Source organism: Schistocerca gregaria, chromosome 10, assembly GCF_023897955.1.
Source record: "Schistocerca gregaria isolate iqSchGreg1 chromosome 10, iqSchGreg1.2, whole genome shotgun sequence".
Classification (NCBI taxonomy): domain Eukaryota; kingdom Metazoa; phylum Arthropoda; class Insecta; order Orthoptera; family Acrididae; genus Schistocerca; species Schistocerca gregaria.
Window position 1 is genome coordinate 122,929,704 of NC_064929.1, and position 144,179 is coordinate 123,073,882.

Sequence of the window (144,179 nt, forward strand, 5' to 3'; positions counted from 1 at the left end):
TTTTTTGAACTTTTGTATTTTTTTGGTTCTAATAAAACCCCATGTCATTCCAAGCATGTGTGTCAATTTGTACCTCTCTATCAACATTATTCCGTGATTTATTCAGTTTTGTAATTTATACTGACTTTTTGATCACATTCTCAGAAACTTCTTCTTCAAATTAAGGTTTATTTTTGATACTAGTAGATATTTTGTGAGTGCTAGTGTGCTCTCACATCGTCTTTGATATTTGATTTATATTCTATATGCTACAACCTGGACACCTGATTTATTTTCAGTGTTCTTGGACAGTCAAAAAGTAATTTCATTTTTCTTAGGATTAATCTTCGTACTATCTCATCTGATGGACAGACCTTTCTATATTAACAAAGCCACCATTTTTTGAAGCTACGGGGATAATTACAAAAGTAAGGTCTCCTATTTTTTTATAACTACATAACTCTATTTGTGTGGCAGTTGGTCACATTGTTGTGAAGAGTTCTTCACGAGCTGTGTGTAAACATGCGCTCATGCTGAGGCGTTCAGTCTTGGCTTGGCAGCCGTTGAGAATGGAGCTCCCGTTGGATGTTACCGCCAAGTGTGAATTGCGCGCAGTTATTCGGTTTTTGAACGCAAAGGCCACTGCGTCGATTGAAATCCATCGCCAATTGACGTGTATGGTGAACCGCACATGGATGTCAAAAATGTTCGTAAGTGATGTAGAAAGTTTGCAGCTGGCCGGACCGAAATTCAAGACGAACAAAGGAGCGCAAGACCGTCAGTTTCTGAGAAGACAGTGTTGAAGGTTGAGCAAAGCATGCATGAAGATCGGCGGATCACCTTGGATGATCTCTGCAGGTTGGTTCCTGAGGTTTCCCGGAGCACTGCTCACAGAGTTTTAACGGCAACATTGAACTACCGGAAGGTGTGCGCAAAATGGGTGCCACGCATGCTGACTGAGGACCACGTGCGGCAACCAGTTGACGCTTCCCGCGCACTTCTTCACCGCCTTGCAGCCGAACAGGACAACTTTCTGAACTCAATTGTCATGGGTGACGAAACCTGACAGGTACGTGAGACTCGCAAAAGCTCAAACGTGCAATTCAGAACCGGGGAAGAGGAATGTTGAGCAAGGGCGTACACATTCTCCATGACAACGCTCGCCCACACATCGCTCTCCTGCAACAGTTCCAGTGGAACATAATCACATATCCACATATTCCTGACTTGGCACCCAGTGACTATCACCTGTTCCCTAGGTTAAAAGAACATTTGGCTGGAAAGCGATTCAGCTCCGACGGCGAGGCGAAAGAAGAGGTTCATAACTTTCTGAACAGCATGGCGGCGAGCTGGTATGACATGGACATACAAAAACTGTCACAGCGTTTACAAAAATGCATCGACAGAAATGGTGATTATGTCGAAAAATAGCTAAATGTTCAAGCTGTAAACTGATGTAAACGACTGCAGAAATAAACACGTCTATGTACTTATGAAAAAAATAGCAGACCTTACTTTTGGGATTACCCTCGTAGAATATTATCTGAATTCATCACTCAGATATGCGTTGCTGCCTCTGGATCACGAGGGCCCGCGTTCGATTTCCGGCCGGGTCGGGGATTTTCTCCGCCAGGGACTGGGTGTTTGTGTTATCCTCATCATGTCATAATCATTTCGGAAATGCCGAGACTGTAAATAGAAAAATTTGGAACTTGTACGGCGCTAATGACCACGATGTTGAACGCCCCACAAACCAACATCATCATCATTGATATAAGAATCTTTCCCTGTGGTTCTTCACAATAAACTCTTCTTAGCGTGCTGACATTACAAGTGGTGACTCTATTATGCAGCTCAACTACGCAATGCACAAACGACGTGTTTACTCTGCAGAAAGGGAGTGACTGTGCTACATATATACAGCCTGCATCTTTCATTGTAGTCAACAGTAAGCGTGATGACATACCAGTGGACACGTGTGTGACCTTTCTGCACAGTGCATAGTGTTAGCACTTCACCTGGCTTGATGGAAACTAACGAAACTTTCAAATTTTGTTAGATATCCACTTTCTAAATCTTAAAAACTTGTACCTCAACTTCAGACCTAGGCATCTACTACTGCAGACTTACCGTATCATCCTCGGTAATTTTGTATTACCTTCATTCATTTGTTAAGTCGAGAATTCTCCTAAGGGTAACAATGATCTGTCCCATTGCTGTAACAAATCCTGCATTTTTTGTTTCTATTAATATTAAATTCGCACCGTACTGTGCTGCCCTCAATACTTTTAGTCAGCTCTGTTATCAATGGTCAGAAAACTAGCCCCTTTCTCTAACGATGGCCCTTGTTCTAAGCCCTTAAGACCTGTGAGCACGTTTTCAGTGGAAAAGATGATTTTTAGAGTATCGAAGATGAACAAATGCTCATATGTCTTTAGCTATGTATTAGACAGTCCATGTTTACTAGACTCTCTTGAATGATCGTTCCTGTCAAACCTTTGAATGTTGAACTCTCCCCCTGGAAATACCTGTCTGACCACAGTCGCATCCAAAAAAGCAGATCTATTCAGAATTTAATTGATATTTTCGTCCAGTAATGTTCTGGAATGTTTAGAATTATGGTACCCCAAGGGCATTACGCTTATCACCCTCTATTAGATCTGTTTTAAAGCTGCAGCAAAACATATTACAAAAAGAAACTATCCGTTCAGCGATAAAACAACGTTAAAGGTGTGTACGACAGCACAGAACCTACGATTCTGCTGCATGATACATTTCCTTTCCCATCAATTTCAAATCAGTGCACTTTCCGAAGTGTTATAAACAACAGAGCACCTTTCTATGAAAATAAGCAATTTGTTACAGACTTTAGTTTGCAGATTATTTTCATGCAGTTCACCCTGCAAGTCGCATGCATAGCCTCTTCGTCTCTGCATTGCTAACAAACCGTATATCAGTTTTAACGTAGTTACTGTACTTCCTTTACACTAAAAACTCCCTTCAGTATTAGATAGTTCTTCGATGCCACACGATGTGCCCTGTCAGTAAGGCCCATCTTTATGTCACGTGCCACGTTGTTGGTGTCTACTGTCTGACGTATGTCTCCACTCTACCCTGTGCAAGTCCTTGCAATTCTTCGTAGCTACCAACCATTTAAGCCTAATTTCTGTATCCAAAATTGTTACCCCCTCCTACTTTTACAGGCAATACTCCACTCCACTACGAAACTGACAAGTTTTTGTTGACTCAGGATATCCCTGTCAGCTGGTCCCTACTTATAGTCAAGTTGTTTACAATTTTCTCCCAATAAGATACAGTCACGATCCACTAGTTATTCCTTTTACCCATGTAATACTCAGCACTTCCCTATAGCATCACATTATAGAAGCCTCTATTGTCTTCCTCTCTGAAACGCTCATCATCTATGTTTCACTTCCGTACAGGCCTGTACTGCATACAACTATCTTCAGAAAAGACATAATCGATGTTAAGAATTGGCTCTTGTTTACAACCGCTTCTCTTGCTGTTTCCAGATTGCATTTTACATCTGCTATTCTTGGGCTACAGTCAGTTATTTTACTGCTCAAATACCAAAAGTCAACTTCCACTTTCACTGTCTCATTTCCTAATCTAACTCATTGAACATCGACTGAATTAATTAGTATGCATTTCTTTCCCCTTGCTTTATTTTGTTGATGTTCACCTTATAACATATTTTCAAGACACAAACCATACCGCAGAACTAATTTTCCATGACTTTGTTTACAAATAACTTTCCTGCTAGCTGTGTGGATTTTATCTCTATGTTTCACGAAGCGTTTCAGAAATTGATTACCATTTCCAAGTGTATTTTTTTATTTGTATGTGAATGATACTTGTATACAAGTAGGGAAACGTTAGAATAGAAGAACTAAAGACTGTTGCTTATGTAAGATTCGATATGTACCGCCAACGCCTACTCGGGCATGGGTGTGTGTGTGTGTTGTCCATAGAGTATGTTACTTCAAGTTCGATTAAGTAGTGTGTAAGCTTAGGGTAAGGTAAGGAATGAGGAGGTTCTACGCAGAATCGGAGAGGGAAGGAATATGTGGAAAACACTGATAAGGAGAAGGGACAGGATGATAGGACATCTGCTAAGACATGAGGGATGACTTCCATGGTACTAGAGGGAGCTGTAGAGGGCAAAAACTGTAGAGGAAGACAGAGATTGGAATACGTCAAGCAAATAATTGAGCACGTAGGTTGCAAGTGCTACTCTGAGATGAAGAGGTTAGCACAGGAAAGGAATTCGTGGCGGGCCCCATCAAACCAGTCAGTAGACTGATGACCCAAAAAAAAAAAAAAAAGGTGTTTTAATGCTCATACTTGTCGGTTTCCTGAACAGTGTTATATCATGAACGTTGCTTATTACGTTTGTTATATGTGTTGCGATATCCAGAAAATTTAATATCTTGTCTGATTCTAATGTGAAACGGATTTTTGGGTGTAAATTGTTTATTTCTTTGTGTAGCTGTCTTACCTGTGTTGCGAAATTCATGTTACACACTACTTGAGTTTCTAGAGAAGACTTAGTAGATGAAGTCTTACACAGGAACCTCTGCCATGATATGTCATTCAACGATGCTGGAGGATGTGAAAGTTAGAGGTGCCAGCGCCTATAGCTTTGAGGCAGTGTAGCATTAATAATATTCTTCTCGGGTGTGCAGCCCGGATCTTAACACAATATTTCAGCGGTCCAACTGGCTTCCATCTTCAGGTGAGAGTACACGATCAAGCCAGAACTGTGTAGCAGCACCCTCACCTGAAGATGGCGGCAAGTTGGACAGCTGAAATATTGTGTCAAGATCCGGCTGAACACCCGAGAAAAATATTGTCAATTATTACGCCGGGAAAGCCTTCGAAATCACGGTCTAGCATTGTTGGGTGACGTTTCTGGACGTGGGTTCGTGTGTATGTTTTGGGATATTGTTTTGGATGTTGGAGATCAGGAGTCATACATTAGTTTTTAAATGAACACACAGCCATTTGACTGAATTGTTGTTAAATTAATTACGACCCAGGCTTCGCCCTTTTTCGGCACATTCAGGTTTTTGAATTTATGTCATTAACATAAGCTCGAAATTAGCCATATATTAAGAAAAGTATTGGCTCCCCACGAAATACAAGACGTAAAATCACCATATTTACTGAACTTTTTACAATGTGTTTATTTTACGTCTTGCATTACGTCAGTAATAAATATTTTTCTTAATTTCTGGCCAATTTTGAGCTTGGTGTCCCGCAATATATGTCAATAACACAAACACCATCACTTTAAAATGAAATATAAGGGCGAAAAGCACTCCACAAGTGGCCCATCTGGACCATCCGACCGCCGTGTCATCCTCATCTGGGGATGCGGATAGGAAGGTCGCGTGGTCAACACACCCCTCTCCCAGTCTTCATGATGGTATTCTTGACCGGAGCCGCTACTATTCGGTCGAGTAGCTCCTCAGTTGGCATCACGAGGCTGAGTGCACCCCGAAAAATGGCAATAGCGCATGGCGGCCCACATGATCACCCATCCAAGGGACACCCATACCTGACAGCGTTTAACTTCGGTGATCTGACGGGATCCGGTGTATCCACTGTGGCAAGGCCGTCGCCCCAAAAGGCCAAAACCTGGGTTGTTGTGTACACAGTTCTGCCTAGTCAGCGCGTACACAACTTTCCCACTAGAGCACGCCCCTCTAAGCACAACAGCGCAGCGCGCAGCACTCGTCTGTCTCCACTATACAAGATGGCGCTGCCTTAGAGACGGACCAAATTCTGCTTCCCTCAATCTGCGTATTAATATGTAACACAGCCAATGAGATTGCTGCTAACGTACTACCTTTTCTCCTCGTGGATCACACTCGTGCAGTGATACCTGAACACGCGAGGTATTATAACAAGTGTACAGACCTCTGATTAGTCAGTCTGCATTTGTCTGGACGAGTCTGTACCAGTCTGCATTTGTCTGCACCAGTCTGTAACAGTCTGCATTAGTCTGCACCAGTCTATAGTCAAGTTTCAGTCTGCACGTAATAAGATTATCATATTCCTGTACATAGCCATGAAGATAAATGTATAGACATTTTGTCAACTATCAGAGATATGTGAGAATAAGATTTACGTACCAAGACCAAAGGAACTTCAGATTGTCAATTGTAAACAGCATCCAGAATCCAGTTATGTAATGTCTATGCATTTTATTATTTTAATAAATGTGTGTGAAAATTAATCAAGTTCTGTTTATAGTTGGTCACCGTCAATCTGCTACTCTAAGCGCGCAAATGGCATTTCTATCGTCTGACCTAACGACAGAAGTTAACACGCCACGATAAGACCACGAGACATATTGCTGGAACTCGCCTACATCGTTAGAGCGACAAGTCAAATTATCTGAAAATAATCTGATGGTGTGTGTACCGAAGGTCTTACAGTACACACACCACAACAGTCAAATGGCAGTGTATCCACTAAAAAAAAATGGACAGTGTTGATTCAGCAGCTGGAAATTTAATAATTCTCTCAGACTAACATTAATTTATATTCGGTTTATGCTAATATTTTTCTTTCATGTTGTTGTTGGAGTATATTAGTTAATTTGTACATACATAATTAATAATTACAATTTTCAATGAGTTGTGGCATAATATAGAAATAATTACTCTGGATAACATATCAAATGCCCCTGACATAAGTTTAATTATTGAACTGTATTGTGTTCCAATTTATTTTCCCTCATTGCAGCTCATCACACTGTTCTCAGACACATGTTAGACAGTGCTACAGCCTGCTGTTGGTCGGTGATCCTCAGAGAGGTTTCCCTGCAGCTGTCTCATCCTCAGGAGTGAGAACCTCAGAGGCCCTGCGCCACCCCCGCCGCCTCCAGCACGTCCTGCACGGTGAGCTGGGACAGCCGCTGGGCCAGCACGGGCCGCACCTTCTCCTCCACCACCCCCAGCAGCACGTCCTGGAAGAGCCACGTGAAGAGGTTGATGACCCCGTTGGCGATCCAGTCCACCAAAGTGCCCCCCTGCAGCTGTACGGTCAGCTTCCTGAAACACACACACACACACACACATACATACACCTCGGTTACAACAGAAAATTAATGTAAAGTTGTGTGTACTGACTTGGCAGAAAATCCTAAGAAATTTTGGTCTTATGTGAAAGCGATAAGTGTATCAAAACAAAATGTCCAGACACTCTGTGACCAAAATAGTACTGAAACAGAGGATGACTGACTAAAGGCCGAAATACCAAATGTCTGTTTCACAGAGGAAGACGGCACTGTAGTTCCTTCTCTAGATTGTCGCACAAATGACAAAATGGTAGATATTGAAATAGAGGACTGAGGGATAGAGAAACAATTAAAATCGCTCAAAAGAGGAAAGGCCTGATGGGATACCAGTTCGATTTTACACAGAGTACGCGAAGGAACTTGCCCCCTTCTTGCAGCGGTCTACCGTAGGTCTCTAGAAGAGCGTAGCGTTCCAAAGGATTGGAAAAGGGCACAGGTCATCCCCGTTTCCAAGAAGGGACGTGGAAGATATGTGCAGAACTATAGGCCTATATCTCTAACGTCGATCAGTTGTAGAATTTTGGAACACGTATTATGTTGGAGTATAATGGCTTTTCTGGAGACTAGATCTCTACTCTGTAGTAATCAGCATGGGTTTCGAAAAAGACGGTCGTGTGAAACCCAGCTCGCCCTATTCGTCCACGAGACTCAGAGGGCCATAGACACGGGTTCACAGGTAGATGCCGTGTTTCTTGACTCCCGCAAGGCGTTCGATACAGTCCCCACAGTCGTTTAATGAACAAAGTAAGAGCATGTGGACTATCAGACCAATTGTCTTGTTGGATTGAAGAGTTCCTAGATAACAGAACGCAGCATGTCATTCTCGATGGAGAGACGTGTGCCGCAGGGGAGTGTCATAGGACCGTTGCTATTCACAATATACGTAAATGACCTTATGGATTCTCACTGAGGCTTTTTGTAGATGATGCTGTGGTGTATCGAGAGGTTGTAACAATGGAAAATTGTACTGAAATGCAGGAGGATCTGCAGCGAATTGACGCATGGTGCATGGAATGGAAACTGAATCTCAATGTAGACAAGTGTAATGTGCTGAGAATACATAGAAAGAAAGATCCTTTATCATTTAGCTACAATATAGCAAGTCAGCAACTGGAAGCAGCTAATTCCATAAATTATCTGGGAGTACGCATTAGAAGTGATTTAAAGTGGAATGATCATATAAAGTTGATCGTCGGTAAAGCAGATCGCAGACTGAGATTCATTGGAAGAATCCTAAGGAAATGCAATCCGAAAACAAAGGAAGTAGGTTACACTACGCTTGTTCGCCCACTGCTTGAATACTGCTCAGCAGTGTGGGATCCGTACCAAACAGGGTTGATAGAAGAGATAGAGAAGATCCAACGGAGAGCAGCGAATTTCGTTACAGGGTCATTTAGTAATCGCGAAAGCGTTACGCAGATGATAGATAAACTCCAGTTAAAGACTCTGCAGGAGTGACGCTCAGTATCTCGGTATGGGCTTTTGTTAAAGTTTCGAGAACATACCTTCACCGAAGAGTCAAGCAGTATATTTCTGCCTCCTACGTATATCTCTTGAAGAGATCATGAGGATAAAATCAGAGAGATTAGAGCCCACTCAGAAGCATACCGACAATCCTTTGCACGAACAGTACGAGACTGGAATAGAAGGAAGAACCGACAGAGGTACTCAAGGTACTCTCCGCCACACACCGTCAGGTAGATTTTGGAGTTTGGATGCAGATGTAAATGTAGAAATACGAGTACAGTTTAGGAATGAGATGAAAGAGAAAAGCCCAATTGGAAAGCGAGTTGGGCAAGGTTGCCCTCTCTCCCCAGTACTATTTACCAGGTGTAGAAGTATGAAACCGGAATTTGGTTGCAATAATTACACATCTTTCGACCAACTTTGTTGTATGGGAGCGAAAGCTGGGTGGATTCAGGGTATCTTATCTATAAGGTTGAGGTAACAGATATGAAAGTAGCTAGGATGATTGCAGGTACTAGTAGATGGGAACAATGGCAGAAGGGTGTCCACAATGAGGAAATCAAAGAAAAACTGGGAATGAACTCTATAGATGTAGCAGTCAGGGCGAACAGGCTTGGATGATGGAGTCATGTTACACGCATGGGAGAAGCAAGGTTACCCAAGAGACTCGTGGGTTCAGCAGTAGATGGTAGGAGGAGTTGGGGCAGACCAAGGAGAAGGTACCTGGATTCGGTTAAGAATGATTTTGAAGTAATAGGTTTGACATCAGAAGAGGCACCAATGTTAGCACTGAATAGGGGATCATGGAGGAATTTTATAAAGGCGACTATGCTCCAGACTGAACGCTGAAAGGCATAATCAGTCTTAAATAAAGATAAATTACACATCTATTGTTTGAAACTTATGACCAATATTTTAATCAAAATAATCTCCATTGCTCTTTATACATTTCTTTCATCTTTCCGGCAGGGCAACAAGGAGTAGCCCTGCGGTCTGAGACGCCTTGTCACGGCTCCCCATGTCGTAGGTTGGAGTCCTCCATCGGGCACGAATGGGCTTGTTGTCCTTAGCGTAAATTAGTTTAAGTTAGATCAAGTACTGCGTAAGCCTTGGAACCGATGACCCATGGACCTTACCACAAAATTTCCAGTTTTTCTCCAGTAGGCTATGAATGCCACGCCTAAAAAACCGTTTTTCTTTTGAAGCGAACCTTTCAGCAAGCCATTTTTGTACATTGTATGCAAACTGAAACGTAGTTCAGGGAGAGGGCGTCTCAGTGATGCAAAATGCAAATAGATGGTAATCGGACGGAACCAAGTCTGGAGAATAAACCGCATGCCATAGTATTTCCCAAATGAACATCTCGATCGTTTCCCTGAACCGTTTTACTGTGTGTGATGCGCGTTACCATGGAGCAATACTTGTTGTGGCCTTTTTTCATATTTCGGTCGTCTTTCACGTAATGCTTGATTTAAATCAATCATTTTCTGTTGTCAGCGATCACTGTTAATGGTTTCACCAGGTTTTAGCAGCTCATAATAGATTACACCTTTCTGATCTCACCAAACACAGAGAATTGTGGTCTTTGCAAAGAGATTTGGTTCAAATGGTTCAAATGGCTCTGAGCATATGGCACTTAACATCCGAGGTCATCATTCCTCTAGAACTAAGAGCTACTTAAACCTAACTAACCTAAGGACATCACACACATCCATGCCCGAAGCAGGGATCGAGCGTGCGACTGGAGCGGTCGTGCGGTCCCAGACTGAAGCGCCTAGAACCGCTCGGCTACACTGGTAGGCCAAAGCGATTTGGTCTTGCAGTGGATGTCGATGCTTTGCCTTGATTCACCCATGACTTACGACGCTCAGGATTCCCAAAAGCCGGCCGCGGTTGCCGTGCGATTCTAGGCACTTCAGCCCGGAACCGCGTGACTGCTCCGGTCGCAGGTTCGAGTCCTGTCTCGGGCATGGAAGTGTGTGATGTCCTTAGGCTAGTTAGGTTTAAGTAGTTCTAAGTTCTAGGCGACTGATGACCTCAGATGTTGAGTCCCATAGTGCTCAGAGCCATTTGAACCATTTTTGATTCCCAAAACATATCCATTTTTTCATCACCTGTCACTATTCGATGGAGAAACGTCTTTCTTTTGTATCTGGCGAGCACAATTTCAGAAGCGGTCTTTCGAGTTGCGTGACGTCTTTCATGCAGCTCATACGCAACCCGTTTTCCCACTTTCTGCAACTTTCCCGTAGCTTTCAATCAAAGACAAACGGCTTTCTGAGCCACATGCAATTGTTCCTCGAGTTCCTGTTGACTTTGAGTATCATCTCCACCCAATAAGGCCTGCAATTCTTTGTCTTCGAACTTTTTCCGTGCTGTCCCGCGCTCGTCGTTCCACACGTCAAAATCACCACTTTTGAGTTTTTTGAAGCACTCGAAACACTGTTCTATCCCAAGAACTTGTTCGCCGAAAACTTCGACAAACATTCGATGCTATTCTGTAGCAGTTTTCTTCAAATGATAGCAAAAAACAAATGCTGTCCGTAAATCGCAGTTCGCAGCCGCAAAAGTCGACACGTTTACGGGTTTGAAACACCGATGACTGGAACGTGGGTTACTGTGTGTTCACATTCGTCGTCAGCCGAAAACAGGAACCAGATGGCGCTGCAGACGAGGTCTCACGGACCCTACATTGACGGCTAACCCCAACCATAGGGAAATTGAGGCTTCATACTCCTACATCCGGTACACTACAGCGCCAATGAGACTGGTACAGGCATGTGTATTCAAAACGGAGACTCTCGTATGTAAACCGGCAGAATGCAGCGCTACGGTTGGCGACGCCTAGCATCCGGCGCAGTTGTTATATCGGCTACTGCTGCTACAATAAGTTTGAACGTGATGCTATAGTCGACGCACGAACAATGGGGCACTGCATCTCGAGGTAGCGATGAAGTGGTGATTTTCCCGTACGACCATTTCACGACTGTAGTGTGAATATCAGGAATCGGGTAAAACATCATACCTCCGACGCCGTTGTGTCCGGAAAAAGATCTTGAAGAACTGGACCAACGGCCACTGAAGAGAATCACTCAACGTGACCGAAGTTGAACCTGTGCTCAGACTGCTGCAACTTCAATGCTGGGCCATCAGCACGTGTCAGCGTGCGAACCATTCAATGGAACATCACCGTAAGGGGTTTCGCAGGTTAGGACCAAAGGCCTCGCCAGGGCCTGTCAACACCGACCTTCGATTGTCGATGACTGCAAACATGTTGCCTGGCCAGACGAGTCTCGTTCCAAGTTGTATCAGCCGCATGGATGTGCGGGGATCTGTCCTCAGCCGCATCAATCGATGTCAGCTGGGGACTGTTCAAGCTAGCAACAACTGGACCAAGGACCACTGAAGAGAATCGTTCAACGTGACGGAAGTGCAACCTTCCGCAGTTGCTGGGCCATGAACATGTGTCAGCATGTGAACCACTCAACGAAAAATAACCACAAGGGCTTTCTGAGTCCAGACACTGGGCTGTTGTGACTGGCAACATGTTGCCTGGTCAGATGAGTGTCATTTCAAATTGTATCAAGCGAATGGACGTGTACAGATCACAACCACATGAATCCATGGAACCTGCATGTACGCTGGGGACTGTTCAAGCTGGTAGAGGCTCTTGAATGGTACAGGGCGTGTGCAGTAGGAGTGATATGGGACCGAAAATGGTTAAAATGGCTCTAAGCACTATGGGATTTAACATTTGAGGCCATCAGTCCCCTACACTTAGAACTACGTAAACGTAACTAACCTAAGGACATCACACACATCGATGCCCGAGGCAGGAACTGACCGTAGCAGCAGTGCAGTTCAGGACTGAAGGACATAGAACCGCTCGGCCACTACGGCAGGCTGATATGGGGCCCCCTGATGTCTAGGTACGCCTCTGACAGGTGACACATACGCAAAGGTATTGTCTTATACCTGCTTCCATTCGTATCCATTGTTCATTCCGACGGAGTTGGGCAATTCCACTGGTTGGGGTGGCCGAGCGGTTCTAGCCGCTACAGTATGGAACCGCGCGACCGCTACGGTCGCAGGTTCGAGTCCTGCCTTGGGCATGGATGTGTGTCATGTCCTTAGGTTAGTTAGGTTTAAGTAGTTCTAAGTTCTAGGCGACTGATGACCTCAGAAGTTAAGTCCCATAGTGCTCAGAGTCATTTGAATCATTCAGGCAATTCCAGCAGGACAACGCGACACTTCCCACATCCATATTTGCTACAGAGTGGCTCCAGTAAAACTCTTCTGAGTTTAAATACTTCCGCTGGCCACCAAAATCCCCAGATATGAACATTATTGAGCATATCTTGGATACCCTGCAATGTGCTGTTCAGAAGAGATCTCCACCGCTTCCTAGTATTGCGGAATTATGGACCGCCCTGCACGAATCACTGTGCGAATTACCTCCATCACTACTTCAGACATTAGTCGAGTCCATGCCACGTCGTGTTGCGACACTTATGAGTGCTCGCGGGGCCCTACACGATATTAGGTAAGTGTACTAGTTTTTTTGTCTGTTCAGTGTATAGTCAGTATTAGTCATACAAAATTACGATAATGGCAATTATCTTTTGATGATAATTCAGATTCTTGACTCAAAAAGAATAGAATCGTTTAGTATTTACCCCCTGTCCTAAAAAACTTCATCCCCCCCCCCCCCCCCCAGTGGTAACTACCCCCATGTTGTTCTTGTTGTTGTGGTCTTCTGTCCAGAGTGGTTTGACGCAGCTCTCCATGCTACTCTATCCTGTGCAAGCTTCTTCATCTACCAGTGCCTACTGCAACCTACATCCTTCTGAATCTGGTTAGTATATTCATCTCTTGGTCTCCCTCTAAGATTTTTACCCTCCACGCTGCCCTCCAATACTAAATTGGTGATCCCTTGATGTCTCAGAACATGTCCTACCAACCGCTTCCTTCTTCTACTCAAGCTGTGCCACAAATTTCTCTTCTCCCCAGTTCTATTCAATACCTCCTCGTTAGTTATGTGATCTACCCATCTAATCTTCAGCATTCTTCTGTAGCACCACATTTCGAAAGCTTCTATTCTCTTCTTGTCTAAACTACAGGGTGTTTCAAAAATGACTGGTATATTTGAAATGGCAATACAAACTAAACGAGCAGCGATAGAAATACACCGTTTGTTGCAATATGCTTGGGACGACAGTACATTTTCAGGCAGACAAACTTTCGAAATTACAGTAGTTACAATTGACAACAACAGATGGCGCTGCGGTCTGGGAAACTCTATAGTACGATATTTTCCACATATCCACCATGCGTAGCAATAATATGGCGTAGTCTCTGAATGAAATAACCCGAAATCTTTGACAACGTGTCTGGCGGAATGGCTTCACATGCAGATGAGATGTACTGCTTCAGCTGCTCAATTATTTCTGGATTCTGGCAGTACACCTGGTCTTTCAAGTGTCCCCACAGAAAGAAGTCACAGTGGTTCATGTCTGGCGAATAGGGAGGCCAATCCACGTCGCCTCCTGTATGTTTCGGATAGCCCAAAGCAATAACACGATCATCGAAATATTCATTCAGGAAATTAAAGACGTCGGCCTCCATAAACCACGAGGTGTTCGCAGTGTCGTCTAAGGCAGTTTGTACCGCCTCAAATTCACGAAGAATATCCAGATAGCGTGATGCAGTAATCGTTTCGGATCTGAAAAATGGCCAATGATTCCTTTGGAAGAAATGGCGGCCCAGACCAGTACTTTTTGAGGATGCAGCGACGATGGGACTGCAACATGGGGCTTTTTGGTTCCGCATATGCGCCAGTTCTGTTTATTGACGAAGCCGTCCAGATAAAAATAAGCTTCGTCAGTAAACCAAATGCTGCCCACATGCATATCGCCGTCATCAATCCTGTGCACTATATCGTTAGCGAATGTCTCTCGTGTAGCAATGGTAGCGGCGCTGAGGGGTTGCCGCGTTTGAATTTTGTATGGATAGAGGTGTAAACTCTGGCGCATGAGACTATACGTGGGCGTTGGCGTCATTTGGACCGCAGCTGCAACACGGTGAACGGAAACCCGAGGCCGCTGTTGCATCACCTGCTGCACTAGCTGCACGTTGCCCTCTGTGGTTGCCGTACGTGGTCGCCCTACCTTTCCAGCACGTTCATCCGTCACGTTCGCTGTCCGTTGAAATTTTTCAAACAGATCCTTGATTGTATCGCTTTTCGGTCCTTTGGTTACATTAAACCGCCGTTGAAAACTTCGTCTTGTTGCAACAACACTGTGTTCTATTCGGTGGAATTCCAACACCAGAAAAATCCTCTGTTCTAAGGAATAAACCATGTTGTCCACAGCACACTTGTACGTTGTGAACAGCACACGCTTACAGCAGAAAGACGACGTACAGAATGGCGCACCCACAGACTGCGTTGTCTTCTATATCTTTCACATCACTTGCAGCGCCATCTGTTGTTGAAAATTGTAACTACTGTAATTTCGAAAGTTTGTCCGCCTGAAAATGTACTGTTGTCCCAAGCATACTGCAACAAACGGTGTATTTCTATGGCTGTTCGTTTAGTTTTTATTGCCGTTTCAAATATACCGGTCATTCTTTAAACACCCTGAATTTATCGTCCATGTTTCACTTCCATACATGGCCTCACTCCGTACATATACTTTCAGAAACGACTTCCTGACACTTAAATCTATACTCGATGTTAACAAATTTCTCTTCTTCAGAAACGCTTTCCTTCCCATTGCCAGTCTACATTTTATATCCTCTCTACTTTGACCATCATCAGTTATTTTGCTCCCCAAATAGCAAGACTCCTTTACTACTTTAACTGTCTCATTTCCTAATCTAATACCCTCAGTATCACCCGACTTAATTCGACTACATTCCACTATGCTCGTTTTGCTTTTGTAGATGTTCATCTTATATCCTCCTTTCACGACACTGTCCATTCCGTTCAACTGCTCTTCCAAGTCCTTTGCTGTCTCTGACAGAATTACAATGTCATCGGCGAACCTCAAAGTTTTTATTTCTTCTCCATGGATTTTATTACCTACTCCGAATTTTTCTTTTGTTTCCTTTACTGCTTGCTCAATATACACATTGAATAACATCGGGGAGAGGCTGCAACCCTGTCTTACTCCCTTCCCAACCACTGCTTCCCTTTCGTGTCCGTCGTCTGTTATAACTGCCATCTGGTTTCTGTACAAATTGTAAATAGCCGTTCGCTCCCTGTATTTTAACCCTGCCACCTTCAGAACTTGAAAAAAGAGTATTCCAGTCAGCATTGTCAAAAGCTTTCTCTACAAATGCTAGAAATGTAGGTTTGCCTTTCCTTGATGTAGCTTCTAAGATACGTCGTAGGGTCAGTATTGCCTCACATGTTCCAACATTTCTACGGAATCCGAACTGATCTTCCCCGATGTCGGCTTCTACCAGTTTTTCCATTCGTCTGTAAAGAATTCGCGTTAGTATTTTGCGGCCGTGACTTATTAAACTTATAGTTCGGTAATTTTCACATCTGTCAACGCCTGCTTCCTTTGGGAGTGGAATTATTATATTCTTTTTGAAGTCTGAGGGTATTTCGGCTGTCTCATACATATTACTCACCAGATGGTAGAGTTCTGTCAGGACTGTTTCTCCCGAGGCTGTCACAAATATAGGTATGAAATGCCGTATCAGCCTCCTTACCGAAAGGAATTCTACGCACTCCACCGGTCCCGCCGAAACGCGTTTTCGTGGATACTCACTATCTACACGCGGGCGGTGGCCTTCGCGTTCAATTACTCACGACGCTGCAGAACAGGCCGGGCAGCCGCCAACTCTCCGGATGAGCGCGGCTGACGTTTCGACGCTGATGAATGGGCCCACCCATCCTCAGGCAGCGTTATTAATGAGGACGCGACGGCCGTCGCTGCTGACGCAATTATTAGCGACGCACGCGATGTCGCTACTCCTACTTCGTCTCTCTCTGTCTCTCTCTCTCTCTCTCTGTCTCTCTCTGTCACACACACACACACACACACACACACACACACACACAAGCTGCTGGATGATCGTTTTCCAGTGAGGACAGGCTGGACGGCGCGTAGGATGGCTTTAAAAATTCGCCGCCTCTCCCCAGCGCCCGTCTTCCGACCCAAAGCCAGACCTGTATCAACAATGAGGCATCGCCTGTCGAACCAACCTGGGCAAAAAAGCCTGTCGCAGCACATGGCTGCCAATGTCGCCGACGGGCAGATCTGGCAAATGTTTCACAGGGACCTAAAGTGCTTGTTGTCAACAGCCCACAGTCTGCTGCCAAAACGATTACCGAGACATGTTTTCGGTATTTCCTATGAGCATTTTCTCTCATGTGGATTGCTCCACTGTCTTACTGTATTCGCCACTGAAATCTGCCATTCGACGTGAATCAGATATCAATATCGAACCAACCTGACTGTAGAAAATCGGCCCATATGCTGTTGCTGGATTGTTTAACGGCAACGGCCTTGCCGTAGTGGATACGCCGGTTGCCGTGAGATCACCAAGATTAAGCGCTGTCGGGCGTGGTCGGCACTTGGATGGGTGACCAACCAGACCGCCATCCGCTGTTGCTGTGGCCTCGTGATGCCAGTTGAGGAGCTACTCGACCAAATAGTAGCGGCTTCGGTCAAGAATACCATCATAACAACCCTGAGAGCAATGTTCTGACCCCTCACCCCTCCTGTCCGCATCCTCAACTAAGGATGACATGGCAGTCGGAGGTCCCGGTAGGCCACTCGTGGCCTGAAGGCGAAGTGTGAGTGGATTGTTTGACACTGTGTAGTCCAAAGCAGCCACCCTAGGAAATGATCTTTCTAGAGTTCAGACAAATATGTATTTTTCCTGTGAATCCAGATACTTTCAGAGATGAAGATTACTTGCCACCTGAAACCATCCTTGCAACATGATGAAATTCTTGAAATAGCTGTAAAGGGTGATGTAGCAATGAGCATATCATCTACAAGCAAAACTAAGTCTACGTCTGCAGGCCGGGGTGGCCGAGCTGTTCTAGGGGCTACATCTGGATCACGGTCGCAGGTTCGAATCCTGCCTCGGGCATGGATGTGTGAGGTGTCCTCAGGTTAGTTAGGTTTAAGTAGTTCTAGTTAAGTCCCATAGTGCTCAGAGCCATTTGAACCATTTTTTTAATTTACGTCTACATCACACACCGCAAGCCACCTAATAGTGTGTGGCGCAGGACACTTTCGTTACCACTGTGTGCTCAACCCTGTTCCACTCGCGAATAGTGCCTGGGAAGAATGATTGTCGGTAACCGTCTGTATTGGTCAGTATCTTGACGTGTATGTGGGGGGGGGGGGGGGGGGGGGGGGGGGAAGTGCTGCCCCGAAATTTCAATAGTAAATCTCTCCGTGATGCACAACGCCTCTCTTGTAATGTATTATATTAGAACAAATAAGCGCTCGGTCACAAATATTGAGTCAAAATTGACCAGGTTTCGACGCTACTCTGAGAGTCATCTTCAAAATTCGACTAACTACCTAAAACCTATTAGGTATATAATACATTAATAAAATTAAAGTTTGTACTGACTGAAAAGAGATGCAGTACATTTAAAAAAAAACTATGCGGGAAAGGCATAGTTGTAAATAAGATGGCGAGCCGCTAATGGCTGTTCGTATTGTGAACAAGGGTTGCAACAAGACTGAGGTGCCAACTTTAGAAAGTGTGGGCAAGTAAATATGGCGTTGCTACGAGCGCCATATAGTAGCCGCAGAAACAACTAGGCTACTATACATTCAAAATTAGACACATGGAATTGTGATGGAGCTGATTCAGGCATAACGTAAGCACTAATAATAATCGGATGAAGTTACATATTTATCTACTTTAAACAGAGATACATGTTGTAACGTAAAAAAAAGTCAGGTATGACATACAAGAAAACAGCAAAGATGTAACAGGAAAACAACATTTCGGTAAACTGCATGAGGAAATCTGAATCAAAGATCAAGCAATGGCTTTATACAGTCAGTTTTTAGTCTCTTGTAATGTCTGACAGTCGAATTCGTTTAGCATCTCCGTAACGCTCTCTCGCCAGCTAAGCGATCCCGTGACGAAACGCACCGCTCTTCGTTGGATCTTCTCTATCACCTCTATCAGTCCTACCTGTTAGGTATCCCAGACAGATGAAGAATAGTCAAGAATTGGGCGAACAAGTGCCTTACAAGCCACTTCCTTCGTGGATGAGTTACATTTCCATAAGATTCTTCCGATGAATCTGAGTCTGGTGTCTGCTTCTTCCACTATCTGTTTTATACGGTCATTCCACTAAATGTCGCTCTAAATATTTACACCTGGATGTTTTACGGCGGACGCTGTTTCCAGCTGTTTTCATCAGTAGTGTAGTTGTGGATATCTTTTCCTGTTCATGCGCAATTTGGTACATTAGTCGAGTAACTCGGTGCATCAAGCATTCATTTTGGCAAGCATGGCATCTACACGTCCAGTGGTCATTTGGCCCAAAGAAACTCTTGGCATCATTCCTCATTGAAAAAGTAAGACTAATTCTAAATTTGAGGAGATAATCGAAGTACCAGGTTCAGAAGGCCAAAACAAAGCAAGGAAACAAAAAGGAAATCTCAAACAACATTCAGAAATTTGAAGTCCTCAAAAGAAGAAAAGATGGAGGACAAACTACTAAACAAGAAATCCCCTAACTAACGTAGCCCGAAAGACACAAAGTGAAGTTAAAAATGGAGATGATGAAAGCTAAGAAACGCAACCGCAGTTCAAAGTTCGGTTCAGATACTGAAGACAGTGGTACTGAAGTAAATGAACACGAGTTGTTTGACAATGCTGAACGTGATTTTCCAGGAAACGAAGCTGAAGATATGTGCTTCGTTTGCAGTGAATTTGGGCAAAAGAGTGGTGCTGGCGTACAGGCTGTGTGGGCTATGGAGTCATGCTCTTTGTAGGGGGACTGATTCAGCTGTAAAAAGTTTTTGTCATTTGCTTGAAGAAATAGTAGGCCTAAGCTTGAGCTTAAATTAAAAAAAAATCTTACACAAACTTTTGTTTCCCTCAGATAGTCTAAACACATTGTTAACTGTTCAATTAATCTTCTTGCAAGGCCTATTTGCTTATTAATGTTTGTATTTAAACCATTATAACCACTACATTCTTAGTTTGTGACAGGTTAGTAACGGTTAATATATATTGTGAGCAGGTTAGGCAATTATATCAGCATTTTGGCTAAAACTATTACAATTTGTATTATTTTTTTAAGAATTTTTAACACTACGGATAAAATATATGTACATAATCATTATATTTCAGTAGTTCCCATATAAAAAATATAGGACAAATATACGGTCAATATTACTCCACGAATGGGGGAGAGCCAAGCAAAGTTTTTTTTTCGCTAATTCTACGCTAAAGAACAGTACTTGCGCGACTTTTAAGTCTTAACAGCAGGCAGGAGGACATATTTGTCTGATGCAAAATTTTAAATTTTCACACTGAAACATGCTATATAGCAAAGAATTTCCTTAAGTGATCCGTGCTTCCCCATTCTCCCCTGCTCATACGGATGGCATCACACTTTTCATTATTTAGGATCAACTGTCACTTTTCGTAACATACAGATATTTTGCTTCAATCATTTTGGAATTCCTTTTTAACCTTTGACGACTTTACAAGAAGTTAAACCACAACATCATCTGCCAACGATCTAAGAGGGCTGCCCAGATTGTCTCCTAAATCGTTTATGTATATCATGAACCGCAGGTAGGCTACAATGCTTTCTTGGATAACGCCAGATATTAGTTTCGATTTGCACTGTGAGTTTCCTCCAGTTATTATGAACTCTAACATTTCGATTGTTACGCGGATTTGTTAACATCGAGTACAGATTTAAGCATCAGGAAGTATTTCCTGAAAGTAATTGCAAGGAGTGTAGCCATGTGTGAATGTGAAAGATGGATGATAAATAAATTAGATAAGAAGAGAATAGAAGCTTTCGAAATGTCGTGCTACAGAATAATGCCGAGATAACGTAACTAATGAGGAGATACTGAACAGATTGGGGAGAAAAGGAATTTGTGCCACAACTGAGTAGAAAAAGCGATCGATTGCTACGACACGTTGTGAGGCATCAAGGAATCACAAATTTAGTACTGGAGGAAATCGTGGAGGGCAAAAATGTTAGGGGTAGACCAAGATACCAATACAGTAAGCACATTCAGAAGGAGGTAAGTTTCAGTAGTTACTCGGAGAAGAAGAAGCTTGCACAAGATAGAGCAGCATTAAACCAATATCTGGCCTGAAGACCACAACAACAACAACCTTTCGCGCAGACAATCACGAATCTAGTCGCAGAATGGAGACAATAGTCGATAGGCATGCATTTTTATCACGTCGCTTGTGAGGTGTTAAAAGCCATCTGGAAGTCTACAAATGTGGAAGCTATCTGAGATCTCCCATCCGTAGCACTCTTTACTTCGCATGAACGATGATTGTCTTTCATCAGATCGATGTTTTCCGAAACCGAGTTGACTATTTGTCAATAAATCGTTATGTTCGAGGTGCTTCATGCTGTTCCAAAATCCTACTGCAAATCGAACTCAGTGATATGACTGTCTAATTCAGTGGATTGCCCCTTTTTCCCTTCCTGTGCACGGGGAGGTACCGTCGTTAAGTGAATGTTGGAGGTAACACAATGGCGTAGACAGAATTTCTATTTGCAGCGACGAATGGCACATTGCTCTAAATGTATAAAAATGTATGTTAATGGAGGCGAGTAGAGAAAATATGTTGTGATGTTGTCAGCGCAGTGTCCACTCGCCACAATAGAAATTTTTGCACCTCTACAGCTAACATCCTCTATAACATATCACAGGGCAACAACATACTAAGACTTTTTATTACGGACATATATTTAAAACAATCGCTGTAAACTGGCGCTACGTGCCAAATACGAGAAAAATTCTGACACCATGTCAAATATGGTAGCCACGACAAAAATAGAAAAAGAAGAAGATGAGTCTTAAATGTCAGTAGTGATATGTTATAGGTCAAGCCTGTAAAAGAAAAGTGAATTTTCATGGAAAACGTGGAATTTTCGTGATGTGCCGAATGCTGCTTGATGTGAATGTGACTGTAATACGGTGAAAAGTTGTGCAGTTCCATCAATAAATTATTTCGGGGAAAAAATTGTGGACGACCTCTGTGGCCAATTGCTTACCTACCAGATCACATTTCATATAATTAATAACCAAATTTAATAATTTAAGTGCTTTCGTATATACTTGTCAAGAGCTTCAGTTGTATGTCAAAAGTTTAAAAGGGGAAGACAAATATCACTATTTCAAACTTTGTATTTATCTTGAGATGTCGTACCTTACAACATACCAGTGACTATTTCCTCCGGTATTTTAGAATGAGAGCACTTACCGACTTTTGAAAGTCGTTCACCATAACTTAAGGTCGTTCTGAATTATATCTCGCTTGTATGCTTAAAGTCACATATTTATAAACTCATTCATAAAGCAGTCAGCTGTCTCAAGGCGTTTTATACACGGCAGTTAGATTCTCTAATTTTCGGTAGCGTCCTTGAAAATCCTCTGGAATTTCATCAGTGTTATACGGGTTCACAGTGTATTTCAATTTCTGACATAAATGTCAGCGCCGAGCGGGATTACCCGAGTGGTCTTAGGCGCTGCAGACACGGCCTGTGCGGCTGGTTCCGGCGGAGGTTCGAGTCCGCCCTCGGGCATGGGTGTGTGTGTTTGTCCTTAGAATAATTTAGGTTAAGTAATGTGTAAGTTTATGGACTAATTAGCAGTTAAGTCCTGTAAGATTTCATAAAAAATTTTTGAACATAAATGTAAGCATGTTCATTTTCGTTGTGCACCCTTAGGGAGTGAAACGGTAGAGATATAATCTAAAGATGATTCGTTGAAGCCTCTGCGAGAAATGTAGAATACTTGCCGGCCGGAGTGGCCGTGCGGGTCTATAAGCTACAGTCTGGAGGCGCGCTACCGTTACGGTCGAAGGTTCGAATCCTGCCTCGGGCATGGATGTGTATGATGTCCTTAGGTTAGTTAGGTTTAAGTAGTTCTAAGTTATAGCCGACTGATGACCTCTGAAGTTAAGTCGCATACTGTTCGGAGCCATTTGAACCGTTTTTGTAGAGTAGTCATGCAGATGTAGAAGTAAGTCTTCTAAAGCTTTTATGAATATATTTGTCTATGGTGTAGCCTTGTATGGAACTGAAACATGGACGACATGCACCACATACGGGAAGAGGATGCCATTGCTCCTACAGTATGCTGCTGCAGATGACACAGGTGTGTCAGATTCCTAAGGAACGAGTACTGTATCAAGTCAAAGAGAAAATAATTTATGAGCTATATGAAAGGCAACTGTTTATACAATTCATCCCGATGAATAGACAAATATATAATTAATTATTTATTAAAAGACTTCTCCTATACACCATGACCTGCACTAGAACAGGTTTTAGGATTTATAGCCCATCGTCAGCGACATCTGATACAGAGGAAGAATCACCAATGTGTGCATAGATTTCTACAAAATGATAATTGTACATATGTAGCAGTAATGTAAGTCTACTTCTATAGCAATGACTTGCTTGTTAGTTAATGGGACAGGGTCTGAAATGTGTCCTATAGCAGTGTACACAGTTTGTCAAGTACGTTACTGTTGTAAATTTTAGTCTTTGACTATTCTTGATAATGTTTCACGTAAGTGTCATATAGAGCAGACGTGTAACTGACATGTCAAGTATGGTTCATTGACTCTCCTTTGTTACGTCTAAGAACATATTTATATATATGTCTGTGACATGCATTCGTATAGGCCTAATTATGAAAATTACAGTTTTTGGTAATTTGCTTGTGAAGACAGAATGTAAAGAAGGAAAAAGATTGCATAGTCATCCAACATATCACGCAAAATTAGACAGTTGTGACGTGCAGGAGATAGAGCTCAAGCCGAAATTATTCGTTAAAACACTATTGAAATTTTGTATGTACATGTTATACTGTAACTCTGTTTGTTCATTAAGTATATTGTCTGGTTGTTTTGTTGTATGACTGTGTATTTCAGTTTCTACTAAAATATTTAATAATCTGGCTTTTTCTGATTTTTTGTAGACTGACAATTTATTTGTTATTGTCATTAGCTGAGTGCTTGTATTCCCTTAAATGATGACTAAATGCTGAGGGATTTACGTAACTAACATTACTATGTCCTCTAAATCTGGTTTTGAAGTTTCTTCCATTTATCACAATCACTACATGTTACTTTATACACTACTGAAATATTATGTAGTTAGCTCTTATCGATATCGTTTATACGACGTGATGTTGCATTGTTCTCTGTCCTGAGGCCGATTTGCAGTCTAATTTCTCGAAAAATTTTGTTAGAAATACACTAGTATGGTAAAGTTATAAACTTACCTTTGTCTACTTGCTTGCTCTTTTCTAATGTGATCTGACATCTGCTCTTACTATGTTGCTTCGTTTGCCTTTCTTTAATTTTTTTTGCATGGTCAATTCCATAACTATTTTTGGGTCATAGCCCCTGTGAGATGCTACATGTCAACCACGGAGCGGAAATATGCCTCTTTATAGGATCTTTGGTAACAACTGCTGTAAATCATGCAGTCAGATGTAGTGGCTTTCCGGAATACGTTGAAAAAGTGGGTATCTCTTTCTTTTTTAACCGTCAGGTAACTGTAATTTACATAATCATATGAGTACTTGTCACATGCACACGTAAATATGACATTAGGAACAGCAAAAGAAGATAATGTAGACTGCCTGCCTGTCTGCTCTATATGACAGTTGTGTCAACCATTATCAAGAACTGTCACAGCCTAAATTTTGACAGCAGTAACCTACATGACAAACTGTGTATTATGTTATCGGACATATGTCAGATCCTGTCGTATTAACTGACAAACATGTCATTGCTATAGAAGTGCATAATGTAAGTAGACTTATATTACTTATTACTACATTGTTCTTGGTTTTTATATATAAAGTGCATGCTCATACAAACAGCTATCGTCCATTACGAACAATATAACTTTTATATGTATTACTTTTAGTTAAAATAAACAGAATCTACTGTTACTGATATTCTAGATCATATTAACGTAAGAATAGAAATAAGTCAAAAGTTCATTTGAAGATTTGTTATTATTTAAAATTAAATTTAAATATAATGGTTATGGTCATACAAACAGCTGTATCTCATTGCAGATACAATAACTCTGTATTATTGACTCCAGGGCATTCATGTTAAGTGCTATCTTGATTAAAATATTTGCTATAAACTTACTGTTTCATACGTTAATGTACAAATAGAAATAGATGATACAGAATAGAATTAATAGAGATAAGACACCATATCACTTGAAGTTTTTATTGTACTACTTCATTTATTTATTTATTTTATTTTGTGCTCTCGTGTTATCGCCAGTCTGATTAAAATATTTGCCTTTATATCGACTTTAATACATGCGAGAAAGGACAAATTACATCTCTGTGCAAAATAGGCTTATACAATACCTTTTTGACAAAATCTTTGTTATAAGCAACTGTAGTACAAGCACATGCTGGATGCTGCAAAGTTTCGCTGTCAGAGGCTAAATTAATATACTTTTACACATAAAAGTGTGTGAAGTGACATAGCAACTGGCCATCAAAATGGAACACGATAGATGCACTAACGGATAAAACAGCCCACTCTATCGCTGTAAGTAAAAAAACTAAATTTATATCCATATCGTCAGATAAACAATACTGGGATTACGGAAGTCCCCGATTCCACCCGTTTGCTCTCTCCCGTGACGTCATCAACATGGCGGAAACGGCTATTCTAAGCGTCTCCAATATGGCGCCTTTGATGCCACTACATACACATGGCATCACGAAAATACGTATAAATAAGGCAGTAAAATCTCCTTCCAAAAATACAATCAAACTAACGGGACAACTGCTGGAAATTGAGGGTTTAAGAGAGGGAATAGGCTAAATATAACAGTAAAAGGAATACCAAGATGCCAAAATACAAAAAAAAACAAGAACTAAAACAATAATTACAAAAACTACAGGAATCGGACGCTTCTCTTGATCTATATAGGTCAATCGCAGCTGACGATACCAAAACAGAGGTGCCTACAGAAAAAGTTACGTAAATTGGAAAGAGACATTTCCCTTCACAGCGTCTGACGATGCCAAAACACGAGTTCCTACATATAAAACTACAAAAATTGCTATCGGTCATTTCCCTTGACCTATATAGGTCAACCATATCTTTTGATGCAAAAAATCCAACACCTACAACTACGAAAAACAAAGCCAATCCCACAACACCTCAAAAAGTCAAGAATGTAACATCCCTGCGTAAATTAAAACGCATTCAATACACAATAAACACACAAAACATTACAACTCGAGATAAACAGCCCCAAAAAAACGATTACTTACCACCAAGAAATTTCGGCGCTTCAAAGTAGGTCGGCCATCCCACACACACATACACACACACACACACACACAACACACACACACAGAGAGAGAGAGAGAAACACATGGCGCCATCAACCCACAACAAGACGACATCTACAAACACAACCAACTCATAAAATCCGCTTCGTACTGACGTCACACACCACTAAACCCATACTTCATGGGGTCAAAGCAGACGGGTGGTATCGGACGCTACCGTTAACCCAGAATACTCATGGCGCTACATTTAAGCGTGATCCAACCTCTTCGACAAGAGATATCTACTGGTGTTAAAAATAAGCCTTAATTTCTGAGAATGTACAATTGGAGCGCAGTATTGAGCTATGATGATACATGGACTCTGGGAAAACCGGATCAGAAGAGAATCGAAGGGTTTGAGATGCAGTTCTAGTAAAGACTGTTGAAAATTAGATGGACTGATAAGACAAGGATTGCGAAAGTAGACGGCAGAATTGGGGACGGAACAAGTATATTGAAAACATTGACAAGAGGAAGGGACAGGTTGATAGGACATCTGTTAAGACAACACGGAATTACTTCCATGCTACTAGAAGAAGGTAAACAGGGTAAAAAATGTAGAGAAGCACAAACTGAAATACATCCAGCAAGTAATTGAGGATGTAGGTTCAATTGCTACTTTGAAATGAGAAGGTGGGCCACATGAGATCTCTCACGAGACTGATGACCGACTAAAGGAGAAAACAAAAAGAAAGACAAGGCCTTTCTGTATGAAGAAATCCATCATATTGGCTGGTGCAAATGGTTCTGAGCACTATGGGACCTAACATCTGAGGTCATCAGTCCCCTAGAACTTAGCACTACGTAAATCTAACTAACCTAAAGACATCACACACACCCATGCCCGAGGCAGGATTCGAACCTGCGACTGTAGGGTCGCGCGGTTCCAGACTGAAGCGCCTAGAATCGCTTGGCCACCACGGCCGGCCATCATATTGTAATCGTGAACTTAAGATAAAGCTTTGGCCGATAAAAGGCGTGGTTTTTTCCAGAAAATTTTACAATATATAAAGCAAAAGTACACTACTAGCTATTAAAATTGCTACACCAAGTAGAAATGCAGAAGATAAACGGGTATTTATTGGACAAATATATTGTACTAGAACTGACATGTGATAACATTTTCACGCAATCTGGGTGCATAGCACCTGAGAAATCAGTACCCAGAAGAACCACCTCTGGCCGTAATAACGGCCTTGACACGCCTGGGCATTGAGTCAAACAGCGTGGTGTGCGTGTACAGGTACAACTGCCCATGGAGCTTCAACACGATACCACATTTCATCAAGAGTAGTGACTGGGGTATTGTGACGAGCCACTTGCTCGGCCACCACTGATCAGACGTTTTCTGTTAGTGAGAGATCTGGAGAATGTGCTGGCCAGGGCAGCAGTCGACCATTTTCTGTATCCAGAAAGGCCCGTACAGGACCTGCTACATGCGGTCATGCATTATCCTGCTGAAATGTACGGCTTCGCAGGAATCGAATGGAGGGTAGAGGCACGGGTCGTAACAAATCTGAAATATAACGTCCACTGTTCGAAGTGCCGTCAATGCGAAGAAGAGGTAACCTCTGTCACCCCATACCATCACGCCAGGTGATACGTCAGTTTGACGAATACACGCTTCCAGCGTGCGTTCACCACGATGTCGCCAAAATACGGATTCGACCATCATGATGCTGTAAACAGAACCTGGATTCATTCGAAAAAATGACGATTTGCCATTCGTGCACCCAGGTTGGTAGTTGAGTACAGCATCGCAGGCACTCCTGTCTGTGATGCAGCGTCAAGGGTAACCGCAGTCACGGTCTTCGAGCTTCTGCAAACGTCATCGAACTGTTCGTGCAGATGATTATTGTTTTGGAAACGTCCCTATCTGTTGGCTCACGGATCGAGACGTAGCTGCACGATCCGTTACAGCCGTGGGGATAAGATGCCTGTCAGCTCGATTGCTAGTGATATGAGGCTGTTGTGATCCAGCACAGCGTTCCATATTACCCTCCTGAACCCACCGATTCCATACTCTGCTAACAGTCAGTGGATCTCGACCAACACGAGCCGCAGTGTCGCGATACAATCCGACCTTTCAGATGGTTCTGAGCACTATGGGACTCAACTGCTGTGGTCATTAGTCCCCCAGAACTTAGAACTACTTAAACCTAACTAACCTAAGGATATCACACACATCCATGCCCGAGGCAGGATTCGAACCTGTGGCCGTAGCAGTCGCACGGTTCCGGACTGCGCGCCTAGAACCGCGAGACCACCGCGGCCGGCAATCCGACCTTTATCGAAGTCGGAAACGTGATGGTACGCATTTTTCCTCGTTACACAGGGTATAGCAACAACGTTTCATCAGGCAACGCCGGTCAACTGTTTTGTGTGTATGAGAAATCTGTTGGAAACTTTCCTCATGTCAACACGTTATAGGTGTCGCCACCGGCGGCAACCTTGTGCGAATGCTCTGAAAAAGCTAATCATTTGCACATGACAGTATCTCCTTCCAGTCGGTTAAATTTCGCGTCTGTACCACGTCATCTGCGTGGTGTAGCAATTTTAATGGCCAGTAGTTTATTTCAAAACTATAAAGTTTCGTCCTCAGTGCAATACTCATAGCTTACGCTTTGAAAGACACAGAGTCTGTTACGCAGCGAGTTCGGAAAAGTTATGCAGGAAATATGAAACGATCGAATTTGTTGCAATAAAAAAAGAGTTACAGCAATTTGGTGCAGTTTCAATTGGAAACTCTGCTCCCTGATTGGATTTTTAATTAATTACCCCGCCGTTCTGCTGTTTCACGTCGGGAGTGAGCCATTCAAATTTTTTTCACCCGCCATTTCAGTTTAGTGAGTGCATCGTAGATACCAGCCACATCTCGCTCATGCTCCTGTCCTGTCTCGATTCACCCTCTATCGTTCCCTACCCACACCTCATTCCTCCTTCCACCCAGCGATCCCCCCCTCTACCTCTCCTCACCCCTCATCCCTCAACCCACATCCTCCGCATTCACAGTTCATTGCTATGAACGTGGACTACATTTTCGGAAGGACAGCTTCAATTTGCCCCTGTTATTTTTTAATTAAAGCCCTGCGCCTGTTATAATACTCTGCTACGGGGCAAAACTGGCGGAGTAATTAATTCGGTTCGAGCAGTGGCAGTAAATGATTGCATCGCAAGAAGCCTTCAGGCGTAGAAAAAGCAGATTATTAACATCAATCGAAATGTATAATAGCTTTCATAACTTATTTCATTTATTCATTTAACGTGCCTAAATTAGTACTAACAACAAGCAGACTTTCATATACGCGGTGACTCACGTAAGACGTAACACTTCTTTTATTTGTATTGTGTGATTCGCTGTTATTAAGTGTGGTAGGACGTCAAACGGGACAACTTGTAGCAGGAGAGACACCCCAGGGCATTTTAATTCCCAGTGTCTATACTTTTAAATATAAATTCATAAAACTTTGTCAGAATGACCAGAAAGGATTCAGGGTTTACACTTATAGTGGTGGCAGTGCAAAAATATAAGAAAATAATTTATATTTTTACGTTTGTATTTCACCATTTTTGCACTTACTGCATTTGTTGCTATTGGTACACTTTTCTTCATAAGTAAGGGAGATTCTTCGATCAATTTTGGACAGCATACAAACCATACTTGCAGGTGTATGAAACTCTAGAATTTTCCAAATCTATTAAAAACTGTGGTAAAAACTGAGATAAATAACTATAAAACTTCAGTTTTTGCTAAACATTAAGTTTAGCGATCTACCATCTGGTTAGGAAGATGTATGAAACAGGCGAAATTCCCTCAGACTTCTAGAAGAATATAATAATTCCAATCCCAAAGAAAGCAGGTGTTGCAGATGTGAAAATTGCCGAACAATCAGTTTAATAAGCCACAGCTGCAACATACTAACACGAATGGAAAAACTAGTAGAAACCGACCTCGGCGAAGATGAGTTCGGATTCCGCAGAAATACTGGAACACGTGAGGCAATACTGACCTTAAGACTTATCTTAGAAGAAAGATTAAGGAAAGGCAAACCTACCTTTCTAGCATTTGTAGACTTAGACAAAGCTTTAGACAATGTTGACTGGAATACTCTCTTTCAAATTGTAAAGGTGGCAGGGATAAAATACAGGGAGCGAAAGGCTATTTACAATTTGTACAGTAATCAGATGGCAGTTTATAAGAGTAGAGGGACATGAAAGGGAAGTAGTGGTTGGGAAGCGAGTAAGACAGGGTTGTAGCCTCTCCCCGATGTTATTCAATCTGTAAATTGAGCAAGCAGTAAAGGAAACAAAAGGGAAACTCGGAGTAGGTATTAAAATCCATGGAGAAGAAATAAAAATTTTGAGGCTCGCCGATGACATTGTAATTCTGCCAGAGACAGCAAAGGACTTGGAAAAGCATTTGAATTGAATGGACAGTGTCTTGAAAGGAGGATATACGATGAACATCAACAAAAGCAAAACGAGGATAATTGAATGTAGTCGGATTAAGTCAGGTGATGCTGAGGGAATTAGATTAGGAAATGAGACACTTAAAGTAGTAAAGGAGTTTTGCTATTTGGGGAGCGAAATAACGGATGATGGTCGAAGTAGATTGGCAATGGGAAGGAAAGAGTTTCTGAAGAAGAGAAATTTGTTGACATCGAGTATAGATTTAAGTGTCAGGTAGGCATTTCTGAAAGTATTTGTATGGAGTGTAGCCATGTATGGAAGTGCAACTTGGACGATAAATAGTTTGGACAAGAAGAAAATAGAAGCTTTCGAAATGTGGTGCTACAGAAGAATGCTGAAGATTAGATGGGTAGATCACATAACTAATGAGGACGTATTGAATAGGATTGGGGAGAAGAGATGTTTGTGGGACAACTTGACCAGAAGAAGGGATCGGTTGGTAGGACATGTTCTGAAGCATCAAGGGATCAGCAATTTAGTATTGGAGGGCAGCGTGGACGGTAAAAATCGTAGAGGGAGACCAAGAGATGAATACAGTAAGCAGATTCAGAAGGATGTAGGTTGCAGTAGGTACTGGGAGATGAAGAAGCTTGCACAGGATAGAGTAGCATGGAGAGCTGCATCAAACCAGTCTCAGGACTGAAGACCACAACAACAACAACAACAACAAGTTTAAAATATAACAGCACATTCATTTTTTCATAAATTAAATAATTTCTCGAGTTTCATACACCTGTAAGTATGGTTTGTATGTTATGCAAAATTCATCGAAGAACCTCTCTCACTTATGAAGAAATGTGTACCTAAAGCAACAAACGCAGCCAATGGAAGTAAAAAACTGATGAACTTTCAAAGGTAAAAATAATTATTTTGTTATGTTTTTGAACTTCCACTGCTCTGATTGTGAAACCTGGATCCTTCTTGGTCATGCTGACAATGTTTTATGAATTTATTTGTAAAAGTATAGACAGTGGAAATTGAAATGTCCTGTGGTGTCTCTCCTGCTCCAAGACGGCCCGTTTGACGTCCTACCCCCTCCCCTCCCCCCCCTAACGGAATCCAGAAGCGCTTCAAAAGACAAGTACAGTGATAAAATGCTTATTAATGTTGAGGTCGAAAGTTTCCCCAGAATAACTCGAGAAATGTGCGTCAGCTTTTACAGTGTAAACATCCCCAAGCACAGCTCTCGTGGGAGAACTTTGGTGGGCGTGAACAAGAGGCAAAATAAAGCAGCACGTATTATACTGTTTGGGCCAAAAATTGACTTTTACCTTGCCCTGAATGGTAATTTACCATATTACGTTTAGAAACGGTGATGTATAGAAAATGTTTTTCGTATAAGACTCGACGTCCTAGAAAACAGTAAATAAACTTTTGTAATAGTGTCTAATTCTGCAAAACATCCCACCCCCTTTCGTTATTTTTTAACAGTAAAAACATGCATCCATGTGTAACAAAGTTAGTTCCTGAAATACCATTTTTGGAAAATAAACTGATTATTTTCAGCATACCTAATTAAAATATCTAAATATTCATTAATATTCTAATTATTTATTTTACTTGCATTTGTTTTATGTTATTTTACTAGCATATGTTGTTAGTTTAAATTTTTACATTCATGATTCCTTTGCCTTTTACATTACTGTTTTTCTTGTCCATATATTTTGCTAATTGAAAGCTATATGTACATCATTGTTATGATACAAAAACATTGCAATAATGATCATCTATAAAGAAATCCTCAAACCAACACGTTTATTCACACCACGTACATAAAGTGAATGAAATTCATTCACATAGGGCGCATGACGGAGAACACAACATAAAACAAATTACAACAGGATTTGAGACCGTCATGGGTGATCCAGTAAATATCCTAATTTGCGTCAGGCATATTTCAGTACATTGGAATGCCTTGGCAAAGATAACTGATTATGTACTACTGTCTACAGCTTGATTGTTCTGTTTCTTAAGTGGAGATTGACATAGTCATTCAACAGCCCTACAGCTGATGATAGTCGTATCACAAAGTGCATCCAAATTCTCACAGCTGTACCTATTCTGTCCTGCTCTTTCGTATCACCAGATGAACCATTTCCTTATGGTCAGGCACGGTACTTTAAACGGTTATTTCACACAGACCGCCCCAAGAATCTAACAATAATACACACTTTTCTCCCTCACGGGGACAGAAAACATCTTCGAAATACGTTTTGACATGGTCAGACATTTGATTTCGATGCTGTCACAAGAACATCTACAGCTGTAAAAAGGGATTCTCGAATTCTCGGTCCAAATTCACCATTAGTCTAGTTTAAAACTATGGAAAGGCTGCTTGTCAGTGTGAAAAAAAATATTATACCAGAGGACAAGGAAATCTTTTATCTGATTGTGGTGTGCGTACCGTAAGACCTTCGGTACACACACCATCAGATTATTTGACTTGTCGCTCTAACGAAGTAGGCGAGTGTCAGCAATATGTCTCGTGGTCGTATCGTGGCGTGTTTATATTCTGCCGTTAGGTCAGACGATAGAAATGCCACTTGCACGGTTAGAGTAGCAGATTGACGGTGACCAACTATAAACAGAACTTGATTAATTTTCACACACATTTATTAAAATAATAAATAACATAGACATTACGTAACTTGATTCTGGATCCTTTTTACAATTGACAATTTGAAGTTCCTTTGGCTTGGTACGTTAATCTTATTCTCAGATATCTCTGATACTTGTCAAAGTGTTTATACATTTATCTTCATGGTATGTACAGGAATATGATAATCTTATTAGGCGCAGACTGAAACTTGACTACAGACTAATGCAGACTGGCAAAGACTAATGCAGACTGACTAATAGGAGGGCCTGAGAACCAGGACAATTTGAAATCCTCTAGGATTTTCCGTCATGTGTATTATGTGAAGAAATTACATTCATTTTGTGTGTATGGCGTAAAAAGACATTATGGTTTAAGCATATCTTTACAGATTATCATTATTGTAATGATTTGGTATGATAATAATGAGATACTAATTATTTTCCATTAACTAAATATATGTACATAAAATTGCAAACTAAAAAGCAAAAGAATAATGGATATAAAATGTAAACTAACAAACAACATAAAACAAATGCAAGTAAAATAAATAATTAGAATATTAATGAGTGTTTAGATATTTTAATTAGGTATGTTGAAAAAACTCCCACATTACATTGTTCACAGCTTAGTTTCCAAAAAGAGAATTTCAGAAACCAACTGTATTACACATGTGACTTTAAAGATTCCTACATTTAAGTTGTAACAAAAGGTTTCATTTCTCAAAATTAATTAATGGTGGTGAGATATTTTGCAAAATTTCGGATTATTACAAAAGTTGATCAAACAGTTTTCAGAAGCGTTAATTACATACCAAGTCATGTATGACAAAAAAAATTTCTGTATTATCATTTCGAAGATATTCCCTCTTAACTAGTGAGCCAGATTACTTTTTTCGGTGTGTTTTATCCCTTATAAATGAAAATGAATCAAAAGAAAATAATATATTGCATTATTTTCACCTCACTGCACACGCGCCAACTTTCAAGATCGTTTATTTACATTTGTTTATGGTGCATTGTAAGATAGAACCTTGTTTCCTATACGACATAAATAGTGTGTCAGCTGTGATTTTTGCGAATGGAGTTATCCCATGTACCACCTCCTGGTGCAATAGATGGGCTTAGGAAAAATATTTCAAATTCGGGCAAGTTTCGAGGTTTATGTGGAAACAACTTCACTTTCGTCAGTCAGTTTTCCATTTAAAGCCTCGCCGTTGTTGCTTACTTGTCACAGTTGCAACAGAAACGTCGGTCATTCGTTGTTTATAATGATTAACAGTGCTATTCAAGGGAAAATGAAACTACTGTATTAACTTTCTAGGATTTAAGAAAAAGATAATACATGAACCTGTGTTTTGCTGGAGACGCCTAAATGGTCCTTAAAGTATACACTCCGCTGTCAGACAAATGTGTCTATAAATACCACTCCACTCTTCTAGCAATTTTCGCGCTTGCAGCCTGATCCGATCAACATTCTGCCACGATGTTTCGGCCGAGAGACGTCCGGTCATCCTCAGGTGACCAGACGAAGTGCTGAAGAGGCCTGACGCAGTCATGGTATTTATAACGAATTCCGCGCATGCTAATCGTGCTGAAGGTTTACGGAGCATGCGTTAAGAGGTGACATACGCGAGGCAGCCAAGTTGTGTGTGATGCCGTCAGTGGTGAAGTGAGAACAAACTAATTGCTGAGTATCGACTGAGCATGTCAATTCCGTTGCGACCGCATAATTTTAATAATTTTTATCGAGTTAAAGGCCGTTATGACGATTCATTAAATTATCAGCAAACCATATTTCCACGGATTCTTTAATTACAGAGTCCCAGAAGCTCGAAAGCGGTGCTACAATTTTGGTATTATTGTATTCCATTGAGTGTCCCATGGAAGTCCAGTGTCCTGTCACTGATGATTTTAAAGGTTTTTCGCCGACAGGAATGTCTTTCTTGTTCTACACAGCGTTCATGGACCGTTCGTGTCGCCTATCCTATACAGGATGGTCTATTGATAGTGACCGGGCCAAATATCTCACAAAATAAGCATCAAACAAAAAAACTACAAAGAACGAAACTCGTCTAGCTTGAAGCGGGAAACCAGATGGCGCTATGGTTGGCCCGCTGGATGTCGCTGCCATAAGTCAAACGGATATCAGCTGCGTTTTTTTAAAGATAGGAACCCCCACTTTTTATAACATATTCGTGTAGTACGTAAATAAATATGCATTACTTGGACCACTTTCTTCACTTTGTGATAGATGGCACTGTAATAGCAACAAACGTATAAGTACGTGGTATCACGTAACATTCCGCCAGTGCGGACGGTATTTGCTCCGTGATACATTGTTGTTGTTGTTGTGGTGTTCAGTCCTGAGGTTGGTTTGATGCAGCTCTCCATGCTACTCTATCATGTGCGTGCCTCTTCATCTCCCACTACCTACTGCAGCCTACATCCTTCTGAATCTGCTTAGTGTATTGATCTCTTGGTCTCCCTCTGCGATTTTTACCCTCCATGCTGCACTCCAGTACTAAATTGGTGATCCCTTGATGGCGCAGAACATATCCTACCAACCAATCCCTCCTTCTAGTCAAGTTGTCCCACAACTCTTCTCCCCAGTTCTATTCAATACCTCCTCATTGGTTATGTGATCTACCCATCTAATCTTCATTACCCGTGTTAAAATGGACCGTTTACCAATTGCGGAAAAGGTCGATATCGTGTTGATGTATGGCTATTGTGATCAAAATGCCCAACGGGCGTCTGCTATGTATGCTGCTCCGGACCGTTCACCGGACAGTTACGTTACTTAAGGAAACAGGAAGTGTTCAGCCACATGTGAAACGTCAACCACGACCTGCAACAACTGATGATGACCAAGTAGGTGTTTTAGCTGCTGTCGTGGCTAATCCGCACGTCAGTAACAGACAAACTCCACCAGAATCGGGAATCTCAAAAACGTCGGTGTTAAGAACGCGACATCAACATCGATTGCACCCGTGCCATATTTCTGTGCGGCAGGAATTGCGTGGCGACGACTTTGAACGTTGTGTACAGTTCTGCTACTGGGCAAAACAGAAATTACAAGACGATGACAGATTTTTTGCACGCGTTCTATTTATTGACGAAGCGTCATTCACCAGCAGCGGTAGTCTAAAGCGGCATAAAATGCATTACTGGGCAACTGAAAATCCACGATGGCTGCGACAAGTGGAACATCAGCGACCTTGGCGGGTTAATGTATGGTGCGACATTGTGGGAGGAAGGATAATTGGCCCCCATTTTATAGATGGCAATCTAAATGTTGCAATGCATGCTGATTTCCTACGTAATGTTCTACCGTTGTTACTACAAGATATTTCACTGCATGACAGAATGGTGATGTTCTAACATGATGGATGTCAGGCACATAGCTCGCGTGCGGTTGAAGCGGTATTGAATAGCATATTTCATGACGGGTTGATTGGTCGTCGAAGCACCATACCATGGCCCGAAGGATATTTGCTATCGTGATCCACCGACAACACATGACAACATGCGTCAGCGCATTGTCAATGCATGTGCGAACATTACGGAAGGGGAGCTACTCACTATTGAGAGGAATGTCGTTACACGTATTGCCAAATGCATTGAGGTTGACGGACATCATTTTGAGCATTTATTGCATTAATGTGGTATTTATAGGTAATCACTCTGTAAAGCATGCGTTCTCAGCAATTATAAGTTCACAAAGGTACATGTATCACATTGGAACAACTGAAATAAAATGTTCAAACCTACCTAAGTTCTGTATTTTAATTTTATAAAACCTACGTGTTACCATCTGTTCGTCTAAAATTGTGAGACATATGTTTGTGACTGTTACAGAGCCATCTATCACAAAGCGAAAATAGTGGTCCAACTAAAACATTCATATTTCTTTACGTACTACATGAATATGTGATATAAAATCCTATTTTTAAAAAACGCTGTTGATATCCGTTTGATCTACGGCAGCGCCATCTAGCGGGCCAACCATAGGGCCATCTGTAGTTTCCTCGTTCGGCGCTTATTTCGTGAGATATTTGGCCCGGTCACGATCAATGGACCACCCTGTATATGCAGAGACACACTCACAGGGAACTTTGTAAACAACTCCGTTCCTCAATTGTAAATCGTCTTTAAAGTATCCAACTAAGGCCCTGCTCTTTGCTGGTGGACGGAAGATGACATTAATATTATTCTTCCTTGTCTGCTTTGAAAAGTAGGATGGATGGTGATGTGTGTCATCTCTGCCGAAAGAGCACAAATTCGGCGGTAACCGTTCATGGCACATTATTGAACCTGCAGCTCCTCGGGATACCACCCTTATGGGTATGCAAGTTGACCCTACGACATCGTCAGTTGCAATTGCAGAGGGCACAGGACCATCGGGACACCACCGTCGATCTATGAAAACTTTAGATTAATCACGTTACTCTTACACTTGTTCGCTGTTTGGCTCCACAAACGCCGTCATCGAGGTGAACAGCGGCTCGAAACGTGAATCGCACCACGGACGCAGGCTGGTGGGAGCAATATTATGCTGTGGGAGACATTCTGTTGCGCTTGCATGGGACCTGTGGTAGTAACCGATGACATGCTGACAGCTGCGAAACCCCTGTATCCCTTCATGCTCGATGTCTTCCCCAAAGGTGATGTCATCTTTCAGAAGTATAATTATCTGTGTGATGGTGATTTGAGGAGCATTGTAGTAAACTCACGTTTGATGCGTCTGCGACAAAATTTGCCTGATGTAGATCCTATAGAATCCACCTGGGTCGCTATCAGGAGCCATCACCGCGTACGCAAATTAGCAGTCCGTTATTTACGCATATTACGCCACCTGCGCGTAGACATGTAATGCCCAGTACCTCCACAAACCTATTTGTCGGATCCCAGATACCGAGCGAGGTGGCGCAGTGGTTAGCACACTGGACTCGCATTCGGGAGGACGACGGTTCAATCCCGTCTCCGGCCATCCTGATTTAGGTTTTCCGTGATTTCCCTAAATCGTTTCAGGCAAATACCGGGATGGTTCCTTTGAAAGGGCACGGCCGATTTCCTTCCCAATCCTTCCCTAACCCGAGCTTGCGTTCCGTCTCTAATGACCTCGTTGTCGACGGGACGTTAAACACTAATCACCACCTCCACCGGATCCCAGATAGGCAGAATCAGTGATGCATTTCGTTCCAAAGACGGACGAATATCCTATTATCACGATGATCACAATGTTGAGGCCGATCAGTGTATGTCATTCGACGAGATGCATGTTGGCTCAATTAGAATCTTTGATGACCGGTTTTTGAACATGGCCTCTCAGAATCTTATGACATAGGCTCCAAATAACGCACGTCGTTACTGTAACATATAGAAAAACAAATTGTAGAGCATTTCCAATGCATCCAGAATGAGATTTTCATTGTGCAGCGGAGTGTGCGCTGATATGAAACTTCCTGGGAGATTGAAACTTTGTGCCGGACCGAGACTCGAACTCTGGACCTTTGCCTTTCTCGGTCAAGTGCTCTAACATCTGAGCTACCCAAGCACGACTCAGGCCGCGTCCTCGTCTCCTACCTTCCAAACTTGACAGAAACTCTCCTTCGCAGGAGAGCTCCTTCGCAGGAAAGCTTCTGCAAAGTTTGGAAGGTAGGAGACGAGGACGCGGAGTTAGTCGTGGTTGGGTAGCTCAGATGGTAGAGCACTTGCCCGTGAAAGGCAAAGGTGCCGAGTTCGAGTCTCGGTGCAGCACAAAGTTTCAATCTGCCAGGAAGTTATTTCCAATGCAGTTTGCTCGGCATTTCTGTAGTACCTCCACGCTGGTTATACGAATTCGTGAAAAAGAACACCGCCCATCTTTGAATATTCTCTATACTTTCTGTGCATTCAGTATGGTAAGGGTCCAACACCATTGAAGAGTATCAAAGAGTTAATGGAAGCAGACTTCCCTAGGTATTCTCTTCCTGGTATTTTGCCCAAACTTTACATCACTCTCTGCGGTTGCCAACGCCTGAATAGTGAATAGTGTAGACGAATTAAATAAGGTGACCCTTGTAGAATTAAATTAAAAAATGAGCCACTAGCTGTAATGGATGAGATTTGTTCATTGCAGACCAAGTAACTGACGATGACGGAAGTAGAGAGGATTCAGAGGCAAGCAATATGAAAATCATTTCCGAAAAGTAGCAGTTTATTAACGGGATTACAGCTTTTCCTCAATGTTATTCAATCTGAGCAAAAATCGAATGACGCCATAGAGAAAGGGTATTAAAATTCAGAGAGATGAATCTTAAGAAAAGTAAAACAAGGATGTTTGAATGTCATTAGGTGATGCTAAGGTAATTAGGTTTTGGAAATGAGGCCCTAAAAGTAGTATATCAATTTTTTTGTTTGAACAGAAAAGTAAAACGGTGGTCGAAGTAGAGAGATTTGCAGAATGGAGCAAAAATGAGTGACACAAATAATTGCTTCAAAATTTATTTTAAATTCCGAATTTCATCTCCTCAGATTGCCCATAATACAAACCTCTGAATCCAAGGGTTCTGTTATATGCAGAATATTATTATTTTGGTAATATTTTGAATGTCACGTGGAAAAGTAAACCTTCAGTAACATCTGAGAAATAGTGGGCATCATCTCTGCCACAGAGGTTGTGCTGCGAGAGATTGTTAGTAGTATCTTTGCTTGTTAGTGGAGTGCAGTCTTAGACATAGAGAGGAGGAGTCGAGTTGTATCTTGTGATGCAGTAAGATGAGTTTAGGCCGTACTATGTGCAGGCAATAATTTTCTTACATTAGTATTCATTTATTGAGAGATATTTTGTAAATTCATTCATAAGACTTCAAAAAGTACTGTAATAGCGCGTTTCGCGAGACATCCAAGGGTAGTAATTAATTTGGTCAGGGATTTAGAAGTGAAGATCTTTGTGATAATATAACAACGTGTGAGTTACTGGTTCTTCTTCAAAGATGGATAGCATACATATTTGTAAGGAAGTAACGAGATTTTATTCAGGTTTTTCCACTATGAATGTAAAGTGAATTTTTAAAGTTTCAAGAGTTGAAATAATTTGTCTTAGTGATGTCAAGTTTTGTTAATACAGTTACTGTGTTGTTTTCTGCATCAATCAGCAGTCGTCTCTTTATTTCAAGTTTGACACACATAATTTTGCTATTCCGGGCTTTTTAGTAACAGAACTTCAACTGACAATGATCTACATCTACATATATACTCCGCTAGCCACCAACCAGTGTGTGGCGGAGGGCACTATTCGCGCCAAAGTCATATCCCCCCCCCCTCCCCCCGCTCTGTTCCACTCGCGGATCGCGCGAGGGAAAAACGACTGTCTGAACGCCTCAGTACGACCTCTAAATTCCCTTATCTTTGAATGGTGATCATTGCGCGATTTGAAAGTTGGTGGCAATAATGTATGCTCTACATCCTCAGTGAAGATAGGATTTCGGAATATAGTGAGCAGCCCCTTCCGCTTAGCTCGTCGTCTATCTGCAAGTGTGTCCCACTTCAAACTTTCTATGAGATTCGTAACGCTCTCGCGATGGCTAAATGTACCAGTCACGAATGTTTCCGCTCTTCTTTGGACCTTCTCAATCTCTTGAATCAGACCGAACTGTTAAGGGTGCCATACAGAGGAACGATACTCTAAGACTGGACGAACTAACGTATTGTAAGGTATTTCATTTGTTGAAGGAATGCATCGCTTCAGAATTCTACCAATAAACCTCAATCTAGAGTTCGCCTTGACCGTTACTTGTGTAATCTGATCACTCAATTTGAGATCATATCGAATAGTCACACGCAGATACTTGAAGGCTGTTACCGCTTCCAATGACTGGACATTTATTTTGTACATTAATGGGGATTTTCGCCTTGTTATACGCAGTAAGTTATACTTGCTGATATTGAGAGATAACTGCCAGTCATTACACCACGCATTTATTTTCTGCAAATGCTCACTGATTTGTTCACAACTTCGTGTGATACTACTTTCCTGTAGACTACAGCATCATCGGCAAACATTCTAATGCCGCTGTCAATACCATCAACCAGATCGTTTATGTAAATCGAGTAAATTATCATAGCAGCAATGTGATTTATTAGCAGCGAAGAGTTGTGGATGTGACTACACTTTAAAGCACGCATTGCATATCACGTTGGCAGTAGTTTGAATTTTTTTTATTTTTGACTGGCGTAGCAGTACCAGCAGCATTAGTCTGGAGGCAGGAGCACAGCATTTATTCATTTTCGCAAACAGGCAGGCCATTTACAATTTACATGTGATACATTTAACTTTTCAACAATGACATACTTCTCAGATGGGACATATTTTTGGTAGTTATTTATAATTCATATTTTCGTCGTGAGAACGGCCTTGGCGCAGTGGTAACACCGGTTCCAGTCAGATCACCGAAATTAAGCGCTGTCGGGCTGGGTTAGCACTTGGATGGGTGACCATCATGTCTGCCGAACACTGTTGGCAACCGGGGGGCACTCAGCCCATGTGGGGCAAAATAAGGAGCTACTTGATTGGGAAGTAGCGGCCCCGGTCTCGTTAACTGACAACGGCAGGGAGAGCGGTGTGCTGACCACAGCCGGCCGAGCTGGCCGAGGGGTTCTAGGCGCTACAGTCTGGAACCGCGCGACCGCTACCGTTCGCAGGTTCGAATCCTGCCTCGGGCACTGATGTGTGTGATATCCTTAGGTTACTTAGGTTTAAGTAGTTATACGTTCTAGGGGACTGATGACCACAGCAGTTAAGTCCCATAGTGCTCAGAGCCATTTGAACCATTTTGCTGACCACATACCCATCCGTATCCGCATCCAGTGACGCCTGTGGGCTGATGATAACACGGCGGCCGGTCGGTACCGTCAGGCCTTTTAAAGCCTGCTCGGACGGAGAGTTTCTCTCGTAGTCAGAGTGCTACTAGTACTGTTGCTAACAGGACGACTTTCATAAATTTAACAGAACAGACTGTATTCTTACCATGAGCGTTTAATATTGCATTTCCGATTAACTTTTGCATTACTGACCAGTTTTCAGAAATTTCGGAATTACCTACGAACTTAAATACGAGCTTAACTGTTCATCTAATCAAAATTTCAGTGTCACATTACCATACAGACAAAATACCAGTGAACGGAACTATACATTACCGTAAACCAAAAACTAATTAGGAACTTTCAAGAAAGAAATATTTGTTGGAATAAATGATGACCAACTGAAATCCTCAGCTGCCGAAAGGTGTTGTTGATATACCGTGTTGTGGATAGCTGAAAATGTGTGACCCGACCGGGACTCGAAGCCGTGGTCTCCTGCTTACATGGTAGAAGCTCTATCCATCTTTTTTTTCTAATTTTGTTTATTTTCGTTCGTTGTATCTGCTCTGGGCGGACGTCGAAAGAGACCCGTTTCAGTTCTTTATTGATCCATTAACTCCGTTTTTTTTTATTACAGAGGGCAGCTATGCCTACCGTGCAGGCGTCATCTGAGCCTCCGAGTACACAGATCAGTACCTCGACTGCAGGGACTTCTCCCTTCCACGCTTCCTGTCAGACACATTCCCAGCTGTCCACAATTCTACATATGTATTGTACCTTATAGACATTTGCTCACCCACTCATTACTCGCGCACGCTTTGGCGATTCCCGTAAGAGTTTGGGCAGCCTGTGCTCATTCGCACAGACGAAGGTCAGTGGCTGGGTAGCCTTTAACTACACCCATGGAAATTGAAATAAGAACACCGTGAATTCATTGTCCCAGGAAGGGGAAACTTTATTGACACATTCCTGAGGTCAGATACATCACATGATCACACTGACAGAACCACAGGCACATAGACACAGGCAACAGAGCATGCACAATGTCGGCACTAGTACAGTGTATATCCACCTTTCGCAGCAATGCAGGCTGCTATTCTCCCATGGAGACGATCGTAGAGATGCTGGATGTAGTCCTGTGGAAGGGCTTGCCATGCCTTTTCCACCTGGCGCCTCAGTTGGACCAGCGTTCGTGCTGGACGTGCAGACCGCGTCCCAAACATGCTCAATGGGGGACAGATCCGGAGATCTTGCTGGCCAGGGTAGTTGACTTACACCTTCTAGAGTACGTTGGGTGCCACGGGATACATGCGGACGTGCATTGTCCTGTTGGAGCAGCGAGTTCCCTTGCCGGTCTAGGAATGGTAGAACGATGGGTTCGATGACGGTTTGGATGTACCGTGCACTATTCAGTGTCCCCTCGACGATCACCAGAGGTGTAAGGCCAGTGTAGGTGATCGCTCCCCACACCATGATGCCGGATGTTGGCCCTGTGTGCCTCGGTCGTATGCAGTCCTGATTGTGGCGCTCACCTGCACGGCGCCAAACACGCATACGACCATCATTGGCACCAAGGCAGAAGCGACTCTCATCGCTGAAGACGACACGTCTCCATTCGTCCCTCCATTCACGCCTGTCGCGACACCACTGGAGGCGGGCTGCAGGATGTTGGGGCGTGAGCGGAAGACGGCCTAACGGTGTGCAGGACCGTAGCCCAGCTTCATGGAGACGGTTGCGAATGGTCCTCGCCGATACCCCAGGAGCAACAGTGTCCCTAATTTGCTGGGAAGTGGCGGTGCGGTCCCCTACGGCTCTGCGTAGGATCCTACGGTCTTGGCGTGCATCCGTGCGTCGCTGCGGTCCGGTCCCAGGTCGACGGGCACGTGCACCTTCCGCCGACCACTGGCGACAACATCGATGTACTGTGGAGACCTCACGCCCCACGTGTTGAGCAATTCGGCGGTAAGTCCACCCGGCCTCCCGCATGCCCACTATACGCCCTCGCTCAAAGTCCGTCAACTGCACATACGGTTCACGTCCACGCTGTCGCGGCATGCTACCAGTGTGCGATGGAGCTCCGTATGCCACGGCAAACTGGCTGACACTGACGGCGGCGGTGCACAAATGCTGCACAGCTAGCGCCATTCGAAGGCGAACAGCGCGGTTGCTGGTGTGTCCGCTGTGCCGTGCGTGTGATCATAGCTTGTACAGCCCTCTCGCAGTGTCCGGAGCAAGTATGGTGGGTCTGACACACCGGTGTCAATGTGTTCTTTTTTCCATTTCCAGGAGTGTATATACGAGTGGGTGGGCAGATGTCTATAAGGTTCAATACATAGGCAGGGTTGTGGACAGTTGGGAATGTGAGTCTCGCGGGAACCGTGCACGGGATAAGTCCCAGCAGTCGCACTATTCATCTGTATCCTCGGTGGCTCAGATGGATAGAGCGTCTGCCATGTAAGCAGGAGATCCCGGGTTTGTTTCCCGCTCGGGGCACACATTTTCAGCTGTCCACATTGAGTTATATCAACAACACCTGTCGGCAGCTGAGGTTTTCAGTCATCATTTATTCCAGGGAAAAGCTGCACGGTCATGAACAGTAACTGTTCTTTCGAGAACAGTTACTGTCTTCGTATATAATATTTGCTGTTTGAATGTTTCTTTTACGATATAATTTCAGATTTAATATTTGACCAGTTTAAGTAAGATCTTGACAGGAGTATTGTATTGCGTTACCATCAGCAACAGTGTAACGGGCGAGGAGCATTTCGCTACTCCAGTGGTTACAATTTCCCAATGCCGCCCATACGCCTGGGAAGCGGACTCACCCAGCATCGGTGATGGTGTAGCTCCCCAGCGAGAGCTGCGATGTCGCGACATCGATGTTGACCTCCAGCGAGACGAGGAGGTCCTCCGCTTTGGCGTTGATGCTGCCTGTCGGTCCGATGTCCAGGATCTTCAGTGTGTAGTCGTACGCTACCTGCAAGCGCAGTAAGGAGGCATAGTCAGTCAAAATGAGGTCATCTTGTGAGAACCCAATGTTGTTGTTGTGGTCATCAGCCTGAAGCCTTGTCCGATGCAGCTCTCCACACTGGTTCAACGTGTAGTAATCTCCTCATCTCTGCGCAACTACTACTATAAATATATCAAACTGCTTGCTGTACTCGAAACTACAATTTTCGTTCCGTCTCCCATCCATAATTCCCTGCATTACGATTTTCGCTGTTCCTCAAGGTCTCATGACCTGTCATATCCATCTATATGTTCTCTAAATCGAATTGTGCAACCGATTTCAGATTTAGCAGACTGGATTTACATCTTCGTCCATGATCTGTCAACCAGTGTGAAGTACATGCGTGAGAGTACTTTCGATTCTACAACTTACAATGAAACATCCCTATGTGTAAATATAACGATCGTGATGAAACTTGGCGATAGCGTATAGGAGACAAAATAATGCTTTGCATATATCTTTTTTTTTATTACTGGCACCCAATTTCACTTTTAAGGAGTAAACCACACCCAGATACATAACTCGGTATTTTACGTTTAGAGAGACAATCTTCAAAAAGGATGATATGGAAAACATGTTTCTCATATAAAATTCGAGATGTAATTAACCTTCTTCGTGACTATATAATAAACTTCTGTAATTAATAGCAATTTTGAGAAATAACCGAACAAATATAATTAATTTTGCAAAATGAGAATTTTAGTTACAGCGCAAAGTAAAGAAGCTTTCAAGCCACATATATACCTCCATGCATAGTAAATCTGGCTCCTGAAATACAATTTTTGGATGTTGTTGTTGTTGTTGTTGTGGTCTTCTATCCAGAGACTGGTTTGATGCAGCTCTCCATGTTACTCTATCCTGTGCAAGCTTCTTTATCTCCCAGTACTTACTGCAACCTACGTCCTTCTGAATCTGTTTAGTGTATTCATCTCTTGGTCTCACACTACAATTTTTACCCTCCACGCTGCCCTCCAGTACTAAATTGGAGATCCCTTCATACCTCAGAATATGCCTTACCAACCGATCCATTATTCTAGTTCAGTTGTTCCACAAATTTCTCTTCTCTCCAATTCTGTTCAGTGCCTCCTCATTAGCTATGTTATGTACCTATCTTATCTTCAGCATTCTTCTGTAGCACCACATCTCGAAAGCTTGATTCTCTTCGTGTCTAAACTATTTATAGTCCACGTTTCACTCCCATACATGGCTACATTCCATACAAATACTTCCAGAAACGACTTCCTGACACTAAAATCTATACTCGATGTAAACAAAATTCTCTTCTTCATAAACGCTTTCCTTGCCATTGCCAGTCTACATTTTATATCCTCTCTACTTCGACCATCATCAGTCATTTTACTCCCTAAATAGGAAAACTCATTTACTACTTTAAGCGTCTCATTTCCTACTGTAATTCCCGCAGCATCACCCGATTTAATTCGACTACATTCCATTTTCCTCGTTTTGCTTTACTTGATGTTCATCTTATATCCTCCTTTCAAGACACTGTCCATTCCGTTCACCTGGTCTTCCAGGTCTTTTGCTGTCTCTGACAGAATTACAATGACATCGACGACCCTCAAAGACTTTTAATCTTCTTCTTGGATTTTAATTCCTACTGCGAATTTTACTTTTGTTTTCTTTACTGCTTGCTCAATATACAGACTGAATGATATTGGGAATAAGTTACAATCCTGTCTCACTCCCTTCCCAACCACTGCTTCCCTTTCATGCCCATCAACTCTTATAACTACCATCTGGTTCCTATACAAATTGTAAATAGCTTTTCGCTCCCTGTATTTTACCCCTGCCAATTTCAGGATTTTTGGATAGTGAAATATAAACAATGTGCTTCTGGAGTATTTCCAATATACTTCATTTAAATACCTAAACATGTATTACTATTGTAGTTATTTACCTTAGTTATATTAGTTATGTTTTAAATTGACACTTTAATATTATATTATTGTATTTCTTTTTTGTTTTTTAGTTCACTGTGTCACATATATGTAGTTTTTTCACTGAGGTTATAAGTAAATCATTATTATGATACGAAAGCCGTACAATAATCATAATATGTAAACAAATGCGTAAAGCATAACATTTAGTTTAAACCATGCACTCAAAATCAACAAATTTTATCATGTGTAGTTATATACACGTCTGAGAATGCAGCATAAAACAAAATTCAATATGATTTCAAATTCCCGCACATGATTCTCTAAATATCCTGGTTTGTATTAGACTTTGACAAGCGCTGGCGAAGAGAATTATTATGTACTAGTGACTTGAGCTTGATAACATTGTCCTCATGTGGAGATTGAGATTATAACCATTCAACAGATCTACCTCCGAAATTTTTGTCGCAAAGTTCTGCAAGCATCGAAAGCCACGTAATTCCAATGGCTGTACCTCTGCCATTGATCTCTTTGGGATCAGCTGCTGAACAAGCCAGGTATCTGTCTCCACGTGGCGATGTAATTCGTCGCAACCTTGTTCACTTCAATACATGTGAAATTGGTTCTTATAATTCTGTTGTATGTTAGTGAATTTTCTTAATGCATAATTTTGAGTGCCTCAGCCTCAGAGCCTTCAGCGAAAGAGGTGCTCCTATGCACGGGGAACAGGAGGAAGTCCGCTGGAGCCACACCGACACTGGAGCGTGGATGGAGAAGTGCCGTGGTGCCATTCCATGCCACCTAGTTACCAATGACAAAACCTGTATGTCCCGTCGTATTGCCTTGGTGCAGAGTCAAATTGGCGGCAATAGCTGACCTCACTGTTGGATGTTTATACCAGGGATGTTCAATAAGTCATGCAATACTTAATCAGGTTGGTTACATGTCGGATTCCAATACACCGCACACTTTACTGGGAGGGCTTTTGTGCCCGTATGTTAGGAGTCTACTGGACAACGTCGGAAGTGGGATCTTGCAGCATCAATAACCTCTTTCTTATTGCTCAAGCAATTTCCCCACAGATACTTACTCTTTATGGTCTTCTGATGGACAGTGGGCAAACCAGCAGGGACACATCTTTGAGTATCCCAACAGGTAGAAGAGTGTGTCACCACTAACAACAGAGACGTACAGCTGAGAAGCGAAGTGTTTGATTGTCATCCGTCGATCTCCTCGGCCGAGAGTGTCCGCACGTACCAACACTGCAGGAGTCACAGCAGTGTGCGGCCGACCGCCACGCGGGACATTGGACAGCTTTGCGCTAACTTGTTGCGATGATGACAGACACCTCGCCAAAGACTCGCCGTGCTTTTGTTCGCTGCCAGATCTCCGTACACATTCTGGAAGTGCCTATGTGTATCTGCGATGCTCTAGTTTCCGCCAAAAGAAACACAGAGCTTCCTACTTCGAATTCACCTCCATTGTAGAGGCCATTTTGAAGGCTATTTATAGTGCCACCAATCAGTACTTCATGATACTATACGGTCTAAACCGGTAATATTCCACGATGACCCACAAAAAAATCCATAATTTTTCTACCTACATTGGTGGAGAAAACAATTGTATTCCATTGCATGGTGAATGCACATCGAACATTTTACACACTTCATCATTTAGTTGAAGATGGTTGACCCAATAACCAGTGTTTTCATTGGAAAATGGAAATAAGCGTTTGCCGTCATTGGCCTGGAGGCCCCTTGCGGGGCAGGTCCGGCCGCCTAGATGCAGGTCTTATTACATTCGACTCCATATTGGACCACCAGCGCGTCGGATGGGATGAAATGATTATGAAGACAACACAACACCCTGACCCAGCCAGGAATCGAATCCGGGCCCGTAGGATGATAAGCCGTCACGCTACGCTGACCACTTTTTTTTCCACTAAGTGTGCAGAAATATATATATATATATATATATATATGTGGTGTTACAAAAAGGTACGGCCAAACTTTAAGGAAACATTCCTCAGACACAAAGAGAATATGTTATGAGGACATGTGTCCGGAAACGCTTACTTTCCATATGGAGCTCATTTTATTATTTCTCTTCAAATCTCTTTAATCATGGAATGGGAACACACAGCAACAGAACCTACCAGTGTGACTTCAAACACTTTGTTAGAGGAAATGTTCGAAATGTCCTCCGTTAGCGAGGATACATGCATCCACCCTCCGTCGCATGGAATCCCTGATGTGCTGATGCAGCCCTGGAGAATGGCGTATGGTATCACAGCCGTCCGCAATACGAGCACAAAGAGTCTGTACATTTAGTACCGGGGTTGCGTAGACAAGAGCTTTCAAATGCCCCCATAAATGAAAGTCAAGAGGGTCGAGGTCAGGAGAGCGTGGAGGCCATGGAATTGGTCCGCCTCTACCAATCCATCGGTCACCGAATCTGTTGTTGAGAAGCGTACGAACACTTTGACTGAAATGTGCATGAGCTCCACCGTGCATGAACCACATGTTGTGTCGTACTTGTAAAGGCACATGTTCTAGCAGCACAGGTAGAGCATCTCGTATGAAATCATGATAACGTGCCCCATTGAGCGTAGGTGGAAGAACATGGGGCCCAATCAAGACATCACCAACAATGCTTGCCCAAACGTTCACAGAAAATCAGTGTTGATGACGTAATTGCACAACTGCGTGCGGATTCTCGTCAGCCCACACATGTTGATTGTGAAAATTTACACTTTGATCACGTTGGAATGAAGCCTCATCCGTAAAGAGAACATTTGCACTGAAATAAGGATTGACACATTGTTGGATGAACCATTCGCAGAAGTGAACCCGTGGAGGCCAATCAGCTGCTGATAGTCCCTGCACACGCTGCACATGGTACGGAAATAACTAGTTCTCCCGTAGCACTCTCCATTCAGTGATGTGGTCAACATTACCTTGTACAGCAGCAACTTCTCTGACGCTGACATTAGGGTTATCGTCAACTGCACGAAGAATTGCCTCGTCCATTGCAGGTGTCCTCGTCGTTCTAGGTCTTCCCCAGTCGCGAGTCATATGCTGGAATGTTTCGTGCTCCCTAAGACGCCGATCAATTGCTTCGAACGTCTTCCTGTCGTGACACCTTCGTTCTGGAAATCTGTCTCGATACAAACGTACCGAGCCACGGTTATTGCCCCGTGCTAATCCATACATCAAATGGGCATCTGCCAATTACGTATTTGTAAACACTGCACTGACTGCAAAACCACGTTCGTGATGAGCACTAACCTGTTGATGGTACGTACTGATGTGCTTGATGCTAGTACTGTAGAGCAATGAGTCGCATGTCAAAAAAATCGCTCTGAGCACTATGGGACTCAACATCTGTGGTCATCAGTCCCCTAGAACGTAGAACTAATTAAACCTAACTAACCTAAGGACATCACACACATCCATACCCGAGGCAGGATTCGAACCTGCGACCTTAGCAATCGCGCGGTTCCGGACTGAGCGCCTGAACCGTTAGACCACCGCGGTCGGCAATCGCATGTCAACAGAAGCACCGAAGTCAACATTACCTTCCTTCAATTGGGTCAACTGGCGGTGAATCTAGGAAGTACAGTACATACTGACGAAACTAAAATGAGCTCTAACACGGAAATTAAGCGTTTCCGGACACATGTCCACATAACACCTTTTCTTTATTTGTGTGTGGGGGATGTTTCCTGGAATTTTGGCCGTACCTTTTTGTAACACCATGTGTGTGTGTGTGTGTGTGTGTGCGTGTGTGTGTGTAGTGTGTAACAAAAAAGTAAGGCACAAATTGCAGGACACATTCCTCACATATAGACGAAGAAATTATATTGTATAAACATAGGTGTTGAAACGCTTTGTTTTCTTATTACAAGTCATTTTCTGCAACTCGTAAAGCACGGGAAACACACATGATCAGAACACACTAACGTAGAATGTGCAACTTCTTCTTAAACGAGATTTCCTATATGCCATCCGTGAGCACTGATAGAAGGATCAAGTCACCGTCGTAGAGAATCCCGGATGCGCTGATGTATGTCTGTAGTATTGTGTATAGTTTCGCAACCTTCCGTGATACGGTCACGGACATTCTTAAAATCTTGTGGTGGGGTTCGACACACCAGAGCTTTCAAATGCTCTCGAAAATAAAAGTCCAGTGGGTTTAGGTCCAGAGAACTTAGAGGCTAGGAGATTGGTCCGTTCAACATATACAAGTTTATTGGGTTTAGGTCCGGAGAACGAGGAGGTGCTCCATCGAGCATCAAGTCCATTCTTTGTGACACAGAAAATGAGTTGTAACATGGAAACAAAGCATTTCCAGACCCATTATCACATGTTCAACTACGTGTGAGGAATGTGTCTTACAATTTTTGCAGTACATTTGTGTTAGATGATCTGATACTCATTCTAGAGCAACGATTCTGGACGCAAGCGAGGGAAACCAGGAAACCAGGGGGATAGCAACTTTCTAAAACGGCAGATAGTTATGCCTGACCACATGGGCATGAGGACCTTGGGAAAGCTGGAAAGTGATTGACGTCCAGTCCTCATTGGAAAATGCATTGGTGGGACTCTTGACTGCTCAGTATAGCGGAATAGGCGTCTATCTATGACAGATTTAAGGACAGAGAACAATGCGTGGGTTCTGGAGTATAACACATGGCGCGTATTTGCAGAACTGGGGCCCTGCAACAGATGATGTGGTCTAAAGTAGATGTGGGTAGTTTAGACTAGGCCATGGATATGTGGAAATGTATCACCAGGCCATATGATTCATACTCCTCATTACAGCAGGTCGGCATGCATGTCCAGGAATCCTGTCATACAGAATAGTGAGTTATGTATGGTGACATACGCCACATATATGCAATTCAATTTTGTATCTTTAAATGCAGACGTTTTAGTTTACCCATTACCATGACTCCTGTGGATATAAATTAGAGCTACACGCTTTCTGTAACCAGTGACAATTTTCTTTCAGAAGTTTTAACTCGCATCACTAGTTACTTTTATGCCATGTATGTGTCACGTGAATTTGCTGTAAATCCACCTCATAAACTCCGATACACGCAGCGAGAGTAAAACAAATAGCCTTTGCCTGCGGCAGACTTGGAGTGCCAATTGACATCAATTTGCATACAGGTTTCCTAGTAAGTACATCAGAGATATCAGAATGTCCCAAGTGTGGCACAGTTTGCAGAGTGAATCCCTAGGCGGCAGATGTGCCTGAACATGTAGACAAGCCGTCCTCACCATATTGTCGCATCGACTTACTTCGGCACTGCTGACAGGCAACATAGTGAACAGATATTTTATGGAGGCTGCTGTTTTAGCACCAACAGCGCTTCAGTGAACTGCACAAACGTAATGTTCCAACAATATTGGCGTTTTCCGCGACACAAATGCTGATAACATTGGACACCTGCCATGGGACGTAGGAACTTGGAGAACTGCTATATCTACTAATTGCTATCTAGATGTCTAGTTATTTTCATGCGGCCCCAGAAAACTTTTGACATAATTCTGAATTGTATATACACTAGTGGCCATTAAAATAGCTACGCCGAGAAGAAATGCAGATGATAAACGGGTATTCATTGGACAAATATATTATACTAGACCTCACATGTGATTACATTTTCACGCAATTTGGGTGCAAAGATCCTGAGAAATCGGTACCCAGAACAACCACCTCTGGCCGTCATAACGGCCTTGATACGTCTGGTCATTGAGTCCAACAGAGCTTGAATGGCATGTACAGGTACAGCTGCCCATGCAGCTTCAACACGATACCACAGTTCATCAAGAGTAGTGACTGGCGTATTGTCACGAGCCAGTTGCTCGGCCACCATTGACAAGACGTTTTCAATTGGTGAGAGATCTGGAGAATGTGCTGGCCAGAGCAGCAGTCGAACATTTTCTGTATCGAGAAATGCCCGTACAGGACCTGCAAAATGCGGTCGTGCATTATCCTGCTGAAATGTAGGGTTTCACAGGAATCGAATGAAGGGTAGAGCTACGGATCGTATCACATCTGAAATATAACGTCTACTGTTCAAAGTGCTGTCAATGGGAACAAGAGGTGCCCGAGACGTGTAACCAATGGCACCCCATACCATCACGCCAGGTGATACGCCAGTATGGCGATGACGAATACACGCTTCCAATGTGCGTTCACCGTGATGTTACCAAACACGGAAGCGATCATCATTATGCTGTAAACAGAACCTGGCTTCATCCGAAAAAATGACGTTTTGCCATTCGTGCACCCAGGTTCTTCGTCGAGTACACCATCGCAGACGCTCCTGTCTGTGATGCAGCGTCAAGGGTAGCCGCAGCCATGGTCTCCAAGCTGATAGTCCATGCTGCTGCAAACGTAGTCGAACTGTGCGGAGTGATGAGTGTTGTCTTGCAAACGTCGCCATCTGTTGACTCAAGGATCGAGGGGTGGCTGCACGGTCCGTTACAGACTTGCGGATAAGATGCCTGTCATCTCGACTGCTAGTGATACGAGGCCGTTGGGGTCCAGCACGGCGTTCCATATTACCGTCCTGAACCCACAGATTCTATATTCAGCTAACACTCATTGGATCTCGACCAACGCGAGCAGAAATGTTGCGACACGAGAAACCGCAATCACGATAGGTTACAATACGACCTTTATCAAGGTCGCATTTCTCCTCCTCAAACACAACAACGTTTCACCAGGCAACGCCGGTCAACTGCTGTTTGTGTATGAGAAATCGGTTGGAAACTTTCCTCATGTCAGCACGTTGAAGGTGTCGCCACCGGCGCCAAACTTTTGTGAATGGTCTGAAAAGCTAATCTATTGCATAACACAGCATCTTCTTCCTGCCGGTTAAATTTCGCGTCTGTAGCACGTCATCTTCGTGGTGTGGTAAATTTTATGGCCAGTAGTGTAGTATGTAGATTTATTAGCGTTTTCATTACATTTTTCTTACTTGTAAAGTGCATTTTGCATCAGAGTACTAAATCTGAGTTGCTGTAGATGAAATTTCGAATCTGTCAGCCATATACAGCGGACTGGTATACATGAAGAGAAAATACCAGGTGATTGAATTCAAAATGAGCTAGTCATGGAGGTACAGTTTGGGTTGTAGACTTGGTAGATATGCGAATGCATTAATTCAGAAACGATTTACGCTGGAAATAAATTGTTTCCAAATTTGTCCATCAATTGCAATTCTGGCTCCATATTATCTATGACGGTATGACATAACGTCAGTGAACAAGATGGCTATCGAGAGGAGAGAGCTTGCGCTGTTAGTAAAAGTGTCTTATGTGAAAAGCATCAATTACAGTTACTGAGAGTATCAAATGGCCCTGAGCACTATGAGACTTAACATCTGGGGTCATCAGTCCTCTAGAACTTAGAACTACTTCAACCAAACTAACCTAAGGACATCACCCGAGGCAGGATTCGAACCTGCGATCGTAGCAGTCGCGCGGTTCCGGACTGAGCGCCTAGAACCGCTCGGTCACTGCGGCCGGCCTGAGAGTATCACCGACTGCAATGTCTGAGGAGAGGCCTGGGATCATTAAATGGTTTGAAGACGATTATAATGAAACAGTAATACATGGGTGAGCCTGGTATGGCACCTGGAAGAGAAGGCGACCTATCTGATGGAAGTAGTTGACAAGGTTGCTGTAGCTGTAACTGACCATGCTGTACGTGGACCAGGTTGCGCTAGTGCCCTTACAGTGTCAGAAGTATTGTCTATCCCACAGTCAGCAGTATGGAATGTTTCGCTGTCTATTTTTACACTGGTACCTGTATAAGAAGCAAAGAAGGGAAAGCAGAAAGGTGGGAGGAGTATATAGAAGGTCTATACAAGGGCGATGCACTTGAGGACAATATTATGGAAATGGAAGAGAATGTAGATGAAGACGAAATGGGAGATACAATACTGCGTGAAGAGTTTGACAGATCACTCAAAGACCTGAGTCGAAAGAAGGCCCCGGGAGTACACAACATTCCATTAGAACTACTGACGGCCTAGGGAGAGCCACTCCTGACAAAACTCTACCATCTACCAATCCCAAAGAAAGCAGGTGTTGACAGATGTGAAAATTACCGAACAATCAGTTTAATAAGCCACAGATGCAAAATACTAACGCGAATTCTTTGCAGACGAATGGAAAAACTAGTAGAAGCTAACCTTGTGGAAGATCAATTTGGATTCCGTAGAAATGTTGGAACACGTGAGGCAATACTGACCTTACGACTTACCTTAAAAGAAATATTAAGGAAAGGCAAACCTACGTTTCTAGCATTTGTAGACGTAGACAAAGCTTTTGACAATGTTGACTGGAATACTCTCTTTCAAATTCTAAAGGCGGCAGGGGTAAAATACAGGGAGCGAAAGGTTATTTACAATTTGTACAGAAACCAGATGGTAGTTATAAGAGTCGAGGGACATGAAAAGGAAGCAGCGGTTGGGAAGGGAGTGAAACAGGATTGTAGCCTCTCTCCGATGCTATTCAATCTGTATATTGAACAAGCAGTAAAGGAAACAAAAGAAAAATTCGGAGTAAGTATTAAAATCCATGGAGTGTCTTCAAAGTAGGATACAAAATGAACATGAACAAAATCAAAACGAGGATAATGGAATGTAGTCGAATTAAGACGGTTGATGCTGAGGGAATTAGATTAGGAAATGAGACACTTAAAGTAACAAAGGAGTTTTGCTGTTTGGGGAGCGAAATAACTGATTATAGTCGAAAGAGAGAGGATATAAAATGTAGACTGGCAATGGCAAGAAAAACGTTTCTGAAGAAGAGAAATTTGTTAACATCGAGTATAGATTTAAGTGTCAGGTAGGCATTCCCGAAAGTATTTGTATGGAGTGTAGCCATGTATCGAAGTGAAACATGGACGACAAATAGTTTGGACAAGAAGAAAATAGAAGCTTTCGCAATGTGATGCTACAGAAGAATGCTGAAGATTAGATGGGTAGATCACATAACTAATGAGGAGGTATTGAACAGAATTGGGCAGAAGAGGAGTTTGTGGCACAACTTGACAAGAAGAAGGGACCGGTTGGTAGGATATATTTTGACGCATCAAGGGATCACAAATGTAGCATTGGAGGGCAGTGTGGAGGGTAAAAATCATAGGGGGAGACTACGAGATGAATACACTAAGCAGATACAGAAGGACGTACGTTGCAGTAAGTACTAGGAGATGAAGAAGCTTGCACAGGATAGAGTAGCATGGAGAGCTGCATCAAACAAGTCTGTGGACTGAAGAGCAGAACAACAACGGAATGGTACAGTAATACATGGGCGAGCCTAGTGTGGCACCTGGAAGAGAAGGCGACCTATCCTGGTGGTAGATGCTGACAAGGTTGCTGTAACTGACCATGCAGTACGTGGCCCAGGTTGCGCTAGTGCTCTTACAGTGTCACAAGCATTGTCTATCCCACAGTCAGCAGTATGGAATGTTTAGTTGTCTATTTTTACACTGGGACCTGTATAAGATCCAGATGGGGCAACAAACATAACCTCTACAGCAACGTTCTGAATCTGCCCTTCAGTTTCTGTCAATGATCGATGACATGGGACTGTGCAATATTCTGTAGAGTGACGGAGCAAATTTTACACTATAAGGTGCAGTGAGTGCCCAGAACTGCCGAATTTGGCTAACTGTTTAACAACGTGTTGTGCGTAAGGAGCAACTGCACTCGCCGTATGTGACTGTGTGCTGTGGAGAGACAAGCACCTTTATTCTCGGTCCGTACTTCTTTCAAGAGTATACACCCAGAGAGACTGACATTTGCATGCTATCGGGACCTCTTCTCCAGCATGTGATTACTGACTGGGTAGTGCACAACTGTGAGGAAACCATTATTTTAACCCTTTGACCAAATTATTTACGGAAATTGTAGACTTTTTATGAACACTTCATTGGGCTAAGAAATTCATAACATCATACTTTAAATGTAGAAAGTGAGAGTTTAGCCTACGAGTATAAAAAAATTTGTGGGAATTATTGTTCAAACCTAACTGTGGAGTAACTTCACTTGCTAACGTAAAAAAATGTATTTCCTTTAATTTTTAGTACAAAAACATGTTAAGCATTACATTTATTAATGTAATAATTCATACTGTCCTTTGATTTCACTAAGGTGATGTACCTTGGATCTTAGAGAAGCATTGTGCTACACAAAAAGGTACACGACAGTTGCTACACATTGTTTATGTTCTCTTTCCCCTTTGTTCTTGGTGATACATTAGCGGCATCTTCTGTCTATTGTGCCTTTTGTAGGAAAATGAGTTCCAACTTTCTCCAGACAAACTTCATCTGGTACTCCAGACACGCCTCTTTTTTGGTGTCTGAAAAAGAACAGGCCTTCCTCTTCTCTTACGACTTGAGAAGCCAGAGATAGCTCCCTTGCCAAGAGCAATCTAAATGTTAGCTGGTCTGCTTCTGTCTTCTGTAGCTTCCACATAACGTAGTAATTGACAACTGCCAAATCCACACGAAAGAACAACAGGCTGCGCCACCACTTCCATGAACGACGGCCTAACGCAGCTAATCAAATCTATCCACTCCTCTCATTATTTTATTATACTCTGCCACAGCCAATGGGCAGAATACTTCACTTCTGCTTCCACTAACTTACATTCTAATGTTTATGTAATTTTTAGTAATATCCAGCAAATACACTCCTGGAAATTGAAATAAGAACACCGTGAATTCATTGTCCCAGGAAGGGGAAACTTTATTGACACATTCCTGGGGTCAGATACATCACATGATCACACTGACAGAACCACAGGCACATAGACAAAGGCAACAGAGCATGCACAATGTCGGCACTAGTACGGTGTATATCCACCTTTCGCAGCAATGCAGGCTGCTATTCTCCCATGGAGACGATCGTAGAGATGCTGAATGTAGTCCTGTGGAACGGCTTGCCATGCCATTTCCACCTGGCGCCTCAGTTGGACCAGCGTTCGTGCTGGACGTGCAGACCGCGTGAGACGACGCTTCATCCAGTCCCAAACATGCTCAATGGGAGACAGATCCGGAGATCTTGCTGGCCAGGGTAGTTGACTTACACCTTCTAGAGTACGTTGGGTGGCACGGGATACATGCGGACGTGCATTGTCCTGTTGGAACAGCAAGATCCCTTGCCGGTCTAGGAATGGTAGAACGATGGGTTCGATGACGGTTTGGATGTACCGTGCACTATTCAGTGTCCCCTCGACGATCACCAGAGGTGTACGGCCAGTGTAGGAGATCGCTCCTCACACCATGATGCCGGGTGTTGGCCCTGTGTGCCTCGGTCGTATGCAGTCCTGATTGTGGCGCTCACCTGCACGGCGCCAAACACGCATACGACCATCATTGGCACCAAGGCAGAAGCGACTCTCATCGCTGAAGACGACACGTCTCCATTCGTCCCTCCATTCACGCCTGTCGCGACACCACTGGAGGCGGGCTGTACGATGTTGGGGCGTGAGCGGAAGACGGCCTAACGGTGTGCGGGACCGTAGCCCACCTTCATGGAGACGGTTGCGAATGGTCCTCGCCGATACCCCAGGAGCAACAGTGTCCCTAATATGCTGGGAAGTGGCGGTGCGGTCCCCTACGGCACTGCATAGGATCCTACGGTCTTGGCGTGCATCCGTGCGTCGCTGCGGTCCGGTCCCAGGTCGACGGGCACGTGCACCTTCCGCCGACCACTGGCGACAACATCGATGTGCTGTGGAGACCTCACGCCCCACGTGTTGAGCAATTCGGCGGTACGTCCACCCGGCCTCCCGCATGCCCACTATACGCCCTCGCTCAAAGTCCGTCAACTGCACATACGGTTCACGTCCACGCTGTCGCGGCATGCTACCAGTGTTAAAGACTGCGATGGTGCTCCGTATGCCACGGCAAACTGGCTGACACTGACGGCGGCGGTGCACAAATGGTGCGCAGCTAGCGCCATTCGACGGCCAACACCGCGGTTCCTGGGGTGTCCGCTGTGCCGTGCGTGTATCATTGCTTGTACAGCCCTCTCGCAGTGTCCGGAGCAAGTATGGTGGGTCTGACACACCGGTGTCAATGTGTTCTTTTTTCCATTTCCAGGAGTGTATACACGAATACAATCTCCCTCATGAATATAAAAGTAGATAAATACAACAGAAGACACTTCACCTGCAAAAGGAAAGCACACTATCCAAAAGACGCTGTGGCGGTCTAAACAGTAGCTCGTTTTCACGCGGGAACTGATCTTCTGCATTTGATTGACTAACAAGGCAGAAATACAACACCTTTCGCCTAACCGTTGACAATCTACACATGGTTAGCACACTCTAACAGATATGGTAGCACAAGGGGATCCTTCACTGAGCGAGTGACGGGAAGTGTTGCCCCATCTTGGAAAACCCTTTAGTGACCAGTGGGAACTATAATTCCCACTTACTAGTTCTCGCTGCAAGTTCAGTGGTAATCCGTGTGCACGGTACATCCAAACCGTCATCGAACCCATCGTTCTACCATTCCTAGACCGGCAAGGGAACTTGCTGTTCCAACAGGACAATGCACGTCCGCATGTATCCCGTGCCACCCAACGTGCTCTAGAAGGTGTAAGTCAACTACCCTGGCCAGCAAGATCTCCGGATCTGTCTCCCATTGAGCATGTTTGGGACTGGATGAAGCGTCGTCTCACGCGGTCTGCACGTCCAGCACGAACGCTGGTCCAACTGAGGCGCCAGGTGGAAATGGCATGGCAAGCCGTTCCACAGGACTACATCCAGCATCTCTACGATCGTCTCCATGGGAGAATAGCAGCCTGCATTGCTGCGAAACGTGGATATACACTGTACTAGTGCCGACATTGTGCATGCTCTGTTGCCTTTGTCTACGTGTCTGTGGTTCTGTCAGTGTGATCATGTGATGTATCTGACCCCAGGAATGTGTCAATAAAGTTTCCCCTTCCTGGGACAATGAATTCACGGTGTTCTTATTTCAATTTCCAGGAGTGTATTTGCTGGATATTACTTAGTGCAACCTTCCATGAGTGTGTTGTCTCCAGAGGTTTTGCAAGTGCGTTGCCTGAAAGATCGCCTGATCTGAATCCATATGTCTTTCAGCTCTGGCCATATCCAATGTAGTAAATACTAGGGACACATTCAATCTCCACCTAATCTGATGACCAGTATACAGCAACACGTTGGCCAGATTTCACTGAAACTGCTGCTAGCAACTGTTGATCATGTTTTTAGTGCTCATACTGAACAAATTGTACAAGATCTTCAAAAAGTCTCTCTGCAGTGCCGTATGATTGTTAGCCACGTGTGCCGTTATGATTGTTCGCCTGCCTGGGTTACTCCCCCTCAAGTGCACTCTCCCAACATTCCACTGTTTCGTTTATCTCAGCCAGCGTCAGTAATGTCATTGGTGTGTGTCGTTACGTGATGACGTGAACGTTTATTTCCTTTGTTCATTTGTTTCTTTGTTGTCACTGTTAAAATGCTAACCATTCAAGATCGCGAGCTTTTAGTCGAACAAGTGTCCAAAGCTGAAGGTAAATACACAGTTTCAGTTCGTCAAACATTTAATTCAGTTTTCCAGGAGACAACACACCCACCTGTGTGAGATCTGATATCGAACTTCGGGGTCAGTGACAGATGGACCGGGAAGTGGTTGTTCTAGTGTTTTGTCTGCGGATAAACTACTCGATATTTCCGATAAAATGTCCAGGAGTCCGAACAAGTCAGTAAGAAAACTCGCCCAGGAAATCGATGTTAGTGTCGTAGCGGCCCGCACAGCTGTAAGGAAAAAATTAAGACTTTTCCCATACAAAGTGCAAGAACTGAAAAATACTAATCATGGCAAGAGGCTGCATTACTGTCAATGGTTCAAAAATTGCATTCAGCAAAATGGATGTGGTATTCTTAATGAAACGTTTTTCGCAGCTGAGGCGTGGTTTGTTTTATCCTGGTACATGAACTCGCAAAATTCTCGTATGTGTAGTGCAAAATCCATTGTGTTCCAGAAGAAATGTTACAGCTTGTGTTTGGGAACATGATTAGACGCACTGAATTGTGTATTCAACAACGGAAGGGGGGGTGGGGCACTTTCAACATTTAATGTGAAAAATTTAAGGTAAAAATGAATATTCAATACATATACATCTACATGACTACTCTGCAATTCACATTTAAGTTCTTGGCAGAGGGTTCATCGAACCACAATCATACTATCTCTCAACCATTCCTCTCCCGAACAGCGCGCGGGAAAAAAGAAACACGTAAACCTTTCTGTTCGAGCTCTGATTTCTCTTATTTTATTTTGATGATCAATCCTACCTATGTAGGTTAGGCTCAACAAAATATTTTCTCATTCGGAAGAGAAAGTTGGTGACTGAAATTTCGTAAGTAGATCTCGCCGCGACGTAAACCCTCTTTGCTTTAATGATTTCCATCCCAACTCGCGTATCATATCTCCCACACTCTCTCCCCTATTACGTGATAATACAAAACGAGCTGCCCTTTTTTGCACCCTTTCGATGTCCTCCGTCAATCCCACCTGATAAGGATCCCACACCGCGCAGCAATATTCTAACAGAGGACGAACGAGTGTAGTGTAAGCTGTCTCTTTAGTGGACTTGTTGCATCTTCTAAGTGTCCTGCCAGTGAAACGCAACCTTTGGCTCGACTTCCCCACAATATTATCTATGTGGTCTTTCCAACTGAAGTTGTTCGTAATTTTAACACCCAGGTACTTAGTAGAATTGACAGCCTTGAGTATTGTACTATTTATCGAGTAATCGAATTCCAACGGATTTCTTTTGCGAGTCATGTGGATCACCTCACACTTTTCGTTGCTTAGCGTCAACTGCCACCTGCCACACCATACAGCAATCTTTTCTAAATCGCTTTGCAACTGATTCTGGTCTTCGGATGACCTTACAAGACGGTAAATTACAGCATCATCTGTGAACAACGTAAGAGAACTGCTCAGATTGTCACCCAGGTCACTTATATAGATCAGGAACAACACAGGTCCCAGGACGCTTCCTTGGGGAACACCTGATATCACTGAAGTTGCACTAGATGATATGCCGTCTTTTACTACGAACTGCGACCTTCCTGACAGGAGATCACGAATCCAGTCGCACAACTGAGAAGATACTCCATAGGCCCGCAGCTTGATTAGAAGTCGCTTGTGAGGAACGCTGTCAAAAGCTTTCCGGAAATCCAGAAATACGCAATCAACCTGAGATCCCCTGTCGGTGGCGGTCATTTCTTCTTGCGAATAAAGTGCTATATATTTTCACTGAGTATCATTTCGGTATATTCACAGCGGCATACGGCACGCTCGGCTAACAAACATACGGCACTGCAAAGAGACTTTTTGAACACTCCGTATAAGTGACTGTTAATAATAGAACCAACATGATAGCTTTCCCACATGCCTGACATTTTCGACCCATGTCCTGTAGTTAATCCATTACATATGAAAACATTTCTACACATATTTCTTGCATTCACAGCGCCAGATTTGCACCTAGTGGCCAAAATTATAACTAATTTGTTTTTCAAGTGCAAATCCCTTTCGCATTAACACATTAGAATGCCCATCAAGTTTACTGTAATTATAGCCCACCCTAGACAGATGGGAATAGGTGCACTTTTATTATAACCACCTGATACCTGAAAATGCGTGCCAGAAATTGTGTTGATCATGGTATGAACAAAATGGTTCTAATGACTCTGAGCACTACTTAAACCTAACTAACCTAAGGACATCACACACATCCATGCCCGAGGCAGGATTCGAACCTGCGACCGCAGCAGTCGCGCGGATCCAGACTGAAGCGCCTAGAACCGCCCGGCGACCGTGGCAGGCATGGTATGAACAGAGAGAGGCAACCAGCAAGCCTCCGGACTCGACGCGTGGGTACTGTGGAGGAATGGCAGCTGCGGTGGGGGTCGGGTGAGTAGGTGGTTGTGGGCCTGGCGGGTGGGCTGACATGACAGACAGAACAACAGGCACTTACGGAGACCGTTGGGAAGTCCAGGCCGACGCTGAACACGTGCAGGGACGAGTTGACGTAGCGCACCTTGGCGTCGCCGTCTCGTTGGAACGTGGACAGGTCGGTCAACCAGCCCTTCTTCAGCGAGATCTCTGTCGTGCGTTCGATGCCCAGGGGATCCGTCTGGCGACAAAAACACCCCGACCATCCGGCGGTCAGTCTACAGCTTGCAAGGTAAAACTCATATACTCGTTTATATTGCACTACACAGTTCACCTTTGAAGTGCATTACACGATACACTCTGGAGTCTTTTTTATACACTACTGGCCATAAAAATTGCTACACCAAGAAGAAATGCAGATGATAAACGCGTATTCATTGGACAAATATATTATACTAGAACTGACATGTCATTACATTTTCACCCAATTTGGGTGCATAGATCCTGAGAAATCAGTACCCAGAACAACCATCTCTGGCCGTAATAACGGCCTTGATACGCCTGGGCACTGAGTAAAACAGAGCGTGGATGGCGTGTACAGGTACAGCTGCCCATGCAGCTTCAACACGATACCATAGTTCATCAAGAGTAGTGACTGGCGCATTGTGACGAGCCATTTGCTCGCCCACCATTGAACGGACGTTTTCAATTGGTGAGAGTTGTAGAGAATGTGCTGGCCACGGCAGCAATCAAACATTTTATGTATCCAGATAGCCCGTAAAGGACCTGCAACTTGCGGTCGTGCATTATCCTGCTGAAATGTAGGGTTTCGCAGGGATCGAATGAAGAGTAGAGGCACGGGTTGTAACACATCTAAAATGTAACGTCCACTGTTCAAAGTGCCGTCAATGCGAACAAGAGATGACGGAGACGTGTAACCAATGGCACCCAATAGCATCACACCGAGTGTTACGCCAGGGTGCGTTCACCGCGATGTCGCCAAACATGATGCTGTCAATAGAACATCGGTTCATCCGAAGAAATGACGTTTTACCATTCGTGCACCCAGGTTCGTCGTTGAGTACACCGTAGCAGGCGCTCCTGTCTGTCAAGGGTAACCGCAGCCGTGATGTCTGAGCTGATAGTCCATGGTGCTGCAAACGTCGTCGAAGTGTTCGTGCAGATGGTTGTAGTCTTGCATACGTCCCCATCTGTAGACTCAGGGACCGAGACGTGGCTGCAAGATCCGTTACACTCATGCGGATAAGATGCCTGTCATCTCGACCAATGGTGATACGAGGCCGTTGGAATCCAGCACGGCGTTCCGTATTACCCTCCTGAACCCACCGATTCTAAATCCTGCTAACAGCCATTGGATCTCGACCAACGCGAGCACCAATGTCGCGATACGATAAACCGCAATCGCGATAGGCTACAATCCGACCTTTATCAAAGTCGGAAACGTAATAGTGCGCATTTCTCCTCCTTACACGAGGCATCACAACAACGTTTCACCAGGCAACGCCGGCCAACTGCTGTTTGTGTATGAGAAATCGGTTGGAAACTTTCCTCATGTCAGCACGTTGTAGGTGTCGCCACCGACGCCAACCTTGTGTGAATGCTCTGAAAATCTAATCATTTGCATATCACAGCACCTTCTTGATGTCGGTTAAATTTGGCATCTGTAGCACGTCATATTCGTGGTGTAATAACTTTAATAGCCAGTAGTGTATTACTATTGTTATGTGACTGCATGCAGCACTTATTTTGCATCATTTAACCCACGCCTTAACAGGGGGAGGGATGGGTAGTTTATGACCGACTGTTGCGAATATACTCTAGATTTCAAAACACTGAAAAATGTATTTACAATGTAAGCAGCGGTGAGAGTCAGGAGATTAAGTTGTTGTGGGCGTCGCGCTTGGGCTGACACGGCAGACAGAACAACAGACACTTACGGAGACTGTAAACATAAGCAATGTAACACTCAGATAGGCTCAAATAAAACAAGACACTCACACGTTAAATTCCATCTGCACCCTTCATCAGAAAACGAAACACACACATATATACACACTTTCATTAACATGTGCAAACTCGCCTCACACACACGACCGCCATCTCTGTGAGTTCCGTCACGCATTCCAGTGAGAGCTACTGGAGAGGGCGGCGATGTGTGTGTGAGGTGTGTTTGCTTGTATTAATCAATCTGTGTGTGTGTGTGTGTGTGTGTGTGTGTGTGTGTGTGTGTGTGTGTGGTTGCTATGTTGTTTTCTATTAGTGATTGTATTACAATTCACTTCGGTAGGAATCCCAGAAATGGTTTGCCATAATGTGTGTGTGTATGTGTGTGTGTGTGTGTGTGTGTGTGTGTGTGTGTGTGTGTGTATGTATTTCCTTTTATGATGTAGGTTGGCTGGAAGCTAATGTGTAAATATCTGCGACTTAACCCGTCATCTTTACAGTAAGTAGCACTACATTTTTCCTTAGACTCTTGATACTCCGAATTTCCATTGTTCGAAAAATGTATTTACCGTTTTTAATGAATTCTTCTACCAGATTACGTAATTGTTTTAGATTTTTAGGTTAAACTGACAATATTATTAAGTTCCCTCTCAATTACAAGTAGACCTAACTTTTAACAATTAATATTACACTCAATAATTTCAGGTTGTGGATCCTACTTGCACATAAATAAGTTTTTAAAAGCATGTTCATAACAGTTAACGTAATCCGTATTTCTTTTATTCCTTTCCTGTTGGTCCATAAGTGTGACCCCTCTCCCTTACCCCTCCCCCCCCCCTCCACCCCACAACCTCTCACAGCGGTCGGTAGTATATGTTATAGAAAATGCGTTACTGTTATTAGCTTTACCATTACATGAAAGAACTCTGACTTGTGTGCCCACTGTAGCAGCAATGTGAAAAATCACAAAAATTTAATAATTTGTGCGACGCTCAGTAGCTCGGTACGGGCTTTTGTTGAAGTTTCGAGAACATACCTTCACCGAGGAGTCAAGCAGTATGTTGCTCCCTTCTACGTGTATCTCGCGAAGAGACCATTAGGATAAAATGAGAGAGATTAGAGCCCACACAGACGCATACCGACCATCCTTCTTTCCACGAACAATACGAGACTGGAGTAGAAGGGAGAACCGTTAGAGGTAATCAAGGTACCCTCCGCCACACACCGTCAGGTAGCCTGTGGAGTATGGATGTAGATGTAGATGTAGATGTAAGGTATCTATGAGTTTCTGACTGGCTGGATCAAGGTTGGCGAGGTTGCTCCAGTACTAACGAGACTTTTGCAGCGCAGTTTGGTTTCCTTTGAATTTAAATTAATTTAGTGATGAGGCATGAGTTTCCTCAAATAGTAAACAATCCTGTAAATAATGGTCCTTAACCTTATTTGTAAAGTAGTTTGAAATAACAAGTGATTTGACCATAGTGTCGAAACCTCCATAAATGCTGTTCAGAAAAATAGTTGAACATCTTATCTTGTAAGTTGTACAATTGCATATTGATAGAAAAAGATGTTTATTTTCCTAAGTTCTGCATATAAACTCAATTCTTGTACAAATTTAGCTTATGTAAAACTTTTTCTTCCCTTCTCTAAATCAAAATGCGGTACCTGAATATTTGTGGATACAGGGTGTTATTAAAAAGTACTGCCAAACTTTCAGGAAACATCCCTCACACACAAATAAAGAAAACATGTTGTCTGGAAACGCTTAATTTCCGTTTTAGAGCTCATTTTAGTTTCGTCATTAAGTACTGTACTTCCTCGATTCACCGCCAGTTGGCCCAATTGAAGGAAGGTAATGTTGACTTCGGTGCTTGTGTTGACATGCGACTCATTGCTCTACAGTACTAGCATCAAGCACATCAGTACGTAGGATCAACAGGTTAGTGTTCATCACGAACGTGGTTTTGCAGTCAGTGCAATGTTTACAAATGCGGAGTTGGCAGATGCCAATTTCATGTATGGATTAGCACGGGGCAACAGCTGTGGCGCGGTACGTTTGTATCGAGACAGATTTCCAGAACGAAGGTGTCCCGACAGGAAGACGTTCGAGGCAATTGATTGGCTTCTTAGGGAGCACGGAATATTCCAGCCTATGACTCGCGACTGAAGAAGACCTAGAACGACGAGGACACCTGCAATGGACGACGCTATTCTTCTTGAAGCCGAAGATAACCCTAATGTCAGTATCAGAGAAGTTGCTGCTGTACAAGGTAACGTTGAGCACGTCACTGTATGGAGAGTGCTACAGAAGAACCAGTTATTTCTGTACCATGTACAGCGTGTGCAGGCACTATCAGCAGCTAATTGGCCTCCACGGATACACTTCTGCGAATGGTTCATCCAACAATGTGTCAATCCTCATTTCAGTGCAAATATTCTCTTTACATATGAGGCTTCATTCCAACGTGATCAAATTGTAAATTTTCACAATCAACATGTGTGGGCTGACGAGAATCCGCAAGCAATTGTGCAATTATGTCATCAACACAGATTTTCTGTGAAAGTTTGGGCAAGCATTGTTGGTGATGTCTTGATTGGGCCCCATGTTCTTTCACCTAACATAACCTAACCTAACCTAACCACACCCACTCTAACATACAATACCATGTCTGGTCAATGGAGCACGTTATCATGATTTCATACGGGATACTCTACCTGTGCTGCTAGAACATGTCCCTTTACAAGTACGCCACAACATGTGGTTCATGCAGAATGGAGCTCCTACACATTTCAGTCGAAGTGTTCGTACGCTTCTGAACAACAGATTCGGTGACCGATGGATTGGTAGAGGCGGACAAATTCCATGGCCTCCACGCTCTCCTGACCTCAACCCTCTTGACTTGAGCATTTGAAAGCTCTTGTCTACGCAACCCCGGTACCAAATGTAGAGACTCTTCATTCTCGTATTGTGGACGGCTGTGATACAATACGCCATTCTCCAGGGCTGCATCAGCACATCAGGGATTCCATGCGACGGAGGGTGGAATCATGTATCCTCGCTAAAGGAGGACATTTTGAACATTTCCTGTAACAAAGTGTTTGAAGTCACGCTGGTACGTTCTGTTGCTGTGTGTTTCCATTCCATGATGAATATGATTTGAAAAGAAATAGTAAAATGAGCTCTAACATGGGAAGTAAGTGTTCCCGAACACATGTCCACATAACATATTTTCTTTCTTTGTGTGTCAGGAATGTTTCCTGACAGTTGGCCGTACCTTTTTGTAACACCCTGTATATTTAATACCGTTACTAGGCTCTACAAATTTTAATAATTTTGATAGCAGTGAAATTATTGAAATGATTGTTGCACCTTCCTGGCAAATTAAAACTGTGTACTGGACCGAGACTCGAACTCTTGACCTTTGCCTTTCACAGTTTTAATCCCCCAGGAAGTTTTATAACAGCGCCCAATCTAGACTAAAAATTTCATTCTGGAAATGTCCCCCAGGCTGTGGCTAAGCCATATATCCGCAGTACTGACTTGGCAGAAAATCCTAAGTAATTTTGGTCCTATGTGAAAGCGGTAGGTGGATCAAAACAAAATGTCCAGACACTCTGTGACCAAAATGATACTGAAACAGGATGGCAGACTTCAGGCCGAAATACCAAATGTCTTTTCCCAAAGCTGTTTCACAGAGGAACACTGCACCGTAGTTCCTTCTCTAGATTGTCGTACAGATGACAAAATGGTAGATATAGAAATTGACGACAGAGGGAAGAGAAACAATTCAAATCGCTCAAAAGAGGAAAGGCCGCTAGACCTGATGGAATACCAGTTCGATTTTACACAGAGTATGGGAAGGAACTTGCCCCCCTTCTTGCAGATGTGTACCGTAGGTCTCTAGAAGAGCGTAGGGTTCCAAAGAATTGGAAAAGGGCACAGGTCATCCCCGTTTTCAAGAAGGGACGTCGAACAGATGTGCAGAACTATAGACCTATATCTCTAACGTGTATCAGTTGTAGAATTTTGGAACACGTATTATATTCGTGTATAATGACTTCTCTGCAGACTAGAAATCTACTCTGTAGGAATCAGCATGGGTTTCGAAAAAGATGGTCGTGTGAAAACCAGCTCGCGCTATTCGTCCACGAGACTCAGAGGGCCGTAGACACGGGTTCACAGGTAGATTCCGTGTTTTTTGACTTCCGAAAGGCGTTAGATACAGTTCCCCACAGTCGTTTAATGAACAAAGGAAGATCATATGGACTATCAGACCAATTGTGTGATTGGATTGAAGAGTTCTTAGGTAACAGAACGCATCATGTCATTCTCAATGGAGAGAAGTCTTCCGAATTAAGAGTGATTTCAGGTGTGTCGCATGGGAGTGTCATAGTACCGTTGCTATTCACAATATACATAAATGACCTTGTGGATGACATCGGAAGTTCACTGCGGCCTTTTGCAGATGATGCTGTGATGTATCGAGAGGTTGTAACAAGGAAAAATTGTACTGAAATGAAGGAGGGTCTGCAGCGAATTGACGCATGGTGCAGGGAATGACGAATCTCAATGTAGACAAGTGTAATGTGCTGCGAATACATAGAAAGAAAGATCCTTTATCATTTAGTTACAATATAGCAGGTCAGCAACTGGAAGCAGTTAATTATCTTGGAGTAGGCATTAGGAGTGATTTAAAATAAAATGATCATATACAGTTGATCGTCGGTAAAGGAGATGCCCGACTGAGGTTCATCGGAAGAATCCTAAGGAAATGCAATCCGAAAACAAAGGAAGTTCACCCACTGCTTGAATAATCCGCACCAGATAGGGTTCATGGAAGAGATATAGTAGATCCAACGGAGAGCAGCGCGCTACGTTACAGGGTCATTTAGTTACGGAGATGATAGGTAAACTCCAGTGGAAGACTCTGCAGGAGAGATGCTCCCCAGCTCGGTACGGGCTTTTGTTGAACTTTCGAGAACATATCTTCACCGAGGAGTCAAGCAATATAATTGCTCCCTCTTATGTATATTTCGCGAAGAGACCATGAGGATAAAATCAGAGAGATTAGAGCCCACACAGAGGCATACCGACAATCCTTCTTTCCGCGAGCAATACGAGACTGAAATAGAAGGGAGGACCGATAGAGGTACTCGAAGTACCCTCTGCCACACAACGTCAGATGGCTTCCGGAGTATGGATGTAGATGTAGAATATCATTGCTTTGAACCATCACTTATGTTAGGCGTTAGGAAAAACTTTAAAAACTTCAACACTGCTTTTAATTTCCTTTTCTGTCTAATATCTGTATTGACATAGTGTATCTCTATCAATTTAATACCATTACTAGGCTCTACAAATTTTAATAATTTCGGTATCTGTGAAATTATTTAAGTGGTTGTTGCAACCTCCTGGCAGATTAAAACTGTGTGCCGGACCGAGACTCGAACTCGGGACCTTTGTCTTTCGCAGTTTTAATGCACCAGGAAGTTTCATAATAGCGCACACTCCACTTCAGAATGAAAATTTCATTCTCAAAACACCCCCCAGGCTGTGGCTAAGTCATATATCCGATATATATTCTTTCTTCTAGGAGTGCTAGCCCTAGATGTTTCGCAGGAGAGCTTCTGTGAAGTTTGGAATGTAGGAGACGAGGTACTGGCGAAAGTTAAGGTGTGAGGACGCGTCTTGAGTCGTGCTTGGGTAGTTCAGTTCGTAGAGCAAAGGTCCTGAATTCGAATCGCGGTCTTACAGTTTCAATTTATCAGGAGGTTTCGTAACAGCGCATATTTCGCAGCAGAGTGAAAATTTCATTCTGGAAACGATTGTCGATAGTAGTTACTCAATGCAGAGTGGAAAGTTCTCACCACACATGCGGGTGTAATGAAAAAGTGTTGTAGCTAAACAAATTTGTTGACAAAACGTTTCTATAACTCAACAGCGACATACTTCCAGCACTATAAATTTAATAAAATTGTCCTTAAAGATATAGATTAATATTTTTACTATACATCCTGATGCGTTTTGGACTTAGTCATCACCAGCAACACATTAAAAATTTGAATATTGTCTGTATTGTCAGCCCTCATCTACGCTTGCACCAAAGGTTAAGAGTATACATGAGAACAGTCAAGATACAATATACAGAGATTTTAAATACGATTATGTTGATCGTCGTGGCCGAAACGCATTAAGAAGTTAATTTGAAAAACAAAAAAACAAAAACAAAAACAAAAAAATAGCGATCAAGACAGACAATTATATTGAGTATAACAATGATAGTGGACTTCCATAATGACTTTATGTCATCTATGATAAAAACTTCCCTAATCATATCTGTTGTTGTTGTTGTGGTCTTCAGTCCTGAGACTGGTTTGATGCAGCTCTCCATGCTACTCTATCCTGTGCAAGCTTCTTCATCTCCCAGTACCTACTGCAACCTACATCCTTCTGAATCTGCTTAGTGTATTCATCTCTTGGTCTCCCTCTACGATTTTTACCCTCTACGCTGCCCTCCAATACTAAATTGATGATCCCTTGATGCCTCAGAACATGCCCTACCAACCGGTCCCTTCTTCTTGTCAAGTTGTGCCACAAACTCCTCTTCTCCCCAATTCTACTCAATACCTCCTCATTAGTTATGTGATCTATCCAGCTAATCTTCAGCATTCTTCTGTAGCACCACATTTCGAAAGTTTCTATTCTCTTCTTGCCTAAACTATTTACCATCTATGTTTCACTTCCATAGGTGGCTATACTCCATACACATACTTTTAGAAACGACTTCCTGACACTTTATACTTGAAGTTAACAAATTTCTCTTTTTCAGAAACGTTTTCCTTGTCATTGACAGTCTACAATTTATATCCTCTTTACTTCGACCATAATCAGTTATTTTGCTTCCCAAATAGCAAAACTCCTTTACTACTTTAAGTGTCTCATTTCCTAATGTAATTCCCTCAGCATCACCTGACTTAATTCGACTACATTCCATTATCCTCGTTTTGCTTTTGTTGATGTTCATCTTATATCCTCCTTTCAAGACACTGTCCATTCAGTTCAACTGCTCTTTCAAGTCCTTTGCTGTCTCTGACAGAATTACAATGTTATCGGCGAACCTTAACGTTTTTATTTCTTCTCCGTGGATTTTTATACCTACTCCGAATTTCTCTTTTGTTTCCTTTACTGCTTGCTCAATATACAGATTGAACAACATCAGGGAGAGGCTACCACCATGTCTCACTCCCTTCCCAACGACTGCTTCCCTTTCATGTCCCTCGACTCTTATAACTGCCATCTGGTTTCTATACAAATTGTAAATAGGCTTTCGGTCCCTGTATTTTACGCCGCCCACTTTCAGAATTTGAAAGGGAGTATTCCAGTCAACATTGTCAAAAGCTTTCTCTAAGTCTACAAATGCTATTTTCCACATATCAGATATCTGGTTTGTAAAACAGATCGATGTTACACTGAATATCTGGCAACCAGACCATTCGATAATTTAACATCGATGCATGTTCTGTATTGATAAGTCTAGAACTATCTACCATGTGGCCGATATATCAATACTTCAGAAAACTGGCCAGTCTCTACTTCTTAGTATAACAATTGTATGTGGTAGTACGGGAGGATGTCTGTACTGTAGATAGGTGGTGATCGATACTCACAATGGTGGACTCGATTCCCTCGTCCGGAAGCGGCAGTGGGTCGAGACCGCTGGAAACTATGAAAGTCGATATGCCGTCGATCAGGCGGTCGAACAGCTCATTGAATTCAATACTCAGGCGGCTGTCGGCATGATGCAGTTGCGGCCTGTGTGCAGAACAAGTTTTTGCCAGGTAAAGACGCAAACGCTGACGGACAAGGAATGTATCAGGCAACTTCGGCCTTTGGTAGCACCAATAATCGACAGATATATGTATATTCTGTGTAAGTTCTCTGCTGACATTGTACACTATAATTAGTTCATGATAAGAATAAACCTGATGTAAACAAACACAAACGCGGTGATTGGTCAGAAGCCCTAGCACACGTACATCGGTGTTGTTACGTTCTTGGAAGTAGGTCCTACTTATGTATTATGTATATTATTACTAAGTTACTTTAAATGAAACCTTAAATACCTTGGACAGGTAAGTGCCGAGTAAAACTGTGAGGGACGGGAAAAACCCACCGTGGTTCAACAACAAAGCTAGGAAACTGCAGCGAAAACAAAGAGAGCTTCTTCATTGGAAATTTAAACGCAGCCAAAACCTTTTAGACAGACAGAAGCTAAACGATATCAAAGTTAGCGTAAGGAGAGCTATGCGTGAAGCGCAAGTAAAGTAAAGTAAATTCGAAAGTAAAATCCTATGGACCGACTTGACAGAAAATCCTAGGAAGTTGTGGTCTTACGTGGCTCGAAACAGAAATCCAGAGACTCCGGGATGATGATGGCATTGAATCAGAGGATGACACGCGTAAAGCTGAAATATTAAACACCTTTTTCCAAAGATGTTTCACGCAAGAAGACCGCACTGCAGTTCCGTCTCTAACTACTCGCACGAACGGAAAAATGGCTGACATCGAAATAAGTGGCCAAAGAACAGAAAAGCAATTGGAATCACTCAACAGAGGAAAGTCCACTGGACCTGACGGGATACCAATTCGATTCTACACAGAGTACGCGAAAGAACTTGCCCCCCTTCTAATAGCCGTGTACCGCAAGTCTGTAGAGGAACGGAAGGCAGAAGGTTCCAAATAATTGGAAAAGTGCACAGGTAGTTCCAGTTTTCACGAAGGGTCGTCGAGCAGATGCGCAAAACTATAGTCCTATATCTCTGACACCGATCTGTTGTAGAATTTTAGAATATGATTTTTGGTCGCGCGTCATGTCATTTCTGGAAACCCAGAATTTACTCTGTAAGAATCAACATGGATTCCGGAAACAGCGATCGTGCGAGACCCAACTCGCTTTATTTGTTCATGAGACCCAGAAAATATTAGATACAGGCTCCCAGATAGATGCCATTCTCCTTGACTTCCGGAAGGCATTCGGTGCAGTTCCGCAATGTCGCCTGATACACAAAGTAAGAGCCTACGGAATATCAAACCAGCTGTGTGGCTGGATTGCAGAGTTTTTAGCAAACAGAACACAGCATCTTCTTCTCAACGGAGAGACGTCTACAGACGTTAAAGTAACCTCAGGCGTGCTACTGGGGAACGTAATGAGACCATTGCTTATCACAATATATATAAATGACCTAGTAGATAGTGTCCAAAGTTCCATGCGGCTTTTCGTGGATGATGCTGTAGTATACATAGAAGTTGCAGCATTAGAAAATTGCAGCGAAATGAAGGAAGATCTGCAGCGGATAGGCACTTGGTGCAGGGAGTGGCAACTGACCTTGAACATAGACAAATGTAATGTATTGCGAATATGTAGAAAGAAGGATCTTTTATTGTATGATTCTATGATAGCGGAACAAACACTGGTAGCAATTACTTCTTTAAAATATCTCGGAGTATGCGTACGGAACGATTTCAAGCGGAATGATCATATAAAATTAACTGTTGGTAAGGCGGTTGCCAGGTTGACATTCATTGGGAGAGTCCTTAGAAAAAGTAATCTCTTAACAAAGGAGGTGGCTTACAAAATACTTGAGTATTGCTCAACAGTGTGGGATCCGTACCAGGTCGGGTTGACAGAGGAGATAGAGAAGATCCAAAGAAGAGCGGCGCGTTTCGTCTCAGGGTATTTGGTAAGTGTGATAGCGTTACGGAGATGTTTAGCAAAATGAAGTGGCTGACTCTGCAAGAGAGGCACTCTGCATCTCGGTGTAGCTTGCTGTCCAGGTTTTCGAGAGGGTGCGTTTCTGGATGAGGTATCGAATATATTGATTCCCCCTACTCATACCTCCCGAGGAGATCACGAATGTAAAATTAGAGACATTCGAGAGCACACGGAGGCTTTCCGGCAGTCGTTCTTCCCGCGAACCATACGCGACTGGAACAGGAAAGTGAGGTAATGACAGTGGCACGTTAAGTGACCTCCGCCACACACCTTTGGGTGGCTTGCGGAGTATAAACGTAGAATGTAGATGTAGAAGTTATTGAAATGTATTAACAGCCATCAACGTTTTTCTTCATCACGCTTTAGCTACTCAGTTTTTGTTTCAGAAATCGTGTACAGTCACAGGCTTTGCAGCGCTGTTCTCTGATGGTCTTGCTATTAAGGCGCAGTAGGAAAATGTCTGAGGCTGCTTTCTTTTCCGTAGTGAAACACGCACATCGAACACGGTTAAAAAGTGACGAGAAATAGGCTGTTGTTAATGTTTATCATAAATATACAGAGATAAACGGCTCTGAAACTTTCTGTGATAATGTATTAGAAGCAGTTGCTCACACCTGTACATTCGATTTGCAGCAACAACGAACTTCAGCGGATGTCATGTGACTTCCGCTACGACCAAATACATCGAGAAAAAAGAGATATAGCTGAATCAGGCCGGCACGGTAACTCAGCGTGTTCGGTCAGAGGGTTAGCTGCCCTCTGTAATAATAATAAAAAAACTGAGTTAATGGGTGAACGACGAATTGAAACAGGTGTCTTGCGACGTCCGCTTCGAGCAGATACAACGAACATAAATGAACAAAATAAGATTTTAAAAGAATCAGTAGCGTAGTAGTTTGGCAAGCCATTGCATTTCATGTTTTATTGGTTCAAGCATCACTTGTGTCTTTTTTTAATTGTAAAATTCGTCATCATTTTTTAGGAATAATGCGCGTCTTCTTGTTTTAACTCACATACTGCACACGAAATTGGTGTTTTCATTTCAAACATAAATACTCAGTTACCGATATTGTATGAAATACTGTTAATAAAGGTTGCTTAAATTAAGAAAACGTTACAATTTAATTTCTTATGGGAAAAATGAAAAACCAAATCCTCTTTATTTTGACTATGTCCATCGTATTGTACTACAGCGGTAGATAAGTATCGTACAAACATGAAAAACAATCATTTTCACAGCATCAATCAGACGATAGAAATGTTCCATTGTTACATTTGCCACTGTACCATTACAGTACGAACCTAACAGAGCTGATCTGGAGCCAAGTTAAGGGATTTGGCCCGAGAAATAACACGACTGTTTAGCTGCCAGAGGTACTGGAAATAACGCACGCAGCTTTTCCACACGTCACTGCCGAACGCTGGCGGGAAATGGAACGGCTCGTAATAAAAGAAACAGGAGAAAATGCGGCGCCTGGTCGGCTTCGTGGATTCTGCTGTTGATGGACTCGTTATCAAAGTAACATATGACAGTTCCAGAACTGAAATGTGTTTCTCGCTGGCCAGGGTTGCAGTGCGGTTCTAGTCGCTACATTCTGGGACCACGCAACCGCTACGGTAACAGGTTCCGATCCAGTTGCTGGTCTGTCTCTCGTCTGCACACTGGATGTGTGTGATGTCCTTAGGTTAGTTAGGTTTAAGTTCTAGGGGACTGATGAACTCAGAAGTTAAGTCCCATAGCGCTCAGAGCCATTTGAACCATTTTTTTGTATTTCTCGGATAAGGAAGGAGGTAAGACAATACCAGACGACTGACTAATTAATACCTTCAGCGTTTTAAGTATTCAACAGTACGGTGAAGTCGCTGCAGTATGCTTTTGCATTACACACAGTTCGCTCAGAAAAATTAACATATGTTCAAGTCAAAAATTTTCATCCCTCTTGTTTGTAATTAGAATACTACGGCGGGTGAGAACGAGACAATTTTATGCTCTCCGTCTGCTCAGCTAAGAAGCATGCGGTAGTGATGAGTTTTGCCGAATGTTATTTCTTTCTCTTTACAAATTGAATACCATTCGAAGTTATATTATTTCTATGCTCGTCTCTTTTTACGTCTGAAATGCAGCTGCTCGCACCATTTCAGATGTGGTGTGCGTACTGTAAGACCCTCGGTACACACACGATCAGATTATTCGACTTGTCACTCTAACGAAGTAGGCGAGTTCCAGCAATATGTCTCGTGGTCTTATAGTGGCGTGTTTATCTTCTGCCGTTAGGTCAGGCGATAGAAATGCCACTTGCACGCTTAGAGTAGCAGATTTACGGTGACTAACTTTAAACAGAACTTATTAATTTTTACACACATTTATTAAAATAATAAAAAATATAGACATTACGTAACTTGATTCCGGATCCTTTTTACAATTGACAAATTGAAGTTCCTTTGGCTTGGTACGTTAATCTTATTCTCAGATATCTCTGATACTTGTCAAAGTGTTTATACATTTATCTTCATGGTATGTACAGGAATATGATAATCTTATTAGGCGCAGACTGAAACTTGACTACAGACTAATGCAGACTGGCAAAGACTAATGCAGACTTACTGATCCCAGGTTTGTACACTCGTTATAATACCTCTAGCGTTCACGTATCACTGCGTGAGTGTGATCCGCGAGGAGAAAAGGTTCTACGTTAGCAGCAATCTCATTGGCTGCGTGACATATTAATACGCGGATCGGCGGAAGCAGAATTTGGTCCATCTCTAAGGCAGCGCCATCTTGTAGAGCGGAGACGGACGAGCGCTGCGCCTGGGCTGTTGTGCTTAGCTGGGCGCACTCTAGTGGGAAAGTTGTGTAGCTCTGACTACGCGGAACTATGTGCACATCATTGCAGGTTAGTTGCGCTGCTTGCTGGCCAGTGCTGTCCAAGTTTAATGCGCCAGTAAAGCTGTTGTCCTGCACATTATCTCTCAGTCTATGTCTGTGTAACACAGCATAAAACGTCTCCAGATGATCGTACTTGACTGTAATGGTCACAGCTTTGATTCCGCTCCACATGAAACGAAATCCAATGACATGGAAGCACACGCTGAAGAATACATGCCATTATGTTTGCATCAGGTTTATTCTTATGATGAACAGAGTACAGTTGAGCTGTGGTAAAATTTGCTGTTTTGAAGAGCGCGCCACAGCGCGTATTGTGAAGCAGTCGCCCTCCGTTTCTGGCGGTGGCGCTGCTGTGGCAGTCGCAGCTTTGGTGTCTCCCTCTGGTGGGAAAGGGGAAAGGTCGCCTGTTCACGTGCATTTAAGAGGCGCTAGGCGCTCGCCAGTCATTGACTTCGAAAAGGCCTACGACCTTGCCTGGCATCCCAGTCTCCTGTTTAAACTCCAAACCTATGCCCTTCCTATCACTTACATCTGTCTGATGGCCTCCTTCCGCTCTCGCCGCCCCTCCTATGTTACCATCCATAATGCCAATTCCCACACCTTCTACCCCTCTGCAGGTGTGCCCCAGGGCTCTCCCCTCTCCTCTACCTCCTGTACATGTCCGATATGCCCCTCCCCCCTCTTGCAGTATACCGATGACACCGCACTCCTCGCCGATCGCTCCTACCCTCCAACGCCTTCTCCAGAATCACTTGGTATAACCAGTGCCTCCTGAAAATCAATCCTTCCAAGACCCAGGCAATCATCGAAGGTCGTACCACTCATTCCTTCCGGCTCCTGGGTTTCTCCCTTACTGTCTGCGCCCATCCTGTCCACCTCTCCCCCACCCTCACCTATCTTGGCCTCACCATTGACCCTGGATACTTCATCTCCACTCCATCCAATCCAAAGCCCACAACCGCCTCCGACTCCTCTCTGGCCGAAATTGGGGGTTGCACCCCTCTACCATCCTCCACACCTCCTCTGTTATGCCAGTCCCTCCTGAATATCTGCCCCCCCCCCCTCAAATTCTATAAGTCCCTCCAGATCCTTGAGCGTCATGCACTCCACCTCGCCTTCCGTATATACCTCCCATTCCCCACATGGATCCTCTGTGACCTCACTCCTTCCCCCATGTGCTCCTATTCCTCGAACATATCAGCATACTCTACACCTCCTGCCGCCTTGAACCCTCCACTCCCTGGTTGCTCCTCTCCTCTCCCATCCCTGCCCACTGCCACGCATTCACTGTTGTGTCCCCCCTACCCTCCATATCTACACCCTTCATCTCCTTTCCAAAGGTGGCTTCCATCAACTCCCCCTCCCGGATGATGCCCTCTCTCCCTCCATTTATCCCTACTATCAACTGTGATCCTCACTGCCCCTCCTTTCCTCTATCCTTTTCCCATGCTCCCTCTCCCCCTTCCATCCTCTTTTTTCCCCACCTCCCCTCACTCTGCCCCCTTCTCTCCCCCGAGTCCTTTTGCATTTCCCTCCTCTGCCTCTTCTCATTCCCTCAGGCATCTTCCCTGCCCCTCTCCCCCCTTATGAGTATCCACCATCCTTGGTTCCCCCCTTTCGTTTTCTCCTCTCCTTGTTTCCCCCCCTCCAGGTCACCCCCTCCCCCCCATCTGCCTTTGGCTCAGGAGTGTCATCTCTGTGCAGCCATTTTCGTGCAGTGTTTTACAGTGAGTGTTCCGTGTTGTGTCTTTTGGGAAGTGTTGCGAACGGCCATCATACTGTCGCTGGGTGTGATTTCTCATCTCTTGCGAACAGAAACCAGACTGTCGCCATGTTTTTCAATTGTGTGTCTACTGTGTTACTTGTCTGATTCCTGTGTATTTTATTAAAATTACCAACCGCTTTGCATTCTGTTTTAACTATCCGCATTTTTCCGCCATTTTACACTTAAACTCACCGTTTTATCGCCTGTTTTATCTTCCGTTTTAAAAAAAATCTGTAGGCTGCAGAGCAGCGTACTAAGCTACTGCCAGCCCGCCCCCTTCTTGGGAAATTGAAAATCAATAAAGAAAAAAAAAATGGGAAAAAAAATTTGCCAGTTGGTCAGTTGGTCAGTCAGAGTGAGTCTGGGTCAGTCTCGCGTCACCAGTTGCTGGTCTGTCTCTCGTCCGCATTTGTGCGGCAGTCAGTGTCTGTCTGTCACCCGGAGTGCTAGTATGTCTGTAGTTCGGGTCAACCTTTAAGGCCGGTTGGATCGGTTGGTTGGTCGGTCGCGCACTGAGACACAAGATGACGTCCGTCTTGAGCGTCGGCGCGTGTGAGGTCGCCACGTGAGTCCAGTGGGCCGCGCCGTATAGCGAGTAGAGGTGGGCGAACTGAAACACGTAACTGTTTCCAAACAAATGAAACAGTACAATGTAATGTTTCGATATGCTGTTTCCAAACAGTGAAACAGTTGGTGTTTTGTAGTCTAATAAACCTACACATTTTATCATCTTGACTGTCTACTGTATAAGTATGTCCACATAAACACAAATTGAGGTGCGAGAGCGCTAAATCATATCGCAGAAAGCATGAAACTATCACTTAGACGTCTTGGCAGTTTCGTATTTCCTGCAGCAATGCGCTGCTTTCGTGTCGTGTGACTTCATACTTTTCAATTGGCTGAGGACAGCCATAGCTGAAGACAGAAAGACCACCACGAACGGAACTGGAGGTGGGAGCAGACTGCAGAAACAACGGATATGCTACTGGGATTCCCACATTCCGTTAGTATGGGTAATTTACCCATCCTGCTAATTTCCATGCACGCAAAGGGAATCATTGTGGATAATAGGCACAGTGACTATAGACTCACAAATAACGCCAAATAATTGGAATAAATAACAAGCTATAACCGAAAAATTTTTGTTTTACAAGGTGTTTCGAACCGTTACTATAAATTCACCATGCTCCCTAGTCCTTCCCGTTCACCATTACGCTACAGATTGCTTGCAATTATACCTACATCAAATTTATTTATATCTCTAATAACTGTCACTCTATACCTTTTTTTATTCAAAATATTGTAGGCTTCCTCACGTCTCTTAATACGATTACTGTACATGAACAGAGAAACGTATGTCATCAAAAAGTTTAATTTAACTGAATGATTTTCACATGTTTATTATTTTGCATGTGAATAGTTAGTGTTTATAAAGCAGACGTTACGCCATTTCGGAATATGACAGTCAGCTAGAAACGAAACTGTATTTTCGTATATCTTAAGCTTCATGCCATTGCTTGTCAAAAAGATTTCGACACTCTTGAAAGTGTTTCACGAAGTGGTATGTTGTGTTTCAGTACCTGTGCCGTGCCCGAATCTCGTCCGACACAGAGCGGAATGAAACATCACTGTTTCGATACAATTAGTCCGTTCCAAGCACTGGTGGACTGAAACAGCCTTATTTTGAAACAACGATACAGTTTCTGTGCCTGGCTCGAGACCGAATCTGGTCCAGTTATCCGAGACAGGGGCGGAATGAAACACCACTGTTTCGAAACAGTGAACCGCAGCCGTTCCGAAACACTAAAACAGTTCCATGTATCGATACACTGTATCGAAACATAGAAACAGTGGCCAAGTCTAATAGCGAGGGATAATGGCTGCGCGGTCGACACGAGAGCAACAGGAGTCAACCCACGACATCGGTCTGGCTGGTGCTAGCTGCGACGCCGTGGTGTAACTGGTTATCCGAGCGCTTCTGGGCCCCTTCAGTTACCATCTTGTGGAGCTTGGCTCGGTCCTTCCCTGGTGCAGGGATGTCGCTTAGCCAGTGGGCGTGTTTCCTCTGCATAGTTCGGTCCGATCCAGTATTTCCGCCGTCATGTGTCTGGAAGTGAGTGGGCGACGCACCAGCAGGGCAGTCGCGGACGGAGCAGCAGGCAGTCGGTCGGTTGGTGCTGATCGGGAAAGACCGGCGAGCCTTCCTGCGTCCGTTGAAGCGGCTGGCAGCGGACGGTTCGGGAGAGCGTTTTGGGGGTGCTGCGCCAGGTCTTCTCAGGAAAACACAGTTTATTAGAAGTTAAGAGATTGGTGATATGTTGTATGATTTACTCTTGTTTTCTTGGTCAGCTTGCTCGCCTGTCTCTCGTCCGCATTTGTTAGGGAGTTAATATCTGTCTGTATGTCTGCAGTATGTTAGTAGCTGCCTCTGTCATGTTTGTCGGATTCAGGGCGATAAAGAATTTATTGCTCGAAGTGTGACGGCCTAGCTCCTGAAATATGTTTTTATCTTACCTATCATCTTGAGAGGCGGTATATGTGTACTGTGGAGTATGTTTGGTCAAACTTGTACAATTTTATGAAAGATTGCATTTCATGGGCTTTTATTTAAATGGTCATTTTAGTATATAAAATTGCCGTAAGACTTTTCTTAGAAGTTAAAACCAAGTTGCACCTTCGGTGGCAAGTTCATCTTTTAATTTTAGCGTTTTGTACCGTTTCCATCCCTCCTATGGGGTGCATGCTTTGTGTACTTGTGTAAATTGTTAAAACTGTTCAAAAAATGGTTCAAATGGCTCTGAGCACTATGTGACACAACTTCTGAGGTCATTAGTCCCCTAGAACTTAGAACTAGTTAAACCTAACTAACCTAAAGACATCACACAAATCCATGCCCGAGGCAGGATTCGAACCTGCGACCATAGCGGTCTTGCGGTTCCACACTGCAGCGCCTAGAACCGCACCGGCGCTTCGGCCCGCGTTAAAAGTGTTACTTTAAGGTTAGGTTGGTTGGGTTGTTTGGGGAAGGAGAGCAGACAGCGAGGTCATCGGTCTCATTGGATTAGGCAAAGAACGGGAAGGAAGTCGGCCGTGCCCTTTCAAAGGAACCGTCCCGGCATTTGCCTGGAGTGATTTAGGGAAATCACGGAAAACCTAAATCAGGATGTCCGGACGCGGGATTGAACCGTCGTCCTCCCGAATGCGAGTCCAGTGTGTAACCACTGCGCCACCTCGTTCGGTACTTTAAGGTAATGTGATATGTTGCAGAGCCGGCTGGAGTGGCTGTGCGGTTCTAGGCGCTCCAGTCTGGAGCCGAGCGACTGCTGCGGTCGTAGGTTCGAATCCTGCCTCGGGCATGGATATGTGTGATGTCCTTAGGTTTAAGTAGTTCTAAGTTCTAGAGGACGATGACCTCAGTAGTTAAGTCCCATAGTGCTCAGAGCCATTTGAAGCTCTTTTTTTTTTTTTTTTTTTTTTTTTTGTAAACTTGTAATTGATTGTTTCTTCGTATAGATCCTTTTAAAGTAGTTTTCAAGTTGTGTAGTCGTTTAGAAAGCCAATTTGACTTCGAGTCCTATGACAGACTAGTTGCTATGTCTCCTTGTTAAATGTTGAACTAATTTAGCATTATTCGTTACACCTAAAGTCGTTGCTAAAGGTATTTGTCATTTTTCTTGATTCCGTGTGTTACCATTTACAACTGATGACAGTTTTTCAAACCATACCAGTTTAAGGAACCCTATAATCTTCTTTACTTCAGTGCTAAGTGAAAATAAAGACCCCTTCTGAATATTTGTAGCAGTCAGCACAATCGTTCATTATGCACCAAAACTTTTCTTGTAACTTTACTGTCGCTTTTTATAGAGTAACTTTATGGGCATACTTCTAAAGCCCATAGTAATCAGTACTGTTACAAATCATGATCTCTTTGTGATACTTAATTAAAATAATAGTACTTCACGCCACTGACAGCCAGACTTTGTTGACAGGTTCATTTGCCCTTCTGCATTTGTTCATTATACTGCCAATAGCACTGTGTACTACATTTATTGACTATTCTGTATCCTGCGTAAGGGTTAGCTGTTGTATTGTTTGCTAGGGGAAGTTACTGCATAATATAGAGAGTAAATGTGTTAGAACGTTATTTAGGATATCAAGTGAGGTCAGTTTTTTAGGGCGAAGTTTATTTGCGGTTTGTCATAAAACCTAGCACCACATTACCTAATTCGGCTGGCGACCACATGTACAGTATACATAAGTACAGTACTTTCGTATTAGTAGAAAGCCATTTCAAAAAACAATAGCTTTGCTGTAGTTACTGTTTCACTTGTTCATTATACTGCCAATAGCATTGTGTACTACATTTATTGACTATTCTGTATCCTGCGTAAGGGTTAGCTGTTATCTTGTTTGCTAGGGAAAGTTATTGCATAATATAGAGAGTAAATGTGTTAGAACGTTATTTAGGATATCAAGTGAGGTCATTTTTTTAGGGCGAAGTTTATTTGCGGTTTGCCATAAAACCTAGCACCAGTTTACCTAATTCGGCTGGCGACCACATGTACAGTATACATAAATACAGTACTTTCGTATTAGTAGAAAGCCATTTCAAAAAACAATAGCTTTGCTGTAGTTACTGTTTCACTTGTTCATTATACTGCCAATAGCAGTGTGTACTACATTTATTGACTATTCTGTATCCTGCGTAAGGGTTAGCTGTTGTCTTGTTTGCTAGGGAAAGTTACTGCATAATATAGAGAGTAAATGTGTTAGAACGTTATTTAGGGTATCAACTGAGGTCAGTTTATTAGGGCGAAGTTTATTTGCGGTTTGCCATAAAACATTACCTAATTCGGCTGGCGACCACATGTAAAGTATACATAAATACAGTACTTTCGTATTAGTAGAAAGCCATTTCAAAAAACAATAGCTTTGCTGTAGTTACTGTTTCTCTTGTTCATTGTACTGCCAATAGCAGTGTGTACTACATTTATTGACTATTCTGTATCCTGCGTAATGGTTAGCTGTTGTCTTGTTTGCTAGGGGAAGTTACTGCATAATATAGAGAGTAAATGTGTTAGAACGTTATTTAGGATATCAAGTGAGGTCATTTTTTTAGGGCGAAGTTTATTTGCGGTTTACCATAAAACCTGGCACCACATTACCTAATTCGGCTGGCGACCACATGTACAGTATACATAAATACAGTACTTTCGTATTAGTAGAAAGCCATTTCAAAAAACAATAGCTTTGCTGTAGTTACTGTTTCACTTACTACGCGATTACGAAATTATAGCCCAGTTCCTTGTGATCAGGTAGAATCACGGTCAGGATAGACCCTTCACAGATGCCTCCAGGAGAACTCTTCTTCTTTTAAACACTTCCCTGGCCATCAGTCTCCCCAGACATGAAGAACATTATTGGGATGCCTTGCAACGTGCTCTTCAAAAAATATCTCCACCTCCCAGTACTCTTACGGACTTATTCACAACCCTGCAGGATTCATGGTGGAAATTCCCTTCAGCACTATTTCAGACATACGTCGAGATACTTGCCACGTCTTACTGGGGCACTTCAGCGTGCTCGCAGGAACCTTACACGATATTAGGTTTGAAATTTTCTTTCACTTTTCAGTGTAAGTTCTACTTTTATGAAAACACAGTTTTTTTTCTCTTTTTACCCAAACATGTTTCGGCACCACTAAGCGATCATCAGTGGATTTTTGTTTACTGAAAATGTAATTCTACACTACTGGCCATTAAAACTGCTGTACCACGAAGATGAAGTGCTACAGAAGCGAAATTTAACCGACAGGAAGAAGATGCTGTGATATGGTACGATTAGCTTCTCAGAGCATTCACACAAGGTTGGAGCCGGTGGCGACACCTACAACGCGCTGACATGAGGAAAGTTTCCAACTGAATTCTCATACACAAACAGCAGTTGACCGGCGTTGCCTGGTGAAATATTGTTGTGATGCCTCGTGTAAGGAGGAGAAACGCGTACCATCACGTTTCCGACTTTATTAAAGGTCGGATTGTAGCCTATTGCGATTGCGGTTTATCGTATCGCGACATTGCTGCTCGCATTGGTCGAGATCCAACGACTCTTGGCAGAATATGAAATCGGTGGGTTCAGGAGGGTAATACGGAACGCCGTGCTGGATCCCAACGGCCTCCCAGCAATAGCAATTGAGGTGACAGGCATCTTATCCGTATGGCTGTAACGGATCGTGCAGCCACGTCTCGATCCCTGAGTCAATACATGGGGACGTTTGCAGGACAACAACCATCTGCACGAACAGTGCGACGACGTTTGCAGCAGCATGGACTATCAGCTCGGGGAACATTGTTGCGGTGTGCTCAAGGACGAACCTGTGTGCATGAATGGCAAAACGTCGTTTTTTCGGATGAATCCAGGTTCTGTTTACAGCATCATGATGGTCGCATCCGTGTTTGGCGTCATCGCGGTGAACGCACATTAGAAGCGTGTATTCGTCAGCGCCATACTGGCATATCAGACGGCGTGATGGTATGGGGTGCCGTTTCTTACACGTCTCGGTCACCTCTTGCTCGCACTGCCGGCACTTTGAACAGTGGACGTTACATTTCAGATATCTTACGACCCGTGAGTCTACCCTTCATTCGATGCTTGCGCAATCCTACATTTCAGCAGGATAATCCTCGACCGCCCGTTGCATGTCCTGTACGGGCCTTTCTGGATACAGAAAATATTCGACTGCTGTCCTGGCCAATACATTCTCCAGATCTCTCACCAATTGAAAACGTGCTTTCAATGGTGGCCGAGCAACTGGCACGTCACAATACGCCAGTCACTACGCTTAATGAACTGTGGTATCGTGTTGAAGCTGCATGGGCAGCTGTAACTATACACGCCATCCAAGCTCCGTTTGACTCAATGCCCAGGCGTATCAAGGCCGTTACTACGGCCAGAGGAAGTCGTTCTGGGTACTGATTTCTCAGGATCTACGCACCCAAACTGCGTGCAAATGTAATCACATGTCAGTTCTAGTATAATATATTTGTCCAATGAATACCCGTTTATCATCTGCATTTCTTCTGGGTGTAGCAATTTTAATGGCCAGTAGTGTATATATTGTATAGTTTGCAGCATTATCTGTATGGTGTCGTGCAGTGATAGCCATCAATGCATGACACTGTACAGTTGGTCCTATAAGAGCAAATAATATGGAATCACGTACTCAATAATCGAAAAGCCACAGGTAATGGCACGGAGGAGCTGAACCAAAATGAACAGTGGTTTTTCATAATGGCAACTTATATCCTATAACGTATAAGCTTTTTCAAACATCCTGTATTAAACTAGTAATTGTGACGTACTGAATCGAGGTGATGAGAAAATAAACATTTCTTGCAACTTGATTAAATAAAGGGGTCGGTTGTTAGGACGCAGACTGAGACGTCAAGAGAGTGTCAGTACTTCGTTTGTGCAATGGAAAGGACTGGGGAGGGGGAACACCAATGAACGTATACTTTATGCGTATTCAGAAGTTTGTACGTTGCAGTAGTTATTAGGAGAAGCCTTCGGACTGAAGACCGCAACTTATAGCTGATTAGTCATCAATCCGATATGGACACGTCATCCGTTCGCACTTACCGCTAAACGTTAACATCGTGACAAGCGTAACAGTATTTACCGTGCGACGTGAAGATCTTTCTCCGGCTTCCAGACGCGTGCTGGAACAGCGAAAACTGCCGACAGCGCCGCAAGACAGAACAAGGCTTCTGCGAGGAACCTCATGTTGCCGTAGGCTCGAGTCTGCTCAGCTGGAAGCACGAACAAGTTACAACAAACACAGCCTCTCCAGATGGTGCCACTATCTAGATGTGAAAGGAGACATTTAGAGAGGGCAAACACTGCTAACCGGGGGTGGGGGAAGCCCGCATAGCGAGGTAAACGTCTGAAGTGTTTGTTTGATGATAAACAGCCTCTTCACGAAGCGATAACCATATCGGGCTTTCCAACTGTGGCGGATACTGCAGGTCTGACACAAAGAGACGCTCACACATCGACATCTGCATCTACACTCCTGGTCATGGAAAGAGAACACATTGACACCAGTGAGTCAGACCCACCATACTAGCTCCGGACACTGAAAGAGGGCTGTACAAGCAATGAACACACGCACGGCACAGCGGACACACCAGGAACCGCGGTGTTGGCCGTCGAATGGCGCTAGCTGCGCAGCATTTGTGCACCGCCGCCGTCAGTGTCAGCCAGTTTGCCGTGGCATACGGAGCTCCATCGCAGTCTTTAACACTGGTAGCATGCCGCGACAGCGTGGACGTGAACCGTATGTGCAGTTGACGGACTTTGAGCGAGGGCGTATAGTGGGCATGCGGGAGGCCGGGTGGACGTACCGCCGAATTGCTCAACACGTGGGGCGTGACGTCTCCACAGTACATCGATGTTGTCGCCAGTGGTCGGCGGAAGGTGCACGTGCCCGTAGACCTGGGACCGGACCGCAGCGACGCACGGATGCACGCCAAAAGCGTAGGATCCTACACAGTGCCGTAGGAGACCGCACCGCCACTTCCCAGCAAATTAGGGACACTGTTGCCCCCGGGGTATCGGCGAGGACCATTCGCAACCGTCTCCATGAAGCTGGGCTACGGTCCCGCACACCGTTAGGCCGTCTTCCGCTCACGCCCCAACATCATGCAGCCCGCCTCCAGTGGTGTCGCGACAGGCGTGAATGGAAGGACGAATGGGGACGTGTCGTCTTCAGCGATGAGAGTCGCTTCAGCCTTGATGCCAATGATGGTCGTATGCGTGTTTGGCGCCGTGCAGGTGAGCGCTACAATCAGAACTGCATACGACCGAGGCACACAGGGCCAACACCCGGCATCATGGTGTGGGGAGCGATCTCCTACACTGGCCGTACACCTCTGGTGATCGTCGAGGGGACACTGAATAGTGCACGGTACACCCAAACCGTCATCGAACCCATCGTTCTTCCATTCCTAGACCGGCAAGGGAACTTGCTGTTCCAACAGGACAATGCACTTCCCCATGTATCCCGTGCCACCCAACGTGCTCTAGAAGGTATAAGTCAACTACCCTGGCCAACAAGATCTCCGGATCTGTCCCCCATTGAGCATGTTTGGGACTGGATGAAGCGTCGTCTTACGCGGTCTGCACTTCCAGCACGAACGCTGGTCCAACTGAGGCGCCAGGTGGAAATGGCATGGCAAGCCGTTCCACAGGACTACATCCAGCATCTCTACGATCGTCTCCATGGGAGAATAGCAGCCTGCATTGCTGCGAAAGGTGGATATACACTGTACTAGTGTCGACATTGTGCATGCTCTGTTGCCTGTGTCTATGTGCCTGCGGTTCTGTGAGTGTGATCATGTGATGTATCTGACCCCAGGAATGTGTCAATAAAGTTTCCCCTTCCTGGGACAATGAATTCACGGTGTTCTTATTTCAATTTCCAGGAGTGTATATGCATACTTCGCAAGGTACTGCACGGTGCATGGTGGAGAGTACCTGGCACCTGTGCTAAACTTTCCATTTCCTGAAACTTCCTCTGTAATAATGACTTACATCACCCAAAAGTTCAATATCTTTACGGACATGATGGCCCTTGATCCATATACATGATCATTCTTGTACATTAATTTTACGATGATTACTGGTCCTCCATACTGAGAGGTTACTACCGTCGTCTTTTCCGGTCGCAACTTTCCCACCTCTTGCATCTAGAAATTAGGCTTACTAGATGTGTCTCCTGCCAAGCGAGTGCTTTTAATATTTGTGCATCGGAGCTGTTGGTATGACTTAGCGTAGCCACTGCTGCTGTATAATGCTAGCAAAGCCCTATCACACAACTGTTACGATATAATTTTTTCTTTTTAATTATTTCAACGCAATGGAATTATACGCATCTGAGTAATTAATTTTAAATGTGGCACTGTCTGTAAACACTTCCGATGGACTCGCTCTACCTTGGCAAGACCACATTCCCACTCTGTTTCATTCATTTTAATCACAGCTTGGCTATTCTAGTAATAGGGAGCTTGAAACGTCCCCTTTGATTTTAAAGAATCACAGTGCTGGAAAACTCATACGTTATTAGATTTTCAAACAGCTGAGCAAAACTCAACGTAATCAGACAGTTTTCTCTTTACTCGTTTTGATCATCACTAAACTGACACACAATTTTTTTTGCGCAGCACAATCTGACTTTCAATAACTCCTACAAAATAATGGCTCACACTAACAATAACCTATACCTTTCATGAATCATTTACCACACAAAAATCTTCGCTACTCGAATTACTGCAATACAGCGAGCGCCAATACTGCCAGCTAAATAAAAGACTAAACAGTGTATACTACTAGCCTTTAAAATTGCTACACCGAGAAGAAACGCAGATGATAAACGGGTATTCATTGGACAAATATATTATACTATAACTGACATGTGATTGCATTTCCACGCAATTTGGGTGCATAGATCCTAAGAAATCAGTACCCAGAACAACCACCTCTGTCCGTAATAACGACCTTGACACGCCTCGGCATTGGGTCGAAAAGAGCTTGGATGGCGTTTACAGGTACACCTGCCCATGCAGTTTCCACAAGGTAACACAGTTCATCAAGAGTAGTGACTGGCGTATTGTAACGGGCCAGTTACTCGGCCACCATTGACCAGACGTTCCCAATTGGTGAGAGATATGGAGAATGTGCTGGCCAGGGCAGTAGTCGGACATTTTCGATATCCAGAAAGGCCCGTACAGGACCTGCAACATGCTGTCGTGCATTATCCTGCTGAAATTTAGGGTTTCGCAGGGATCGAATGAAGGATAGAGCCACGGGTCGTAACACATCTGAAATGTAACGTCCACTGTTCAAAGTGCCGTCAATGCGAACAAGAGGTGACCGAGACGTGTAACCAATGGCACCCCATACCATCACGCTCGGTAATACACCAGTATGGCTTAAATGTGCGTTCACCGCGGTGTCGCCAAACATGGATGCGACCATCATGATGGTGTAAACAGAAGCTGCATTCATCCGAAAAAATGACGTTTTGCCATTCGTGCACCTAGGTTCGCCGTTGAGTAGACCATCGCAGGCGCTCCTGTTTGTGATACAACGTCCAGGGTAACCGCAGCCTCAGTGTCCGAGCTGATAGTCCATGCTGCTGCAAACGTCGTCGAACTGTTCGTGCAAATGGTTGTTGTCTTGCAAACGTCCCCATCTGTTGACTCAGGGATCGAGACGTAGCTGCACGATGCGTTACAGCCATGCGGATAACATGCCTATCATGTCGATTGTTATTGATACGAGGCCGCTGCGACCCTGCACGGGGTTCCGTATTACCCTCCTGAACCCACCGATTCCTTATTCTGCTAACAGTCATTGGATCTCGACCAACGCGAACAGCAATGTCGCGATACAATAAACCGCAATTGCGATAGGCTACAATTCGACCTTTATCAATGTTGGAAACGTGATTGTATGCATTTCTCCTCCTTACACGAGGCATCACAACAGCTTTTCACTAGGCAACGCCGGTCAAATGCTGTTTGTGTAGGAGAAATCGGCTGGTAACTTTTCTCATGTCAGAATGTTGTAGGTGTCGCTACCGGCGCCAACCTTGTGTGAATACTCTGAAAAGCTATTCACTTGCATATCACAGCATCTTCTTGCTGTCGGTTAATTTTCGCGTGTGTAGCACATCATCTTCGTGGTGTAGCAATTTTAATAGCCAGTAGTGTATGTACACATTTCAATGTCCTATGCTCTCTTAATGTTTTTCCTTATTACTATAGCACACATTCTGGTTTGGTATGGATATCCACTGCTTCTCTCTCTTTCTCGCTCACTCTCATAAGCTCATTCATTGGTAACCTAGAGAATTTACTAGCGGTCAGGCTAGTGAAAGGAAATTATTGCTCTTAGGTACAGTACTTGTTAACTAAGTCAACATTCAAGTATCACAGACTAAACATGTAAAATAGAAAAACCGACCTTAGCCAGTACGTATAAAATCCCCACAGCAAAATTTCAACGAAAATTAACAAGCCACAGATCTTCGGATTAAATTTTGCACGCAAACTTTCCTACGCTCCTGTCACATACTCTGGAGAATTTATGCTCATCTCCCACTGCAATGTAACCCTCATTTTGTTGCTGGGAATATGGCTAACTCACCATTTTCGCTCTCAAAGGATCAAAATTTCCAAACTTTTTTCACACAAATGTAATTAATAACGGTAATTTTGGTATCATGATTACTTAATTATCTCGCACATGGATCCTCAACTGAAAGTTTGCATAAGCACTTCTGTTTTGTATTGTCTCTTGGTCTCATTGAGGCAAAGTCAGTACTCACTATGTGTTAGTGCATCTTCCTTATTTAAATTCTGCACATGAAACTCTTAAACACTCTGAGCTTAAATTTACACATGCAAGTATCTCAGCTTAAAATTACCACACGTGGTTTCATTGTGACCGTTGTCCACTACCAAAGAATCGTAAGTTCCCCCATAAGATTTACCTGCATACCTTTACATAAATCTCCCACCAAAAAGTTTTGTTCCGTCGATATTCTGGTAAGGGAAATCATTATTTCTAGTTGCTGTTAAATATTCCATACCATACCAGTATTCTTTAGTTTTACGGAGTTCGCTGAAAATATGTGTTTAAGGTTTAGGAACCAGCGAGAGTGTGTCGGAACATGGGTGTTCACCAGACCATCCCACGCTCCCTCAGAGGTGGGGGAGGATCCTGTTTCCGGCCTGTGTGGCCGAGCAGTTCTAGGCGCTACAGTCTGGAACCGCGCGACCGCTGCGGTCTCAGGTTCGAATCCTGCCTCGGGCATGAATGTGTGTGATGTCATTAGGTTAGTTAGGTTTAAGTAGTTCTAAGTTGTAGGGGACTGATAACCTCAGCAGTTACGTCCCATAGTGCTCTGAGCCATTTGAACCATTTTTTTGCGGGTCCTGTTACCGTATTGGTCAGCCACACACAGGCCCTGCAGTGCTCTGGTACACTTCCTTTTTTTGGTTCTGCCAAAGGTGACCAGAGAACAGTCTCAAAGATAATTACAGATTCTACATCCACCTTCTGTGGTCACCAGACAACAAACCATGCACTCATTTCACAAACATCACAAAACGGGACACAGGGGTCTATTTTTGAAGTAAGTGCATATATGAATAATTAAATATGCAAATTGTCAAAAATTAGAACTACTTAAACCTAACTAACCTAAGGACATCACACACATCCATGGCAGAGGCAGCATTGGAACCTGCGACCGTAGCAGCAGCGCGGTTCCATACTGAAGCATCTAGAACCGCTCGGCCACAGTGTTCGGCTACAAATTGTCCTTGTTTTCTACATCAGTATGGTATCCGGTTTCAGAGTCCGGAATAAAATTGTGTTATCATAAAACCTCTGCCTCGTGATGACTGGGTGTTGCGTGATGTCTCTAGGTTAGTTAGGTTTAAGTAGTTCTAAGTTCTAGAGGACTGATGACCATAGATGTTAAGTCCCATAGTACTTAGAGCCATTAGTAGATGTAAAGTAGAATTTACCCATATCTCTATCATATTCCTCTCCATTCTGAAAGGTACGATAGTCGATTGCATCCCTACTATTAAAGATCTCGAGTCCTGGAAGTATTTTAAATATTTCGCCATTATACCGTACTACTGCGATAGCTACCCAGCCATTACCACACTGTGCACCATCAACTTTCGGAAAGGTGAAATTCAGTACACGACCACAAAACGCAGAGCGGCCCTGCAATAGAACTTGCGCTCCAACACCACTATCGGTAGTAATCTCCAAATCGTCGATAGCCTTGTAAATGGTCATACAGTGCTTGCCTACTGAATATCATCTTTAAGAAAGTTGATGCTGCGTAATGTAGTGACGGTTGGGTAACTATTGCAGTAGTACCGGTAATGGCGATAAAGTTAAAACAGTTCCACGACTCGAGACTCTTAATAGTAGGGATATAATTGCCTATCGTACCTTTCAGATTGGAGAGGTATACAGGGTGTTACAAAAAGGTACAGCCAAACTTTCAGGAAACATTTGTAAAGTGTCAGGTAAATCCAACACCTTCCATGAAAACCCTGACATGATAAGCAAATCCAGTATTATGTCATATAACTCCGAATAAATCGTGACATTAAATTAACCAAAGTAATACGAGTAACAAGTGAGCAAATGGAATACCACAGACTAACACAAGAATGCCTAAATGCATGTCGTACCTTCCCACCGTGACACCGACGCAGTTTCGAGGGGAGAAACAAGAAGCCGAGAGCAGAACCGTGTTAATCTAGAAGGCCCTACGATAAGGGAGGACGGGCCAGACTGCCTGTACGGCTACCACCCGCACGTTTTAGCGTGAGACTTTTAAGCGTCTCAGGTACGTCAAGGACAACCCCCAGCCCATGTTAAAAGGGCCACTACCGCCCGCTAGTTTTAGTGTGAGCCTTTTTGCGAGTCTATTACATTAGGACCACCCGCCAGCCTATGTTGAAAGATACAGCCCTCCAGAAGAACAGTGTAGATCTTACGATAACGCTAAAAGGACCACACAAGCTGCAGGTTTTAGCGTGGGACTTTTTAGCGTCTCTGTTACGTTGCAAACTTTAAAAACGTTGCTCCACCACGAAAAGTATAACGTTTCTCACTGGATGGACAGAATTTTTGTAGGCGGAGCTTAAGGTTAACACTGAGACCCTGATTGGTCAGATGAAAACAGAGTCAGATAGTTTTTTTAAAGCAACTGCGGTAAATTGTAGTAAGGAGAAGTTAGGAGGAGAGTTAGTTCCGAGATGTCGAGGTGAGCGAAGCTGCGCTGCCCGCCGCTGCCCTGACGCTGCCTAAACACCGACAAGGTAATGTAAGCACGTGATGCCGCATTTTTGAGCGCATAAGGCTTCACTCAGAACTGCAGAAGTCTCATCTGTTACATCCCCTTTTTTCGTAATACTAGTGTCGATCGTAAATTAAAGCTCATGGTGTCCACATTTGCCACTTGAAGTAAAGATATGAAACGCGATGATTTTTCTGTTATATAGTTATTGAGAAGCCACATCAGCCACTGTAATTACGAAAAGTTAGATAAGTAATTAAAGATAATTGAGGGTCACTGCAGACCATTTTAATAGTTTTATCTTTTGTGAAACTTAAATTAAACCTAGATTATAGATGTGATATGGCATAGGTTATCCTTCGATCGATTGTAGAACTTGGAAACCCATTAAGGGAATATTCGTTCACATTTTTGTCGAACGCAGTTGGTTTTTACCATCCTGTATTGAAACATCTCCTTTTATCAATAGTGCAATTTTTAAACAATGTTTTGTGAGTAGAATAAAATCTCCAATGGTAAACTTAAATGATTTTTCGACGTTATTTTACCAGCTAACTAAAAATAGGAAAGCCTTGAACCCCTCCCACTAAATTTAGTTAGTATTAAGATTCTTTTACAGGGAGTGCAGTGGAGGTGACGCTAAGATTATTAAGTATTTGGTTTTATCATCGCTATGCGAATGTAGACGAGATGTGGCTCAAATTCAAAGATATAGTAGCAACAGCAATTGAGATATTCATACCTCATAAATTGGTAAGAGATGGAACGTATCCCCCGTGGTACACAAAAAAGGTCCGAACGCTGTTGCAGAGGCAACAGAAAAAGCATGCTAAGTTCAGAAGAACGCGAAATCCCGAAGATGGGCTAAAATTTACAGACGCACGAAATTTGGCACGTACTTCGATGCGAGATGCCTTTAATAGGTTCCACAACGAAACATTGTCTCGAAATTTGGTAGAAAATCCGAAGAAATTCTGGTCGTATGTAAAGTACACAAGCGGCAAGACGCAGTCAATACCTTCGCTGCGCAGTGCCGATGGTACTGTTATCGACGACTGTGCCGCTAAAGCGGAGTTATTGAACGCAGTTTTCCGAAATTCCTTCACCAGGGAAGACGAATGGAATATTCCAGAATTTGAAACACGAACATCTGCTAGCATGAGTTTCTTAGAAGTAGATACCTTAGGGGTTGCGAAGCAACTCAAATCGCTTGATACGGGCAAGTCTTCAGGTCCAGATTGTATACCGATTAGGTTCCTTTCAGATTATGCTGATACTATAGCTCCCTACTTAGCACTCATATACAACCGCTCGCTCACCGATACATCTGTACCTATAGGTTGGAAAATTGCGCAGGTCGCACCAGTGTTCAAGAAGGGTAGTAGGAGTAATCCATTTAACTACAGACCTATATCATTGACGTCGGATTGCAGTAGGGTTTTGGAGCATATACTGTATTCAAACATTATGAATCACCTCGAAGGGAACGATCTATTGACACGTAATCAGCATGGCTTCAGAAAACATCGCTCTTGTGCAACGCAGCTAGCTCTTTATTCGCACGAAGTAATGGCCGCTATCGACAGGGGATCTCAAGTTGATTCCGTATTTCTAGATTTCCGGAAAGCTTTTGACACCGTTCCTCATAAGCGACTTCTAATCAAGCTGCGGAGCTATGGGGTATCGTCTCAATTGTGCGACTGGATTCGTGATTTCCTGTCAGGAAGGACGCAGTTCGTAGTAATAGACGGCAAATCATAGAGTAAAACTGAAGTGATATCAGGTGTTCCCCAGGGAAGCGTCCTGGGACCTCTACTATTCCTGATCTATATAAATGACCTGGGTGATAATCTGAGCAGTTCTCTTAGACTGTTCGCAGATGATGCTGTAATTTACCGTCTTGTAAGGTCATCCGAAGACCAGTATCAGTTGCAAAGCGATTTAGAAAAGATTGCTGTATGGTGTGTCAGGTGGCAGTTGACGCTAAATAACGAAAAGTGTGAGATGATCCACATGAGTTCCAAAAGAAATCCGTTGGAATTCGATTACTCGATAAATAGTACAATTCTCAAGGCTGTCAATTCAACTAAGTACCTGGGTGTTAAAATTACGAACAACTTCAGTTGGAAGGACCACATAGATAATATTGTCGGGAAGCCGAGCCAAAGGTTGCGTTTCATTGGCAGGACACTTAGAAGATGCAACAAGTCCACTAAAGAGACAGCTTACACTACACTCGTTCGTCCTCTGTTAGAATATTGCTGCGCAGTGTGGGATCCTTACCAGGTGGGATTGACGGAGGACATCGAAAGGGTGCAAAAAAGGGCAGCTCGTTTTGTATTATCACGTTATAGGGGAGAGAGTGTGGCAGATATGATACACGAGTTGGGATGGAAGTCATTACAGCATAGACGTTTTTCGTCGCGGCGAGACCTTATTACGAAATGCGATAATATTTTGTTGAGCCCAACCTACATAGGTAGTAATGATCATGAAAATAAAATAAGAGAAATCAGAGCTCGAACAGAAAGGTTTAGGTGTTCGTTTTTCCCGCTCGCTGTTCGGGAGTGGAATAGTAGAGAGATAGTATGATTGTGGTTCGATGAACCGTCTGCCAAGCACTTAAATGTGAATTTCAGAGTAGTCATCTAGATGTAGATGTAGTCTCATTGAACTCTTCTGAATTCTACATGTCATGTGTGGTCTGGCGTCTCCTTACCAGCAACAGGTCCCAGGTTCAAACTAGTTAATTCCCTAAAAAACACGCTCAGAGCGTCGTTGCGCCAAAGTGGTAGGGAGACACGATATAGAACGGTCAGACACCATCATGAATGTTTAGACATTCCTCACCCACAAAGAAAGAAAATATGTTATGTGGACATGTGTCCGGAAACGCTTACTTTCCATGTTAGAGCTCATTTTATTAGTTCTCTTCAAATCACATTAATCGTGGAATAGAAACACACAGCAGCGGAACGTACCAGCGCGACTTCAAACACATTTTTACAGGAAATATTCAAAATGTCCTCTGTTAGCGAGGATACATGCATCCACCCTCCGTCGCATGGAATCCCTGATGCTCTGATGCTGCCCTGGAGAATGGGGCATTGTATCATAGTCGTCCACAATGCGGACACGAAGATTCTCTACATTAGGTACCGGGGTTGCGTAGACAAGAGCTTTTAAATGCCCTCATACATGAAAGTCAAGAGGGTTGAGGTAAGGAGAGCGTGGATACCACGGAATTGGTCCGCCTCTACCAATCCATCGGTCACCAAATCTGTTGTTGAGAAGAGTACACTTCGACTGAAATGTGCAGGAGCTCCATCGTGCACGAACCACATGTTGTGTCGTACTTGTAAAGGCACATGTTCTAGCAGCACAGGTAGAGTATCCCGTATGAAATCATCATAACGTGCTCCATTGAGCGTAGGCGGAAGAACATGGGGCCCAATCAACACGTCACCAACAATGTCTGCCCAAACCTTCACAGAAAATCTGTGTTGATGACGTGATTGCACAATTGCGTGCGGATTCTCGTCAGTCCACACATGCTAACTGTGAAAATTTACAGTGTGATCACGTTGTACAGTACATACTGACAAAACTAAAATGACGTCTAACATGGAAATTAAGCGTTTCCGGACACATGTCCACGTAACATCTTTGCTTTATTTGTGTGTGAGGAATGTAAGTCCCATAGTGCTCTGAGCCATTAGGTGAGGTGTGGATTTGGGGGCAGTGGAGTCTTTCTGCAGTCACCTGCATAAGCCTGTTTCCTAAACTTTGTTCATAGCGTATCGCAAAAAGGACGTCTTCCTCTTTCCAAGTATTGCCATGTGACTTCTCGGATCATCTCCGTAATACCGGCAACAAATCTAGCACCGAATCACTCCTCTATATTATTTCGATGTCTTCCTTTAACAGGACCTAGTGGGCATCCCAAATAAACGAGCAGCACCCTAGAATAGGTCGTGCAAATGCTCTATACAAGATGTCATTTACAGACAAGCTTCACTTTCCCGGATGCTTCCCATTAAACTGAAATAAACTATTCGCTACCCCTACAGCAAGTACTGGGATCCTAGGACAGTGAGGAATGATGAAATGTGTTTGGAGTTCTCTTAGGCGACAGTGAAGAGGGAGGGGCAATAACACAAGCAGCACAGGGGAATATATGTACAAGGAATGTAACGGAGAAGAAACTCCTTGGCTAGCAGGAGGAATTCTACAGCTGATCGATGTATGAAGGAAGTACAAATAGATACAAGCGAAGGCAATTTTGAACAAAAACTTTCGAAAGGCGTAGGGGTCATTCGTAATGGCTTCCAAGATAAAACAAATTTAATGGAAATTGTTATATATGAGTATTTTCAACTTTACTCAAATATTGCCATTGTTTACAACGTACCGGCTCTGAGCACTATGGGCCTTAATATTTATGGTAATCAGTCCCCTAGAACTTAGAACTACTTAAACCTAACTAACCTAAGGACACCACACAACACCCAGTCATTACGAGGCAGAGAAAACCCCTGACCCAGCGGGGATTCGAACCCGGGAACCCGGGCGCGGGATACAACGTATCGAAGTGGTCTAAAGGTAGATGTGGCGAATAATTTGTTACGGGACACTTGTAGCCAATAAAGTTGGAAAACTGACTCAAACTGCTCTGCAAAAACTAATATCCAGTACATGCGCGTCGTGCGAGATTTACTATATTCTCGAGCTCTCTAAAATCTATATGCATAGAAGTGCCAAGGAAACTCTTACACGCATGCGTATTCAAATGCAGAGATATGTAAAGAGACAGAATACGGCGAGGTGGTGGGAAACGCATAGATAAGACAACAATTGTCTGGCGCAGTTTTATATCGGTTACTGCTGCTACAATGGCAGGTTCACAAGATTCAAATGGGTTTGAGCGTGGCGATAGGGCAAAGCTTCTCCGGTGTACCGATCAAGTGGGGAAATGAATCGACTTCATTTACTTCCGGTACGGTCGACGTGGAAGAATTATGGGCAAATTTTAAACCCATTGTAAATCACGCATTGGACAAGTATGTGCCGAAAAAGTGGGTGCGGACGGAAAAGATGCACCGTGGTTTAACAGCGCAATTCGGAGAATGCTGAGGAAGCAAAGACAGTTGCACTCGCGGTACAAGAAATATCGGGAGAATGAGGACAGGCAAAAGTTAGTAGGGATTCGTGCTGCTGTAAAAAGAGCGATGCGCGAAGCATTCAACCACTACCACCGTCATACCTTAGCAAAAGGTCTTGCTGAAAACCCAAGTAAATTCTGGTCTTACGTAAAATCGGTTAGCGGGTCTAAGGCTTCCATCCAGTCACTCACTAATCAGTCTGGCCTGGCAACGGAAGACACCAAAACGAAAGCATAAATTTTAAATTTAGCATTTGAGAAATCTTTCACGCAGTAGGATCGTACAAACATACCGCCGTTTTAGTCTCAGATTCCTGTATGGAGGACATAGTGATAGACACCCGTGGGGTTGTGAAGCAGTTGAATGGGTTGAAAATAAATAAATCGCCGGGTCCTGATGGGATTCGAATTCCGTTTTACGGAGACTACTCTGCTGCGTTGGCTCCTTACTTAGCTTGCATTCATCGCGAATCTCTTGCCCAACGTATAGTCCCGGGCGACTGGAAAAAAGCGCAGATGATGCCTGTATATAAGAAGGGTAGAAGGACCGATCCTCAAAATTACAAACCATTATCCTTAAAATCGGTTTCTTGCAGGATTCTCGTACATATTCTCAGTTGGAATATAATGAATTTCCTTGAGACAGAGAAGTTGCTGTCCATGCATCAGCACGGCTTTAGAAAGCATCGCTCCTGCGAAACGCAACTCGCCCTTTTTTCACATGATATCTTGCGAACGATGGATGAAGGGTATCAGACGGATGCCATATTCCTTGACTTCCGGAAAGCCTTTGACTCGGTGCCCCACTGCAGACTCCTAAGATACGAGCATATGGGATTGGTTCTCAAGTATGTGAGTGGCTCTAAGACTTCTTAAGTAATAGAACCCAGTACGTTGTCCTCGATGGTGAGTGTTCATCGGAGGTTAGGATATCATCTGGAGTGCCCCAAGGAAGTGTGGTAGGTCCGCTGTTGTTTTCTATCTACATAAATTATCGTTTGGATAGGGAGGACAGCAATGTGCGGCTGTTTGCTGATGATGCTGTGGTGTATGGGAAGGTGTGGTCGTTGAGTATCTGTTGCAGGATAAAAGATGACTTGGACAGGATTTGTGATTGGTGTAAAGAATGGCAGCTAACTCTTAATATCGATAAATGTAAACTAATGTAGTTAATTAGGAAAAAGAATCCTGTAGTGTTTGAATACTCCAGTAGTAGTGTAGCGCTTGACACAGTCACGTCGATTAAATATTTAGGCTTAACATTGCTGAGCGATATGAAGTGGAACAAGCATGTAATGGCAGCTGTGGGGATGGCGGATAGTCGTCTTCGGTTCATTGGTAGAATTTTGGGAAGATGTGGTTCATCTGTAAAGAAGACCGCTTATAAAACACTAATACGACCTATTCTTGAGTACTGCTCGAGCGTTTGGGATCCCTATCAGGTCGGACTGAGAGAGGACATAGAAGCAATTCAGAGGCGGGGTGCTAGATTTGTTACTGGTAGGTTTGATCATAACGCGAGTGTTACGGAAATGCTTCAGGAACTCGGGTGGGGGTCTCTGGAGGAAAGGAGGTGTTGTTTTCGTGAATCGCTACTGAGGAAACTTAGAGAACCAGCACTTGAGGTTGGCTTCAGTAGAACTTTACTGCCGCCAACTTACATTTAGCGGAAAGCCCACAAAGATAAGATAAGAGAGATTAGGGCTCGTCCAGAGGCATATAGGCAGTCATTTTTCCCTCGTTCAGGGAGAGAAGACGCTAGTTGTGGTACGAGGTACCCTCCTCCACGCACCGTACGGTGGATTGCGGAGTATTTATGTATATGTAGATGTGGAATTCCCAATACGACCATTACACGAGTGAATATCAAAAATTCAGTGAAACATCAAACCTCAAACATTGCTGCAACTGGAAAAAGATCCTGTAAGAACAGGACCCACGGCCACTGAAGAGAATCGTTGAACAGAAAAAGTACAACACTTCCACAAATTGCTTGAGATTTCATTGCTGCGCCATCTAAAAGTGTCAGTGTTCGAACCTTTCAACTAAACATCATTGATATCGGACGATGCTAACATGCTGTCTGATCGGACGAGTCTCTTTTCAAACTGTATCTAGCGGATGGAGATGACGGGTATGCAGAAAACCTCATGAATCCATGGACCCTGTATGTCAACAGGGGACTGTTCAAGCTGGTGGAGGTTCTGTAATGGTGTCGAGTTGGATTGATATGGGACCCCTGATACGTCTAGATACGACTCTGACAGGAGACACGTTCGTAAGCATCCTGTCTGATCACCTGCATCCATTCACGTCCATTGTGTATTCCGACAGACTTGAGCAATTCCAGCACGACAATGCGACACCTCAACGTCCAGAATTGCTGCAGAGTGGTTACTGCACCACTCTTCGAGTTTAAACACTTCCGCTGGCCACAAAACTCCCCAGATATGAACATTAATGGACATATCTGGTATGCCTTGCAACGTCCGTTCAGAAGAGATCTCCACCCCCTCTTACTCTTACGTATTTATGGACAGCCCTGGAGGATTCATGGCTTCAGTTCCTTCAGCACTACCTTACACATCAGTTGAGTCCATACCACATCGTGCTGCGGCACTTCTGCGGGTGCCCTACACGATATTAGGCAGGGGTACCAGTTTCTCTGGTTCTTTAGTTTAAAAGAATGAATAGGATCTTTTTGGTAGGAAATTCAAAGTAGTCTACTTTTGCAATGGAACACGTTTACGGTAGAGTGTGCGGTTTTCGAGGTATTCTAGACACATATACGAAAGTGATTTCATGTGTGTTCTACCTTGGTAATCATATGGAATGGAGTATATGTATTTATGAAGTATTTTGTTGAGAATCTTTGATACTATCGCATCTCAAAACATGTAACTTTCCACCTGGCTCACCAGATATATGTTACTGAAGACTGAGACAAAGAGCAACTACAGGTAAACCAAGGCGAAATACCTGCAGGGATAATGTGAAGAAATCGAGAAAGAAATAAATGTCATGGGAGGAACCGATTCAGCGTGTGTGTCTGAAGATAAATCAAGAGTCTTGGTATTAGATGACAAGTGGGCTATCGACTACACGAGAAAGAGTGGAAATATGGCACTATTTTGTGACATTTGGAGACTTCCGGCAGGAAATAGCCGACACCTCACAATGCCATTAGTGGATAGCACTTCTGCTTGGGTTCAGGGCCTGCGGCATAAATTTCAGTTCATTGCTTCAGCCTCTGTCCTTATCGAATTGATTTCTTCACATTATTTGTATTTTAAATTGTCCTAAAATAAAGGTCACAGTATCAGAACAAATATTTGTTTATTCCTTCTGTCAACAGGCCCGTCATAATTTGATAACACTATTTTACACTCTGAGCCGTGGTAAAAATTGCTGTTTTGAAGAGCGCGCCGCAGAGCTTAGTGTGAAGCAGTCGCCCTCCGTTTCTGGCGGTGGCTCCGCTGTGGCAATCGCAGCTTTGGTGTCTCCCTCTGGTGGGAAAGGGGAAACTTTGCCTGTTGACGTGCATTTAAGGGGCGCTATGAGCTCTCCAGTGGCAGTCGGTCAATCGGAGTGTGGCTGGGTCAGTCTCGCGTCACCAGTTGCTGGTCTGTCTCTCGTTCGCATTTGTACGGCAGTCAGTGTCTGTCTGTCGTCGGAGTGCGAGCATGTCTGTCGCTTGGATCAAACTTTAAAGCCAGAAAAAGAGAGTCTTGCCACTCCGCCAGTAACAGAACTCAGCTAGTGGTCGCCCGGTCGGGGCTGAGTTTCTGCATCTGAGTCTCAGCGTTAGGCCGCCAGTCTGCTAGAGTTGCTCGGGCGGTTGGATCGATCGGTTGGTGATTGGAGATATGTTGTTTCATTTCACTTGTTAAATTCTACTTTTTTTTGGTGAAGTCACCAGCCGCTTTGTTTCGGGGTCGTCCTTCCATTCTTCCCCGTTTGTCCACCCGCGGGAAGGTGGATATTTATGAATTGGGTTGTCCGTTTTTCCTTTGTAGAGTAGCAATCTGCGGTTCGGGTTGTTCAGAAATCCCCCTGTCAATCTGCCATACGTTAATAGCTGCCTCTGTCATGTTTGTCGGATTCGGTATTGACAAATTTATTGCTTAAGGTGTAAAGGCTGAATTCCTGAAAAATGTTTGTACTTGCCTATGATCTTGAGAGGCGCTATATGTGTAATGTAGAGCTTGTTTGTACATTTTATGTAAGACTGCATTTCATGGGTTTTTATTTAAATAGTCATTTTAGTATATAAAGTTGCCACCCTCCCACCGTAAGAGTTTTCTTTTAAAAACAGGTTGCACTTTCGGTGACAAGTATTTTTTTTTTTAATGTGAGTGTTTGTACCATTCCCGTCCCTCCTACGTGCTGCATAGTTTATGTGCCGACCGCGGTGGTCTCGCGGTTAAGGCGCTCAGTCCGGAAGCGCGCGTCTGCTACGGTCGCAGGTACGAATCCTGCCTCGGGCATGGATGTGTGTGATGTCCTTAGGTTAGTTAGGTTTAAGTAGTTCTAAGTTCTAGGGGACTGATGACCACAGATGTTAAGTCCCATAGTGCTCAGAGCCATTTGAACCATAGTTTATGTGTTTGTGTGAGTTGTTAAAATTTTTATTTTAAAGTAATCTGGTGTATTGCAGATCTGCACCAGTGTAGTCTTTCAGAGGTTGTTGTGAGCGCTCAAGACTACGGCCGTGTTGAAAGAGGGCGGCAAGCTTCTCAGCCAGAATGCTCATATTGTCAGCAAAAAAAAAAAAAAAAAAAAAAAAAAAAAAAAAAAAAAAAAAAAAAAAAAAGGGTTCAAAAATGGTTCACATGGCTCTGAACACAATGGGACTTACAACTTAGAACTACTTAAACCTAACTAACCTAAGGACATCACACACAACCATGCCCGAGGCAGGATTAGAACCTGCGACCGTAGCGGTCGCGTGGTTGCAGACTGTAGCGCCTTTAACCGCTCGGACACACCGGCCGGCCAAAAAAAAATGTTATTTCTGTCTCTGAATAAATTGTAACTTGATATTTAGAGAGTAGTTTTTGATTATAATTTTTAAACCTGTTTAAAAAAGGGTTTTTAGAAATAAAATTTCCATTTATTATTATATTTGTTTTCATCAGTTATCGACTGGCAACTACTTCCACGCTCACATAGTGTGATTAAATGTGTTAATATTCTTGATGAATCGCTAGTAAATAAAGTAAGTTCTTTAAGAAAAGATTTTGAAATTAAATCCACGGTCCACTGTCAACACTGTATATCAGTATTAGCACAGCGGTCTTACAGACACCTCTCATACATTTTTGTGAGTCCAACTATTTCCACATCCAATGTTTAGTGCCAATAATAAAGAGAAAAGAATTGATAATGTGCGGATACACGATTTGTGGGGAACACTTGCTGTAACATTTGACATTGTATAAATATTTACTTGTAGTGCCATGAAGCGACATGAACACCTCCTTGTACAGTGTAACGCAGAATACACTATCACGTTACACAGGGACACGGGCCACCTTCGAACTGTATTTGCGTGGTGGTTTAATGACCGTGGTATGGTACAACGACCAGTCTGAGGATGGATTTTACTCGGTTTCCCACGATATTTAGGCAAATGCTGGGCTGGTCCCCAATCTCTGTCTCAGAAAATATCACGAAGAAACGTTCAAAATGCAACATACAGAACGAAATTCACACAGTTAGTGGACAGATGACTGTATCACGCCACTTAAATATCTTCTATGCATGTAAGTGTCCACCGAATGGACTTTCCTCATTATTCTAAAGTAAGTGTCATGTTGAATTTAGTTAAATAAAACTCTTTACTTAGCTGGTTATCTTGAAGATGGTGTCGTTATCTTATCAGGAGTGTGGCAATGGTCAGAGGTAATCATTGTGCGACGTATGTGAACTGTTTCTGGGGTGCTGTCTGTTTGATAAATCAATAACTGAGCCACTAATTGCAGCTGAACACTCCTGCTTTCTACATCACTCCAAAGGACGACTTGAGTCCATTAGATAACTTTCAGACTAGTGTAAACAAGAAGAACAAAAAAATACATTTGTGGCAAACAGATTACAATTAGTAACTGGTACATAATTTACAAAAACTTAATAAAAATTATATTTATAGATTTCGTGCTAAAGCTTCAGAATTATCATAATTACATAAAATATAAATATTCATGCGTGAAATAATGATTTTTGTTTAGATATGACCTTGTCTTAACTTTTGCGGTTGTAAATGTAATTAGCTGCAGCCAGATATACTTTTCAGTTGCTTTGTAAGCCGTGGTAAAAATTGCTGTTTTGAAGAGCGCGCCGCAGCGCTTAGTGTGAAGCAGTCGCCCTCCGTTTCTGGCGGTGGCGCCGCTGTGGCAGTCGCAGCTTTGGTGTCTCCCTCTGGTGGGAAAGGGGAAAGGTTGCCTGTTCACGTGCATTCAAGGGGCGCTGTCAGTCAGTCTGAGTCTGTCAGTGAGTCGGAGGCAGTTGGTCAGCCAGGGCAGTCTCTCGGTCTGGCCGAGTCTGGTCAGTTGGTCAGTCAAGTCAGTCTGAGTCTGTCTCTGGTCCGCATTCGTGAGGCAGTCAGTGTCTGTCTGTCGTCTGGAATGGTAGTATGTGTTAGGCCGCCAGTCTGCTCGAGTTTGCTCAGGCAACGGTCATTGGCGGTTGGATCGGTCGGTTGTTCGGTCGCGCACTGAGACACGAGATGACTTGTTCGCCTTGAGCGTCGGCGCATGTGACGTCGCCACGTGAGTCCAGTGGGCCGCGGCGTATAGCGAGGGGTAATGGCTTCGCGGCCGACACGAGAGCAACAGGAGTCAACCCACGACATCGGGCTGGCCTGTGCGAGCTGCGGCGCCGTGACACGGGAGATCGACGCGCCTTCCTGCGTCCGCTGAAGCGGCTGAAAGCGGACGGCTCGGGAGAGCGTTTTGGGGGTGCTGCGCCAGGTCTTCGCCAGAAATCGCAGTTATCAGAAGTTAAGTGATTAGTGATATGTTGTTTCATTTACTTGTTAAATTCTGCTTGTTTCCTTTGTGAGGTCACCAGCCGCTTTGCTTTGGGGTCGTCCCGCCGTTCTTCTCCGTTTGCCCACCCGCGGGCAGGTGGTTATTTGTGAATTGGGTGGTCCGTATTCCCTTGTGGAGTTGGGAAGGGTTAGAGCAATCTGCGGTTCAGGTTGTTCAGTAATCCCCCTGTCAATCTGCCATACGTTAATAGCTCCCTCTGTCATGTTTGTCGGATTCCTGAAATATGTTTTTATCTTGCCTATCATCTTGCGAGGTGGTATATGTGTAATGTAGAGCATGTGGGTACAACTTATGTAAAACTGCATTTCGTGGATTTTATTTAATTGGTGTTTTAGTATATAAAGTTGCCACCCACCCTCCGTAAGAGTTCTTTTAAAAAGAAGTTACAATTTCGGTGGCAAATAATTTTTAATGTGAGTGTTTTGTACCATTTCCATCCGTCTTACGGGACACATAGTTTATGTGTTTGTGTGAGTTGTTAGTTTAAAGTAATCTGGTATGTTGCAGATTTGCACCAGTGTAGACTTCCAGAGGTTGTTGTGAGCGGCCGTGTTAAAAGGGAGCGGCAAGGTTCTCAGCACGAAAAAAAAGAATAGATATAAAAATTTTAAAAAGGAAAAAACATTGTTTTATCTCCCTCTGAAGAAATTGTAACTTGATATTTACAGGGTGCTTTTAGGAATAAAATTTCCATTTATTTAAAAAAAATTAATTTGTTCATCACTTACCCATTGGCAACTACTTCCACGCTCACATACTACCATTAAATGTGTTGATAGTCTTGATGAATCGATAGTAAATAAAGTAAATTCTTAAGAAGAGGTTTTGAAAGTAAATTCACGGTTCAGTCTGACAAAATGGAAAAGGATGAATACAGACATCACATGTGTATAATATGCATGGGAATGGGATATACGTCCTAATCTCCCTCGCTCCCCTCTCTCTGTCCATCACCTCCTACCCCTCTCTGTGTCCAACTCGTTTTTATAGTTGTCTATGTCAGTTTCCTCCCCCACCTCTGTCCATCTCCATCTCTTCTTACCCCTCCCCGATCCCTGTGACTTTAAACATTGTTGATAGTTTTGCAAAATCAGATTCTGTAGTAGTATTATAAACAAATAAGCACTAAATACAGCTTTCCCTTTTGCTAACAATGTTAAACAAAAGTTTATATATACTCTGTATGTGACTAAACATTATTACAGTAACGTGTAAAAATCTGAAGCAAATCTAAAATGTACATTTAGAGATTTTTCATAACATAAAATTTTCCATATATACATTATTACCAAAAATCTCTAAATGTACTTGTGTTACAAAAGGGTACTGCCAAACTTTCAGTAAACATTACTCACACACAAAGAAAGAAAATATGTTATGTGGACATGTGTCCGGAAAAGCTTACTTTCCATGTTAGAGCTCATTTTATTACTTCTCTTGAAATCACATTAATCGTGGAATGGAAAGACACAGCAACAGAACGTACCAGCGTGACTTCAAACACTTTGTTACTGGAAATGTTCAAAATGTCCTCCGATAGCGGGGATACATGCATCCACCTTCCGTCGCATGGAATCCCTGATGCGCTGATGCAGCCCTGGAGAATGGCGTATTGTATCACAGCCGTCCACAATACGAGCACGAAGAGTCTCTACATTTGGTACCGGGGTTGCGTAGACAAGAGCTTTCAAATGCCCCCATAAATGAAAGTTAAGAGGGTTGAGGTCAGGAGAGCGTGGAGGCCTCCTCTACCAATCCATCGATCACCGAATCTGTTGTAGAGAAGCGTACGAACACGGCGACTGAAATGTACCGGAGCTCCATCGTGCATGAACCACATGTTGTGTCGTACTTGTAAAGGCACATGTTCTAGCAGCACCGGTAGAGTATCTCGAATGAAATAATGGCGGTGAATCGAGAAAGTACAGTACATACTGATGAAACTAAAATGAGCCCTAACATGGAAATTAAGCGTTTCCGGACACATGTCCACATAACATCTTTTCTTTATTTGTGTGTGAGGAACGTTTCCTGGAAGTTGGTATATATATATATATATATATATATATATATATATATATATATATATATATATATATGAAACGACCCAGAGGAATCATTACAGAAACCAGTACCTGTATGTTAGAAGTACTGACTCTGGCTGTTGAGAAACGTGTCTCGCTGTGAGACCAGGCGGTGTATGGCTGCCTCATCGAATTCCCGGAGCTGCGATGTTGACCAGTTCCGCACGTACAGCTGGAAGTCATCGTCTGAGGTGAATCGTTTGCCCCTCAGAGCCTTTTTAAGGGGACCATAAATAGCGTAATCAAAGGGAGCGAGGTCAAGGCTGGATGGAGGGTGGTCGAGAACCTCCCACTGGAATTACTGCAGAAGTGCCACGACTGTGCGGGCTGTATGATTCTTTACACTGTAAAACAATAAACTGGTAGCTAAGATCGCAGGAATTCTTTTCATTCCATGATTACCGGTTTCGGCGAAACTAAAGCCGCCATCATCGGATCTTAGGTCACATACAGATTTGCATTGTTGTGGAGCAGAATGACCCCACGGGTGAGATTGCCTGGTCGTTTTGATTTGATTGCTTCGCGAAAGGTGGTCAAGGTTAGCGAGTTAGGCTGGGCGTTCACTGTGTTCCAGTGCTGCAGGAACACAAGGGGTCATTTTTGGTTTCCTTAAAAAGGCTCTGAGGGGCAAACGATTCACCTCGAACGTGCGGAAATGGTTAAAATCGCAGCCCCGGGAATTTTATGAGACAGCCATACACCAGCTTGTGTCACAGTGGGACAGTGTCTCAACAGCCAGGGTTAATACTTCTAACAAAAACATGGTTGTATAATTATTTGACGTTAAGTAAAAATTTCAAAGCAATCAGTCAAGAACTTTCTGAGATTAACGATTCAGAACAAACCAATATTTACATTTTTATTACTGGCCACTATAATTGCTACACCACGAACATGACGTGTTACAGACGCGAAATTTAACCGACGGGAAGGAGATGCTTTGATATGCAAATGATCAGCTTTTCAGAGCATTCACACAAGGTTGGAGCCGGTGGCGACACCTACAACATGCTAACACGACAGATTTCTCATATACAAACAGCAGTTGACCGGCGTTGCCTGGTGAAACGTTGTTGTGATGCCTCGTGTCAAGCGGAGAAATGCGTACCATCACGTTTTACACTTTGATAAAAGTCTGATTGTAGCCTATCGCGATTGCGGTTTATGGTATCGCGACATTGCTGCTCGCGTTTGTCGAGATCCAATGACTGTTATCAGAATATGGAATCGGTGGGTTAAGGAGAGTAATACGGAACGCAGTGCTGGATCCCAACGCCCTCTTATCACTAGCAGTCGAGATGACAGGCATCTTATCCGCATGGCTGTAACGGTTCGTGCAGCCCCGTCTCGATCCCTTAGTCAACAAATGGGGACGTGTGCAAGACAACAACCATCTGCACGAACAGTTCGACGACGTTTGCAGCAGCATGGGTTATCAGCTCGTATACCATGGCTTAGATTACCCTTGACGCTCCATCACAGACAGGAGCGCCTGCGATGGTGTATTCAGTGACGAACCTGCGTGCACGAAAGGCAAAACGTCATTTTTCCGGATGAATACAGGTTCAGTTTACATCATCATGAAGGTTGCATCCGTGTTTGGCGACATCGCGGTGAACGCACCTTGGAAGCGTGTATTCGTCATCGCCATACTGGCGTATCACCCGGCTTGATGGTATGGGGTGCTATCGGTTACACGTCTCGGTCACCTCTTTTTTAGCACTGACGGCACTTTGAACAGTGGACGTTATATTTGAGACGTGTTACTACCCGTGGCTCTACCCTTCATTCGATACCTGCGAGCCCTACATTTCAGCAGGATAATGCACGACCGCATGTTGCAGTTCCTGTATGGGCCTTTCTGGATACAGAAAATGTTCGACTGCTACCCTGGCCAACACAGTCTCCAGATCGCTACCAACTGAAAACGTCTGGTCAATGGTGGCCGAGCAACTGGCTCGTCACAATACACCAGTCACTATTCTTGATGAACTGTGGCATCGTGTTGAAGCTGCATGGGCAGCTGTACCTGTACACGCCATCCATGCTATGTCTGACTCAATGCCCAGGCGTATCAAGACCGTTATTACGGTCAGAGGTGGTTGTTCTGGGCAGTTAGTTCTAAGGTTCTATGCACCCAAATTGCGTGAAAATGTAATCACTTGTTAACTCTAGTATAATATATGTTTCCAATGAATACCCGCTTATCATCTGCATATGAGTCACCCAACACTTACCGAGCGAGGTAGCGCAGTGGTAAGGCACTGGACTCGCATTCGGGAGGAAGACGGTTCAATGCCGCGTCCTGCCATCCTCATTTAGGTTTTCCGTGATTTCCCTAAATCACTGCAGGCAAATGCCGGGACGGTTCGTTTGAAAGGGCACGGCCGACTTCCTTCCCCATCCTTCCCTAATCCGATGAGACCGATGACCGCGCTGTCTGGTCTCCTTCCCCCAACAACCAACCAACCTAACGTTACCGCTGGATATATTCCGTAAACCACATCAAATACTGAAGAATCTATTCGACAGACCGAACGTGAGGAGAGGGGCTAGTGTAACTGGTTAATACAAACCGTAGAAAAATGCACGGATGTATGTTTTTTAACACAAACCTACGTTTTTTTTTAAATGGAACCTCGTTAGTTTCGTTAGCACATCTGAACATATAAACAAATACGTAATTAGTGCCGTTTGTTGCATTGTAAAATGTTAATTACATCCGGAGATATTGTAACCTAAAGTTGACTCTTGAAACCTCCGACGTTCAGTTGCGTGTTGTAACCAACACGGGCCACGGTCGGCGAGCAGCATCTGCAGGGACATGTTTAAGGTGACGACCGTGTTTACGAGTGTGTCTGTAATGCACTGTTGTGGTTTGGTCTTGCTGTCGCAGTGTCCGCATGTAGCGCTTGCTGCTATTGTTAGTCTGCATTCGTCTCCGCACGCAAAGCAACTGTAGTACACCGTGTTACCAGACGTTTGTGATAGTGTAGTGTTGTAGGAACTGTGATCATAGTGTATTCGAACTCTGAAAAGGCGGAGAAGATACTCATGTATGGCGAGTGTCGATAAAATGCAGCTGAAGTCTGCAGGATGTATGCGGAACGGTATATGTTCAGATGTGCTAACAAAACTAACCATCAAAAAAAAAGTAAGTTTGTGTTAAAAAACATACTTCCTTGCATTTTTGTATGGTTTGTATTAAACACACTAGCCCCTCTTCTGACGTTCGGTCTGTGGAATCGGTTCGTCAGTATTTGATGTGGTTTACGAAATATATCCAGCGGTAACGTTAGTGACTCATCCAGTGTATTCTAGAATGCTAATGGAAGTCAATGTGGGCGGTATGCATCTGTAATTCAACAGTTTAGTCCTATTACCTTTCTTGGGTGTTGTTGTGACTTGTACAACCTTCAGGTCTTTGGGTGCGGACCTTCCTACGAGCTAGTGGTTCTACGGCGCTATTGCATCGCACACTCTGAAAGGAAAAAAACTTGTATGCTAGCTGTACCGGAATATTTCACTTTATTGCGTTCTTTAAGCTGCTTCGGCACAATTAGGGTATCTACTTTTAAGTGACTCATGGTGTCAGTTGTTCTTGACTGGAAATCTGGAATGTTTACTCATTCGTCTTTGGAGAAGAAATTTCCGAAGGCTGGGTTTGATAACAACGGTTTAGCGGCGCTGTCATCGGTAACATTACCAATGGTGTCACAATAAAGTTCTAAGGAAAATTACGTTTGTTATTTTTCCTTTAAGATTTTGAGACGTTCGTGCTAGAGCTCAGTTATTCTGTGGTTATTTTGTAATTTATAACTCAAGTGCGATTTAATTCCACTGTTGATTTATTTGTAGGTACTGATTATTGGTTTAGGCACAGCAGATTTTTGCCCTAGTGATCGGACGCTTTTATTATATAACGAGCTACAGTTTTTATGAATAATAATGGTTATTTTTATTAGTATGGCATACTAAGCATCACATGAAATACCTTTTGTATTCTTTCTTTTCTGTCTTCTTTCTTTCCAATAAGTTTTCATTCCCTTCCAATGTTTTTCTCTCCTTTCTTCTGCCTGTATTACACCTGCATTTTTCTTTGTTTTGTCATGGAGGCCCTTGAAATCTTTTATAATGTCACTTAAAAACCGTCTTGATTGCCAATTTTTTATTCATATGACCGGTTTCGGTTCATTCAGTACCATCTTCAGATCTGATATTTCAGTTACAGGAGTAACCCGTCCAAATCCAGCAATTTTCACATGCATGTGAACATTGCTCGATTTGGACGGGTTACTCCTGTAACTGAAATATCAGATCTGAAGATGGTTCTGAATGAACCGAAACCGGTCATATGAACAAAAAATTGGCAATCAAGACGGTTTTTAAGTAACATTATAAACACTGATTGATTTTATCCCATAAGACATTATGTCTGTTTTTGCAATGAAATCTTTTACTTTTCTCTCAACCTTTCTCTTTCTCGTATTTCTTCATTCATTATTTCCATTTCCCTCAGCTCTGCTTTAACGTCTTTTATCCACGTCATTGATATTTTAGCATTTCTGTCAAAGAAAGTCTTCGTCTACCCATTTTAGGTGTCCATAGAATGCAACTCTTCTCTTTCTCATCGGTCTCGTGTCCGCTCTATTTTTTCATAAACCTATATTTAGGTCGCAAGATTTTTCTGATCGTTTTCCTTTTCTTCTTTACTGTTTCGCCTGATTGTTTGGGTGTACTAACCAAAAGGCATCTGATGCATAAAGTATTCTTGTTGAATAACAGTATTGTAGTGCCGAAGTTTTGCATTTATGGGAATAGATTTCATGTTGTACAGGACTTTTGTTAGTTGAAAAGCCACATTGTCCTGTTAGGTTGGCTTCTTTGCCTAAATCATTTCGTATTATTATTTCACCTAGATACTTACATTTTAGGGCCTTTTTTATTCTGCCATGATCAGTTTCTTTGGTTATTTCATAATTTTATAAATTAATCTTTCTATGGGGCTTTCATTTTAACAAAAATATTTTTGGAATTTCTCTTCTTGGTATTTGACAAATCTGAAAGGCAGCTGACGGCAAATTGCGTGACTATGTAAACATATTTGCGCCCCCACTACCCTTGATTACGTCACTCTCTGCCCTAACGCTGCTGATAAATCGTCGTTTCTGGATGAATTAGAAAAATAAAATAAAGTAACGGCTCACGTATGAGGATAAATACAAGCAATGATAGACAATAAAGCGTCGGGCATGGATGTGTGTGATGTCCTTAGGTTAGTTAGGTTTAAGTAGTTCTAAGTTCTAGGGGACTAATGACCTCCGATGTTAAGTCCCATAGTGCTCAGAGCCATTTGAACCAGACAATCAAGCGATATACAATAGGACGACCAGGTAAAATTTCTAGTGCGGTAGTGACTATATTGAGTTCCAGACTTGGCCTTGCTTGGAGGTTGCAGGGAAAACACAGAATACCGAAAAAGAAAATCACATACAGGTCCTAAATGCGATCAGTTCTAGAGTAACGCTGCCATGTTTGCAGTCATTATTATACAGATACGGCAGTAGGCAGCCAAATAAGTCATAGACCCCCTGTTGCGATTGTAACACGTCAGCATAGCCCGCACGAAAGTATTTTGTTGAAAACTAAGATTTATGAGATGGTCCTCGTGTGCGAAATACAGACTGATTCTAGCGAGGAAGAAAACCACAACCAACAACTATTGATAATGATATTTATTTACACAAATAACTCTCTAATTTGTCTCGAAACGAGAGGTTCATCTTGAAAAATACACGTTTGTTGATATTTGGTTTTCGGTTCTTTATTTCTCTTTGTAACGAAATCGTTAGGGATGAGGTGGCCTATAGCAAAAACCGAAGTTTGATGCGACTTACTGAAGCGTAATCCTCCCTAATAACTATCGAATACACATCTTTTATGTTGCGTTTCTGTAGTTATAGTTTACTTGCGTCGAAAATCCCGCATCATTCTGTTGCAATGTTGTCTGCAAAAACAACACTCCCCGTATGATTCTATATCGGCAAAACCGTCTGTTGCGACAAATAATGGTCAACCCCGCATTGCATCTACATCTACATACACAATCCGCAAGCCACTGTACAGTGAGTGGCGGAGGGTACCCTGTACCACTACTAATCGTATCCTTTCCTGTTCCGCTCACAAGTAGAGAGAGGGAAAAACGAGTATCTATATGCCTCAGTAACAGGCGTAATTTGCCATATTTTCAAATTGTATCGAACGTATGAATGCTACTGGTATAGAGACAACCTCGGGAATCAATGGATCCTCCATGTTCTCAGGAGACTGTTGAAGCTGGTGGAGACTCTTTAATTGTATGGGGCGTGTGCAGTTCGAGTGATGTGGGAGCCCTGATAATTCTAGATACGACTCGGACAGGTGATACGTGTGTAAGCATCCTGTCTGATCACCTGCATCCATTCATGTTCATTGTGCATTGCGACAGATTTGGGCAATTCCAGCAGGACAATGCGACACCCTACACGTCCAGAATTGCTACAGCATGGCTCGAGGAGCACTCTGCCGAGTTTAAACACTTCCACTGGCCACCAAACACAACAGACGTGAACATTATTCAGCACATGCGGGATGATTCGCAACCTGCTGTTCGGAAGAGATCTCGACACCGTCTTGCTCTTACGGATTTATGGGCAGCCCTGGAGGGTTCATGGCGTCAGTTACCTCCAGCAATACTTCAGACATTAGTCGAATGCATGCGAAGTCATGTTGCGGCACTTTTGCGTGCTCGTGGAGACTCTACACAGTATAAGGTGTACAAGTTGCTTTAGCTTTACAGTGCAATACCTGCCGTGTAACAGCAACGGAAATATTTTTAAAATTGTAGTTTTGAATGCGTATTTATGAAGAGACTTTAAGAATGTGTATTTTTTGTAATGTATTTTGAAAAATATTTCAATTTTACAAAAAATGGTTCAAATGACTCTGAGCACTATGGGACTTCACATCTGAGGTCATCAGTCCCCTAAAACTTAGAACTACTTAAACCTAACTAACCTAAGGACATAACAGCCATCCATGCCCGAGGTGGGATTCGAACCTGCGATCGCAGCGGTCGCGCAGTTCCAGACTGAAGCGCCTACAACCGCTCGGCCGCACCGTTCATTTTACACATACACTCGTATTCTTTGAGAGACAAGCAGGTATGTACAGCCATGAGAAGTCCGTACACACGCCAATACAAAAGGCGACTGAAATGTAAATTTCGTTTCATTTAATTGTAAATTATCTTTGGATACACTTAGCCACGGATGTTACAATTATTGTTGTACACTTAATTTCATGTTTTCCGCTGTCAATGGTATCACTTACAAGAGTCCTTTAAAAGTACTTTAAACGTTAGTTTAAGTACTAAGTACAGGCAGTAGAACTGCCACCCAGCAAGTAATGGTGGATCCAACAATAAACGTAAGTCACCATACTGGAAATAGAATATTTAATTTACGTAATGTCAAGTAAAATTTTCCGTAGTATATCAGTTTGTGTCTTTTAAAGTATAGATTGTGATGACGCTTTTGCTCATCTGACGAGCTAAACAAGTAAATAAAAAAATGCAAAGGTAACTGTTTTCAAAAACTTACACTTACCTAAATTCTCCCAATAAACCAAAGTCGGCCATTCGTCTCCCTTACCATAGTCCTCACGTGCTCGTTCGGTGTCCTGTCGGTTTTTAACGCAACGCCCAGTTATTTAAACAACGGGTCTGTGTCAAGCAGAAAGGTACTAACGCTGTATCCGAACAACACGGGTTTGTTTCTGCTACTCATTGTATTCACTTCCGTGTTCCCACATTTAGAGCTACATCCACATCCACACTCCGCAAGCTACCCAACGGTGTGTGGCGGAGGGCATTTTATGTGTCACTGTCAATACCTCCCTTTTCTGTTCCAGTCGCCTATCGTTCGCGGGAAGGAGGACTGCCGGAAAGCCTCCGTGCGCGCTCGAATCTCTCCAATTTTACATTCGTGATCTCCTCGGGAGGTATAAGTAGAGGAAAGCAATATGTTCGATACCTCATCCAGAGACACGCCTTTTAGAAACATGAACAGCAAGCTACACCGCGATGCGCACCGCCTCTCTAGCAGAGTCTGCCAGTCGAGTTTGCTAAACATCTCCGTAACGCTATCACGCTTACCAAATAAACCTGTAACGAAACGCGCCACTCTTCTTCAGATCTGCTCTATCTCCTATGTCAACCCGATCTGGTATGGATCCCACTCTGATGAGCAATACTCAAGTATAGGTCGAACAAGTGTTTTGTAAGCCACCTCCTTTGTTGATGGACTCCATTTTCTAAGGACTCTCCCAATGAATCTCAACCTGGCACCCGCCTTACCGACAATTGATTTTATATGATCATACCACTTCAAATCGTTCCGTACGCATACTCCCAGATATTTTACAGAAGTAACTGCTACCAGTGTTTGTTCCGCTATCATATAATCATACAATAAAGGATCCTTCTTTTTATGTATTCGCAATACATTAATTTGTCTATGTCAAGGATCAGTTGCCACTCCCTGCACCAAGTGCCTATCCGCTGCAGATCTTCCTGCATTTCGCTGCAATTTTCTAATGCTGTAACTTCTCTGTATACTACAGCATCATCCGCGAAAAGCCGCATGGAACTTCCGACGCTAGAGTTAACTGCCATTCATCATACCAACTGCAAAGTTTGTCTAAGTCACCGTGTGTCTTCCTGGAGGTCTTCACTTGCGACACCTCTAACCGTACCCCACATCAGCAAACAGCAACACATTGCTGTCCAACGTGTCCGACGATCGTTTATGCACATACACTGAAGAGCCAAAGAGACTAGTACACCTGTTTAATATCGTGTAGGCTCCTCGAGCACGCACAAGTGGCGTGCAGTCGACTAATGTCCTGACATTTAGCACGAAAAATAGTCTGCGCTCGAAACTTAGGCATACGATTGAAGAAAGAGTTGATAAATTTAGAAAAAAGTTGTTAAAATGGCTCTGAGCACTATGGGACCTAACAGCTGAGGTCATCAGTCCCCTAGAACTCAGAACTACTTAAAAACTAACTTAAGGACATAAGGACATAACACAAATCCATGCCCGAGGCAGGATTCGAACCTGCGGCCTGTAGCGGTCGCTTGGGTCCAGACTGTAGTGCCTAGAACCCCTCGGCCACCCCAGCCGTCGTGCATCTTGGTCAGCTTGTCATTTCCCCCCCCCCCCCCTATTCCTTTGCCCTTCGGTTTGATTCTGACCTGTCAATCCTTAATTCCATGTGCCTATGCAGGTTTTCGCAGTTGATTCGTACCTTGCTCATAACGAATGTATAGATGGTGAGAGACTTTACAGCAAGTTAATACGTTCTGTTTTAGCGCTTACAATACCTAAGACCATAGTGCCCAGACAATTATAAAGCCCAGCATACAGGTTTTATTCGCTCGTCACATTGTACCTAGGTCGTGTTATGAAGAGCTTCCTGTTTGCATATTCATCACGTCCTCATATGAATAAAGGTAAATTACGGTATGTAGTTATGTAAGGCGCTAATGGATAATGTCTGGCGTTAGATGCTTTTACTTTGTAATTGACGTACTTTATAGTTGTGGTGTGCGTAGTGTATTACCTACGGTACACACACCATCAGATTATTTGACTTGTCGCTCTAACGAAGTAGGCGAGTGTCAGCAGTATGTCTCGTGGTCTTATCGTTGCGTGTTTATCATCTGCCGTTAGGTCAGACGATAGAGATGCCACTTGCACGCTTAGAGTAGCAGATTAACTAATCGGAGGTCTGTACACTCATTATAATACCTCGCGCATTCATGTATCACTGCGCGAGTGTGATCTGCGAGCAGGAAAGGTTCTACATTAGCAGCAATCTCATTGGCTATGTTACATATTAATACGACGATCGGCTGAAGCAGAATTTGGTCCGTCTCTAAGGCAGCGCCATCTCTTAGTGCAGAGATGGACGAGCGCTGTGCCTGCGATGTTATGCTTAGCAGGGCGCACTCTAGTGGGAAAGTAGTGTATGCGCTGACTACGTGGAACTATGTACACAACAATAGTGATTATAGTACGAGGGCTATCCACAAAGTACGTTACGTTTTCGTTTGTGTCCGTTAGGAGCGGGGCTAGCGCGGCCATCTTGGTGTCATGGCATTCCGCCGCTCAGTCGGCATCCTGCCGTGCTAGTGAGAGGTTCGTGTTGAACTCCATTTAGTTACTGTGACAGACTGAAATGTCAGCGTGTATTGAAAATGCCGCGAAGTTTGAAGTGCGTGCTGTAATAAGGTTTCTGACTGCAAAAAACTGTACACCGATAGAAATCTATCGGCAGCTTTGTGAAGTGTATGGGGACAACATAATCACTGAAGGTGGAGTGCGTCAGTGGGTCATAAAAATTAAAAATGACCGAACTAACGTTCACGACGAAGAGCGAAGTGGAAGACCCAGCATAGTGACTGCCGAACTTGTCGAAAAAGTCGATGCCGCGGTCCGTGAAAACCGTAATTTCACAATAAGGGAACTCTCTACGAGTTTTCCACAAATTTCACGAAGTTTGTTGCACGAAATCAGTACCGAAAAGCTCGGTTATCACAAGATGGATACCAAAAATCTTGACAGAGATTCACAAAAATAAGCAAATGGCTGCAGCGTTAACGTTTTTGGACGCTTACGAGAAAGATGGCGACTCATTCCTCGGTCCCATCGTTACTGGTGACGAAACATGGGTTAAGCATGTGAACTGCGAAGCGAAATTGCAGTCAATGCAGTGGGGGCACACAAATTCCCCCCCGAAACCCAAGAAATGCATGTAGACAATGTCGGCAAGGAAGGTGATGGCGACTGTCTTTTAGGACAGAAAAGGTGTGATTTTTGTGGATTTCCTGGAAATAGGCACTACAATAAACTCGCAAAGGTATTGCCAAACTCTGCACAACCTCAGAAGAGCAATAAAAAACAAGCACAGGGGAAACTTGGACTCAAAGATCTTACTGATTCACGACAACGCCCGGGCCCACACGGCAAATGCCAGTCGTGAAGTTCTCGAATAGTTAAAGTGGGAGTTGTTTCATCATCCACCGTTCAGTCCCGACCTGGCACCGAGCGACTTCCACTTATTCCCAGGAATGAAGAAGTGGTTGGCTATGCAGCGTTTTGATGACGACTCACAGGATCAAGAAGAGGTAACCACGTGGTCGAAGGCGCAGGCGGCCGAATTTTACGACGAAGGAATTTCCAAGCTCGTCCATCGCTACGATAAGTGGCAATTATGTATAAAAGTAGTATTTAAGTATGGCTTTCATCGGTATGTAATAAAAAAAATTCCAACACTTTATTTATTTTTAATTCCAAAACGTAATGTAGTTTGTGGATAGCCCTCGTATGTACAGGAAATGTATGTGTAAATGTGGGCTTTGCATGGGTGTGTGACAAGTAGTTATAGTAGAGTTGTGTTTCAGTAGTAATGAGTGGTTATACCGTGGGACTTCGTGTGCACAGCTCTGACAGCGCTATCTGGTGGCCGGTTGTGAGCCGCTAGAATCACAGCAGGTAACCCTGTGCGGAATAGGCAATGATGATGACGACCGGTGTTAGGCGAGCAGTGGTAGAGTCATCTGGTGAGCTCAGTTTTATATCTTATGGAAAGAACGACCATGAGAGCAGTTTTTTTATTATTTTTATTCGTTGTGACAATGATTTTTATCAGATGGTCTACCTCATGTGCCATGATGTCCACATGGTTTTAGAAATGTTAATCCACGTTTCAGGTATGTGGTTCTGTAATAACTGTAATGTATATAGTTAACTCATGTAAGCCATCCCTCAAAGCTGTTATACACTCCTGGAAATGGAAAAAAGAACACATTGACACCGGTGTGTCAGACCCACCATACTTGCTCCGGACACTGCGAGAGGGCTGTACAAGCAATGATCACACGCACGGCACAGCGGACACACCAGGAACCCCGGTGTTGGCCGTCGAATGGCGCTAGCTGCGCAGCATTTGTGCACCGCCGATGTCAGTGTCAGCCAGTTTGCCGTGGCATACGGAGCACCATCGCAGTCTTTAACACTGGTAGCGTGCCGCGACAGCGTGGACGTGAACCGTATGTGCAGTTGACGGACATTGAGCGAGGGCGTATAGTGGGCATGCGGGAGGCCGGGTGGACGTACCGCCGAATTGCTCAACACGTGGGGCGTGAGGTCTCCACAGTGCATCGATGTTGTCGCCAGTGGTCGGCGGAAGAAGCACGTGCCCGTCGACCTGGGAGCAGACAGCAGCGACGCACGGATGCACGCCAAGACCGTAGGATCCTACGCAGTGCCGTAGGGGACCGCACCGCCACTTCCCAGCAAATTAGGGACACTGTTGCTCCTGGGGTATCGGCGAGGACCATTCGCAACCGTCTCCATGAAGCTGGGCTACGGTCCCGCACACCGTTAGGCCCTCTTCCGCTCACGCCCCAACATCGTGCAGCCCGCCTCCAGTGGTGTCGCGACAGGCGTGAATGGAGGGACGAATGGAGACGTGTCGTCTTCAGCGACGAGAGTCGCTTCTGCCTTGGTGCCAATGATGGTCGTATGCATGTTTGCGCCGTGCAGGTGAGCGCCACAATCAGGACTGCATACGACCGAGGCACACAGGGCCAACACCCGGCATCATGGTGTGGGGAGCGATCTCCTACACTGGCCGTACACCTCTGGTGATCGTCGAGGGGACACTGAATAGTGCACGGTACATCCAAACCGTCATCGAACCCATCGTTCTTCCATTCCTAGACCGGCAAGGGAACTTGCTGTTCCAACAGGACAATGCACGTCCGCATGTATCCCGTGCCACCCAACGTGCTCTAGAAGGTGTAAGTCAACTACCCTGGCCAGTAAGATCTCCGGATCTGTCCCCCATTGAGCATGTTTGGGACTGGATGAAGCGTCGTCTCACGCGGTCTGCACGTCCAGCACGAACGCTGGTCCAACTGAGGTGCCAGGTGGAAATGGCATGGCAAGCCGTTCCACAGGACTACATCCAGCATCTCTACGATCGTCTCCATGGGAGAATAGCAGCCTGCATTGTTGCGAAAGGTGGATATACACTGTACTAGTGGCGACATTGTGCATGCTCTGTTGCCTGTGTCTATGTGCCTGTGGTTCTGTCATTGTGATCATGTGATGTATCTGACCCCAGGAATGTGTCAATAAAGTTTCCCCTTCCTGGGACAATGAATTCACGGTGTTCTTATTTCATTTTCCAGGAGTGTATTATACCTTCACAGATCCGATGATGGCACCTTCAGAGTGCTGAAACCGGTCATCTAGTAACCGATATTGAAGCGATCGTGGCTTTTCAATTATTTTAAAAACAGAGTGATCGCTCCACGACACACTATGTGTTCACTGCAAAATAATGTCTGAAGTACTGCTGGAGGGAACTGACGCCATGAACCCTGTGGGGCTGTCCATAAATCCGTGCCGGCCTTTGTGGCTGAGCGGTTCTAGGTGCTTCAGTCCGGAACCACGCGACCGCTACGGACGCAGGTTCGAATCCTGCGTCTGGCATGGATGTGTGTGATGTCCTTAGGTTAGTTAGGTTTAAGGAGTTCTAAGTTCTAGGGGACTGATGACTTCAGATCTTAAGTTCCATAGTGCTCAGAGCCATAACCATAAATCCGTAAGAGTACGAGCGGTTGGGGATGTCTTCTCAACAGCACTTCGCTGGCATCCCACACACGCTCAATAATGTTCGTGTCTTGGGAGATGGTCAGTTCAGTAAAAGTCGTTAAAATCAGATGACTGTTACTGCATTCCTGATATTCACAGTACACCCATGAAATGGTCTTACAGGGAAAATCCCCATTTCATCGCTACCTCGGAGATGCTTTGTCCCGTCGTTCGTGCCCCGACTATAGCACCACGTTCAAACTCACTTGGGGACATTGTATGTCCTATTCCACCAATGTTAAACTATCGAAATTTTGGACCCATTATATTGGAAACTTCCTGAGACACGAACTTACAATTTTTCATAATTATTGAATGCACCTTTCTTGATACACTGAAGTAGAATCATTACTAAAATTCTATTGTGGGGCATGTTATCTTTTTCTTTCTCAAACACTCAATTTTTGACACAATTTTGTAAAGAAACGAACATAAAAACAATACAACTCTGGATATTTTAGTTACTCTGGTTCCATATGTGTTGAATCTCACAGCATACTGTAAAAACTTCATGTCTGTACCATAAGTACTTTTTTTAGAAAATGGCTCATTTATTGAAAAAATGTATTTCAGAGATACTGAGGTTTAAAATATTTTCTATTAAAAAATCTACAGACTTACACTTCAGTGTCTTTTACGCACTAGAATTGCCGTGGCCCATAGTCTGTGTCTTCTTCAGTGTCACAAAAACCCAGGGCTTGCCTCCACCTTTTCTTTCTTGATTCTTTTGTCATTTTCTGAGCAGCTAATTTTCCTTTACGTACACGAAGATCATCCAGTTCCCACGGTCCTTTAGCTGTGTTCTGTCCAAATCTTACCCCCACCTTCTTCATAACCTTACGTCTCTCATAATTCCCGCCATTAAAAGCTATTATAACATCTTACACTGCTAGCTTTAGAATCATAAGGCACACAGCACCACACAACATAATTGAAGGACTCATTCACATTCTGGGTCTTCCCATGTAAACACTTCTTTAGTGGCTTAATATTTGCCAGATCTCTGTAAATATTTTTCATTGCATACGTTACTGCCAAAGGAAGAGAATTTAAGTGTAAATTCATGCAGGGTGACAGAAAATTCAGCTTGCCTATATTTACACCAAGTTTTTGGTGGAGGTAGACACAAAGCATGACATGGGTTTTCATCAGTTGATATTCGATTAAAGAAAGTCTTCCTCAAAGCTCTTTTCATCTTCAGTAAATTGTCACAGTTATTTCTAATGGCCTTCTAATAATATTCCAGTAATTCATCAATTACTTTGTCCGTTACTCTTCCAGCACATTTTATTGTCTTGCCATCAGACATTATTGTGCTACCCAGCTCGGTTTTCAGGTTATGCAGACGTGTTGTCATCCTTTTCTTGACATGTCCAACACACTTAAGTTTTTGTATAGGAACATAAAAAATGGCTCTGAGCACTATGGGACTCAACTGCTGTGGTCATCGGTCCCCTAGAACTTAGAACTACTTAAACCTAACTAACCTAAGGACATCACACACATCCATGCCAGACGCAGGATTCGAACCTGCGACCGTAGCAGTCGTACGGTTGCGGACTGCGTGCCTAGAACCGCGAGACCACCGCGGCCGGCTATAGGAACATCATTTGGGTTACTGTTTTGTACTGCGATGAAAGCCTTGCTGTCTCCATGTTGTTGTTGTTGTGGTCTTCAGTCCTGAGACTGGTTTGATGCAGCTCTCCATGCAACTCTATCCAGTGCAAACTCCTTCATCTCCCAGTACCTACTGCAACCTACATCCATCTGAATCTGCTTAGTGTATTCATCTCTTGGTCTCCCTCTACGATTTTTACCCTCCACGATGCCCTCCAATACTAAATTGGTGATCCCTTGATACCTCAGAACATGTCCTACCAACCGATCCCTTCTTCTGGTCAAGTTGTGCCACAAATTTCTCTTCTCCCCAATTCTGTTCAATACCTCCTCATTAGTTACGTGATCTATCCATCTAACCTCCAGCATACTTAATGTTAACTGCTCCTTTTACCTCTGTTCCTCCACTTGTGCCATCATAATTTTTATACACTGCTGCTTATGAAGTAATCTGCTCTTCTGGTTCACTGTACAACCTTGTCAGTACTTACTGAGAACTTCAAAATCCAAAACTATTCCATTGTCAATACTTATTGCATAACTAAAACCATTTTTAGAACTAAACCCACTATTTTGCGAGGATAAATCCACAGGAATGCTGATGTCTGTGTCACCCTCACTTTGTCCAACAGCTTATGATGTAGCATCAACCATTGAATCTTCAGCCACGACATTTACAGAGTCCCCCATTGATTTTACACATTTCATATACCTAGAAGGTGGTTTTGGTAAATTCAACACACTGCAGAGAACATTACCGGCCCTTGCTACTTTACTAATGCATCTAAGGCCATAGAAAATTCTCACATTAGTTTCATACAATTCATTACCTAAACATTTTCATGAAGTATGAAATAGTTTTTCGGTTTTGCTCTTCTGACATTTAATATTTAATTTAGACATAACACCTATTCTTGCTCCAATATCTTCATCGTTAAACTTCAGCACCACAAAGACAGCAGAAAGAGCTTGTGCAAGGATTTGCAGATCAATAATGACGTTGTCCATAATATTGTCGCAGAAGCAGCTGAGTAGCTCCGTAGTGTAGTGATTCTGATACTAAACTGTTGCATGGAAGGTCATGAGTTCAAAACTCACCTGGGCTGACCGGCCGGGGTGGCCGAGCGGTTCTAGGCGCTACAGAATGGAACCACGCCACCGCTACGGTCCCAGGCTCGAATCCTGCCTCGGGCATGGATGTGTGTGATGTCCTTAGGTTAGTTAGGTTTAAGTAGTTCTAAGTGCTGGGGGACTGATGACGTCAGAAGTTAGGTCCCATAGTGCTCTGAGCCATTTGAACCATCACCTTGGCTGTACAATTTCAATTTATATATTCGGTTCGAGTATATTCTAGAAGTATCCACAAACGTCAAGAATCATTGTACTGGAATGTTCGATACCTGTGTATATACTGTATGTGTTCTGGTCGGAGATAGTTAACTCCTCGATCTTGTATGTCCAAGTGCTGAATAATCGTTCTTCAAGTGAATTCAGTGTTCGTGATTCATCTAATTACACCATCTCCTAAGTTACAATATCATTACTTTTACCACTGTCACACGTTTCTAACTTTACTTTCCTTTTAGATGCACTAGGAGGGGGGGGGGGGGGGGGGCAATTCAGAAACATTATTGTGGTTTCCTTCACTGCTAGCACACGCCTTTTCAAGTGCTTCAGAAGAAAATTCAGGTCTCACATATCTGTTACCCGCAAATTTGAGTTTCTTGAAGTTACTTTTCCCCTTAGTCACTTTATTTACGTATACGAAGGAATAGAAGCTAGCTTACTTCAAAAATAGCCGACATTCACACTACTTTCAACGAAAACTAGTATCAGAAACAAAGGACTGATCTGTTTATTTGTTAATGCCAACTTCTGAGACGTAACAGTATGCACAAAATAAAGCAATTCTCAGCCTTGTAGACTGTGTAGTTCCCAGGATATGACTGTTCAAGTGTGGCAGTATATGCGTAGCCATGAACTTTGACATTCACCCACCAACATTCAAAATATTATTTGAAGGTCTCACAATTGTCTGATTTTAATGTATTTTATACCAAAGTATTCAGGGAAGTACAATATAGAGTAGAAAACAAAAAAAAATGTCAAATTTCAGCAAATTAGACATACAATGTCCCTTTAGTGTTACCTGTATTCCTAATATTCACGGTACACTCGTGAAATGGTCATATGGGGAAAATCACCACTTCATCACTACCTCAGAGATGCTGTGTGCGCCAACTATAACACCATGTTTAATTCACTTAAATCTTGTAGCAGCAGTAAACGATCTAACTGCGCCAGACACTTGTCTTATATACGAGGTGCGACAGTAAATTAATTAGACTGATATGAAAAAAAATGTTGCTTACCGTTTTAGTAAAGTTTAGTGTTGTCTCCTTCAAAGTAGTTCCCTTCTGATTGCACACACTTTTTACAGCGCTTCTGACACTGATGGTAACATTTCTGGAACTCATCTTCTGCAATATCCTTCAAGACCCTCGTCACAGCTTTTTGCACATCTTGTGTTGTTTGAAAATTGTGTCCCTTGACCGTCGTTTTGACTCTTCAAAATAGAAAAACGTCGTACAGAGCGATATGTGGTGAGTAAGGTTCCTATGGTTGTACTCCAATTTGTTTTGAGGTTACAAATTGCTGTACTGACAGAGCAGTATCGAATGGCGCATTATCGTGCTGCAGAAATCTTTCTCATATCAAGATCTTTAGTTATTATTCGATGGACAGTTTCTCGATTGATGTTCAGCTCTTCTTCAATCATTTCCATGGATGATCTTCGCTCAGTTCATACTCTTCGCTCAGTTCGTACCATGAGGTTGATGGTCGTCCATCGCGGTTTTCATCTTCAACATTCGTTCTGCGTTCACTAAACATTTTATGCCAACAAGAAACTTGAGCTCTTGACATAACCTCCTCACCAAAATCCTTCTGAAGCTTACCGTAAGTTACTTTTGCGTTTTCACTCAATTAAACGCAAAAAGAAATGGCATACCGTTGCGCAATATTATACGGTTCCATTTCCGTGACGAGAGACCGAAACACATTACAGCACAACTCACGACTGAGCAGTTGCATCGATGTGCCACTTGGACTAGAAGCATCTTACGGACCAAGGTCAACGATATTTTGCCTATGCAAACCTGCAGGGTTGCCACATCTTGCAAACAACATCTGTCTCATTAATATAGTTACGAAAAATCCGCCTCGATTGCACAAACTACCTGGTGTTTACCTAGGTTTCAGCGTGGGCAACCACGCTTTCTTCAGAACAAATATAAAACAGATTGCCTACATAGGCATAGTCAAAGGCTAAAATCAACACCTACAGCGGCAAGACCCCATAAAAATTTTTTACCAATAAACGGTGCATATGTACCAACTCAGTAATATTACTTATCTCAACCCTGTGTGTGCTTCCTCGCCCTAGCCAACGTACGATGGTCACAGGCTCTCCACAGAGTTCGTTGGCTGGCGCGAAGCAGCACACACAGGGTTGAGATAAGTAACATTATTGACTTGGAACAGTCGTGGACAAAACGAGCGAGACCCCTCGCCTTTTCGTTATGCTGATCCGTACAGCTTTAAAGTCTGCTACACAGCATAGCAGACAAGGCGACGAAGTGCTACCAACATACTATGCACAGATAGATAGACGGTCAAGAAAGTGATACTACAAGGGTTCCATTTTTACCGATTTAGGTGACGAAATCCTAACAACGAAAATAGCTACGACAGTTACTGAAGATGAGGGCCGCATATATAATTCCCCCTACTCTTTACTCGAAATGTTCTAGTTGTAGTATTAGTGCCACCACGTTTTAGAAGTGTGAGCAATCCCATTGCTAGCTAGCTTAACAAAGACTTCGGCTAATGAACGTTTTCTGGCTGTGACGAGTCTAATGGAGAATTCGAAACAGTGTAGAATACGTTTGGCAGCTATGTAGCCGTTTATTTCTTGGGGTGGTGCAGAATTATCCTACTTAATTTACTCGCTAGTAATAGTATTTTGTTATTTCGATAAACATCCCGAATGATTATCACTTAAACTGTGACATAAAGGTAGGAAATTCTTGTTTTTGAGTCCAGAAAGCTCTATGCAACAGAAACTGGAGATCATTTTGCCATTTTCATTGCGAAATTGCTGGCTTATTCATGTCTGGGGTTGAAATAGAGGGGTGTTTGTCCGGGTTGTCTGCTGGCGTAGCGAAAGGTGTATGCTACTGCAAGGGAGATGTGGTTCTAATCTAGATGGAGTCAGGCAGACTATTTGTAAAACAATTTTAAGAAATTCTCTCGCCCCCAATTTGTTTTACTGTTACCTCTATTCTGAACCGGCGGCCTGTGGATGTAAATATGAAAATCTTGTAGAATTTCGTACTTGTTACTGCCTACTTGCTCCGCTTCTGTCAATAACTGAATTGACTTACGTGTGGCACTGAATGATTTTTAAGCCAATTTCGTTATAAATCTTCACGCATTGCTAAATTTGCACACTTTCATGGTGGGTCAGCAACGGTAATCCAGTATGACTGGTCTGGACCTAACAGAGACCATTTAATGGCCGAATGCGCATAATGTTTTGCTACTTCGTAACGATCTGAGGTACTTTGTCTAAGTAAAACAGTTATGTTATCTGGATAAGCTGAAATTCATTTTATTAGTACAGTTCATACTACTTAGCGGTTATTCTTCCATTTATGTCTTATAATTACGTGTTTTGTTTAACACACTAACCAGCTTAATATAGTCATAACCATGATTGAAAACAGACTGACCAAGTTCGGAGAGTTTCGCAATTTCACGCCTGTGCGTTGTATGTTGGTAGCACTTCATCGCCTTGCCTGTTATGCTGTGTAGCAGACTTTAAAGCCTTGCGGATCAGCATAACCGAAAGGCGAGGGGTCTCGCTCGTTTTGTCCAGAACTGAACATATGTGCCCCGTATTTGTGTAAATAATAATAATAATAATAATAATAATAATTATGGCGTCTTGCCGCTGTAGGTGTTGATTTTAGCCCCTGACTGTGCCTATTTAGGCAAGCTGTTTTATACACTCCTGGAAATGGAAAAAAGAACATATTGACACCGGTGTGTCAGACCCACCATACTTGCTCCGGACACTGCGAGAGGGCTGTACAAGCAATGATCACACGCACGGCACAGCGGACACACCAGGAACCGCGGTGTTGGCCGTCAAATGGCGCTAGCTGCGCAGCATTTGTGCACCGCCGCCGTCAGTGGCAGCCAGTTTGCCGCGGCATACGGAGCTCCATCGCAGTCTTTAACACTGGTAGCATGCCGCGACAGCGTGGACGTGAACCGTATGTGCAGTTGACGGACTGAGCGAGGGCGTATAGTGGGCATGCGGGAGGCCGGGTGGACGTACCGCCGAATTGCTCAACACGTGGGGCGTGAGGTCTCCACAGTACGTCGATGTTGTCGCCAGTGGTCGGCGGAAGGTGCACGTGCCCGTCGACCTGGGACCGGACCACAGCGACGCACGGATGCACGCCAAGACCGTAGGATCCTACGCAGTGCCGTAGGGGACCACACCGCCACTTCCCAGCAAATTAGGGACACTGTTGCTCCTGGGGTATCGGCGAGGACCATTCGCAACCGTCTCCATGAAGCTGGGCTACGGTCCCGCACACCGTTAGGCCGTCTTCCGCTCACGCCCCAACATCGTGCAGCCCGCGTCCAGTGGTGTCGCGACAGGCGTGAATGGAGGGACGAATGGAGACGTGTCGTCTTCAGCGATGAGAGTCGCTTCTGCCTTGGTGTCAATGATGGTCGTATGCGTGTTTGGCGGCGTGCAGGTGAGCGCCACAATCAGGACTGCATACGACCGAGGCACACAGGGCCAACACCCGGCATCATGGTGTGGGGAGCGATATCCTACACTGGCCGTACACCTCTGGTGGGACACTGAATAGTGCACGGTACATCCAAACCGTCATCGAACCCATCGTTCTACCATTCCTAGACCGGCAAGGGAACTTGCTGTTCCAACAGGACAATGCACGTCCGCATGTATCCTGTGCCACCCAACGTGCTCTAGAAGGTGTAAGTCAACTACCCTGGCCAGCAAGATCTCCGGATCTGTCCCCCATTGAGCATGTTTGTGACTGGATGAAGCGTCGTCTCACGCGGTCTGCACGTCCAGCACAAACGCTCGTCCAACTGAGGCGCCAGGTGGAAATGGCATGGCAAGCCGTTCTACAGGACTACATCCAACATCTCTACAATCGTCTCCATGGGAGAATAGCAGCCTGCATTGTTGCGAAAGGTGGATATACACTGTACTAGTGCCGACATTGTGCATGCTCTGTTGCCTGTGTCTATGTGCCTGTGGTTCTGTCAGTGTGATCATGTGATGTATCTGACCCCAGGAATGTGTCAATAAAGTTTCCCCTTCCTGGGACAATGAATTCACGGTGTTCTTATTTCAATTTCCAGGAGTGTATTTGTTGTGAAGAAGGCGTGGTTACCCCGCTGAAACGTAGGTAAACACCAGGTAGTTCGTGCAATCTAGGCGGATTTTTCATAATTCTTACGATTGCTGACGCGCTGCAATGCTGAAAGTATCTGTCTCATTACTTTATTGTCGCATCATCGTAATCTGCCTGTTTACATGCCTCTGTATTTGAATACGCAGTTTCTTTGTCACTTCTGCATACAACACAACAACAGTGCTACCACACTTCCCTGGGGCACCCCTGAAGTCTCTGATGAACACTCGCAGCAGAGGCCAACACAGTGCGTTCATCCGATAGTGTAGGTACGTGTGTAACAGCAGGTAATAAGAGAAGGACCGGCAGCCATACTGCATTGCGAATACAGCAAACAACAGGGAGCAAGGACGCAATAACGCATGCGTAACGCGTTTGCGTTCACTTGTGCTGAAAATGCGGCATTATGAAATCGACCGATAATTTTGTAGCAACCACTAGACGCTACTCGTGCAGGTCCACAATCGCTTCAGATACTCCCCGATTCAACTAGAGCGACTGGACACGAGGGACTGTTTGTTGGTCTGTCACTGTTCACTGCGCGTCATTCTGCTCTCGGTTCGCTGAACTCTGGCCCCGCGTCGGCTGCTACTAATCCGCTCTGCGCCGATGCTTTACACAGGTCGGCGGCGGAGAATTGTGTGTGACGCGGCTCGTGTGTGTGTGTGTGTGTGTGTGTGTGTGTGTGTGTGTGTGTGTGTGTGTGTGTGTGTGTGTCGAGCACGCACGACATCACGGTGGCTCGATGCGCTCAGAGCCAATATTTACACGGGTGGCGTTTTTCGACTAGCGGCCATTACGCCACACACGCGCGCCGGAGTCACTGCTGCGTATGACTGGCTTACCCGAGGATAATCAAGGGGTTAAGGGGCACAGTGACAGCCGTATCCAGGCGTAGCGGAAAGAGTCAGCAAGTTAAAATGCCGGGAAAAAAAAAAAAAATAAATATTTATCATGCACAGTGTTCGCCTCGACTGCAGAGCACGCTTGTATTGTAACTAGGACTGCTGATATTTTTGAAAATTTTCGCGTATCCAATACATCGACATTTAACATGTATCGTTATCGATCCTAGATAAACCGAAGAGAAAGCATCGCTACATCGTCAAAAAATACTGATGTGCCGGCGTATAAAAATATCGGCCTGTAATCTCCCCCGCATCCTTCCTAATTCCAGCTATTAGTAGTGTATCGCTTGACGCCGTCACGTCGATTAAATATTTCGGCGTAACACTGCAGAGCGATATGAAGTGGGACAAGCATGTAATGGCAGTTGTGGGGAAGGCGGATAGTCGTCTTCGGTTCATTGGTAGAATTTTGGGAGGATGTGGTTCATCTGTGAACGAGACCGCTTATAAAACACTAATACGACCTATTCTTGAGTACTGCTCCTGCGTTTGGGATCCCTATCACGTCGGATTGAGGGAAGACATGGAATCAATTCATAGGCGGGCTGCTACATTTGTTACTGGTAGGTTTTATCAACAAGCGAGCGTTACGAAAATGCGTCAGGAACTCGTGTGGGAGTCTCTAGAGGAAAGGAGGCGTTCTTTTCGTGAATCGCTTGAGGAAATTTAGAGAACCAGCATTTGAGGCTGACTGCTGTACAATTTTACTGCCGCCAACTTACATTCCGCAGAAAGACCACAAAGGTAAGATAAGAGAGATTAGGGCTGGTACAGAGGCATATAGGCAGTCATTTTCCCTCGTTCTGTTTGGGAGTGGAACAGGGAGAGAAGATGCTAGTTGTGGTACGAGGTACCCTCCGTCACGCACCGTATGGTGGATTGCGTCGTATGTATGTAGATGCAGACGTTGCACAAGTAAAGTCTATTATGAAAAATTTGAGAAGACCGAAGATCACAATAAACATTCAAGTTTACTTAGCTTTTCGTGTGGAGTTGTCTCCCTTTCCTCTTGTCTAGGTGTCTGATACTTGAAGCTGAAATTCTAACATTTCAGTTCATCAATTGATCTCAATACATCTGAAGACTCTTGTAGCAGATTTTTTGTCAAATTTCAGTACACCACGCAGCCTTTTTAATTTTCACATTAACAAAGGCGAAATTAAATTGTTCGCCTAAAATACAAAAATACATCCGACAACATCAGAGGCATGCTTAGTACCACTTCAGTCTGCATTAATAACCATATTCTAAACGGTTAACAAATTTTCTTGACAAATGAATTTCTATTATTAATTTCATAAATCACTGCACAAATAAACATAGTAAACAATACTAGATTGCTTAATTAATAACAGAAATTTTAAGTGCACCAAATGATTCGCAATTTAAAATGCTTCTATAGAAAAATAATAATCGTGACTGTTAATTCAGAAGCCGGCCGGTGTGGCCGAACGGTTCTAGGAGCTTCAGTCTGGAACCGCACGACCGCTACAATAACAGGTTCGAATCCTCCCTCGGGCACGGATGGGTGACCTAAGATGTTAACTGCAATAGTGCTCAGATCCATTTGGAACATCTGTACATTCAGAGGTAGTACTTATCGACTGTAATTCCTTTCCACAAATTATAGTTTTAAATATAACACCTTGTGTGCAAACGTATATGAAAGTTTTCAGAGAAGCAGTTGACATAATACTGACCAGGCCAAAACAAGAGGAATAGCACTGGTATTGACAACTACAGCCGGCCGGTGTGGCTACAGTCTGGAGCCGCGCGACCGCTGTGGTCGCAGGTTCGGATCCTACCTCGGGCATGGATGTGTGTGATAGCCTTAGGTTAGTTAGGTTTAAGTAGTTCTAAGTTCTAGGGGACTGATGACCTCAGAAACTAAGTCCCATAGTGCTCAGAGCCATTTGAACCATTATTGTCAACAATAAGCGAAGTCTTATATGAAAAATTTGAGAAGACCAAAGATTACAATAATCTTTCTAGTTTCCTTCGTATAGGGTTTGTAGGTAGGCTGTTTAGGTTTTTATGTTCGTAACGCCACGTAGAACTGTGCATGAAAATCACTGGCTGTGCTGAGTGCAGTGTATGGCTGGTTGGCATTGTTGAAAATCTATTGTAGTGTTGGGCAGTTGGCAGGTAGCAGCGCGTAGCATTACGCAGTTGGAGGTGAGCCGCCAGCAGTGGTGGATGTGGGGAGAGAAATGGCGGAGTTTTGAGAGCGGATGATCTGGACGTGTGTCCATCAGAGACAGTAAATTTGTAATACTGGATGTTATGAACTGCTATATATATTATGAATTTTGAACACTATTAAGGTAAATAAATTGTTCGTTCTCTATAAAAATCTTTCATTTGCTAACTATGCCTATCAGTAGTTAGTGCCTTCAGTAGTTTGAATCTTTTATTTAGCTGGCAGTAGTGGCGCTCGATGTATTGCAGTAGTTCGAGTAACGAAGATTTTTGGTGAGGTAAGTGATTTGTGAAAGGTATAGGTTATTGTCAGTCAGGGGCATTCTTTTGTAGGGATTATTCAAAGTCACATTGCGTTGAGCTAAAAATATTGTGTGTTAGATTAGTGTTGATGAGAATAGGTAAAGAGCGAAATGTCTGAGCATGTCCAGTTCTGTTCAGCTGTTTGAAAATCAAATAATGTAAGAATGGGTCAAATGGCTCTGAGCACTATGGGACTTAACATCTTTGGTCATCAGTCCCATAGAACATAGAACTACTTAAACCTAACTAACCTAAGGACAGCACACAACACCCAGCCATCACGAGGCAGAGAAAAACCCTGACCCCGCCGGGAATCGAACTCGGGAACCCGGGAGTGGGAAGCGAGAACGCTACCGCATGACCACGAGATGCGGGAATAATGTTTATCAGCACAGTAATTCATTAATTTTTCTAAGGGGACGTTTCAAGTTGTCTCCCTCTCTTCTTGTGTAGGGGACTGATTCCTGAAGCTGAAATTGTCACATTTAAGTTCCTCTTGGCTGAATTGATCCCAATAGATTGGATTGGATAGTCTGGGGAACAGACTGGACAGCGACGTCATCGGTATCATCGGGTTAGTGAAGGACGGGGAAGGAAGTCGGCCGTGCCCTTTGAAAGGAACCATCCCAGCATTTGCCTCTAGTGATTTAGGGAAATCACGGAAAACCTAAATCAGGATGGCCGGACGCGGGATTGTACCGTCGTCCTCCCGAATGCGAGTCCAATCTCAACACATCTGAAGACTGTTGTTGCAGAATTTTTGTCACATTGAATTTTCGCATTAACAAAGCCGAAATTATATTGTTCGCCTAAAATACAAAAATACATCCTCTCACATAACAGGCTTTCTTGCTGCCACTTACAATTTTGCTTGACAGATGAGTTTCTATTGATTTCGATTATTTATTTCATAACAGAATCCAGAAATAAACACATTAAACAATACTAGATTGCGTAATTAATAACAGAAATTTCAAGTGCGCCAAATAATTCGCAATTTAAAATGTTTCTATAGAAAGAAAATAATCTTGACTGTACGTTCAGAAGCCGTCCGGTGTGGCCGAACGGTTCTAGGAGCTTCAGTCTGGAACCGCGCGACCGCTACAGTCACAGGTTCGAATCCTCCCTCGGGCACGGATGCGTGACCTAGGATGTTAACTGCAATAGTGTTCAGATCCATTTGGAACATCTGTACATTCAGAGCTAGTACTTATCGATTGTAATTCTTCTTCACAAGTTATAGCTTTAAATATAACACATTGTGTGCAAACGTATATGAAAGTTTTCAGAGAAGCAGTTGACATAATACTGACCAGGCCAAAAGAAGAGGAATAGCACCGGTATTGACAACTACAGCCGGCCGGTGTGGCCGAGCGGTTCTAGGCGCTACAGTCTGGATCCGCGTGACCGCAACGGTTGCAGGTTCGAATCCTGCCTCGGGAATGGATGTGTGTTATGTCCTTAGGTTATTTAAATTTAAGTACTTCTACGTTCTAGGGGACTGATGACCTCAGACGTTAAGTTGCACAGTGGAGCCATTTGAAACATTATTGTCAGCAATAAGCGAAGTCTTATATGAAAACTTTGAGAAGACCAAAGATTACAATAATCTTTCTAGTTTACTTCGTATAGAGTTGTCTCCCTTTCTTCTTGTCTAGGGGTCTCATTCCTCAGGCAGAAATTGTCACATTTAAGTTACAGAAGGACAGGGTAGGACATCGGCCGTGCCCTTTGAAAGAAACCATCCCGGCATTTGCCTGGAGCGATTAGGGAAATCACGGAAAACCTAATCAGGATGGACGGACGCGGGATTGAACCGTCATCCACCCAAATGCGAGTCCAATCTCCATAGATCAGAAGACTGTTGTCGCAGAGTTTTTGTCACACTTTAGTACGCTATACAGCCTATTGAATTTTCCCATCAACAAAGCCGAAATTACATTGTTCTCCTAAAATACAAAAATACATCCGATCACATCACGGGCATTCTTACTGCCACTTACAATTTTCTTGACAAATCAATTTCTATTGATGTCGATTATTTATTTCACAAATGAATCCAGAAATAAACATAGTAAAAATCAGTAGATTGCGTAATTAATAATGGAAATTTTAAGTGCACCAAATAATTCGTAATTTAAAATGTTTCTATAGAAAAAAAAAATCTTAACTGTACAATCTGAAGCCGGTTCTAGGCGCTTCAGTCTGGGACCGCGCGACCGCTGCGGTCGCAGGTTCGAATCCTGCCTCGGGCATGGATGTGTGTGATGTCCTTAGGTTAGTTAGGTTTAAGTAGTTCTCAGTTCTAGGGGACTGATGACCTCAGAAGTTAAGTTCCATAGAGCATAGAGCCATTTGGATCATTTGTACATTCAGTACAGTACAGTACTTATCGATTGTAATTCCTTTTCACAAATTTTAGCTTTAAGTACAACATTGAAATCAAAATTAACAGCCTCAGTTGCGGAGTTACCTAGATTTACCTAGGTTTCAATTGGGATAACCCAACCTTCTTCAGAATTACACTTACTAATGTTTGTCCATAATGGACATTGTTGTTGTTGTTGTTGTCTTCAGTCCTGAGACTGGTTTGATGCAGCTCTCCATGCTACTCTATCCTGTGCAAGCTTCTTCATCTCCCAGTACCTACTGCAACCTACATCCTTCTGAATCTGCTTAGTGTACTCATCTCTCGGTCTCCCTCTACGATTTTTACCCTCCACGCTGCCCTCCAATGCTAAATTTGTGATCCCTTGATGCCTCAAAACATGTCCTACCAACCGATCCCTTCTTCTAGTCAAGTTGTGCCATAAAACTTCTCTTCTCCCCAATCCTATTCAATACCTCCTCATTAGTTACGTGATCTATCCACCTTATCTTCAGTATTCTTCTGTAGCACCACATTTCGAAAGCTTCTATTCTCTTCTTGTCCAAACTAGTTATCGTCCATGTTTCACTTCCATACATGGCTACACTCCAAACAAATACTTTCAGAAACGACTTCCTGATACATAAATCTATATAAGATGTTAACAAATTTCTCTTCTTCAGAAACGCTTTCCTTGCCATTGCCAGTCTACATTTTATATCTTCTCTACTTCGACCATCATCAGTTATTTTACTTCCTAAATAGCAAACTCCTTTACTACTTTAAGTGTCTCATTTCCTAATCTAATTCCCTCAGCATCACCCGATTTAATTTGACTACATTCCATTATCCTCGTTTTGCTTTTGTTAATGTTCATCTTATATCCTCCTTTCAAGACACTGTCCATTCCGTTCAACTGCTCTTCCAAGTCCTTTGCCGTCTCTGACAGAATTACAATGTCATCGGCGAACCTCAAAGTTTTTACTTCGTCTCCATGAATTTTAATACCTACTCCAAATTTTTCTTTTGTTTCCTTTACTGTTTGCTCAATATACAGGTTGAATAACTTCGGGGAGAGGCTACAACCCTGTCTCACTCCTTTCCCAACCACTGCTTCCCTTTCATGCCCCTCGACTCCTATTACTGCCATCTGGTTTCTGTACAAATTATAAATAGCCTTTCGCTCCCTGTATTTTACCCCTGCCACCTTTAGAATTTGAAAAAGAGTATTCCAGTCAACATTGTCAAAAGCTTTCTCTAAGTCTACAAATGCTAGAAACGTAGATTTGCCTTTTCTTAATCTTTCTTCTAAGATAAGTCGTAAGGTCAGTATTGCCTCACGTGTTCCAACATTTCGACGGAATCCAAACTGATCCTCCCCGAGGTCTGCATCTACCAGTTTTTCCATTCGTCTGCAAAGAATTCGCGTTAGTATTTTGCAGCCGTGGCTTATTAAACTGATAGTTCGGTAATTTTCACATCTGTCAGCACCTGCTTTCTTTGGGATTGGAATTATTATATTCTTCTTGAAGTCTGGGGGTATTTCGCCTGTCTCATACATCTTGCTCACCAGCTGGTAGAGTTTTGTCATGACTGGCTCTCCCAAGGCCGTCAGTAGTTCTAATGGAATGTTGTCTACTCCGGGGGCCTTGTTTCGACTCAGGTCTTTCAGTGCTCTGTCAAACTCTTCACGCAGTATCGTATCTCCCATTTCGTCTTCATCTACATCTTCTTCTATTTCCGTAATATTGTCCTCAAGTACATCGCCGTTGTATAAGCCTTCTATATACTCCTTCCACCTTTCTGCCTTCCCTTCTTTGCTTAGAACTTGGCTGCCATCTGAGCTCTTGATATTCATACACGTGGTTCTCTTCTTTCCAAAGGTCTCTCTAATTTTCCTGTAGGCAGTATCTATCTTACCCCTAGTGAGATAAGCTTCTACATCCTTACATTTGTCCTCTAGCCATCCCTGTGTAGCCATTTTGCACTTACTGTCGATCTCATTTTTGAGACGTTTGTATTCCTTTTTGCCTGCTTCATTTACTGCATTTTTATATTTTCTCCTTTCATCAATTAAATTCAATATTTCTTCTGTTACCCAAGGATTTCTAGCAGCCCTCGTCTTTTTACCTACTTTATCCTCTGCTGCCTTCACTACTACATCCCTCAGAGCTACCCATTCTTCTTCTACTGTATTTCTTTCCCCTATTCCTGTCAATTGTTCCCTTATGCTCTCTCTGAAACTCTGTACAACCTCTGGTTCTTTCAGTTTATCCAGGTCCCATCTCCTTAATTTCTCACATTTTTGCAGTTTCTTCAGTTTTAATCTACAGGCCATAACCAATAGATTGTGGTCAGAGTCCACATCTGCCCCTGGAAATGTCTCACAACTTAAAACCTGCTTCCTAAATCTCTGTCTTACCATTATATAATCTATCTGATACCTTTTAGTATCTCCAGGGTTCTTCCACGTATACAACCTTCTTTCATGATTCTTAAACCAAGTGTTAGCTATGATCAAGTTGTGCTCTGTGCAAAATTCTACTAGGCGGCTTCCTCTTTCATTTCTTAGCCCCAATCCATATTCACCTACTATGTTTCCTTCTCTTCGTTTTCCTACACTCGAATTCCAGACACCCATTACTATTAAATTGTTAAACTAAAAATACACCAAGTGTCGTCATATTGAGTTCCAGTACAACACTCGTGGCTCCCGCATCGCGGTCGGGAAGTGGGGCTGAGGCAGCTTCAGTTAAGTTTTTAAAATATGACAAGACTTGGTGTATTTGTATTTTTAGTTTGATAATGTCCATTATGGACAAACATTAGTAAGTGTAATTCTGAAGAAGGTTGGGGTATCCCAATTGAAACCTAGGTAAATCTAGGTAACTCCGCAACTGAGGCTGTTAATTTTGATTTTAATATTTATACAGTTGCTGACAGGGCCGCGAAGTGCTGAAAGTATTTAAATACAACACATTGTGTGCAAAATTATATTAAAGTTTTAAGAAAATCAGCTAATACTGACCTGTCGCCAAACAAGGAAAATAATACTGGTATCGACAACTACTGTTGAGGCAAAGTAGTGCAAGAGGAGGATGTCCTGTTACAGGCTGCATGTTGTAAATATACTGCTTGCTTTAGAGCAGTATATTTATGTATTGATTTGTTATTAGATATTCTGTACATCAACAAGCTATCAGTGAGCTTATCTCCCTTACAGTCAGCGCCGACTGAGAAAATATCGTTCTTGTGATACACAACTAGCTCTTTATAATCATGAAGCAGTAAGTGCTATCGACAGGGGATGTCAAATTGATTTCATATTTTTAAATTTCCAAAAGACTTTCGGCACCATTCATCACAAGCGTGTTCTAACCAAACTGCGTGCCTACGGAGTATCGCCTCAGTTGTGCGACTGGATTCATGATTTCCTGTCAGAAAGGTCATAGTTCGTTGTAATGGAAGGAAAGGCGTCGAGTAAAACAGAAGTAATATCCGGCGTTCCCAAAGGAAGTGTTATAGTCCCTCTATTGTTCCTGATCTATATTAACGACATACGAGACAATCTGAGTAGCCGTCTTAGATTCTTTGTAGATGATGCTGTCTTTTACCGTCTTGTAAAGTCATCCGATGATCAAAACGACTTGCAAAATGGTTTACATAAGATATCTGTATGGTGCGAAAAGTGGCAATTGACCCGGAATAGAGAATAGTGAGAAGTTATGCACACGAGTACTAAAATAAATCAGCTAAATTCCGATTACGCGATAATTCACACAAATCTGAAGGATGTAAATTCAGCTAAATACTTAGGGATTACAACTACAAATAACTTAAACTGGAACGATCACATAGATAATATTGTGGGTAGAGCAAACCAAAGACTGCGATTCATTAGCAGAACGCTTAGATCTACTAAAGAGACTGCTTACATCGCACTTGTCCGCCCTATTCTGGAGTATTGCTATGCGGTGTGGGATCCGCATCAGGTGGGACTAACGGATGACATCGAAAAAGTACAAAGAAGGGCGGCTCCTTTTGTATTATCGCGAAATAGGGGAGATTATGTCACAGACATGTTTCCTGAACTGGACTGGCAATCATTAAAACGAACGCGTTTTTCGTTGCGACGCGATCTTCCCATGAAATTTCAATCACCAGTTTTCTCCTTCCATTGCGAAAACATTCCGTTGGCATTCACCTGCATAGGGAGAAATGATCACCACGCTAAAATGAGAAAAATCAGGGCTTGCTATGAAAAACGTAAGTGTTCGTTTTTCCCGCGTGCCTTTCGACAGTGGAACGGTAGCTTGAAGGTGGTTGATTGAACCCTCTGCCGGGCACTTTATTGTGAATAGCAGAGCAATCACGTACATGTAGATGTAGATGTACAGCAAGAACTGAAAGGAAAACTATGCACGTTCACGCTTGGAGATAACCACTTTCCTTACAGTGGTGACTGCAGATAAGTGGCAGAATAAAAGGTATTCGATGGATCCGTTTTGCGACTTCGTCACATATTGGATTTATCCGAAACACTTCGTGTCGCCTTCCCTGATTTTTCATTTCTGCAAACGATAGCGGCCTACCAGTTGTAGTCTCATAACTGCGTGATGAAACTAAAAGCTGCAGATTCTGTTGGTAGCGCCCAGCGCCGATTACGTCAGAGTCCCTCCCCCCCCCCTCCCCTTTCCCCCCCCCCCCAATCTCCATCCACTCCAAACACAATCTTGTTATCGAAATAAGTTATACACAACTGCAGCCAGTCACTTTTTTCTATAATAATGCTTTATTACATTAACCGGTTTTCGAAACCTTTCAGGTTCATCTTCAGATGATTTCGGGAGGATCCGGGAAGTTACATCATTACTGAAACTTTCTGGCAGATTAAAACTGTGTGCCCGACCGAGACTCGAACTCGGGACCTTTGCCTTTCGCGGGCAAGTGCTCTACCATCTGAGCTACCGAAGCACGACTCACGCCCGGTACTCACAGCTTCACTTCTGCCAGTATCTCGTCTCCTACCTTCCAAACTTTACAGAAGCTCTTCTGCAGCGGAGTGAAAATCTCATTCTGGAAACATCCCCAGGCTGTGGCTAAGCCATGTCTCCACTATATCCTTTCTTTCAGGAGTGCTAGTTCTGCAAGGTTCGCAGAAGAGCTTCTGTAAAGTTTGAAAGGTAGGAGACGAGATACTGGCAGAAGTGAAGCTGTGAGTACCGGGCGTGAGTCGTGCTTCGGTAGCTAAGATGGTAGAGCACTTGACCTCGTGAGGCGCCGAGTTCGAGTCTCGGTCGGGCACACAGTTTTAATCTGCCAGGAAGTTTCATATCAGCGCACACTCCGCTGCAGAGTGAAAATCTCATTCTACATCATTACTGGTAGTAGCATAATGGTGGGTGCCGGTTCTATGGCAGAAAGCTGGGTCACACTTTAATGTATCGCCATGACTATAGCTTATATATAGTGTGACCCATCTTTCTGCCATAGAACCAGCACCCAGCATTATGCTATTACCAGTAATGATGTAACTTCCCAGATCCTCCCGAAATCATCTGAAGATGAACCTGAAAGGTTTCGAAAACCGGTTAATGTAATAAAGCATTATTATAGAAAAAAGTGACTGGCTGCAGTTGTGTATAACTTATTTACATTTAATATAGAGTCACGGTTCTAAAATATCCGTAATCGATAAGCACAATCTTGTTATTTAGATTTTTATTCATTAGTTTCAGCAACTATTTTTCAAGAATGCCGATGAGCAGAAATAACACATTAGTTGCGTTAAATTTTTTTTAAGACAACTGGCGTGCTATTTCTTCACATACGAAACAGTGTTATTCTACTCACACCGCCTCTGGACAGTGCTGTCGGCTTCTTCTTTGTGGCATCTATACTTGCTTCCCGCAGTCAAAGAGAACGAGTGGACATCATGGAAGATAAAAATATAGTAAGACACCTCTACACAGTGAAAGTAAGATTATGTTCTACTAATATTAATACTAGCACCACTGTAGTAATGACAAATTGTTACCTGAAACTTCCTGGCAGATTAAAACTGTGTGCCCGACCGAGACTCGAACTCGGGACCTTTGCCATTCGCGGGCAAGTGCTCTACCATCTTAGCTACCCAAGCACGACTCACGACCCGTCATAACAGCTTTACTTCTGCCAGTACCTCGTCTCCTACCTTCCAAACATTACAGAAGCTCTCCTGCGAACCAAGCAGAACTAGCACTCCTGAAAGAAAGAATATTGCGGAGACATGCCTTAGCCACAGCCTGGGGGATGTTGGTTCGCAGGAGAGCTTCTGTATAATTTGGAAGGTAGGACACGCGGTACTGGCAGAAGTAAAGCTGTGAGTGCCGGGCGTGAGTCGTGCTTCGGTAGCTCAGATGATAGCCGTCATGGTAGGTCAGCGTGTAATAAAAAAACTCAGTGAATGAATCAATAACGAACTTCAACGGGCGTCAGGGGACGTCCGCCATGAACAATTGCAACGAACTGTCACGAACAAAATGAGATATAAGAATAAAAAAGCATTGTCCTGCTGTAATTGCCCAAATGTGTCAGAATGCACAATGGAAATGAATGGATACACGTGATCAGACAGGATGCTTACTTACGTGTCACCTGTCGGAGTCGTATCTAGACGTATCAGGGATCCTATACCACTCCAACTGCACACGCCCAAGCAGCTTGAACAATCCCCTGCTGACATGCAGGCCCATAGATTCCCGAGGTTCTCCATAGCCGTACACGTCCATCCACTCGATACAGTCTGAAACGGGACTCGTCCGACCAGGCAACATGTTTCCAGCCATCAACAGTCCAATGTCGGGGTTGACGGGCCCAGGCGAGTCGTAAAGCCTTGTCTCGAGCAGTTTTCTAGGGTATAGGAGTGAGTCTTCGGCTCCGATAGCCCATATCGATGATGTTTCGTTGACGCTGACAGTTGTTGATGGCCCGGCAACAATTTGCGGAAGGATTGAACGATTCCCTTCTGTCGTCGTTGGTCCCATTCTTGCAGGATCTTTTTCCGGCCGCGGTGATGTCGGAAATGCAAATGATGGTATGACGTCAGTGGCCGGGTGTTCCTAAGCGGGAAGTTCGGCCGTCAAGTACAGGTCTTATTGAGTGCGACGACACATTGGGCGACCTGCGCGTCGACAATGGGGATGAAATGATGATGAGGACAGCACACCGCCCAGCCCCTGGGGGAAAAAAACTCCCGCCCCAGCTGGTAATCGAACCCGGGCGTCGCATGCCAACGCTAATGGGGCGGACAGTGATGTCGGAGATTTTATATTTTACTGGTTTGCTGATGTTCAGGGTACACACTAGCGAAATGCACGTACGGGAAAATCCACACTCCATCGCTATCTCAGAGATGCAGTGCCCCATCGCTCGTGCGCCGACTATAACACTACTTTCCAACTCACTTAAGTCTTGATAACCTGGTATGTAGGAGCAGTAACCGATTCTACAACTGCGCCAGACACTTGTTGTCTTACATAGGCATTGTCGACCGTTGCGCCGTATTCTGCCTGTTTACGTATCTCTGTATTCGAAAACACATGGATATACCAGTTTCTTTGGCACATCAGTGTAGTTTACTGTTCTTCAGTATAGGTTTCTATACAGCGTCGCAAGAACAAAACTTTATATGCGTCCTCTGTATAATAGAAACGCACTTAATGAACAAAGAGTGGATGACTATTGCTACAGGCACAATAGCATCCCACGTAGAAGTATCAACACCTCACTCTAGTCGCAAGTTTCCTGAACCATTTTGCTTCCAACGACGTTTTGACACTTTCACGCTCCACTATTTGATAATACATCTACATCTACGTCTACATTTATACTTCGCAAGCCCCTAACAGTCTGTGGCGGAGCCCATTCTACGTGCCACTGTCATTACCTTCCTTTTCTGTTCCAGTCGCGTATGGTTCGCGGGAGGAACGACTG

The 144,179-nt window shown here is 43.5% G+C and overlaps 1 protein-coding gene across 1 annotated transcript; it reads right to left on the minus strand.

Annotated features, from left to right (window-relative positions):
- Positions 1 to 6,499: 6,499 nt before the first annotated feature.
- On the minus strand, positions 6,500 to 87,191 carry LOC126293464 (uncharacterized). Its single transcript, XM_049986706.1, has 5 exons — positions 87,006 to 87,191; positions 72,571 to 72,715; positions 63,020 to 63,178; positions 44,883 to 45,034; positions 6,500 to 7,061 (listed from the first exon to the last, which is right to left on the minus strand). The coding sequence occupies exons 1-5, from the start codon at positions 87,107 to 87,109 to the stop codon at positions 6,863 to 6,865; spliced, it is 759 nt and encodes a 252-aa protein (XP_049842663.1). The 5' UTR covers positions 87,110 to 87,191; the 3' UTR covers positions 6,500 to 6,862.
- Between the last annotated feature and the right edge of the window lie 56,988 nt (positions 87,192 to 144,179).

Excerpts from the sequence above, each read along its gene's own strand:
- LOC126293464 (XM_049986706.1), bottom strand. The coding sequence starts at position 87,109 with ATGAGGTTCCTCGCAGAAGCCTTGTTCTGTCTTGCGGCGCTGTCGGCA. Across the intron at positions 63,179-72,570 it reads AGGGAATCGAGTCCACCATT|ACGGATCCCCTGGGCATCGA; the intron begins GTGAGTATCGAT and ends TTTTGTCGCCAG. Across the intron at positions 45,035-63,019 it reads TGGACTTCCCAACGGTCTCC|GTAGCGTACGACTACACACT; the intron begins GTAAGTGCCTGT and ends CTGCGCTTGCAG.